The sequence below is a fragment of the Pagrus pagrus genome, assembly GCF_965226575.1.
Source record: "Pagrus pagrus genome assembly, chromosome: 21".
Taxonomy (NCBI): Eukaryota; Metazoa; Chordata; class Actinopteri; order Spariformes; family Sparidae; genus Pagrus; species Pagrus pagrus.
The window spans coordinates 6876956-7018718 of NC_140208.1; the positions used below are offsets into that span (position 1 = coordinate 6876956).

Here is a 141763-nt window from a genome sequence, read left to right on the forward strand (position 1 = left end):
ACTTTGACATGCAAATATGGTGCCGCTGCAAAAAGTCAACATTGTGGGCCTGTGTGGAAGAGAAGCACGAGGCTGCCATGTTATCTGTGTTGTGCCATCTTATTTTCGATGAGTTAACCTTCCTTCTGAGGTGTAAACTGATCCACAAAAGGTACGCGGTGAAATCTGCAGTCAGTTTTTAGACAGGAGTTGATGTTACTAAATAACTGTAATATACTCAAAAAATACTCAAATCATCACCAAATTTCCAGCAAAACCAGTAAAATCACTTCTGAATGAATTTCCCTAGTTGACCTCTCACTGAGCGGATTCATGAGCTCTGCTGGACGGATTATTAGCAGCCGCAGTAATATTACGTGGAACAGTTCTCTGCTCTTGTGTTTAATTAGACTCTTCCTCTGATGACTCTCCCTTGTTTGCCTTGTTATCGGCTCGTCCTCTGAGGGAGAAGCCTTTGTGGTGTTATGAGGGTCATTAGAATTAGACTGTGAGAACAGATCTACAAGGTGTGGTGTGGAAAGTAGGAATTCACAGTTAATTTACAGTCCAAATAAATGTGATTTACTTCTGTCAGCCGACGTTCAAAATTCGTTTTATGAAGGCATTTACATGTCTTAGCATATCACTGCAGAGCTGTACCTTCCTGTTTTTGGTAACAAACAGCAAGGAAGGTTGATTTCTAATTAAAAAAAGATCTTTTTTTTTAATCTTTGTTTTCATTCTAGACTCCATCCAGTCTCCTGTTTCAGCCTCCTCACACACACAAACATGTTTCTGCCAATTCTGACAAGTCACCACTTGAGGTGTGTCAATGACTTGTCATTTTGGGGCTGCGGCGCGGCCGCCGTCCTCTCCAGCTACATGAACAGTGTGGTCTTTGTACGCTCGGGACAAAGCTGGTGCTGTGAGTCGTCCAGGAGGACCTTGAGGAAGGACACCTGAGCACCAGAACACGTCCCTGCTACCTTTTAAACACAGGCTGTCAGATTCTGAGCTCATCCTCACAGATCCTCAAATAGAAAAGATACTCAGTTTTCATCAGAGACGTCATTGTTGGTGCATTTCAGCACATAAAGTGGGTGCAGGCAAACAGAAAAACCTTGTGCCACTGTTGCCTGTTTAAAGGACTGGGTGGAAGCTGTTTGCCCAGACTGTTGACACAGCTGCAGCCAGAAAATACTTCATGATGAGGACCACGACTGTATCTGAGGCACATTACATGATCCCAGATAAACTAACCTCTGCTGAACCTTCCAGGAGAAGAAATCATATCTTACGCCTCTGACTTGAGGTCACACGCTACAGATTTGACTATCGGCACATACGACATTTGTTTAACAAATGCATTTCTGAAATTCTTTTTTTATTCTCTATCTTTGTTTGGGTTGCATTCCTGGAAAATCTTTCCCATACGTAGTGGGACCGCACAGTGTTGTAGTATGTGCAGCAAGTTGTAAGAAATGCCGCCAGGCCTTTTTGTGCACGCAGGGTTTCACCAGGATTATCAGTGATGAAGCTAATCCTTCTCATGCAGGACGCCTGCAGCCACACTGAGCAAAGCTGTGACTCGTTCAGGTCAGGGTGAGCTTTTTTTAAAAAAATATTATGATCCCTCAAAACAATTTCTGCATTAGAGTTCTTTAAATGAGATTTCTTCCCTCTGACTTTTATCCATAAAGCCAAATTTGTAGTCCACATAACATTTCTGGAGCTTCACAGCAAAACAGTGTCACAGCATTCTCCTAAACAACTGAAGTAGCTGGTGACTTGTTTTTAAATGTATGATCCAAGTCTCAGAAAACTCTGAGATCCCAAACTGATCTGAAAAGACGTTATTCACACCCTGTTTTTAAACCGAGATCTTCACTGTGGCTGCTGAGCTAAAAGCGTCTGAGGTGGGAGCACGAGCTCAGCAGCGTATGAAGGGTGTAAATAACGTCTTTTCAAATCAATTTGGGATCTCATTTTTTGGTGGACTGTTCCTTTAAGAACAACGTAAACTTCATGCTAAAACACTCGCAGGTGACAGCTGAAAAGTACGGACTGGCACAAAATGGCATTTATACAGTGCTTTTCCAGTCTACTGAACACTCAGAGCGCTTTACAACACATACACCCGTTCACACACTGATGGCAGAGGCTGCCATGCAAGATGCCAGCCTGCTCATCAGGGATAATTTGGGGTTCAGTATCTTGCCCAGGCCCCGGGGATTCGGGTATCGAACCACCAACCTTACCATTACTTGACAACCTGCTTTACCTCCTGAGTCACAGCTGCCTCAAATCAATGGCAATCCATCCAGTGACTGTCAAGATATTTCAGTCTGGCGTGGTGGGGCTGACCAAAAGACACCGCCATCCTCTAACGTGACAAAATATGTGACCGTCTTGTTGATTATGTTGTGAAATTTAACTGTGAACTGCGCTGACAGCAAATGTTTAAGAACTTGGAGTGGGAAAAGAAAGGGAATGTACCTTTTTTATGCAATAATGTGATGCTACATAACTTTACTCACTGTGCTATAAAGCTATAGGTAAAACTGGAACCTTTATACATATAATATTATCTTCCACTGAGTAAAAAAATTTTGATATGTGGAACGTAGAACCCACGGGAGTCCTCAGTCTGTCCTTCTCTGGAACCGCTGGGTCATGTGAAATGTTTTGAAAGCGTCAGATTCAAAAATAGCCTCTTTCCCTTGAGCTTCTTTTCTGTAAGTATTCGTCATGTGCCTGACTTAATCTGTCTCTGCCTCAGTCTGCGAGCCGAGGGCCCCTCAGGAAACGGCTGCCGGAGGTAAAGCGGGGGCTCCAGGATTTCCAAGAGAAAAAGGTGTTGAGAGGAACCCAATCCGGCAGCGGGGACTGTTTGTGAGGGAAGTCTGGTGGCAGCGTTGGAGAAAACGGAGCCCTCAGCCTCCTCAGCGCTCGCATACCTGACATACTTCAGCGAGTCTCTGAGCTGACCTCCACAGGCTGATACAAACACTACAACATCTTAACCGTGAGCCGTATTAAATCATACAGGAACGCAAACTCTCAGATCCTTTACTTACAATAGGTAAACATAAGAATACCACAGTGTAAAAATACTCCATTACAAGTCAAATGTATGTATTGAAATCTTACTTAAAGCTGCACTAATCAATATTTTTCTTGCATTTTAATTATTCTTATTATAATGTTATTAGACCCTGACTCCCCTGCAGCTCTATTGAGCATTTTAGCATCTTTCAGCTCGTTGTTTTTGATTAAGTCTTCCCCTCACGTGCAAACACTCCCAATTTTCCTGGTTGACTTGTGTTTTCCATTGCTCTCTCCAGGTTTCTTCCCGGAGTCATTCGTCCATATTTCTTCCAATTTATCGTCCTGTCAGCTAAAGAGACAAATTGTTCTCAGGAGTTGGTGGAGACCAAAACAGAGCTAAAAGGAGGGTAAATATTGGACGTAGATTCATCAGGTGGACACAAATAAATGCTAACATGGCTCCGTGTCTGCTGGATGTGTAAATAGGGAACTGATGCTATGTCAGGATATATCAGGTCCTCTCAGCTCTACAGAACATTTTAGCGTCTTTAGGCTCCTTGTTTTGGTTTTTACTGTTACTTAACTCTACTGTTTTGGTTTAATCTCTCTGCTTTCATTGACTTAATTACCAGCAACAGCAGCAGGAATGTGTCTCCAAACAGATGATAAAGTCGATCAGTGTCTGCTCGATGTGTAAACAGGCAGCTGTTATTACTGTATACGCCTTACTATCTAAAGTTGCTGTGTTGTTTACAGCGTGTTGCACTTCCCCCAAGTGTCCAAAAAAGGTAAATCCAGGTTTAAAGGAGCTGCATGTTAGAATTTTAACATTTAAACATTCAATAATCAACTAAACTTATCGACAGAATATGAGTATGAACAAATAACGTAAAAGAAAATCAAACTCCATTCCCGTTTTGGTATCTTTTGGCTCATTGTTTTATTTTTACACAAATCTTTCTATCTGCACATGTAACCATTCAGAGTACATAACTATGCCACCGTTAACACTATCACAACATCAACTGGTTTAGTGAATTTTGAAAAAACTAATCCATTTATACAGCGTTATTATTTCCAAGGAAAAAACAGTTCTGTTTGACCTGCATTCATGATGAAGTACGAACCACCAGGCACGCCTCAAACTACAAAAACCTCTGTGGAATGAAATCTATTATGATAATCATAAAGCCATTATCATAAGACCATGACCGAATCACTGAGGCTATTTAAACTCATGCCTCTGTTCATTTATTCTGTCTGTGTACACAGCGACCTTCTGCAGTCTATTCAGAGATGACACAATCCGTCTCCTCTTTCAGAATAATATCAGCGGCCTTTTAAGTGTGCTCGGCTTTATGTGTTCGAATAAAGGTCTGAGTTCCTGTGAAGCGTGACTGCGACTGAGGGACAACCTCTCCTTGGAATAAAGTCACATTGTGACCAGGGCCCCTGGTGAGATAACATGCCCCACCACACACCTGGTATCTCATGCCAGGCCGAGCAGCTGCTGTGTTTCCACGCCGCGTTACCATGGAGGTGGCTTGCAAACACTGAGGTCTGTGGGGAGCAAAGACTCACACTCCCTCTCCTCCACATGCTAAACACACACACACACACACACACACACACACACACACCTCCTCACGCATCAGTGCATGGGTCAAATAGTTAAGAAATTGGCAGGGTATGGTACGAGGAAGAACCGCACCAAAAGGGGGTTTACTTTCACTCACCAGCATGAAAGAACCATTTCATTCACCAAATCTGCTTACATGGCTGTAAAGCTCTCTCAGTGCAAGAAATCTCAGGATCTGGGTCACTGTAAATACCTCGAGGAGAAACATTTTTGTGAGCCTTTGACAATGATTTCTGCTTAAGTTACATAATGTAACTGTAAATATGACTCCAGCTCCAGTGCAAGTGTATGGGACACATATCAGTTTCTTTAGCCAGAGGTGGGACCAAGTCATTGTTGGCACTGACTTCCTGAGTCAAGTCCAAGTCCTAAACAAGTCATTATTCAGCCTTCACCAAATATGATGCCATTTAAAGCATTTAAACACATTAACAGTTAGTATATGACATTAAAATAAGCTTCAGAATAATTAAAAACTAATCAGGTGTTTTAATAAGCCATAGTTAATAGGTAATAAGGCCCTTATATGTAAGAGTCTTAGGAACATTAATACAATTATATAAGCATTAATAATAGCATCATAAACAAACTTATCATTAGATTATGAGACATATATAAGCACTTATGAGAAAGTTGTTAACAGTTTAGAAACTGATATATGAATAAAGGTTTAATAACGACATAACAGGCCAGTTAATTAAACTTATTAGATCTGTTAAATTTTGTTATAAACAATTATAAGAAACTCATAAGGCTTTAAGCATCTATAACCTGTCAATAAGTTTCTTATAAGTTATTATAAATGTCATATAATCTATTTATTGAGCCATTAACAGCTATACTGTCTTAAAAGGACAAACAAGAGCCTCATTACATGTCGTTATTATAGAGCGTTACCTGTGTTTCTTGGTGTGAGACACAATTCCTGTTGTGTTGTGTTTTGCTTGTCGCCATCTGCTTTTTGTCAAGTCTTTACATTCAAATGTGATCATTCAAGGTATCGCCTGTTGTCTGTCTGTTGCTCTGCAAAGCCAGACTCACTTTGACCTCTTGCTACTGAAGGATGAGAGTTCATCTGTTCTAACTCAATTTTTAATTATGGGACATGGTTCATTCTAACAGACAAGGCTAACGTCCAAGTTAAATCAAGAGTCCTTGGTTTTCAAATCAAGTTGCAAGTCTTTTTGGATTCATGTGACTCAGGTCCATCTCTCTGTCCTCTACATTACTTCTAATCTTGACTTCTGAACGTGACAAATGACAAAGGAGATTCTTCTCTTTCCTGCTGCTTTTGTTTTAGTGAAACGAACAGTAATTCTGCAGGAATAGGAGATAGTTGTGAGGATAAATGTTTAACATAGGCCTCTTGATTTTAAAGGACATTGTAAACACACAATCAATAGGCCCTCGTAATGCTGTTGATCCGTGCAGCTGAATGGAAAATGTGTTGTGCTTGGTCTCAGGAACTGATGACATGGCCCTGACTGGGCACCTCTCTGCTGCAAACAGTCTGGTACAGTGCAATTAGCTGGGCTGTTAAGTGGTGCATGGCAACAATACAAAATAAACACGGACCTACATTGCAGTTACTTTGGTCTCTTAACAAAAACTCAAATGATACATTCTTTTGTTAATGCTAAATAATATGGATTATAATTTTCTTTAAGATGTGGATTGATTTATGGTCCTTGTTGTCCCTTGATGTGATATTTGTTTTAGCTTTATTAAAATAAATAAATAAATAAATAAATAAATAAATAACTACCACTTTGTTGGATCTTTACATGGGAAATACAGATGAAATACTGACACCTGCTGGACAACACGTGGAAGTGCAGTCTTTCTTTTCTGGATCCGCCCAGAAACTATTCCCCGCTTTCTATTGGTTTAAATTTTAATGAGCGCTATTTGATTGGTCACATTGTTTTCTGTCAGCCAATCAAAGCTTCTGTTTACAACCACACACAGAGTGACGATCCAGAGAAATGTTCACTGACGCAATTAGCTTGCAAGACCCGGTGAGACCTCGTCTGAAGGAAGGAGCAGCTTTATAACATGTGGAGTTTAAAGACAATGAGTTACAACGACACATAACCGAGAGTCTTACTTTCTCCGACGATGCTGGGTTTGGGTGTGAACGTGCTGAGGTCGTCCATGTCCTTACAAAAGGTTGGTAGCTGGCTAAGCTAACGGTAGTGTAGAGCTAACGGTAGAGAAGCTAACGTTACTAAACTAGCATGAATCCAACCTTAGCTGATCTGACAGGTTGACTTTGAACCAACCTCTCCTTTAGTCACACCTGTTGGTACTATCTGCAGAGAATACACCATGATATCCACTGTTTTAACAGCGGGAAGTATCCATTTTGTTTGAGGGCTAAGACAGCTAGCTTGGAAAGTTCAACCGAGCTTTGGGCCAGAGCTGTGAAGTTGTTGGGTTAGCCACCGTTAACTCCCTATGAATATTTATGTCTTGTCCTGTCCTGATGGCTTTCAGATTATAGTTTCTGTTAACGTGTTTAGGTTTAGAGACTTTAGCTGTGATTATTACATTATGATTTAAATGTCGATGCAAGTGTAAGTCATTAAAAACGACATTTAAATACAAGACAGGAACACACTGGGAAAATGTAATGTCCAGTTAGATAGATCGTTTGGAAACAGACCTTTCTCACACTGCAAACTTTGACTGGTGAAACACAGATGTCGCTCATGATGTTAATAACATGGCTGCCAGAGATGGTTAGAAGTACTCAGATCTTGTACTTAAGAAAAGTAACAATACCACAGTGCAGAAGGCTAAGTTTGCACTTAAGTGGAGTAAAAAATATAGTATTTGCCTCTCAACTGTAGAGTAGAAGTATAAAGTAACAGAAAATGAAAATATTCAAATAGATTACAAGTACATCAAAAATGTACTTAAAGGGGAATTCCCATATTTTTAAACCTGGGTCCTGTAAACTTTAAATCATTTTCCTTAGTTTCCCAGTGTTTTCTCACGACAAGAAGCACAAATTAATGGTGCACTGTGTCCTTCTGGGAAAAACATTTTAATCAGAAGAGAAATATCTTAATTGACTGACCTTAAAGAACAACACAATTTAATATTGTTTTACTCTGTTCAACATCAATAAAGGAACATACTGAAAGATTTTGCAAATGAAGTTTTGAACAGAAGAATACAAAAAGAGGGAAGTTTGATTTGAGTTTGATGTCATGTTCTGCTGTTTTCCAGCTGTGCGTCCTCTCCCTGCTACACATGAGACATGGCTTCTATCGCTGCCCTCTGCAGCTGTGGAGGAGAAGTCCACAATGTGGGACCGTTCGCTGCCTCTCCACTGGACCAGACTCACCTGCTTCACCTGCTCCCTCCACACTGACTGACTTCTCTGAGTGCACTGAACCAGAGCCAAGCCGCAGTCCCTCCACCTGGTCTCCTGACCAGGGTCCACCGCCGGCCCCCACCCACTGCTGCATGAGCGGCTGTCACAACTGTGTGTGGATCGAACACGCGGAGCAGCTGCTGGCGTACTACCACGACGGAGGGGACCGGGCGCTCACCGCTATCGAGGAGAACGTCCTGGACGAGAACCTCAAAACCTACTTAAAGATGGAGATCAGGCTGATGAAAAAGACGTGACTGATGTGTTTACTGCCATTGACAACCTTTTACTGGCTGAGTGTTAGCACTTTATAACACACTCCAGTTATTGACTTTACCTCCACATGTTCACTTTCTCCTCTTGTGGGTTGTTCATTTCATATCTGTGGAACATTTAAGAAAACTGAGCTACCAGATTAGCAGGTGGAAAGTTTAGGTAGCTGTTGACTTCAGGAGTCCACCAGTTTTGCAAACATGGGGTTTTGTTTCCAGCCTGTCTGACTGTTCCTGTTTCTTGACTTGTCAGACTTCCTTCTGGTGATGTCTGTTGTTGCCAAAGCTCAGCAATTAAACGCACAGTATTATTTTCAAAATCAGAACAGTGGTAGTTTAATGATGTCATGAAGTAGTTTGGGATCACGGGAGTTGTTGTATCAGAAATGTTTTATGTCATGTCACAAACAAAACGCACACGTTACTTTGAATTAACTTGATTTCTCTGGTTTGTGATAATGTTAGCACACAAGTCATTTTAAGACATTTTAATGCAGAAATGTTAGATATCATATCTTTAACTTTTTAATACACTGTGGTTATTACTGATAGGAATCATGTCAAACATTAGAGAAATCAGACCTGTGTTATTTCAAACTAGAATTGTTCTTTAGGTTTGAGTCACCGACAAACCCAACCTGATTTATTGTCTTGTTGCTTTAGTCATGAAGCACATTTTGCACATTTGTTATAATAATCATTTTGTTTGAAGTTTGAACTGAAGCGTTAAAAGTATATTTTTATCTTTACTAATCATTTGCTTTTATTTAAGAGTATGTAATTTAAATGATGTATTTGAAACGTATATTTTTAAGGGTTGTTTGTGAAATAAATGTTCCTGTGAAGATGACTTGAGCAAACTGATCTGAGAACTGGTTTCCTCTGCAACACTTCAGCCACAAGTATGAGCCACTAGGGAGTGCCAGACTGACATAAACCTGTCTGTCTGCTCTCATGAGGATAAAATATTTGGTCTGATCCTCTTAACTTGTTCATTTCATCATTGTGTGGGTTTATCCAACAGGCTCAACCAGCTCCTTTTCAGGAAGAGTTCAAATGATATCAGACTGTATTCACAACAGTAATAATATGAGAAAGCTCTTCCAACAGAAGTCCTGAATGCAAACCAGATCTTTAAGCTTCTTAAAGAATTGGTTTCCTTTAAAAAAACATCTTTTATATGTAATAACTTGTACAGAATACATCATTATTGTCTGCCTAAATATGAAATCTTTATTTTTAAATCTATAAAAGTCAAAACGTAATACAATCTAAATGATTTTTTTGATGACTGAAGGAGTGTTCTTGCAGCCCAGACATAATGATCTGATGGATGTATCAGAAAAGAAGCAGAGCATGTTCAGATGTCAGAATGACGTCTGTCCCTCAGCTGAGTCTGGTCCCTGAATGTGTCACAGCTCCCCTGTATGAGGGGAGGCTGGCCCTGATCTCCAATAGTGATGATCACACAGGTACCAGTGGGCAGCTCCCTGCAGCCTGCAGTTATTCTTTGATCTGGGTCACGCAGCGGATTACGATCTGATCATATACAGTAGGGAACGCTGTACCCGACGACTGTGACGTGGAGGAAAAAACTGGAGGCAGATTAGAGCCGATGCCACCGCTGCAATGTGTCACTTTGCGTCATGCCAGCGTCTAATATCGTATAACGTGAAGCTACATCTGATCCAGAGTCAGGCAGGATTACTTTGTAATGTAGTCAGTTACTGAATACAATTTAGTAAAACGTATGTACTGTAGTAACGTTATCCATTGGATTACAAACATGTTTGAATCAGAATCCTTGTGGATTACTTTATACACTGATGAAACTCAAAATGATTTGCCTGAACCAGCAGCTTTAAGTATTTTAATTACATGAAAATATTCCATCTAATTCTACTACATAAGTTCAGTGTTTAAGGGTCACATTAATGCAGACTTTTTCCATCATGTTGAGTCAGTGTGAATAAACTAATCCTTTAACATCTTTAAAAAAAAATCCCAATTCAAGACAGCTTATGTTTACCCCGGCAGTTTAAACCTTTTACTTTTGTGTGAACTGTTCCTTTAAGCAATTGCTTATTGTAAAATTGCAACTAGTGTTTGTAAATCTTTACAATTTCTTAACAAATAGTTTAGCGAAGCGTTTCATTTCAGTCAAATAACTATTCACTAGAGTTCAATTCATTTTAAAAATACAACTTATTAATGATGGTTATTAGAAAATGTTACTAGCTTCATATTGATCAGGCACAGACTGTAAATCTCTGCCAGTCACACGACAGTGATCATTAACAGTGTACAGGGAGCCGGCACGTGTGCCCTCCTGCTGAGAGCTTAGGGGTCATCAGGAGCGGTTGGACCAACACGGCCTGTGTCCAGTGATGACAAACATTAAGCCCCGCCCACCGCACATGTCCCAAAATCACAGACAGGAACTGGGACAAATCCATTTTATTTGACTGGGTAACTGTTAATCAGACTTTATACTGAGTGAGGTGAGTGTTTTTAATCACATTCACATCAGATCAGTGCTCAAAAGTAACTAAGTACTAAGTATTTCTTCAAGTACTTAGTTAAAGGGGCAATATGTAGTTTTGTAGAAGGAATTAACACTCAGAATTTTAATATTTACAATATTAATGAGGTTATAATACAAACTCAGACATATTCATTTTTTCCATACCTGAATAAGAGGAAAATAAGGTCCACAGAACACTGTTTGAAGCTAGAAAGGTGGCACCTTTAAGGACAGTTTTGAGGTACTTGTACTTAGTTGTACTCCACTACAGTCCAGAGGCAATTACTTTGCTTGTTACTCCATTGCAGTTACTGAACAACTTTAGTGATTAGTTACTTTAGTTACATATAATTATAATATATTCTGAAATGCAGAATGAGTAGTTTTACTTTTGGTACTTCAAGTATACTTTGATGGTAATTCTTTTGTACTTTTACTTAAAGTGGCAAACAGACAACTTTCCTCCTTATCGTTTCCATGTGATATTATTGTTGGCGCCGCTGTTGCAAAGACAACTGGATTGTTCCCTTTTTCCTCAGAGAGTGGTGGCAGACAACACTGTATCGTGATAGTGAGATTTATATGGAACCAATGTCAACGCTGATGGTCTCATCATTCTATATCTATGACTTCTGTTAGAGGATATCTTTTAGGCAAAACAACAACTACCTAACAAGAAGTCCTGATTAGCAGTTCAGTGATTGATTTTAGGTGTGGAGGCTGGTGTTGGATTATTGCTCTGCCAAATGTAATTACACTGAAACGTACATTAAGATGATCTCCGAGACTTCTGCAGGACGGAGGATTGGAGGCTTTCTTCCAGAAGCAGATGGTGAGACGATTGCATAACAAAGAAGGAGTGGGCTACACTGGGCCTTTCAGGAAGCTTCCTGCTGCATCCGTAATCTGCATCAACACATCCCAGACTGTTTATCTTGTGTATCCTATCATCTCAGATCAGTGAGTTCATTGGTAATGCTTCATTTTTTCTTGAATTTTCTGTAGACAATCTCTAACAGTTGGACTCGACCATGTTTTAGATTGAAGAAGATCAAATTTAATAGCTTACATCCTGTTGACTGCATCATGTAAAGCACTGAAATGCATTTGAGCATGAAATAAGCTTTAGTTTAATCACAAACACTATTTGCATCGTTAACTGTCATCCAGAATCTGCAGGAAACCTTTGAAAACTGACGTATTTCTAAAAGAATCCCACAAATCTAAACTTAACGACAACACTGCTCAGCATCACATCAACATGACATTATTAAAATGGAGTTTGGAGACAGGTGTGCATCATCCGTGCGAAGTGTTGACATCAAAAGAGGGAGGCGGCGCGTTCATAATCTTCTGCAGGGGCTCAGCATATAAGAGGGGCCCTGAGCACGAGTGGCCCTCACAGCAAGCATAGCATAGAACTCCTCTCATCTGCTCGACAGACCGGGCCGCGCTTACGCCCCACTCGTCTGGCTGTCCTTCACCCAAGCAGCCGGTGAGTAGACCCATGACACAATCACTGCTGTTGATTGACAAAAGTGGGATCTATTATTGAGGAAGTAAAACGTGAAGGACGGGGATGGTTGATGTTTCTGTTCTGGAGCTGCATGGAAGTCAGTGGCTGTTATGGATGTTAAGCTGTAACGATCCGACACTCTTGAAAAGGAGATTTAGATTCTCAAGAGAACATCGAATGAACAACGAAGGTCAAACTAAAACAAATATGTTTCACAGATTTTGTTTACTTCTTGGGTTGTTTCGCAACTGTTTGTGTTGAAACTGACACTAAATACTTTGTCAAAGAAAAGCTAAAGTTAGATGTGAGTGAACAAATAAAAAAAATAAGTTACCACTGGGTGTCTTGTGTTGCAGAGAAGACAAGATGTTTTCCAAATGAAGCAGGTGGATTGTTTGGAATCAGATTTTTATCATAAGCAGATCTACCGTGTGATGGATCAGTGTGTTGGGTAGAGGGCTGTAGTGGCGGGTAAGCAGACATAAACTCAGTTTACCCACCTTCCTCTAATGAAACATTGGGTTTACTCACCTTTTCATGAGTTTACCATTACTTCGCCAGTCCCTCCTGGTCTGGAAGTTGTGATTGGCAATTCCTTTGAATTCTGCACGACCTTGCAGTTTTGTCCAAACATCATCATCATCATGATGATTGGTTAAATTTGCAGGGAAGTTGAAAAAAATTCACGGTTGTGCAGAATTCAAAGGGATTGGCTATCCGAACATCTGAACTTCCAGGAGGGGCTCGTTAAGTTATGGTAAACTTATGATAAGGTGAGTAAACCCTGTGTTTCATTTAAACAGGTGAGTCAACTGAGTGTATCTGTGTTGACCCCCCACTACAGCCCTGTACCCAACAGACTGATCCATCACGATGGAGGTCTACTTGTTGTTTATAGGTTGCTTGTCAGATGATCTACATACATTTTCTTCTCTACATTTTCTACACTATATTGTCACTTTCTGGAGGGACTGCTGAGCGTCGGCCAGTTTAGCCAGCAGACAGAGTCGAGCTCAGGACTGTCATTGTCCTCGGGACACCGTGAGCGGATTGATCATTTAGACCCTCAGTGCGTGATCAGCATATCTGCCGCGTTGTCCTTGCTCTAACAAGATTACACGCGAATGGCAGAGAGGGGGGAGCACTTATTAACTTGAGCCGGGGATTATGGGAAAATTGGGTCATCCTCACAGAACACGCTGCTGTAAGGTAGTCCATCTCAGACGTTCAGTCAGTGAGAAATATGAGTGTAAATCCTGCCTGCTGCTTGTCAGAACAATAAGAGGATTAGAGGCGGGTAATGTCAGACAGAGGTGACGGAGGCTGCAGGCTGGATGCTGCATGAATTTAATGTTTAAACTGAGCATCTTAGATCATATCACTCAAAGTGAAGTCTTTGTTTGGATGAATCATCTCGCTCTTCCTGTCTCCTTTCCACACAGATATCATCACGACGACCACACACCAGAGAGGTGTCTCTAAAGCCAACAGCCTGCACACAGTCACCAGATACTGCTCAAAATGAACCTTGAGCCCAAAGCTGAGATCAAGACGGCCACCCGTGTCAGCGGAGGCCCCGCCACCCCACGCAAGGGCCCACCCAAGTTCAAGCAGAGGCAGACCCGTCAGTTCAAGAGCAAGCCTCCTAAGAAGGGCATCCAGGGGTATGCTTTGAACGATGCGCACTATTTCTTAAGATTTCCTTTTTGAAATAACAGCAAATGATGGTTTGTAATTCCTCTCTCTTTGCAGCTTTGGTGATGACATCCCTGGTATGGAGGGCTTAGGCACAGGTGAGTTCACTGAAGTGCGATTCATGTCAGTTCTGATCTGCACAACAACCTGAATGACCTCACATCTTTGTGTTTCTGTTGCAGACATCACCGTCATTTGCCCCTGGGAGGCCTTCAATCACCTGGAGCTGCATGAGCTGGCCCAGTACGGCATCATCTGAGCCTTCTACATCTCCCTGCAATCCTCTGAGGATTACAGGCCACGTCCATGCACTTCAAACCATCTGCCTCAGGCTAAAAGGAACTCTTCCAGACAAACTACCACTGCAACCTGTAACGAACACAAAAAATGGAAAAAGAGAAAAAAGATCTACAAAAAAAAAAAAACTTTCTGTCCTCTTTCGCTGGATTCTTCTTCTGACTCTGCACTTCACTCACAACTTCTGCTCATGTTTTAGGATCTTATAACTAACATCTTTCACTAGATCTGCACTGTTACTCTCAGCGTCACTGTCTCTCCTCTCTCGCTGTCCTACTTTCCTCTTCTTTTCTATTCTTCTCACGGACGAAACCTGAAACTTACACAAGCAAGGCAGCCTCAGATTGAGTTCAAGTGACAAACCCGTGGAGTGGGTGGGTTCCCACTTCATGTGCTCCGGCGTCTCTCGCTCCATCTCAGAGGCTTGTCCATCAACGCCGAACATGAAAAATAAAAAAATTAAAAAACCTGAGTTCTGTAGACTGGACACAGCTTGCCATTGCTGAGCGTAACCTTTCAGTGGGATAACGTTAATAATCTTCATCAGACATCCCTCTTTTCCCTCTGTTCGACCAACTTTAACTGCAACCACATTTTTAACGACGTTAAGTGGAGAAGTGTTGTTAGGAAAATGAAATCGTTAAAACCAGCTCAGCAGAGAATAAAAGTTCAGGAAACCAGAATTCCTGATTTGGCAGTGCAGTAGTGTGTATCATTCATCATTTGCCCACACTGTCAAACTCATCTTAGCTGAATATTATTAGTTTCACATCTCTTCTTATTTGTACATCTCCCTTGTATAATATTAATGTATATGGAAATATGTATTTTATGTTTACATGTTTATTTCTCACACGATTTGTGTGTTTATATTTGTGTTTTTAAGATCAATATTTTAGCTCTCTTTTGTTGTTATCCTGTAGATTTTTCCTCCTTGTCCTCCATCATTTCAGTTTCCTCTCCATCGTCCTCTTCGTCATCACTGGTCCGTCATTCTGTTCATGTTCGGACGGTAAACTTGTACCAATCTGTTGTACACATAATGCCATTTCTGTAATCCTGACTTTATCTTGTAAAAACATTGTTCTTATCAATGAGATCACAGCAAAGGTAACTTTTCCCTGATGATATAAAGCTGGTGATGGAAGAGTTGGTGATTCTTCTTCAGATTACGTTCACAATGATCACACTGTAGTATCGAGGGACGAGCGGGACAGAAGAGATGTGTAATGGAGCTTTGACCTCTCTACAGGATGAGGAAAAAAAATAAAACATAAAAAGAGGAAAATATAAATGGAGATTTATTTATTCTGTAGTGTATATACAGTCCATACATCCATGAATGCATATAAGCAACATTCTGGGTTTGATTAAAGCTGCATTCATACAGTAGCTCGTCAATAGTAGGGTTGGGTGATATGATCTCCAAGAAGAACAATATGGTTTGCATTGTGTAAAAGTAGGTCTGTTTTTTTATTTTTAGTTTAAAAATAATAATAACTTGAACTGAAATGCAGCCTTTAAGACCAGAAAAACACATTTTATACATATGACTGTAGGAAGAAAGATTATCCTGGCATTTTTTATTTTATTTATTTATTTATTTATTTTTACTAGTTCTTAAGTCACAAACACAGAAAATAAAACAATTTAGATCAGACTTAGATAATTGAACACCAGATTTCTTTCTTATTTGCTTCTCAGGTCTTCTGTATCGTACCATTTTGCTTTTCAACAATACAATTGCTTTGGACACTTGGTCCACTATTAAGTTTCAGTTTACAACAAGAAAAGTTTGGGCACCCCTGTACTATATAAACAACCACAATCACATTACAGCTTTTAAAGTTTTTAATGTAAAGTTTAAACTCATTTAATACACACACATATACATAACACATAAAATGATTAATACACCATGGTGAATTATGTTTGTGTTGTTTTAAGATCATTTGATTAAACACTTTTTTTATTCAAAATCATAAAGGTCACAAGTTTTCAGTTAACAAAGTGATGTTTGACTAATTGAACCTGGGACTTTTGGGGCCCCTGTGGATGCGGGGCCACAATTGGTAATTCAACCTTGGTCCTTCCCTGCATTTATTCCTAACATTTTACAAAATCACTTAATATTTTTGCGTTGTGTCTTCTTTATTGATTTAAATATAAAATGTACCACTGCAAGAAAAGTGGAACGATCGTTTTGAACTAAAAAAAACACAAACAGCTTGTTTCAGCCGTGGTCGCTTCAGTGTGGGACCGATGGGAAACGGTCGGTCACTAATGTCTGCAACACCCGGTGTTTGAGTTGTGGGATGGAGTTTCGTTGACAGACAGTGTCGCTACGTGAATTTTGTATTTACTGTGTCTGTGTACTAACGCAGTGATATCTACCGGGAGCACTCGCCCGAGCAACATGGCAGATAATATTGTAAGTATGACGGCGGCTTGTATTAACGGCACTGAGGGGTCGACCCGGCTAACGTTAGCTAGCTCGTTAGCCGAAGTCCGGAGTGATGAGGCAGCAGAATTAGCTTGGTTGCTAACGTTCGCTCGCTGAGAGTGACTGGGGCCTGTTTAGCTAACCGGCTAATCTTAGCCCTTTGGCTAGCATCTGAATAAAAAGTCATCTTTAGCGCACGGGAAAGCTGCATAACCGGCACAAATTCAGGGATATAAACGGCTGTGATATCGTTTAGCATGCTCAGCGCGTTAGCCAAACATTAGCTAGAATATTCTCGGTGGATGAAATGGAAGCCAAGATGTTGTTTCACTAAAAGTGATATGTTGACTGAGATGAAGCCCCCACACCGTGACAGCTTTAGTAAACGTTGTGTGGTTCACACTCAACATCTTAATGTCGCAATACAAAAGCTCTCTGATGATCAGCAGAAGCTCCTAAGCTAACGTTAACATTACTTTTCTGCACTGTCATCGTTGTCACAATAATATGACACTGACACCACTGTGAAGAGGGGGAGTAGCGCCCTTGTTGTGACTGACAGGTGTTGAGAAGTCATATTGATGCTGTGTGGAGTTATTTTTGTTTGCAAGTAGCTAACAATGGAGCATTCTGTCCCAGTTGTTTGAACTGGTAACTCACTCAGCACTGAATGCAGCTCATGTTATTGTATGTTTTTTTTTTTGCAGATCATCAGGGTACAATCCCCAGATGGGATGAAGAAAATTCCCTCTACCAAGAGGGAGACTGCTGCTGCTTTTTTAAAGAAGGTAAATATTTACACTGGTTGCAGTGGTGCACCTTACTTACTCATTTAGGTGCACCAGCCCACAATCTAGGTGCACCCAATGGTTTCTTATCAAATTATGCAAACAATTGTACTGAGGGGTACACTGGTTCAAAAGCAACTACATAACCAATTTGTTTTTGTTAAAAATATTTTCATAGGCTACATTTTTTCAAATCTGACCTACTGAATATCAGGCACACCAGTGCAACCAATGACAAATAGTCGCACCCTGGAGCCCTGTGTGTGTAAAACATAAGTTTTCAAGTCTGAATGGGTCTCACAATGAAGACCTCTTGATGTGTACTATCTCTACAGTAATGTATGTGCCAAAGTGTCCATTGCAGTCACAAAGGCGACTTGTGTTTCCCTTGGTTTTGCTCGTGCCTGCTCATTGTTCATTTATGTATGAAGCTGTGTGGAAAGTACCAGAGGATGTCAGCCCTGCTCTGCTCATGTGATGCCAGGGAAACTAGTGTTAAGGTTGTGTAATGGATGCATTGCTTTGCTCACTTGTCGTCACAGCTGCCTACCAGGTTGTAGTTTGGCACTTAAAATAAAGAGATTGACCTTTGGTCCTGAATTTGGATATGTTTGTGAGACCAATCCTATTTTGGTTTTGTTCCATCTTAACTCTATTTATAAAAGTGCTCAAAAATAAATATGCCTTTGAATCAATGGATGGAAATAGAGCTGTATTCCAGCAGACCAGTCGCAGAAGCAGAGCATTGCAGCAGCACCTCATTAAAAATGTATGCATCCGTGTTAAGGCAGGATGATGTAGCCTGCAGATCAATTGGAGGAGTAGTCTTCATTCCCTGCTGATGTGCAGCCAGTGATGGGTGGAACAGAAAACCACGACTGTGAGGCAGACTGGGCAGAGACAGTCTGAGCCCTGCAGGTTGTATTTCTGTAGCTTAGGCAGAATAAAAGGAGCTCAAAGTGATATTCTGCCTCATACAGTCAGACAGTGTATAGTTCCACCCTGCATACAGAAATGATGTCTCCTCTTTTGTGTGGCTTTGGAAAATTAATGATTTTATGCTCAAAGAACATCAATGCTTCCGACTGACCTCAAAGATGAATAAAAAAACGGTGCCACTGCTAGATGATGTCTGTTCTCTGTCTGTTTAGATGTCATGGGATGAACACAGCTATGTTTTATCCAAGATAATCATTTTATTCTTCTGTTAAAAGTCTTCTGATGGTTTTTGGATTAAGTTCCCTTCAGGCAAATGAGCAGCATCAGACTGATTGTCTGCCGGATGTGATGTGATGATAAAAGTGCTATGGGATACTCTGTTGGACGAGCAGCTCAGAGTGCTCTTAATAGCTTAGTTTGGCTCACCCTGTGATGACCTTAAGAGGTGTTCCTACAAGATGAGTTTCTCTCGTGCCAAGAGGCTCTGTGCTAATCTGCTTTACCCTTTACACATGCACCTTTTTCATTGGCACATGTCGATCTGAATATTTTCCTCGAGTCATTTCCAAGGAAACGTAATCTTCAGCAACATTGTGCTAATGATTAACTCAGACTGATGTCACACTCTGTGTATTCTGAGCCAGATGTGTTTCATGGTGTTGATAGTTTGCAGTATTTTGATGTTAGTTCATAAGACATAAGGTTGTCATCCATTCTAATCAACATCCTGCATTATTCTCCTCTCAGGTAGCCAAAGAGTTTGGGTTTAATTCCAATGGGTTTTCTGTTTACCTGAACCGCAACAAGACCGGAGAGATCCTTTCCCAGAACAAAACTATGAGCCTGCTTAAGATCAAGTAAGTAGAGCTGCAACAATTAGTCGATTGAAAGAAAAGGAATCGCCAACTATTTTGATAAACAGTTTATCATTTAGGTCATTTTTCAAGCAACTATGTCAAACATTTCATGGTTCCAGCTTCTTAAATGAAAGGCCACCCAGTCCCAGGAATAAATGCTTGCATTGTATAATATTGTTTGAAATGTTACAGAATTTCAGATATGTAATATTTTCATAATTAAGTTAATTCACTGAAAGTTACTTACATTTCCATTTTTTTGACAAACTACAGTGTTTTTAAATGTGTTATTTGTTTTGTCCCTTCTCCTCCGTAGGCATGGCGACATGCTGTATCTGTTCCCTTCAGGAGCTCCTTCCTCCTCTGGGGAGGTGATGGACACGGCCACCCCGCACTCATCTTCATCACTACCATCCATCTCATCTTCTTCATCTTCTTCTTCTTCATCCTCCATGATCCCTCGGTCCCACTCAGCACCCCAGGTCCAGGAGGATGAGATTGATCAGTATCTGGCCAAGCAAGACGGCAAAATCTACAGGAACAAAGACCCACAGCTGTAAGAAACAGGCTAACTGCAAACATTCAGATTAAATACAAATGTCAGATATCTGATGAGTCTTTATTTTCTTTTCACAGATGTCGCCATAGTGCCCTTGGAAAATGTGTGCACTGTGTACCATTAGAGGTAAGAAAAATCAGTCTTGTTTTTTGTCTCTTTAACTCGACAGGAATTCTGATTTTATTCATTGAAACCTTGAAACCATGCTTCTTTTATTTTCATCAGCCTTTTGACGAAGACTACCTGAATCACCTCGACCCACCAGTGAAGCACATGTCATTCCACGCATACATTCGCAAGCTGACTGGTGGAGCTGATAAGTAAGACGTTTTTTCTTTTAATTTGGTGGAAACACAGAAAATTCTAGTCCAGTCCAAACACTGTTTTGATCTCCTGCAGAGGGAAGTTTGCAGCTTTGGAGAACATCAGCTGTAAGATCAAGTCGGGCTGCGAGGGCCACCCTCCCTGGCCGGAGGGGATCTGCACCAAGTGTCAGCCCAGTGCCATCACACTCAACAGACAGGTATGTGGCAATGAAGCTGTCAGTGAGTGCAACGGTGCAGCAGATGACCACAATTACAACCAAAAACAAGGAGTGTTCACCATCAGGCTTTGTGTGCCTTGACACTGTCCTAATATTTCTTTTTAACGTGGGTAAACCTGCTAAAAATAGGCGTTTGACTTCTTTCCTATTGGCAGTAGACGAGTTTGCCTCTCTGCTTTTTTTTTTCCTGTTGTGTCAAGTTCAACCTCATGTGTGAAAACATTAATAATTTTTAATTAACATTAATTTCTGTCCCTCAAAACATGCTTGAAATGTTAAATGACTCTATTTATATAATGTATTTTTTCAATGGGCTAACAATGAGCCTTTAATTCAACGGTTTACACTCACACACACACCCACACACTGATGGCAGCAAGCTACCATGCAATGTGCTGGCCTGACCATCGGAAGCTATCGGGCTGCGGTTCCAGCCCAAAGACACGGTGACATGCTGACAGGAGCAGCTGAGGACCCCCGTAATTTGTGGGCAAACTTCAGCTCATGTCTGAAAACACCATTAATCTCAAAGCACCGTTGCATGAATTTCTTCTGTTCTTCTCCCAGAAATACAGACACGTGGACAACATTATGTTTGAGAACCACACGATTGCTGACCGCTTCCTGGACTTCTGGAGGAAGACGGGCAGTCAGAGGATGGGATACTTGTACGGCAGGTACACTGAGCACAAAGACATCCCTCTGGGCATCAGAGCTGAGGTGGCTGCCATCTACGAGCCGCCGCAGGTCAGGGATTCCTTCTGCTTCAACTCCTCCAGTTAATTTGTCTGTTGATTTCATTTGTCCAGTATGTTAAGTGTACTGTAATTTCTCCTCAGTTTTACTTGCATTGATGTAACTCTCCGTTTTAATTTAGTCGTGACACTCGTCTCTTTTGTGTTTCAGAATGCCACTCAGAACAGCCTTGAACTGGTGGATGATCCTAAAGCTGCAGCTGTGGATGAAATCGCTGCTAAACTAGGCCTCTGCAAGGTCGGCCTTCATCTCTCTCTTACTCAGTTTAACTCCGAGCCTCCCAGTTACCTTAACAGAAATTATTCCTGTCTTTGCTTTCACACTGAATGCTGACAGTTGGCACTCCAGCGGTGTGGCGAGCTTTAAAAAATTTAAGTGATTCATGCTTCTCTGTCAAGGTAGTCCTGCTGTCTCACAATTGAAGCCTTTGGCACAGCTATCGATTTACAATTAATCAAAGACTTTAACCCTTTAAATCTGAGCCTTATTCAGCAAAGCAAACTGCTCCATGTTTGTCTGCTAAACATGAGTTTTTCCAGCCCGGCATTCATAAACTAATTTGCAAATGCCAGCTGGTCTGGAACCTCTCAGTTCACTTTTAATTTCCAGGGGGTGTCATCAACAGGTGCAGACCAAGTTGGGGAGGTGCAGGGTTTTTTTTACTTTTCTGTTCTTGGTTCAGTGTTTTTGGATGTGTTCTCCTTTTATGATGTATGAATTAAGATAGTTTACTCTAACTTTTAGGGCTGCACCCCAAAATTGTAATCATAAAAGATTAATCTGCCGATTATCACAATTAATGTTTTGGTTGATAAAATCTTCAAAGATAGTGAACCAGAGTCGTACGTTTTTGCCTTTGACTAAAATGATAACTCAGTAATTAAAATTGTTGCAGGTTAATTAACTAATTGCCTCAGATCTACTTATTTCATCTGTTTTCTCTGGTTCTCAGGTGGGCTGGATCTTCACTGACCTGCTCTCTGAAGACACGAGGATAGGCACTGTCCGCTACACGAGAAACGGGGTGAGGATCACTCAGAGAGACCACCTGTTCATCAGACTCGTACGCTGCTTTCCTCTGTTTAATCATTGTCCCTTCTTCCATCAGGACTCTTACTACCTGAGCGCAGAGGAGTGCATCACAGCTGGATACTTCCAGAATCTTCATTCAAACCCTTGCAGACTCTCTCGAGACGGCCATTTTGGCTCAAAATTTGTGACAGTGGTGGCGACAGGTAGGATTATCTTTATCACTATTCATACTCATCCGGGCTGCAACTAACTGTTATTTTACAGTCTTATCATGAAACTGAAATCTTTGTCTTGACTAGAGAGTTGTAAATTTCACTGTGCATTTGTTCTAAGTGCAGCTCAGGCTTGTGAGGTGCCTGTTTTAGTATTTTTTTTTCTCATCGTGTAGTAATGGTGAGGCCGGTGGAGGGAGCAGTGTAACACAAGCCAGACACTCTCTGAGACTCTCTGTTTGGTCTGTGGGATCGAGGCCAAGTGTTTACACTTCCCTCCACTAAGACCTCCTCATATATTTGTTCCAGAAGAGCACAATACCTAGCAGTGACCTCATCCCTGTCATTTGCATTAATGAGGCACCGACGGCCAAAGATGACATCATGGCTACACATCTACTGCCAGCCAGGGCCAAAGTCCATCTGTTTTACTTTCCCTTGTGTAAAGATGCCGTCTGTTTGCAAATCAGTTGCACGTGTGTAGTCATTTATCAAGTACAAGTGACCAACATTTTCTGGTTGTTGCTTCTCTAATAAGGGCTCTCATATCATCACTATTCCAATATTACATATAATATTTATTTAGGATGCACCATTATGGAAAGGTCTGGGCTTGTACTGATGTTTTAAATACATTTTGGCTGATAGTTGGTCCTATACTTCTTCCTTTTTAAATGTAGTTTTTGTTATTTAGTCTCCCTTTTGTGTGTGAAGGAAACCATGAAAGAAACAACCTTTAATATAACTTTCTTTCCCATGAAAACAATTCCTTTCATTGAAAAAGAACTGCTTCCAAAGCCCCTTTAGCTTGGCCTGCTGGTATTCAGTCAAAAGTAAAGTGAAAGAAGTTTGAGTTTATTCTTCAATCAATGCATTAATACATATGTGTGTCTGTGCTCTGTGTGCAGGTGGTCCAGATAACCAGGTGCACTTTGAAGGATATCAGGTGTCCAATCAGTGCATGGCTTTGGTGAGAGACGAGTGCCTACTGCCCAGCAAAGATGCTCCTGAGCTCGGCTTCGCTAAAGAGTCCAGCCCTGAGCAGTACGTACCAGACGTCTTCTTCAAGGTGAGACTTCATACAGCCTGTGTTAAAATGAAGCTTGGTTTATGGTTTGTTTTTGAGAATACAAAGCGACTAGGCATTACTCAGGTGATTGGACTGCTCGTCTCTTTATCATAATGATGACATCCAGATACTTCCTCTGCTATTAGGGGCCAGTTGTAATGAGTCTGTTCATCCAGATGTTTGGATCTAGATGTTAAGATTTTTCTTTGATTCTAAGCCTGCTGTTTGTTCCCCTTTCCATCCAAAAGGACAAAGACAAATTTGGAAATGATGTCACATTTCTCGCCCGGCCTCTCCCTGTGGAGTACCTCATCATAGATGTGAGTAACATTTCTTTTCGTCTGTGGTCAGTAGACACGAGTAGTGCCACTGCCTTAGTTTATAATGCCCCTGTTATCTCCTCTACAGATAACTACCACTTTTCCAAAGGACCCCCAGTATACCTTCTGCTCCACACAACGCTTCCCTATCGAGAACCGTGATATCCTGGGAGAGATACAAGTAAGTCATTATGAGATGAGCCTAAAATCCTCAGCGTTACATCAACCGCACGATACACGACATAATGAAGCTAGTTGTGTTCTCTTGTTAGACCTTCTTGATTCCTCTTGAGCGTTTATCTGTCTGTATTTCAACTTGACATGACCAGCCTCAGCTTAGTATGACCTTCAGCCTCAGAGGTCAGAGGAAGTTACACATCTTGTTTTCTTTTTTTATTTGTGTGTGTGTGCAGAATTTCCACAGTTTAGCGACATACCTGTCCCAGTGCACCTCCACGGCATTCCTGGACATCGTGTCAGACTTCCATCTGCTCCTCTTCCTCGTTACCAATGAAGTCATGCCTCTGAGAGTAAGACACCGATTTGAAGCTTCTTCTCCATTTGTTTTCCATTTGTGTTGCAGAAACTGGGTCAGAATACGGCCACATTCTTCTCCAGTCTGGAAGTGGTTACTGGTGTGAGGATGTTTTCACTCACAGCTTTTTTTCATGCTGACAGATTTTTGAACTGGCCTGTGTTTCATCATGACGATCAAAAGCAAAAATGTTTTCCTGTTTTAAGATAATAATAAACTTTTAGATCAGAAAATCACGAAATCCAGACTTTAAAACAACAAGCTGCTGGCGTGTTATTCTTTTTGTCCTGTTTCCTGAATGCGTCATAGCTGAGTGGTCAGTGATCAGAGTTTGTTTGTTTCTGCAGGACAGCATTGGGCTGCTACTAGATGCAGTGAGGACTTCTAATGAGGATCTGGCACAGACCTGGAAGAAGTCGGAGCAGTGGGCCACCATCGAGCAGCTGTGCAGTAAGTCACTGCTGATCAGCGAGGGCACAGTTAAACATGCCTGGTCTCAGTTTAGTTTCTGCAACAGGCAGGGTTCTTAAAAAGTCTGCAAAGTTTAGAGAATGCTTAATTTTAATCGTTGTGTTTTCAGGGTTATGAATATTCTTGAATATGAATATACTCCTTAAAAATATGCTTGATTTTCAACATAAACCAAAAATCTTGCTTAATATTTAAAATAAAACAATCCCACCGTCATGTTTGTTTATTGTCTCCTGGTGTGGAAATGAGCAAGAATTAGATAATAATGATCAAGAGGAAAATATATGTATTTTTGATTTTGGGATGAACTGGCCCTTTAAATTCATCTTGGGCTCTGGCACCTTGATGAAAATAATCAGTTAAAAGAAAAATGTATCATCAGATTGTATTATTATGAAAATCATTTCCTGCCCTAACATCCTGTAATCCCTCTCCTGTCCTCCAGGTACAGTTGGCGGGCAGCCCTCCAGCTCTCTGGGTTACGGGGCCATGGGCGGCCCCTCAGCGCCCGCCTCCTCCTCAGCCATGTGGTCCTGCCTCCACTGCACCTTCATGAATCAGCCCGGCACAGAGCACTGTGAAATGTGCAGCCTGCCCCGCAGTTAAAAACCCCCCCACCTGTCCTCCTCCACCCTGCCTCCACGCCCTGCCCAGCCCTCCTCTTAACTCGCCAATGACATCACTGCACCAGGACCAGCTGCGAGATTTGGATTTGTTTGTTTTCTTTCACCTCACTCTGAAGCCTTTCCAACTCACAGGCTGCTGTGACGACTCGTTTACATCGAATTCAAAGAGTCACCTAAAATAAACTGTTTTTTTTTTTGTTTTTTTTTGTATCCCTCCTCACAGCGGCTCTCGTGAGCGGCGGGGTTCGTTAAGGTAAAGCACTTTTGGCTGAGGCCCCTTTTCCCTCCACCCACCTGAATAATCACCCCCCTCAAATAAATCCTGCTGTGACTCAGGACGACAGCAAAGACTCGAGTGTTTGGATGTTCTCTCACATCAGTGCCCCTCTCACTCTCACAACGTCTTCTGGAAAATCTTGCTGTGTATAAATACATTTGAGGAATGATACTGTTATTTAATTAAGCTTCTTCTTCTTCTGTTTTTTTATCTGATTGTAGCGATACCTTAAAAAGTTTTGAATCTTCAGCATGGATTCTACTCAGTCAGGTGTTTCTAGGTCTCTTTGACAAGCCCCTTCGAGTACAATCATCAGTCAAAGCTCCGACCTGAAAACTCTTAAGAGCTCCCGAGTGATTTCACCTAAGTAGAGAGTTTATATTTTCAGTATGAAATTACTTTAAAAAGAAGTCCCAGATTTGAAACAAAAGGCTCCTGGCCCCTAACGCTTCCTCCACTGATTTCAGAAGTAACATTTCTAAACTGATGTCCCACCAACTTAAAGTGGTTCCTAAAGATTTTCGCTGGTTTGTTGGAGTTGTAGCTTTTGGATTTGTTGGCTTGAACTCGAGCAGGCATAATATGTAGCTTATTTATCAGCTGTATGTTCTGTTTCTGATAAAATGGCCCAGGACACCATCCATCGTCCTCCTCGTCGTTACTGACTCGCACTAAATTAGTCGTGAGGTGCTTCTAGAAACAACTGGTGCTCGCCCCGTCACTCTTGTTTTGTGTTCTTGCTGGCGTCGGTCCAGAGGCGACAGACCATAACCAATATTCCTCCGCTGATGGGGCCCCTCCGGGTTCCTCCATCACTCAGCCTTCAAAGACTTTGCTGCTCAGAGTGCGAAGGGGTCACAGGTCAGCACGGGGAGAAAAAGATGCCTAACATTTCGCTTCTGATGTCTGTGCTTAATGTTTAAAGGAACAGTTCACCCAAAAATGAAAATTCAGTCATTATCTCCTCACCCGATGCTGATGAAAAGTCATGTGAAGTTTCATGTTCCAAAAAACATTTCTGGAGCTTGAGGATTGTTGAAGCGTTCAACTGAAGTAGCTGGGGACTTGTTTTAAAATGTTAAACAAACAAATGAATTGATTCAAAAATCTGTTATTTAAACCCCCGAACACCTCAAACCAGTAGTGCGCTAACGCTTTTAGCTTAGCAGCTACCGTGAAGGTTTTAGCTTTAGAAAGGGTATAAATAATGTCTTTTCAAATCAATTTGGGATCTTGGGGCTTTCACAGACTTGGATAACAATGGAGCCAATTTATTTTCTTTTGGTTGTTTTTAACGATTTTAAAACATGTTCCCAGCTACTTTAGTTGTTTGGCTGTGAAGCTCCGGAAAATGTTTTGTGGACTACGAAACATCACCTGGCTTTTCATCTGCACGGGGGATGAGGATATAATGACTGAATCATCGGTATTTGGGTGAACTGTTCCTTTAAGAAAACCATGAAGTGAGCATCGTCTGTGTCTGGGTTTGCACTAAATTACTCTCTGTACTTTCAAGCAAAAGCCCTGAGCTTCTTCCAGCAGGAGGCAAGGATGATGTTCAGCACACAAGTTCAGATTTTGTCCTTTGCAGTGCTCCAGCTGTCAGACTGAAAAGACCTTGAAAAGCACTTAACTCCCTCCGATAGCACTGAAAAACAGTTTCCCACTTACTTCTAGTTGTATTAACTTTAAATCACAGTTTAATGGAGTTAAATGGAATTTAATTTGTGGTGCATTTAAACAGTCAACAGTTTTCATAGGCTAGACAGAAATTAGGGCTGGGTGATATGGCCTTAAAATAATACTGCAGTATTTGCAGAGATTGTGGGGGCAGTGTAGCCAACAAAAGGATGACCAGAGAACACGAGAAAGGAAAGTTGGAAAATTGGCGGCTATCTGAAAGTACTGTATGTATCAAGTGGCCTCACAGACCGCTGCCTCTTTGTTAACGCGTTAATTATCACAACCGTCTCCACCGTCGCCATGTTTGTTGTCAGTGATGGTTCGTGTCCACAGTATCTACTACGAGAAACTGTGCAATGCATTCTTGTAGCGTTGCGTGTTTGAGAGATGGGCGGGGTTATGCCTGCTTCTCATTTGCATAAAGTTGAGGTTGAGGCTACTTTATGCAAATTATGTGTGTCCAGTTTGACTTACCACCACTGGAAACTCTAGAGACAGTTGTCGAGGTAAAATGAAGACAGATTCTGCACCTGCATGGCTTATTTCTCACGCATTATTTCAGAAACGCACTTTGGTGAACTATTAACCAAATTTCCAAACAAGCTGCCGTGTTGGTCCGGTTTGAAATCCCCAAGCAGACGTCACACTCATGCCGTTTGTCCAATCAGGTGCAGACAGGAGTGTTTGCGGTGTTGTAGAAGGGTGGTGATGAAGCATCCAATGCTGGGAAGCGGCGTGAGCCCTCACTTCTAAAAGTGCCCCTGTAGACGCATATCATTATTCTTGACTCTGAGCTGCCCTCTACTGGATGTATTGCTTAGCATCCACGCCCACGTGAAGGATGCATAGAAGTAGTCATTGTTACAACGTTGGGTTAAAGTACGTAAAGGGGGCATAGATAAATAACTGAAGCCTTACAGCAAGTGAGTAAAGACAAGTATTAGAACAAGTAGAACAGTCTGATAAGTTCAGAAAGTGACATCATTTTACTGTAACGCAGTAAAACCAGGAAAAGTCGACACCTACGTCATATCATGATATAATGATATCCAAAATCTAAGATGATATATAGTCTCATATCACGATATCGATATATTGCCCAGCCCTAGCACAAATCTCAGAAACTTCTTAAAACCTGAACAAATAAAAACACAAAAGAAAACCTTCTACATGTATAGATACGACTAGTGGTACGTGGGGAAATGTTTTTATTTCCATTGACTCCAGTATCACAGTCAGCAGTGGCCATATTGAAATAGTTGGTGAAAACTGATTCCTTAATGCCGTTTGTGTTTTTTTCATCCGACTCATACTGGGACCAAAACTTGAGATCATTGAAGTCGTGAAAGTTCAGTTCTGTCACTTTAAAGCCGCTCCAGACGAAACACTCGTAACGTCACTAACATGCAGCCATTCCACAAAATCGAACCACACTAACAGCTGGTGCTAGAACGAAGGGTTTTGGTACCACCACCTGCCGTCCAGATGGAAACACATAAAAGATTAATAGTGTTTTAGACATAATAGGAAAACACAGAGCAGTTTTGAGGCTAACAGATGAAATGGTCTTGCATGACTTGAATGAATTTTTCAGTTTTCTGGTGCTTGTTTAAAATGAGAGAATTGGCTGCAGCTGTTTTTAAAACAAAAGCTAATGTGACTTTTACACCTTTTTAATAAATAATCCGGGTTTCTTTAGTTTTTCACCGACAGAATCTCTTTTAACCAACGTCCTTGTTATGTTTGCTGCTGACTGAAACACCCAAACCTTTCATCATCACCTTACACGTTCAGTTATTTCCTCCGAACTCTGTTGCAAGAACTAGTTTTTTTGCTGAAGGACGTTCCGGCTTGATCGAATCACTGAATCCTGTCGAGTTTTCGCCGGGTCGTCGACGGGGAAACGGGCCTCTTCGGTTAAGAGGGCGGGTCGTGGGCTGCAGATTTGCTATTTATGAGACGTGTGCTTCTTCGTAAGAGCTTGACAGTAATTCCATTGATGAAGTGAGAATATATTTTTAGTTGTAGAAGAATTTGAAAATGCTTGAAAAAATAAAAAAAAGTTGATATCATTCTTGCCCCCCTCCTCCCCCCTACCTGTGTGAATTCTCCAGAGCGATTTATCTGATGTCATGCTAACGGACGGCAGTGACCTTTTTCCTTTTGTATTGATCCGGGGGCCGTTTGCTGAGCAAGCACGCTCTTGGAGTTACAGCCGCTCCTCACTTTCCACTGAGCTAACTGAGGAGCCTGGAAGTTGTATGCTGTTGACCTGGATTTGAAACAAAAATAATAAAAACAAAAACAACAAAGAATTCCTGCTGCTGATAATGATGTGTTTGATTTGTTGTCTGTCTGGTGAATCAGCAAATAGAAGCAAAGTGGTTCAGACTAAAAATAACAGGTTTTCAAATGATGGTGAGTTCTCTTGTATATTTATAATTTAAACGGAGAATAATAAACATGAGAGCTCACCGATTAGAGAACTCTTTACTGAACTAATCCCCCTTAGTTCCAAGAAAGGGAAACATGAATTCTGAAACTTACATAACTCTGTACAGTAAGATTTTAAATGTCTGAGACCACATTTAAAATCTCATATAAACCTGGAGATACTCAGAAGAGTCCAGTTCTTAACAAAGAGGGGTTTTATCAGCGTCAAATCATGGCTGGACTGAAGGTTTTGTCAGAGATATTAGATGAAGCTTGATGAAAAAAGTTTTTTTCCCCATGGTAAATAATTACCATAAAATTTGAGATAAAAAGTCAAAATTATAATATTTAAAAGACAATGATGAGATGGAAAGTAATTGATATGAGTTAAAGTCAATAGTATGAGATGAAATATTGAAATTATAGGATAAAAGTTCTCATTTTGAGATTTAATTGTCAAAATTTTGAGATAAAAGAAGTCAATTATCATATAAAGTCAAAATTGTGAAACAAAAAGTGTGACATAAAAAGTCATAAATATAAGATTGAAAGTCAAACTTATTAACTAAAAAAGTCAAAATTATGAGGAAAAAGTCATAATTATGTGTTTGAGTCAAAGTTATGAAATACAAAAACACAATTATTACATGAAAAGTCATAATTATGAGATAGAAAGTCAAAATTGTTGACTTTATCTGATTATGTTATGATTTACCATGGGAATTTAAAATTCTCTGTTTTATGAAGGCTTTTTAGAAAAACAACTTGAGAGTTGAAGTCAACCTGGTTTTCATCATCGCATGAACTTCAACCACCAAAGTTCTCTCTGTGTAAATGTCAAAAGACCTCAACAGTCTTCAGGTTACATGCAGAGTCGCCTCACTGTAAAGACTTCCTCCATAATCGACGTTTAACAAGCGATGAGAGCAGGTAGAGTCTGGAGGGAGTGGACCTCATCACTCCCCAGGACTGCAGATGGACAACAGATGAAGAACAGGAATGTGTAAGTAGGACGTGACCGTAAATCATCAAACACCTCTGCAGAAGGTCGCCGAGGACTGAGATCATGTTTCACCGTCTACACTTCATACATTTTCTGTTTTTTCTCTGGTCATGTTCTGCCTCGTTAAGTGTTGGTTATAAACTGTCAGCTCAAGTGTTGACAGTTGTTACAAAAACGTCTTTCTTGGTATTTCGATGCTCAAGTGAAGAGTTGATAGAAAGCAGTGAGTGCAGGTCAGTCATGAAGGGAGAACTTTGAAGTGAAATCCTGATATATGAAGCTCAGATGGGAGTGGAGAGCGGAGACCCTCCTCCTGTTCAAAAACAAAGTGTCGGCATTGTCCTCTGGATTATTTGACTTCAGAGTGCAGGTATGTTGTCCGCATCTTTAATCACAACAGACGAAGCTTTAACTTTAGTTTTATCATTTTCAACTGTGTGTGTTTGTGTCCAGACGCAGGTTTGAGGATGCAGTCTGCAGGAGTTCTGTTCATCCTCTCGGTGACTCTGAGTGCTGCTCAGAAACAGAAAACAACCCAGAAAGCAGAGTGGGACTACAGGAATGAAGGTAAATACATTCACCCTCACATCCAAACAAGTCATTTCAAGTTTTGGGTACTTAACTTGTGTATTTCCTACTTTTTTGAGTGGGACATTTTTCATTTCTCATTCTCAGAGTTGGTGCTTTTGATGATTTGCAGGTTACAACCTGTCTCGTCGTCTTCAAACTTGAGTCAATTTGTAATGAAATGTTCATTTTAAGAAGTCTATGTTACATATAACATGTTACATGTTTCTTTTTCTCATAAAGTGATTTTATTTTTATGTTTTTATTTTATATTGTGCTTTTGAATTTAAATGCACCCCTTCTTATGATATTTACTCTTTTTTATCATAAATGTTAATGATTATGATTTATGTAAAACACTTTGTGTTGCACTTTTTGCAGGAAACTGTTGTTTAGAAATAATGATTCTTCATGATTATTATTAAATCTAGACATCTAAAAACAGCTAAAGCCAAGTTCAATCTTCTGTAATCTTTTTTATATCTTTTTCATTGCTTCTTTCTTTCTTTCTTTCTTTCTTTTTCATTCCTCTTTGTGATGAGAAATGCCCTAATGATAAAAAAGTAACCTTTACTCTTTGAATACTTTCAACAATTGAGTACATTTTTACTGTTAATACTTTGATTGTCTAAGTCATTGAACTGAATGTTAAACTTGTACTTGTATTGCAGTAAAACATATCTCATATCTTATCTTACATATTTGAATAAATCAAAACTGGTTCCCCACTGAAGATTGTTCAGTTACTATTTGATTAATAACTTTGTAATAATATCATTAAAATATTAAATTGGTGTATTGTCTTCCTGACTGTGGTTTTTGACAGAGAGCTGATTGTTGACCTGCTCTGTGCTCTCCTCTCCTGCAGCAGAGAGAGTGAACACCAGAGGATGTGCCAACCTCACGCTGGTCTTAGACAACTGGAAATACGCCATCATGACGCAGGTCAAAGATCTGCTGCTGCACGACCACAGCACTGTGCTGCCCGACTATGGAAGGTCAGGACACATTATTTTACTTTTTACACCATAATGTGATGATTTTTCAGGTCATTGACTTAGAAGTAAATGTTCTCAGGATCCAGCCGCTGTCAGACGCCCTGGGAGATCTCTACAAGGAGTTCAACGCCCTGAAGGAGCGTCTCGCTGAGCTGACGACCAAGTTTGATGGAGTCGAGTCCTTCGTGGACGACGTGCGGTCGGGAAGGAAGCCTGCGCCTCTCCGAGGTGAACCCCGACCCCCGGGGTCGCTTCCAGCAGGGATGGAGGCTGCAGCCGCTGATGCAAGAGGTCGAGCTCAAGGGAGGAGGACCAGGGTGGTGGTCCGGAGGGTCAAGAAACCTGCAGGGTCACAGGACTGATGAAGCTTTGAGACACAGCATCATAATCCTGTCTGGTGTGGAATAACATTGTGTTTTATGCAGGAAATTTCTCCTTTTATAATCTTAAATGAGTTCAGGTCATAAATACAGGGTTTTGTCGAATGTCAGAGACATGTCTTGCTGCAACTGAGGTCATATGTTGTCTTCTTTTAGCACTCTATTGTTGTGAAACTCTTGTTTTCACTGGTGTAGTTAAAGCATCGGTAGAAACTGAAGAACAGGGTGATATTGTTCCTGGATTTCAAGACACAAAACCCCAAAAAAGGGAAAAACTTTGTGTCTGAAATCAGGTGAAGCCAGCAGATTTTATCGCTGGACAGATGAGACAAAAAATGAAATGTCATTATTGAACTAAACTTTGTTTTTTGGAGGAAAAACAAGGTCACAGGAACATATATGACATCATCATTTAATTTATTTTAAATATCATCATTCTCACTGAACTACTTCTGATAACCAACCTGCATATAAAGACAAATATTACACTTGTTTTTCATCTTGTAATAATGATTTAATGAATGTACTCAACAGTATTTATAAACAGTTATATTCTACTTTACCACTAGGTGGCTCCCAAGCACCTGGAACATATCCTGAGTGCTGTGTTTGCAAATATGATAGTTGACATGTAATCTTTGTGTAAGCGTTCAGCAGCAGCATTCACACATTAGTATTAGCAATTTCTGTAATTAATATTATTTTGTCATGATTCATCTTTGTATTAATGTTGTAATAAGAGTATTTTGCACATCTATCTGAGATGCTTTTGCCTGTTTCTTCAAAATAAAATCTTTTGATGTACATTGTGTCTTTGTTTTAAATAGTAACAGGGATACTCTACACACACAAGTATTTTATATAAAGCACAATGCTATTATATATTATTGGACTACACCTGGTGCCTACATTACCCACAATGCAACTCAGTCACTGAGTGACATCACTGGAGGCAGATTATCACCTCACATGCAGCTTCCTCTGGACTCCCAAACACCTGTAAACACACTGTAATGTGTAAAATAGGTGGAGTCACCCTTTCAAAATAAAGTTACTCAGTAAATGAGGAGAAATTAGGTCAGTTTTCAGTCTTTTTGTTTTATTTAAAATGATCATCAGGAGTGATCTGGTGACAGGAAACAGCTGATAAAAAAAAGGAACTCATCAAACAACAGCTCTTTTTAAATGTAGTGGAGTAAAAAGTAGAATATAATGGAGTACAAGAGGCCAGGATGAATGGAAATCATCACCTGAACATACAAGCACCCGGTTGTGGAATGTACATTCACTCAAGTTATGTACTTAAGTACAATATGAGGTACTACATTCTTAACTCTTATACTTCTACTCCACTGCTGCCTCTCAAAGGCAAATATCAGACTTTTTACTCCACTACATTTGCTGACAGCGTTAGTTACTTTCCACATTACAGTTTGTCAGACCCTTCCCTTCATGTTTTGATGGTGGATGGTTGTGATAAACTGAAGGATGAAGTGGATGCATTATTTTAAACTGTTTAAAAACCCTCCTGAATCAGCTGATCTTATAGAATATGATGCATCAATAAACAATAAACATCTGCAGCACGAAATTGTAACATACACATTAATGCAGCAGTAATAATAATCCCAAAACATCAGATGTAACAGTGGGTCATCTTACTGCACAATGAGTACCTTTACACGGATATTTTGGGTACACTGGAGTATTTTCACAGTAGGGTATTGCTATATATACAGTAGGCTACTTAAGTAGGCCTAAAGGTTCTGAATACTTCACCTAACTAACCTCAAAGGTGCACTTTTGTACAGTACTTTAGTACATGTACTTGTACATACATAGATGACAAAGCACTGAAATAAATCAGTAAAGACAACAACAACAAATGTCTACTTTAAGTTTCAGTACAGCTGATGTCTAAAGGTGAACAGCAGTAAGTTTCTTGTCTGGTGAGACTCTGACAGAAATGAAACTGAAACTTATCAGTTTGCTTTAGGGACTGTCGACAAATTAGTTACTGAATCCAGACGAAGAAACCCTTAACACAGTTTATTAGCTGACCTGAAACATGTTTAAAACGTGTAATATGTCGAGTCATGTTTTGTGAGCTAGCACAGTTAGCTTGGATTGAAAACCTGGAGCTTGCGTTAAAAAGATGACCGCCATCTTTAGACTGCAGGGTGAACTTGTGGACGCTCCCTCGAGGCTCCGTGTAGGAGGTCGCATCAGGTCTGTAGTTATTGTCTGACAGGCAGCTGGGGCGAACTAGGAAGAGTAAAGGTAGGTAAACACAGCATTACATGTTTCACCCTTTAATGTAACTAGGCTACATTACAGTACATCACATCCTGGATACTGCAGATCATTCTCTGTAAACACAACTGTGATTACTGAATCGCTTAACCAGAACTCAGACCGTCTGAATGTAGCTCAGATTAAAGATAAAGTGGTGTTTATCATATTCATATCCTCTTTATATTGCTGGTGTAAATTAATGTTAAGTACATCAACAGTAAAGTCAAGTCAGTTTTATTCATACATCCCATAATCATACACTACAATGCATCTACGGGTGTGTGACACCCTCTGTCCACCATAAAAACAAAAAAACAGATGAACCAAACCAAACACAAGTGCAGTTCTTGAGTAAATGTGCTTAGTTTCTCTCCACCACTGCCTTTATATGACAGTGATTTCCATTAGGAATATCTGATGTATGTTAAGGTGTTTAATTCTACAGAGATTCATCAGGGCTGTGCAATATATTGAAGTTATATCGTTATCGTGGTGTGAGATTATATCGTCTCAGGTTTTGGATCGTTATATCGTCATTAGTCATACATGTTGTCTTTCCCTGGTTTTAAGATGATGTCATCTTCTGAACCTATCAGACTTGTTCTCATACTTGTCTGTACTCGCTTAGTCATTAAATCAACATTACTGATGATTATTTAGCAAAATTCAAATAGTCATCTCTGCAGTAATGTTGATTAGGGCTGAACTGCTACGGAAGAACTGCAGTTATTTTTTTAAGGTAAAATGTGTCACAAAACAGTGTTTTAATGAAGTTTTGTAGAGCTGCAGAGATGCTCTGGTCCACAGAGCTTGTTCTCCAGATGTAATAAAACATGTTTGTTTGGCAGAGACCAGGAGAAACGCCACATCATCGTGATTTCACTAGTTTTTCAATGACAATGAAAATTGTGGAGTCATCCGTAATAATCATAAAATATGTCGCAATCACAGTATCTTTCAAAATAATGGCAGTATCACTGTTTGACCATATCATCCAGCCCCAATGTTGATAATGATATCGAGGTATTTGGTCAAAAATGTCTTCATATTTAATTCTGTTCTTGTTTTTAAGTGCTTTTGAAGAGATTTCTAAATATGGAGATATAAATGTATATCGCCTAAAAGCCTAAAAATATTGTGATTTTATTTTGGCACCATATCATCCGGCCCAACATTTCATTAATTAACTCATTATTTGATCAATAGAACAATAACACAAACATATGCTGTCTCCAGCTGTGTTTATGTGAGGATTTGCTGCTTTTCTCCATTTAATATCATTGTGTTATATTTTAGACTGTTGGTCAGATGAAACAGTTTGAAGACATCACACTGGACTCTGGGAAATTGATGGGCATTTTCATTTTTATCTGACATTTCATCGAGAAAATAATTCAGTCAGTTAATCCAATATTGGCATTTTACTTTTAAGTAAATTGAAAAGTAAGCCTCAGACCTGGAGGATGTAAACAAATGTGATTTTTATTTCCAGAGACAGAAAACAGGGAGAAGGGGCTCCCCTGAGAAAAGAGTCTCTACAGATGGAGGAGGGAGCAGGAAACCTCCACGGCACCTCTGGATCGCAGGCGGAGACCCAGAAGAAGGAGGATGTTGCAACCAAAAGACCCCGAAAAAGAAATAAGGTAAGAACACAGTCAGAAAAACAAATGTCAGGGTTTCAGACGAAAACCTGTCAGATGTTGCAGCAGCATTTCAACAGAAATGTGATCCTGAGTTAAAGTTTTGTGTATTTTTTGTGTATTCCAGGAACAAGGAGCGTCCTATCCCATCAGGAAATTTCAAGACAAAGAGAGGAGGAAGAAGAGGAATCAAAGAAGAAAAAAGAGCATCTCAAACATAAAAGGAGATGCAGGTGAAAACTCAGAAGAAGCCAAGATGGAGGTTGCGGAGACTCGAAGCAGCCAAACTGAGGAGAATCTGCCCGTAGGAACGCAACATGAGGATCCTCAATCAGAACAAAGCATACCAACTGTGGAGAACATCGGAGAGCAACGCCACAACGATGCTAAGATGGTGCAAGCTCAGACTCAAACAAAGAAATGTAAAGGCAAAAACAAAGCCACACAAACTGGAGTTGTTCGTCAGAGCGACCAGGAAACACAGACCGACTTCCCAAAACAAGAGGACACACACGGTGAAAAGACTCAACCGAAAAAAGACAAACACACACCTGAATCCAAACTGCAAGGTGCTCCTCAGACTGAAAATCCAGACAATGTTGGAGCATCGTCAGACTCAGCCAAGGAGCAAAACCCTCAGAAAGCATCTGAAGAGGAGAATCCGTCTGCAGGATCCTCAGTCGATCCCATAGCCTCCCAAGCAGATAAAGGTGCCAAACCAAAGTCTTACGCCAACGCTGTGTCTGGAGAGGGCACGGGTCAGAAACAGTCCAACACAGAAGCCTCCAGAGCAGCAGATAAAACCATAAAACCATCCCAAAGAACACGGTAAGAGTAATATAACAGGATAACTGATATGAACAGCGACATCAGATTCTGTGGTTGAACCTGTGATTGTGTACGTTTCTGTTTCCGCAGTGATCACAGCCCGGTGAGACCTCCACCTGGTGCGCCCATGTTCACCTTTCACATCTACGCTGTGCTGGACAAAAAGTTCAGATTCAACCGGGAGTGTGATACACTTCTGCTGTGTTATGAGGGCGGGTATTCACCCCTTGAAATGACACATTTTGTGTGAGTATGAATGATATTTATAAAAACCTTTTTTTCATGTCCTTTTTCCTTTTTCTACCTCTGTCTGCTTTGGCTCTGTTACAATAAAAGTGTCTACATTCACACCGGATGAACAGTGTTGTAACAAGCCGTTTGTGGCTCCAGAGGAAGCTGCATGTTATCTGATACATTTCCTCCAGTGATTTCACTGAGCGACTAAGCTGCATTGTGGGTAATGTAGGCTCCAGGTTTTGAATCCATGGAAAAAAAAGTTGATGTTTCTGGTTCTGCTGTATCGATTTTGATCATTTGTTTTTAAGCTGTCCATAATGAGTCCAACAGTGTTAAAGAGTGCAATACTAGACCAGAAGACTGCTTTTCAAAACATGGTGACTACATTACCCACAATGCAACTTAGCCACTGAGTGACATCACTGGAGGCAGTTTATCTGATTACATGCAGCTTCCTCTGGAGCCACAAAACTTTTCAAGTATGCAGTTGAACTCCCCTTGTTGTTTCTTCTCTCCTCTGACAGAGAACTCAATATCTTTGTGTTGTGGACAAACAACGAAATAATTAATGGAGAAAGTAATCAATAGCTTAAATGACAAAATCAATTAATTAATCATTTTAACGTTGAGTTTTGACTTTCATGTGTTTTACTGTTCATTACCACACACACCCCGAGCTCCCCCGTCCCCAGTTTCACCCATTCTCTTCTGATTAAACTTAAAGAAGTATATCACTGCTGGAAAGACGGCCCTTACATCAAACTGTGCTGGCTATGCTGTAGAAGCATGATGATATCCTGTTACTGTCAGACGTCACTTCAGTTATTTTGCTTTTGTAAAGCTCTCATTAACAATTTTTTTATATTTTATGTTAGTGGACTTAAAGAGGAAGGATATCTGGTCGAAGCAAGTCTTTCTGTTGAAGAACGTGGCCTGCGCAGAGGTGACTTGTGGACTTATTGGTACGGTGTAAAGCAACGACACAAAGACATTGACGGAATTGCCACAAGACACATTCAGATTCCATGGGATCCCGACATTAAAGGTAAGGCAAACAAACCAATGGGTTAGATAGCTGTAGGTTTGTATCTTCAACACAAACTCATGTGGTCTCTGCCTGTGTTTCATCTAGAGTTGCACATTTATGAAGGCTTCATTAGTCGTCAGGGGGAGCGAAGTAGCTGGAAAACTGGCCTCAGTAATGTGTTCGGGTGGAATCGATCAAAAGGAGTCGAGATATCAGACATCTGGCAGGCCTCAGCGAGACATCTGCTGAACAGAATCTTCCAGAAATCGTCCCCGTCAGACAAACAGAGCACTGAGAGCTTGGGTGACAACTTGAGGCATTTTATGATGGGTCTCGGTTCTGCACCTTCAAGGATGGAATTCGAAGATAATTCACGACCTCCTCCGGTCTTGGTTGGTACAACAAGGACAGTAGAATCCAAAATATTCATTATAAATCACCTCCAGTATTCTAACAGTAACCAAATATTATTTTCATTGACAGACATCAGAGCTGATATCAGAGACTTTGGTTCAGATCTTGAAAGGAGAACCAAAGGAGAAGTTGCCAGACAGCTGGAGGAGCTCCAGTCCTCTCGTGCTGGGCCTCTCTGTCTTCATGGTCACCAGAAGATGTGACATCAACCTGGGAGAGAAAGGCTGGGCTGAGCTGTGTCGCCTGGTGTCCTCACAGACCGCAATGGACAAGAAAAATCTGGACGGGTTGCTCAGTTTTTACCAAAATGCACCACAGTGAGTTCAACAAACATTTTAGGTTGACACAAGAATTTGAATGTCAAAAATATCAGAATTAGCCTTAAAAAAGAGGACGTGGTCTTGATGTCTTCATTGGTTACCATGAACTTGAGATGCAGCAGTATATATCTGAGGTATTGATGTATCACCCTGTGTGACGGATTCTCTATACCTTCCTTTCAGTATTGTGTTGGGTCTGATGAACCACTGTGCGCAACAGACAGTGTCGGAGCTCGTCCTGCTCGTTCCTCTGCTCTTCAGACTCAGACAGGCGGAAGCTGACGCCTCAAAGCTGGGTCCAGCTGTCGAGGAGGCGAACTGGTCGGCACTCGAAGGTGTCTCTGTCATCGGGTTCAGAGGGAGTATGCAGTCCAAACCGGACAAAAGAAAGTGAGTTTGTCTCAAAGCAGCTTTAACTTTCTTTTCCTGAAATGGTGATGAATGATATTTTGTTTCTTTGTCCACAGGATGACGTTGTCCTTGATCCAGACTCGTTTATCCATGGCTGAAGAGAAGCCTCTGCTCCTGATCAGCTGGTTATCTCTGGTCGCTTTCGAGGATATTCCTGAATTTTCCGACCTGACGGGAATACATGCAGAGCACCTGATCCAGAGTCTGATGTACAGACTGAGAACATGTGGAGAGACGAGGGATAACAACAGAGCATGGGAGAACATAAAGGTGGAAAAAATCTACAAATGGCAATATTCACATTTAAAATAACATTTAAAGTCCTCCTTTGTGATAATCTGTGTTCTTTCTACCTGCAGCATACTGAGAACACCTTGACTCATGTACTGCTGAAGGTGGAGGAACAGAAGAACAGGTGAGGACGTCTGAAATATTCCCTACAAAGTAAAAACCCAGTCTCAACACATTTAGTGACATGAGCTTAGACCTTTAGGGTAACCTTTTAAACATCTGCTTCAGAAGTGAAAGCTATCGTGTGAGATGGGATGAGATCAGCCCAGTCATGGTGGAGAAACTGTTAAACTTCTGCTAAGGCTAATTAGCTTCACAAAATGTCACCTCAGCTTTTGATTTTCATGCTTTTTGATTTCCCTCATCTAAAAGCCTAGAAAATAAACTCTGTGCTTTTGTTTTCAGCTCTCAAGGTTTTTTTTTTCAGCAAGATAATCTTTCAGATGAACACCACATTTATGATTTTTTAAGCGTAAATGAAACTGCCAGGAGTGAGAAGCTAATCTTAGGCTATAGATGAATTACATCGAGCGCACATAACCTAGCCGTCACCCCCCCTTTACTGTAGTATAAACACTTTACTATGAATAGATCAGTCTACAAGTTGTTAAGTTAGGGTTATAATAGTTTGTAGCTAAAGTCAGCCTTTAAAGATGTACAAGTGGGTAGACGAGTGTGATGAAGTTTGATGTTTAGCCGCTTGTTAGCAGCTGTAAGACATGTAAAAAACTTTATAATTCAAATGTGGGATACTTACTGGCATATGTTATGCTGTAGAACAGTGTTTCTCTTTTTCAGATCAATGACCACTAAAAAAACTCACGGACCACCTCGCGTTCACTTCCCAACATCCCCAAACCGACATTCTGTCAGTGCTTCTGTACTCACTGCTGTTTGCTTTGTAGGACAGCATCATGCTCTCTGTAACTTTTGCTTTGTGTCTGCAGGATGATTGAATCTGCAAATATCAAACCAGCCTTCATGAGCAGCATCAGTGCGATGAAGAGCACATGTGAAATTGTGCGTCTCGTCCCCGGGTACCAGGCTGCAGTCCTGTCCTACCAGCTGGTGTTGAAGTTGGCAGAGATCTTGGATGCAAAACTGAGGAAAGAGGTAATAATCTCATCATTATGTGCAGCCACTGCTTTGTTACTGAGTTTCAATTCGATGTATCTCCTTTGTGCCTTTTAGTCTCCAGAAGATGAGGTTGAGACCTTGCGGCAGAAACTCCTGGAGGAGCTACAAGCCTGTGAGGAGCGGATCAGTGTGTGGAGAGATGAACTGCTGCAGAGACCAATTGTGACACCGTCAAAATCACTCTCCTTCCCAAAGGAAATTGAGGTAAACAGATCAACAGCATACAATCCTTCTTATTTACCACAGGTTGTCGTCTATATTTCAGGCACATGTATTTCCAAAGAAGAAGATCAGTTTACCCGACCACACAAAGTTTTTGTTTTGTTTTTCGTTTTAAAAAAATAAAAGGGAACAGGATGAGCCACATTTATTCAATCATGCAGTTAAACCTGGTTTTATGTTCTATAATGTCTGATACTACAAACTGTTGTGCATGATCAGATGTGGGACGCGCTGCTGAAGGTCGAATGCTCCCTTGAAGAAGTGTCAAATCGCCAGAGGCTGAGCCTGACAAAAGACCTGAAGAAGAGGATTTCCGAGGTCAGTGATCGTTTGTTTATCAGTGTCAAATAGATGTAATTCATCTTGTTTTAGATACATCTGAGGTCCAAGAGCAGCACAGATCTGAAAAGAAATCAAGCGCCAGAAGGTAAAAGCTTTCCTTTAATTCCTGTTTTCTTCACAGGCAAGTGAGGAGGACAGAGTGCTGCTCTGCTGCCATGAGTCAACCTTGGCATCTATAAAGAAAAGCCATGAAGTTGTACAGACCTGTTTCGACGAGCTGTGTCAGTCTGCTATCAAGACAATCTGCCAGGTACAGAACATATTAATGATCTATACAGTGAAACCTCAGGGCTCGATCAGACAGAGCGTGTTTTAAAGGTTGCAAATTGCGAGACGCACAGTGCTGCCTTTTTGGTTGAGCCTTTAAAAAAAAGAGCATTTTTTTATTTTTTTATTTTTTTATTTGGGGTATTAGGGTTTACTAGGCAACCACCAAATCACCCGTCCCTAGACTGATCGTGATTTTACTGCGAAGTAAACTTGACAGAGCTAGAAGTGGTTAACTTCCCTTTCAACTCATTCAGAGCGCTCCTGCAAAAACAGGAGGTGCCCTGGAAGCATAAGCAGCACGGAAGATGCTCACCGCCTACAGAAAAATGAGTTGTGTCTGATCAGGCCCTGAAAAAGTTCTATTTTCATTTTCTAGAGCTGCTGCATGAGATGTGTAAGGTACATTTTCGGTGTCATGTGATGCACTTGGGTGCTGATGTATTTGTTATATATTGTATTGAGCTTCCAACAATTTGACTCAAGATAAAAGTGTGTTTCCTTTGGTCGCCTGTCCCCATACCTTCTGGGAAAACAACAGATGACACTGTATGTCAAGGGGGAAGTTGGTGACCCATGAAATTTCAGTCTTTTGTTTTGTTTTTTGAATGAGAGACCACTGTGTCAAATAACAATATAGATAAAATATGAATATGGTAACTGATCATATATTCATGTTTTCAGAGAGGAAAGGAGGGAGACCTGATGCGGAGTCTCAGCTCGAAGGTGAAGGTGCTTCCCCCTGTTGTCACGTCTGCTCTTGTTGTTGAGTCAGCAGCACGATTCAGAGACAACTCTGTCGTCCAGCTGCTCGATCCACAGTCTGCCATGAACCACCTGCTGTCTCACGGTACTTAATTTCATCAATTATTTAATTAATTTATATGTGTACATATTTTATTTAGTCATTGCTATTGCAGTTTCATAATGTTCACTATGTCATTGTTTTGGCCCAGCTGACTGGAAGTCGATCCAGGTGGATGACACAGCTGCACAGGTCGTCAACAGCTGTCTGACTGCAGTGAACTCTCTGGTGGAGTCTCTGCTTCAAGGACACGTTTCACTGGGACATCTGCAGAGCTGCCTGAAACATAAAGAGCAGTTTAAGAGACTCTACCAGCAGTGTATGAAACTGAACATGATGAAACAACTTTGCCCTGAATAGAAATACAACTGTGTTTATTAATAATAGATGCATTATGTTTTCCACAGACAAAAGAAACACCGAATCTGAGACAGTTCGTGTTGCTGCAGAGGCTGTTTTGGCTCAGAGAGAGAAAGATTTGAATGCTTTCATGCAGCAGAAACAGCAGATGGATACACTGATAAAAATGATAGCAAAGGTTACAGAAAGCATCACAGGTAAGTCTAATTAAAAAACTAACTAGCTGATAAACAACTTGATTAATGTTAAGTTGGAGGATTTGTTTTATGCGTCATTTTCTTCAGTAACGTGGTTCTTGTTCAAACAGTTCCTGAGATGTCGACACTTGAGACGCAGCACACTGCAGATCTGAAAAATGCGAGTCTGAACAAACTGGTGCGCGTTCAGTCCTTTAATGCTGATGGGAAGATGGGGAAGACGGGCCCTACTCAGGTCCTTTGGTATAACCCCAGTCTGAAGGTCCTGAAAATGGCCGGCGAGATGTACAAACTGCATCACAGCACCCTGATTCTGTCCTTCTGGGTAAAGGGGGCTGCATCTTTGGCGTCAGCGAGGCAATTGTGCTCAGCTCCCGTCTCCGTCACCCTGACACAGGTCTGTGAAAACATCTGGGAGCCGCTGCTGACAGAGTTCTCTCAGCTTGGTGTCAGCATTGCAAATGCAGACATCACTTTCAAGCAGCTCGATCAGGTTTTGAAGGAGTCTGGCGACCAAGAAGATGGAAAACTAATGAGGAAGGAGCTGAGTCTGATGTCTGAGACATTTAGTGAAGGGTTCAAACCTGAGAAGAACTGGGTGGACCTGAGATTTGGTCAGATCCAGGAGTATCGACAGCTCCACCAGGCAGCGGCTGCAGCCAGTGCGATGTTGAGAATTGCTGAAAAAATGAAGCTTTCTGGGAACTTCACAGAAATTGACACTCTCAGCCAACTGGTAATAGTAATCTGAAATTATATTTTCATTACAAAGTAACTGAGTTGCAGTGGGCTAGCCAAAAATAAATCATACTGTTGTTATTTGTTTGTTTGTTATTTATGAGAATAAACATAGATTTAGATATAAAATAAAAATGAATTGCAGGAGGTGGTGCAGCACCTAATAATATAATAATATCCTGAAACATTTGCACAGAACCTGATTGAAAATGTAATTAAAACAAAAAATGGAACAACTTGATAAATAATGTAATAAATGTACCTTATCACATTATTGGGATTTTTTCTAATTTTCAGGTGGGTTCCAAAATGTATAGTAATAATTCATTTTCAGTAAAGAGATCCACATTCTGTGTTATGAGAATTTAAGAATGTACATTTTAAATCCGTCTACCAGAAGCAGACATATTTGTTTTAAATCTATTTTTGTTATGAGAGCAGTAATAAAGGGAATTCTTAACTATTTTACAGGAAGAAGACACATTTAAGCAGAGGACCCTGGGGTCTCTTACTGATGACCTGTTCCGTGCCAAACGCCTACTCTCAACAGTCACCAAGCAGCACACTGCCTGTCTGGAAGAGTTTCTAGCGAGCCAAACTCTGGTCACATGGGTCAAAGAGAACCTTAAAAGTAAGGCGCATGCATAAAACAAGAGTCTCCAACTTAATGCAATAACATAAATTGTCTTTAGTTTTGCAGATGCATTTCTCCTCACTTTTCTGTCCCTTCAACAGATATGAGCGAGGTGAAGGTCTATGTTGAACTGGCTTCCATATCTGCTGGAGAGAATGACAAAGAGATCGACCAAGTGGCCTGTTTCCATGATGCGGTGATGGGCTACGCTCCTCTGCTCTACTCCCTCTCCTCTCAAGCTGGATTTGAGGAGTTCATGAAGTTGGCTCAACAGGTGTGGGACACCCAGAGTCGAGATGAGAAGCTGCCAGACAAACTGGTAATTACTTCTCCATTCTTTCTAGGCAGAACAAAAAGCACTGTTAGGTTGGTTTCACACCAAATCCGGCGAAAATGCAGGTTTTCTCTATGAATGCAGCCTTACTGTGGCAAAGTGACGCTGATGCCACATGTTTTGTTTTCCAGAGAGAGTCCAATCGATTGCTGAGCTGGCTGCAAACACTGAAGGAGACTCACGGCTCTGTGGAGCAGTCGTCTCTCTCTCTGGCTTCTTCTATCAATGCTCATGGAGTTTATCACATCGGATGGTCTGATCAGAACACAGAGAAGGTAAGTGAGCAATCTTCCATTACAAGGTAAGTCAAAGATGTGTAGGGCCTTGCTAAGATAGTTCTGATTTTTCGCAGAGATGTCTACAAAACATGGTATATGTCACAGTGAAAACGGAAAAAGAGGAGAAGAGCTACAAGCTTGAAGACCTGCTGGAGCTACAGAACAAACTCATGCTCATGTCTTCCAAAGGGGAGCATGGCCGAGAACAAGTCAACAGGTTCACAGAGGTCAGTGAAACTTCTGTACAGTGAACGGTGGTGAGAGGTTATTTAGATGGTGACTGAACTACATAGTGGCAGAGCATCTTGAATGGTCTCATGTTGTTATGTAAAATCAGCTTTCAAGCTGGCTGGATAGGAATGTAGTTATCCAACCAGGTATATCTTGGATAATATTATTTTTCTAAAGTGATAAAAGTACACAATAAAGTGGAACAGGGTGTTGATTTTGTGATATAAAGTCTTAGAAGTGCCCTGTGCAAAATCTCTTTTTCTATCATCCCCAGGACATGGGATGCTGCTAGTCTCGAGTCTTGAATTTGAACTTTAGCAGGATTTGAGGTTTAGAACTTTAAAGTTATCTGTTGAGATTCAAGCTGAATAAATCCCCTTACAATCCTGTTCACATTTACTGTAGGTTTTTGAAGGAGTTCAGAGACTGGGCACCATCCTTCTTCAGATGCAAACATCCGGTAACATGCTCTTCAGGGAATGGCTTGCAGAGGTCCAGTGCTGCCCACAACAGCAACCGTGCATCAGAGTTGCCTTCTTATCCCTGATGGGTAAAGAGATGGTGTACAACGGTGAGGTGACTGAGCAGCTACAAAAGCTGGCTCACTCCATGGATAGCTGCCAAAATGAATGGCGTTCCTTCATCAGTGAAATGCGCTCCAGCTTCAACTTGCTGAACCACTACACCTCAGAGCAGATGGTGTACCTATGCCACTGGATACACAAAGTGTGTCAACGGCAGGTAACAGTTCCTGCACAGTTATGGCATTTACTTTTCCCCATAAAGCCTCAGTGCACTCTCACTGATGTCAGAGTTGCCTACGCTAACGCAGCAAGTAGGACCTCAGAGCATGATGAATTAGAAGACGTTGAGTTTGACGATGAAGATCAATATTACGAATCTTCTTTGGACTCAACACCAGCTTCACCAGTACACAGTGAAGAGGACATGGAAGAGACTCGTGATTTAATGGAGTTTTCTTCAGAGGATGAAGATGATGGTGTCATGAACTGTGATGCTGATGGAATCAGGGAGCACGATGAGGACAGTCTTGAAAAACTCTGGCGTAAATTCAAGGACGACATGCCACAGTACCTCAATGAGTACTTGGACATCTCAACTTTGGCCAACTTTCTCTCATGCCTCTCTGAAATGAACCAGCAGCACGTGATTAGGAACCTTCCACCGGTCCTCCAGGAGGGAAAGCCCAATCTTGTGCTTTGTCCCACTGCAGAAGTTTTTACCACCATCTTGTCTTTTTACACGGAGAGTCCAGAGCAGCTTCTGCCATCTACTGATGAGGTCCTAGTCTGCAGAGAGGAAACCACAGAGGAGGAAGTGGAGATCTTTCTCCGCCTGGCTCTTGGCCAGGGCTCTGGGCGCAACTGGCAGAAGATACACTGTCTTGTCAATCCAGGGCTGCTGGGATATGATGTCAGTGTGGCCTTGGGGGAGCTCTTTGAGAGTCTTCAGAGAAGTGCAAACCCACATTATCGTTTGGTGATAGTCAGTCCGGTTGTGCACCAGCACAGATATGTGCCCTCGTTCTTCAGCAATGACAAAGTGCCGGCTGGTGTGAGTCTAACAGCAGAGACTGCCAGGAAATATCTGCATCACCACTTCACACAAAACATGCCCCCACACAACCCAGTTGCAGTTGTTTCTCCAGATAGACTCTCAGTCTGGATGGTGTCATCTACTCGCCCTGCAGTTGGTAAGTCTAATCCTAATTGGCATGTCATACTGAAAAGAAAAGTGACTAGAATAGAATTTACCTGTTTTAAAACCGCATTATGTTTTGTAAAATGCTATCATATCAAATCTTGTAAAACATTTTACACACAATATTCAATATATTTCTTTTCATTCATCTTTTTCTATAAAAAGGGAAATCCCTTTATGTGGATCGTTTGTTTGAGAAGTTCCAGCAGACATTTCCCAGAGCAAAACACATTAGGATCAAACTGATTGAGCCATGCGTTGATATAGACTCCTTGATTAAGAGTCTATCAGAGAAACTGGCACCCTTGAAAGAACAGGACCCTGTTCTCCTGCACATTGACACAGCTGGGGTAAGTATGCAAGCATTTATCTCTGCAGACAACTTGTCCTGTTGTTGCTTGTACTTTAGAGTCTGTCTTCTATTGTTGCCCGTCAGGTTCGTTCAGGTCTGGAGGAGCTCCTGTTCCGTCTGTTAATCCTGGGCTGTTTGACCAACAGCCATGGGATGCTGTGGAGACGGAATGCAGCTCACTTGATCACTGTTGAGTTCTTACGAGCACCAACATTGCATCCAACCCAGTCAAAACAGGTAGCGACATCTTTTTCAGTTACGTGTCATAAAATGTTGTTTTACAATGTCATGATGTCATATGTATCTTCACACACTGAGTTGACTGGCAACGTATCATTTTTTTTAACTCTGTGAAGTCGCAGCTTTTTATATTCTCATATATTCTACGACTTACCTGTCACAAAAAGGACAGATTCTGCCATAAGTGCAGTGACCCTGCATTAGTTATAAAAACTGTCAAGAAATGCCAAACCAAATGCCAGCGGAAGAACTTCGAGCATTGCTTAAACCATGACAACAGTTTGAGGCTTTGGTCTGTTTTCTTGGGGAGCTTTGAAAGTTTAAAATAAAAATTTAAACTAGAATGGCAGTCGCTATAGTGCCCACCTCCGCCAAGGCCCAACAGTCCCCTTTAATTCAATCAAGCCTAATCCATTATCAAACCCGATACCCTTGTATCTCATCCTCCATCCAAGTAAAATAAAGTAAAGTAGTAAAGCAAAATTGCGAAAAATGACTTCAGGATAGAATTTGTTTTCATAAATCTGTTTCGTTTGCTCACACAGGTGAAGTTTGGACTTCTTGACATTCTGCCCACCATCCATTGCAGACCCCCAAAAGAGGTGAATCAGTTGTTGGCCAGTAAAGGGGTGTTGACAAAACAGAAATTTGATCCACTCATGGATGAACAGGAGTTTGGCAGCGAAGGGATTCAAAGGCCATATCAATACTTAGAGCGCTACAACAAGAATCAGGATCTGGATCGTTTTAACTACCAGGACGGATCCAGAGTAGGAAACCCTGTTGATTGTGTCCAACACTTTCTGTTCTATTGTGGACTGCAAAATCCATCTTGGGCAGAGCTGAAGAACTTCTCCTGGTTCCTAAATGTGCAACTGAAAGACTGTGAGAACTCAGTTTTCTGTGATCCAGATTTTCTGGCTGACCAGCTGCCTGGTTTCAAGGGCTTCATTGTGAAGTTCATGATCCTAATGGCAAGAGATTTTGCCTCACCATCTCTAAACACATCTGATCAAAGTCCTGTGCTGCACATCGATCACAGTCTGGAGGATGACCTTCTAGCCCGTCTGACAATTCGTAAGCATTGGGAAAATGAGTCTCATCCATACATTTTCTTCAATGCAGACCGATTCTCAATGTCTTTCCTCGGCTTTAATGTGAAGATGTGTCCGAGACGAAACACACTCAATGCAGTTGATCCTCACAGCCTCAAGGTCCTGATAGAAGATGTGATGTCAAGAAAACTTTTTGATGGTTTGGAGCTTCAAAGTATCTGTCTCACTGAAGACTTCGATCAGCTGCCCCGGCCAGACAAAATCAAGAGGATTTCATGCGTTGTTGGTGCAAAGAAAGGAATAAGAGACAGAAATTTTGATCCAGACCCAACATATGAGCTCACTGCTGACAATGTGATGAAGATGTTGGCCATACACATGAGATTCAGGTGTGCAATTCCAGTTGTCATCATGGGAGAGACTGGCTGTGGAAAAACCCGATTAGTCCGTTTCCTTTGTGCCCTGCAGAGGGAGGAAAGACCAGTAGAGAACATGGTACTGGTCAAAGTACATGGCGGCACTACAGCAGAGATGATCTACAGAAAGGTGAAGGAGGCAGAGATACTTGCTGAGCAGAACCATCGAATGCACAAGCTAGACACCATTTTGTTCTTTGACGAAGCCAACACCACAGAGGCCATTTTTGCCATCAAGGAAATCCTGTGTGATCGATCAATGAAAGGGAAACCTCTGAAGGCAGGCAGTGGCTTGAAAATAATAGCTGCTTGCAATCCTTACAGGAAGCACTCACCTGAAATGGTGGAACGTTTGGAACGTGCAGGTTTAGGATACAGGGTGAGGGCAAATGAAACAGAAGACCGTCTTGGCAAAGTCCCTCTGAGGCAGCTGGTGTACAGAGTCCATCCTCTCCCTCCAAGCCTGGCTTCTTTGGTATGGGACTTTGGTCAGTTGAGTGATTCAACTGAACTTTCCTACATCAAACAGATTGTCCAGAAGAAAGTTCAAGACCATCGGTTGCCAGCAAACTGCAAGGACATCATTTCAAACGTGCTGGGAGCCTCCCAGAAATATATGCGGAGTCGGAAAGATGAGTGCAGTTTCGTGAGTCTCAGAGATGTAGAAAGGTCCATGAAAGTGCTAGTTTGGTTTTACCAGCATAGCGAAATCCTTTTCAGCAACTGCTCTCAGCTCAGTGACACCCATAAAACACTGAAGTGCTTGATTCTTTCAGTTGGAGTCTGCTACTACCCGTCTCTGGTGGACAAAGAGCAGTACCTCTCTGTAATTTGTAGGTACTTTCCAGACCCCCTCCGCTCTTCGGCAGCATTGCAGGAAGAGATTTCATCCTGTCAAGACATCTTCCTTAAGAACATAAAGACAAGGGAGACCATTGCCAAAAATGTTGCACTCAAAGAGAATGTGTTTCTCATGGTGGTTTGCATTGAGCTCAGAATACCACTCTTTCTGGTCGGCAAGCCAGGCAGCTCAAAGTCTCTTGCCAAAACAGTGGTTGCTGATGCCATGCAGGGCCAAAGTTCTCACTGTGAACTCTTCAAGAACCTGAAGCAAGTTCATATGGTCTCCTTCCAGTGCAGTCCTCACTCGAGTCCTGAGGGCATCATAGGGACATTCAGGAACTGCGCCCGCTTCCAGAAGGACAAAAACATGGACGAGTACGTATCAGTGGTAGTGCTCGATGAGATAGGACTGGCGGAAGATTCTCCTCAGATGCCCCTAAAGACTCTTCATCCTCTCCTGGAGGATGGTTGCATTGACAATGACAAGCCAGATCCACACATGAAGGTTGGCTTTGTTGGCATCTCCAACTGGGCTCTTGACCCAGCAAAAATGAACAGAGGAATATTTGTGTCCAGATGGGATCCAAGTGAAGATGAACTTGTGGAAACTGCCAAGGGAATTTGCTCATCCTCCAACCAAATTCTCCTGAAAATCAAGCACCTCTTCCCATCATTGGCAAAGGCCTTCTTGAGCATCTGTAAAGACACCTCAAAAAATCAGTTCTTTGGTCTGAGGGATTATTATAGCCTGGTCAAAATGCTCTTTGCCGCAGTCAAGTCCACACAACAAGAACCCGACGGCGGACAGTTGGTAGAGGCCATCTTACGTAACTTCAGTGGACAACCAGAGGGTTTTGACCCTGTCATATTCTTCCAAGAGGTTCTCCAGAACTTAATGGAAATACCCAGACCAAGCACCTTGCAAATGGTGAAAAAGAATCTTGATCATGACACCAACCAGGAGAGCCGTTACCTCCTTTTGCTGACCACCAACAATGCAGCTCTCCATATCCTACAGCAACAGATCTTTGCCAACGGAGACTGTCCACCACCTGAAATAGTCTTTGGCTCGGGATTCCCAAAGGATCAAGAATATGCTCAAATCTGCCGCAACGTCAACCGGGTGAAAACGTGCATGGAAACTGGCCGTACTGTCATCCTTCTGAACATGCAAAATCTTTATGAAAGCCTGTATGATGCCTTGAACCAATACTATGTTTACCTCAGTAAGCAGCAGTATGTTGATCTTGGTCTTGGCTCCCACAGAGTCAAATGCCGTGTCCACACAAACTTCAGACTGGTGGTAGTGGAGGACCAGAAGAAGGTCTATGAGCACTTTCCCATGCCCCTCATCAACAGGCTTGAAAAACACAGGGTGGACAGGAGTACCGATCTGGAAGAATGGCAACACAGGGTTCTCCACAAATTGAGGGAGTGGGTGAAGGAATTCTCAGGTGAGAATTCAGATTTCAACATGTCTGACATTTTTGTTGGCTACCATGGTGATGCCTGTGCCAGCGCACTCTTGCAAGCACTAGAAAGGAGAGCACAAAAAGCGGAAGACAGTGCAGTAAGTCAACAACAACAGGCTGAGAAAGATGACTCACTGAAAGAAGATGAATCAAACGGGACACATGAATCCAATTCAAACGAACAAGAGAAGGAAAACAATGGGGATGATGATCAGTTAGGTGATGTGATGGATGTACAGATTGCTGAAAATGAGCAAGAAAGAGAGTCAATGGAAAAGAATGATGAAGAATCCACCGAGATGATGGATGATGAGAACAAAGTTATGTCTGAGAGTGAAGAAATTATGGAGACAGAAGACAATGTTCGGTCTGCTGGGGAAAACGAGGAAGAAGAAGTCTTGGATTTAGCTAAATGTCTCCTGTTGAACTGTGCCACCCCTGACGGAGTGGTGAGGCTCAAGTATTCAGATTTAGCAAAACAGGAGAGGGAAAAACTCCAGAAAATGTACTTCCAGCAACAGCATCACCACTCCCTCCGAGATTTCATGGAAGATTGTCTGACCAAGCATCAGGGGTCCAGCAAGTTTCTAGAGGTAGGCCACAAACCACTGCTCCAATGTTGTTTTCATCAGTTCTTTACGATCTTTTCAAAGTGTTGACATCACTCTCCTCTTTGTGGTTTTGCACAGATAACAACATTCTCCAGCTTGTTAACAAGATCAGATGTAAGGGTTGTAGCCCATGCCCTGGGACTTCATACGGACAGGATCCTCCTGCTCTCGCTGCACCAGTTTGACACTGAGGTCTCCTTCTGCAACAAGATACGGTACTAACCATTCAGATACCTGCAGAATGGCTCATTTATTATATTTCTCACTTTAAACCTTTGTCTTACTCCCCTCTCTTTTTCAGGGGCTTCCATCAAGATGCTGGTCACTCTCTTCACATCCTCTTAATCCAGATGGACCTCGAGGAATCTCAGTGCAGTGATGAGCTCATAGCCTCAGCAAAGTAAGGCTCAATGTCCTGATTCTGAACAGATTGCATTGTGATTTGATTTTATCCTCATTGGAAAAATGGACATTACAGGTGTTTCAGTTGTGATTATGGTTCCATCTGCTTCCAGATATTGCACCATGAATTACTTGATGTCACTCGAGGATCAGACGTGTTGGGTGATTTTCATTGTGAAGGTTTCTCGGATCCAAAGTCAATCTCAGTACATCGGTTTCCAAGGAGGTTAGTACTCGGTGGAATATGAGCATTATTGTTATCCAGTTATTTGCTGACTGCATTTTACATAACGTATGTCACGATTAAAGCCATGTTTTGTTTTTCACATCGAAGGAGTCTGGCATTCAGTGCACATTGATGACCTGAGGGATTCAGAGGACATGAGCCTGAACCTGTTGGGTTTCTGTGGAACTCTCATCAGCAACCTACTCAACCCTGCACTGTCAGGTAGAAACTGTACATCTTCTGAGCTTTAAGTGTTTTATCACAATTGCGAAATATAGTGGTTTCATTGTTCTCTACGCTAATTTTTACTGTAAATAACAGTATTCTCGATCTTTGATAGAACACGATGACGATGGAGAAACAGTGAGGAAAACAAAAGATGCCCAGGTAGATACAAACCTGAGTTTGAGAGTGGATAAGCTGTTCCTTTTGACATGTTACTTGCTCAGTTTTTAATTTTACGTAAAATTTTATTTACTTTTTTTCATACAGGCAGATAGAGCCCACCTCCACAGCCTGTCCTTAGTGCGAACATGTATCCAAAAAGCTGTGGGTTTACTGAGGGACGCCGACGGTATGACATCACGAAGCATGCAGCGGATACACATCCTTCTGAACCTTCTGGGACCTGGTCAAGGGAACATCAGAGGTAAATACAGTCATCTGAGAATGATTTTAGTTTGTCTGTTAATACCATTAAAAAACATTATATTTGCAAGGCTCCCACAGGGTTTGTTGATCACAGTCACTTTATTTGTGAATAACAATGTTGTTAGTTTTGCCTGTAAGAAGCCAACGTTTGAGTCAGACATTGCATCTCTGACTGGTTTGTACTGGATGTCGACTTTATTAAAGCTCACTTCCAGGAGGTGTTGTTAAGTAGACTGGCAGAGGCTCTGGCACAGAGAGAAACACAGATGGGCTCTCCTCAGGAGTGGGTGAGCAGAGAAGCCAAGAAACGTCAGGCTCTGCAGGAGGGAGGAACTCTGAGGTAAAGTTAATTAACAGGATAACTTAAGAACATTCAGATCCACAACCATATCCTGTTTTTAAATATTTGGCACATTAATAACTACTCTAGTAGCTCTTTCTTGTGTCCAGTCAATGACTAGATCAACTTCAGTTTTCTTTTGTGTCTTTCACTGGCAGACATACCCTGTGGCGTTGTCTGCAGTCCACTGTGACACCAACATTGGCCAACATGTTGGAAGTTATGGACAGGTATGCCAATCTGGACCTGCTCTCTGAAGGCAGGCTCGGCCAGGGCCTGTTAAGGCTGTGGCTGGACATCCTGGCAGATTCACAGATTTTGGACCTTACAGCTCCTCAGAACCAAAGGTATTGTGGATTACTTCTTCTGTATAATCCCCACTGTAAGTTTAATCAAAAAAGGCATCAATTTCATTTATTATCATCTCTAGTGAGTCAGACCAGGAGGTGCTTGTGCAGCACTACTTCATGTTGGATGGTGAAGAACAACCCTGTGCTGCTGCATTCAGCTGGCTCATCCGACAGCACCTTGAAAGCCTGTGGGAAGAATCAGAATTTATGCCAGGTTCGAGTGGGAGTATTTTTTAATGACTAAATGTACAAACCTATCAAGAGATCATTAAGTAAATATGGTACTGTGTGGTATGGTATGGTTTTAAATATTTTTTTTCTGGCTCTTATAATTGATCTGCAGTAACAACAGAGGCTGGCACAGAGAGGATTCTCCAGTTTGTGAGCACCTTCAACAACAGCAGGCTGGGCAGTCACTTACAGAAACTCACAGCCGAGGAGAGACTGGAGTACGGCCACCACTACCTACAAGACTTTCTGCTGCTTTCATTGAAGATCAAGTCAAAGGACGAGCTTAGGGTATGTACAGTGTGATGTCACACACTGAAATCAGTGAACTCTATTTTGGTAATAATCTTGACTTTTTCCACAGGTGCTCACCAGGGCCATGTTGGGATGCGTGTCCGAGCTTCAGACGTCCATGGGTGCAGCCACTGACCTCTCTCCTGCTTGGATAATGGCTGCTGTCAAACATTTTGCCCCCAGACTGGACACTCTCTGCCACATATTTCAGCTGCAGCCACAGCTCATCACTGACATCTTACAGCAGGGTGAAAAGAGGGAGCCCCAAGTAATGGTAAGACTAAAACTTTTTACTTTTCTGGTTTCTGACCTCCTCTATGACAGAAACATGAATACCTTTGGCTTGTGGACAAAACAAGATATTTGAGGACCTTCTCACTGACAATACTGACATTTTGTAGACCAAGCAACTGATATGAAGTGGTCAAAAAAGTCAAATTACCACCTGTCAGTTCTTTAACTGGCAGAATTCACCTTTTTCTGTATTGTGATACTAGTGATAATGTAGAATGCTTACATGCTAAATTTGACATGCTAAACATGAGCATAATAGTATCCTATAGTTTTAAGAATGCTAACTATAGAAATGTAAACATGCTTTGATTTTCTAATGAGTGTAATGTCTTATATTTGGCAGGTGGAGGACATTTTAGCCCTTGGTGTCTGTGTCGAGCAGACACAACTTCTGACTGTGAGGTCCCTGCAAGAGTGCGAGTCCTTTGTGAGCAGAGTTGAGTTTCTGCAGCCGTGTCTGGACAGAGCTTTTGGTCAGAAATACAGAACCCTCTGTAGCGCCGGCTGTCTGCAACATCTGGACTCCTTCAGGTGAGTCTGGCAAGATGTGCAGAGAGAGAAAAAAGGTTTTCAGTGATTCATGGTTTATTTATACCTTTCATGCTCTTTCAGGTCACTGTGGCATGGGATGCTGATTGTTGCAGCTTTCATCCAGCACATCATTTTTAAAGTTAAACAGAAGGACTCAAGATTGAGTGAACTGGCTCTCAAACACTGCAACCTTCACCTGAATGTGAGTAAAACAAGCCTTCATCTTCGTTGTATTGTAGTAACCGCCTTTTTTTAGGAAACATAAATGCTTCATAATTCAAATGCGGGGTATTTACTGACGTGCTTTATGTCATAGGGAAAAAAAGGGAAAATCTCTTGAGTTTGTGACCTGATTTCAAGCAGAACGCATTCAAAACTTCAAGATGAGGCTTCAAAAAAGCAAACTTATTTCCTGGTTTTAGGACTCCTTAACAGTTTAACAACCATGTTAAAATGTTTTGGTAGATCCATGCGGTCAGACAGGAGGGAGAAAAGTGGGAAAAAAGCCTTACATGTTTTTATATATTTTTTGCTCTTATTTTCTTACAGCTGATGCAGGAGACACCTGATATCAGCAGAGTCGACACTCTGCAGCAGCTGATCCGGATCCTCAATTCTTTTCATGAAGAGTGCATCAGCAGGGATCTGAGGTCAGGATCTGCCTTTACCACTCGTACTCTATGTCTCAGCTTAAGGGAACATCTGGACTTTTTTCTAATAAGCTATTTCAGCCAAAAGTTCACAATGTATTTTGAATAATACATAAGAAACAAGTAGAAACATATCACCATAACGCAGTTCAGCATAACATTCAACAAAATATGATTTTTTTTAATGTCACGGTACAGTAATTGATCTTGATTGACAATATTTTGTACTTTGAAGGTTCGGCGTTTCCTGCCCAGTTTGTTTGGAGGAGTTCACAGAGCCGTGCGTCCTGCCCTGCCAGCACATCTCCTGTTTGTCGTGTCTCCAGCGCTGCATTCAGTCAAACAGAAGTTTTTGCCCTAAATGCAGGACGAACCTGCCGCCCGACTTCGAGCCGACTGTTTCACACGACATCAAGTGAGTTCAGAGAGATGCCTCATAGAATTGAGGACGGGACGCAAGTATTTATTTTTTATTTATTTAATAAGACTATTATGACTGCACAGTTAGCACTGTAAAAGCTTTTGATTAATTATTATACTAAGAGGAACTAATTAACACTTTAGTTGTCCGGCTACTAACAGGCCAGACCATGTAGTGAGCTAATGAAGCCAAAGACAGGATGCAGGCCTCACCTGAACCCTTTATTATAAAAAATCTTGTACATCAAAATAAAGGTTATAATGAATGAGATAATGATTTTAAAAAGTGAGTTTTCTGCTACACAAGTCTGTAAAACAAAGTACAAGGAATTGAAGAGTCGGTCTCAACATCTTCCAGCTTTTCATTAACTTCTGTCTTTTCGTGGTTCAGGGCAGCTCTTCAGCAGCAGGCAACCATCAGGGACTGCTGTAACTCCTTCTTCCTGGAGGTGGTGTCCAGGTTCTGTCTGTCAGAGGGGCAGAGGCCTGGAGAAGGAGTGGTGGAGCTGCTCTTCTCCCTGCTGGTCTCTGCTAACGGTGAGTGAGCAAATAAGTCAAGGGTAATAACCTGATACTTAATGTGTTAATGAGGAAGATGAGCTTTTATTCTTCTGTGTGATGCAGGTAATGTGTACAGGACAAGAGAGCTCACTCCTTTCCTGGAGTGTGTGGATAACAGTCCAGTGGTGAGATCTGTGCTGCCAAAACTGCTGCTGCAATACAGGTGAGAGCATGAATCCAGTGAATCAGTTTAAAAGCAGCAACACCACAGTAGGAAATTAAGAAAAATACAGTGTAATAAAAAATGTGCAAGAATCTCAAATCTCTTGCATGAAAGAGGAGTGAAAATGAGAGACAAAAAAAGATTGTTTGCACTCTGATACATGGCAAGTGGCACAATTGTGGTGTAATGAAGTTGATCCAACCTTGCAGACTGAGGCAATGTGGTTCCTTGACCCAAAAAAAACATTATTTTGAAGTGTTTTCCTGCAGATTTATGACTTAATGATCTCATAGATTGTCTCTATCCCAGAATATTACCCTCCTCCCATGGACAAGCCTACACCTACAAAGGCCCTGTCATAAACATTCAACTAAAATATCTCAAATGTGTTCTCACTGTAACAACAGTCGCACTTTCTATAAACTGCATGTTTGTAAACATATAGTATATCCGTCAGTTTCGACCAGGTGAAGGCTCACATTCAGGACTACCTACAGAACCTGGAGAAGAATCTTCTGCTCAGAGAAGATCGCACTGAACTCTACCTGCTGTTTGTCAACTGCTTCCAGGTAAAAGACTCAAACTCACTCCCTCTGTGCTCCCTGCATGAACACTATGTTCAAAGTGATGATAATCACAATTATTATTTTTGTTTCTTTCATTTTGGCCTCATGTTTGATGGTAAGTAGTGCCTTTGTTGTAAACATGCCTTCTCCAGAGATCACGTCTCAGTGTTGACTTCGTTTTTTTACAGTGGATTCTATTCAAAACATTTATGTGTGTGATCCGACTGAATGCCGTGACTTGTTATTAACAATTTTCTGTTTTTCACAGGACTCTCTGCTGTGCTCAGAAGCGAGAGAAGTGGAACAGAGCAGAGAACAGCAGAGACAAGCAGAAACCAGGTTCCTGAGCCGGATGGCCAGGAAACAGACTCCAGACCGACAAGAAGACCCGGCAGAGTTCCTGCTCAACATAGCCAGGCTGAGAATATGTCTGAGCACTGCTGCACGGCGGCTGGAGAAAGCTGCAGATCAAGGTGTGTAATGCTGACAGTTTAGGTTGTACACATTGCTTAATTGCACTCTTCCTAAAATGCTGTTTGATGCATCAATACGGATATTCTAAATTTCATCAAATGTAATATAGTTTTATTAAAAAATGCAAGTAAAGAACAGGTTTTTCTGTATCTTTCTGAAATGCAGGCAGACACGTGGTGGACGCTCAGTACCTGCAGCAGCTGAGGGCACTGTGTGAGTACAGTGGTAATGACTGGCACAGGGTTTACCTGCTCCGAGCCCTGCACAGACTCTCTGGTAGGGACTGCATACTGTCCCTGATGAACAGTCCAAACTGGAGAAGGGTCTTCCCTCCAGAGCTCCTCCGACTTCAGGTATCTCAGAGAAACACAGCTGTTAAATTGTGAAAAAATCATTCACACAGTGTCTTTTTATAACAAGAAAGTTGATGTTTCTTTGTAATCGTGAGACTTCATTTATAGGCACAAGAGAAAAACAATTTGGTGCCATTTTTCATTATTGTTATGACATAAACGAACAGATTATCAAAATTATCTTATGATAAATTACGTTGCACTAAAACATTCCTTTTGTGCTCAAAGCGGATTATACCCACGAACGTGGACAACTTCCTTTGCTGTGGGACGAGTTACCGAGCTGTGAGAGACGCCCTGGTCCAGTTTCTGCTGGAAAACAACAGTGACACCTTCATGGCTGAGATAAAGGTCAGAGAGACTCCAGAGCTGATAGGAAGCCTGGTGACATTTCTAGATATTCCACTACCATCAACTTGATTTTCTGTATTCCTCTTTTACATATGTGCTGTTTTATTTCCTCCATAGAAGCTGAGAGGTTCTCAGATCAGCCTCCTGGCCCTGGCCTTGTTCAGACAGGTCACCTGCCGCTACAGATCAACTGATGACAGCATACATCCCTCCCCACAGGTCACTATACAGGATGTCTGGTGTGGATCGTGTCTTTTGTAAATGTATTTCCACTTTTTAACATGTGGCTGTATGTGAACTAACAGGAGCTGGAAAGACTGAAAGAATTCCTGAAAGGCATCCAGCCAAAGGAGTTCAGGGATTTCTGCAGTTCTCTTCTGCTGAATCAGATCGGTGCACCGGGCTCAGACCTCAACGTCAACACGACTCAGAGACAAACCCTCCTGGAGCTGCTGGTCCATCTGGACTCTGTGCTCCTCAGTGGAAATGCTCTACTGGTTCCCCTGTACCAGATAGCCTCCCAGCCTCAGAACGTCACAGTAAGACACTTCTTACCTACTTTGTAAATGGGTAGTCCACCAGTTTTACAAATAAAAGTCAGTTTACTTGCAGTTAGTCTTATTTCGCCAGTGAAAACAGTTGTATAATGTGTTCAGTTGTTCTGGAGAAGAAAATAACCCTGATGTTTTCAGAGACATATCATCAGGATGATTGCGTCTTGAGTTTGGAGACGCTGTGTTATAATCAGAAAGTGCAGAGTTTGAAAGATTTGGGTGTTTAGCATGGAGGCAGAACCTTACAAACAATGCAATTGATTTGCATTAAGGGAAATGCAGGATCTGTTGTTTTAGTTCCCTAATTGGTACTAAAAGTCAGGTCAGCCTCTGTTGCTTCAGTTGCAACCTTTCTTTTTTAAAACACACTTTATGAGAGCGTAAAACGCTTAAAAAAGTATTTGTAAGGCTCCGTTTTTTAACAAGGACTAGATTCTTTTCACATTTTTATAAATAAGTTCCTTCAAATGACAATAGCCTGAACAACTCCCATGATCCCATGCTATAATGTCTTACTAATGTCAGAAATTACAAACTGAGCATTTGACTCAACCTACTTTTTCCTTCAAGAACTCCTTTCTGCCCACTATGCCTGATGATCACAGGAGTGAAGTTCGCCAGTGGTTGACTGAGAAACAATTACAGGAGTACTGTAAGTATTTTAAATTATCAAGGGTTATCTCTGGCATTATCACATCTCTATAAATAAGTCATCATGTTGTTTATAATGTCTTTTACATAATTTGCAGTTTGTGCCAACGGACATTCAGTATTCATCGCAAACGTAGGAGATTTTTGTGTTTACCTCTTTGCAAGCATTCCTCGATATTGAGAAATTCAATCAGTATTACAGTATATGCTTCTGTATTGTCCCATAGTGTGGTAAACCAGTGGTTACATCCAGATGTCCAGATTGTGGAATTCAAGTTGGTGGCAGTAATTATAAAGCAGTCGAAGGATTTACTATGAAGACAGGACGAAGGTATTCATCTCTTCAGTCAGACAGTTGTGTCAGATTTTGGTGCTTGATTTAATTTGTGTTCCTCCTTGTGTGTGTAAAGAGTCAGAGATCAAACTCGGACAGGACACGTACTAGGAGAGGCTCGTCAGAGGTCTGAAACCCCTGAGAGACAGATGACTATGGCTCAGTGTTGCGTCCTGCGGCTGTTCACTCACCTCGCCATGCTTCAAGGAGCCATGAGAAATCAAAGAGTGAGACCAGATATGACATATTACAGGTCTTGAGAAGACAACATTATGTAATGTAATGTAATGTAATACTGTGGTGTTTCTGTTGTAGGCCGTTGCTGACATGATCCACCCCAGGCCCAATGACGTTTTCAACTTCCTGTGGGAACATCTTGAAAAGGACCTGAGTGTGTTGAGGCAGACGCTGGATCAGAACCCGGACAACACGGCTGTTGCTGTTCATTTGATCCTCAATACCTGCACAAAGTTCACTACAGGTGATACTGACTTTCCAACATAGTGTGAACAGGAGCAGGGTTTGATAGCCACCTCAGGACCTGGTAACTTTTCAGGAAAGATTACTGTACGGTTGTTTCATTCATGCAGGTGAACCAATCGCAAGATTCTGCTGATGGTGCTAATCCAAGTCTCCAGCCCAGAGATCCCAAAATTGACATCAATCCTTGACACAGAGTCAAACTCTTACCCACTTTAGACGGGATGCACGCTAACACTTTTAGCTTGAGATTTCAGCATAAAAAAGGGTGTAAATAACATTGTTTCAAGTCCCAGCCACCTCAGCTGTTGTGAACGTTTTTATTTAAATAAATTAAAGAATATTGGCCTGAAAAAACGCTCCTCGCCCACCATTTCCCTGGAAATAAGAGACGTCGTTAGCCACGTACACATTGCATTACTGCCATCTGCTGGAATGTCCATTGCCCCATCTTTTCTGGCATTGCCATGGCATATGTGAAAAGGTGCAACATGGTAAAGTTCCTGAATGTAGCTGCATGTGTGAAGAGTTAAATGTTATTCTAGTAATTTACCGGGATCTATGCGTGAAAGAGGCTTATTGTTCATGTGAAATACATGTGACATAACTCCCAATTTCAACACAGGTCAGCGCGGGGATCTCTCCTCCAGACAAGGACGGCAAGAGTGGGAGAAGCTCGTCTGTGGTTCTGCCATCAACCCAGTACTTAAAGTGAGGAATACAGTGTTTTAAAAACAGTCCAATGGTTGTTTACAAGTCTGTAACACAAAGACAGTGTGCTGCAGGATGGTAAAATCTTTTCTCTTGCACCTGCTGTTTTCAGGATTTGCAGAAGAATCTGTCTGAAGCTCAGAAGAGAGTCAGTGAGGACGATGGACTTGCCGGAGGCCCCCTGATGAGTCTCCTCTACGGGGATCCAGGGAAAATGTTGTCCCTCCCTTCTGACTGCCCGACACATCGCTCCTCTTTCTGGACTCTACCTGAGACGATGACAGTGGAGCGTTTCTCCCAGCTGGTGGGGGATCCACAGGAACGCAGCTCCTTACCCCTGCTCGTCATGTTCCTCAACAAGGTACTGAGCTTCATCAGGACAATGAGATAATCAGACTGCTCTAGAGCAGATTTGACATGTTTTAAAATCCTGATCTGAGGACTCACAGCTGATTTGATGGTGTGTTTGTCCCACAGGTACACTGTGTGAGGCAGCTCCATCACCTTCCCGAGCTGGCTGCTCTTCAGTCAGACCTGCTGAGGGCGTTTCCTCTGACGTCAGACGCGACACCGCAGAGTATTGCACAGATGTTAGAGCAATTACCAGCAGGTATGTCAGCCATTCATTTTTAATTGAACGTGCAACAACAAAGCTATAACTCAGACCCCACTGCTGACGTGACACATAGACAGACACACACTGGCACAGACTGAGCTTTCTCGCTATCCCCGTTAGGATACCAGAAGAAGATGCTGCGTGAGAGGGTGGAGAGATTCATGAAGGTGTGGAACAGCCTCAGAGCCGAGGTGGCAAACAACTGTAAGCATTCTTGTGGCTCTCATAAACTCCGACTGAATTGAGAAAAAGCGATGATCAGTCTTGAATTGAATCCCGTTCAGTTGAATCAGTGTTAACCCAGAGGTGTGATTAGTTGTGTCCTACACGTCTGCTTGTCTTCATGTCTTTTCTCCCATGCCTGTGTGTATATATAGCAGCAGACTTGGGTGTGGATGTGAACTTGTGCGAGAAGGAGGTGACAGCCGAGAGCTCTGGGGAGTTTCTGACACCGAGTCGGCATGGACCAGGTTCGTGTCTCCGAACGCTGGTCGACCTCCTGTTGACGACTCACAACAGCCTGGTGAAAGAGGCCAGGAGGGCGAGCCACCAGGAGGACAGGTCGGTACAGCAGGGCCAGAGTCAAGTCCTTCTTCTTCTTCCTTTTCTTTGTCTCTTCTTCTTTTTCATCTTTCCTTCTTCCTTCTTCTTCTTCTTCTTCTTCTTCTTCTTCTTCTTCTTCTTCTCCATCTGGACATTGTCACCACCAGCTGGGACTCTACAGTGTTCTCCTTGATAATACAGACAGGTGACAAATTACTAAAAACGTTTACTTTGCGATCATTGAGACGGAGGATAAAATGATGCCACCCCCATAACTTTCCAGAGATGTATCATCAAGTGTCATAGTTTCATAACCTGTTGTGCAGAGTTTTAGTATTTAATAAGCCTTCAGACTCATGTATATGACTGGATGTCGTCGATCCTACAGTATGACATCTTCTCACCTGTAACAACATTAAACTCATGATTACTGTGGTTTCATTTCCCCAGTGAATACAGTCTTCCTTTAGAGAAGATATCAGAGACCCAGCTGACCCTGTGCCACCCGGAGAGGGAGCTGCTACCTCTGGTTTTATCTCACTGCCAATACACCCTGAAGAAAGGTGGTGAGACGGGCACCAGCTACGACCTGCAAGGCATCCAAACCGAGCTGGCCCGTCGCTTTTTGGCTGGAAAACCAATTATCCAAGCGGTAAGAAACTAAACTAATCACAGCTGTATGCAGATGACGAGTAAGGCAACACTCTCTGCTAACCAGCTCTGTCATCCTCTCCATCAGGACACCTCGAGGTACCTGAACAGACACCTGCAGGACTTCTCTGTGGTTCTAACCGAGGTCAGAGGCAAGATCCGTCAGGTAAGACCCTAACTTTAGTACTTTACGGTACCGCAGTCTTCATCTGGAACTGACTAATGCCAGCCCAAGAATGTTCACAGTAGTTTCCCCTGTAGGATTTTGTGAGGCCGCTCTGTTAGAGGTCAAATTCCTTCCCTCACACTCCTCTCACTGACAGTTTCTCCGTCTGTACTTCAGGAGCCGCTGAAGGGATCGGTGAGCAGCGCCATGAGAACGGTGCTGCGTTCATACACAGATGTGTGCGATGCTGTGTACGTGGTGGAGATCGGCCTTCGCTTTCTGGGCAAAACGGGCGGAGATCCTCAGGGTCAACTTCTGTCCTACCTCACTGATTCTCTGCAGATGCAGCCACAGATTTCCAGCTCTGTAGCCAAGGTAGAAGCCTCCAAAACCACAGCTATTCCCATTAAATCAGTGCAATGCAAAGAATGTGATTATGAATGGGATCTCATTTTGTAAGCAATGCACTGTTACAAACAACCCTCCCTATAAAAACTCCCAACTGTTTTGTGAAATAAAAATGTTCGTCATGCCATACTCTGATCTAGAGCTGCAACGATTAGTTGATTCATCAATCACTTGATTGAAAGAAAACTAGGATGTGCTGATTTACTGTCATTTATGACCATAAATAAAGAGTCTCAGAGTTTTTGACAAAGTAGTTGAACAAAAATAGTCATTTGAAGACGTCACTTTAGGCACTGAGACATTGTGATGCACATTTTTTCCAATTTTTTATTCAATTTAAAGACTAAATGATTCATAAAATCTTAAAAAATAATTGGCAGATAAGTCAATAATTAAATTCATTGTTAGTTGCAGCCCTGATCTGATCTCAATGTTTGACCTGGTGCTGTTATACTAATTAAAAAAGGGAAGATCAAACTCCAAAACAGTAATTTACATGTTTTTGTCTATTGACTACGAATCAGTTTAAAATAACTTAGATTTTTCTTTGTGGAAGTGTTTCATTCCAGACATTCACTGGATACCATTCATTTTTGTAAACTATGAAAATCCAGTAACAGACTAATGAAACCTGCATGAATGACTGAACAAGTTGACTTATTGCTGCAGTGCAGATGATACTAAGATAAGGTAAAATGCAGACATTGTGATGTTCACTGTGATGGATTACACGAGTCAAGCAAGTGTAACAGTTTGTACATACAGAAATGAAGGGAAGCCTGTGGCTGAGCTAAAAGAAAACATGAAGTCACTTGAACCTGTATAACCCACATTACAAAAGCACACTGATATAATCTTTTGACACACTAAACCTGTTTGTTTCATTTCATTTTAGAGTCTCGCAGAGAGCAAACTGGAACACAGCATATTCACCTGGCAGCTCCTGACTTGTTGGAAATCTGAGCTCATGCTGAACAGAAACCAAGTATGTATTAATAAAGTCATACATTTTCAGGTCTTAACTACTGGATGTGGCAGAAATCCAGTAGAAATACAATCATAGCAAAGAATAACCCATGTTGAAATCTTATTTGGTGAAATTGAAAATCACCCATAGGAATAATATTTATGTTAAATTCTTAATGTGTCTTATATTAAAAGTGTCAAAAAAATGTTTTGTAGCAGTAAATATACTTAAGTATCAACAAGTAAAAGTAAATTATACATGTATTTACAAGTATGTACAGTATATACCATGTTTTTCTTTGGAGGGCCAAAACTAAAGCTTAATGGTGAACCACAAAAAAAATGGTTCTGACTCGTTATGTTCCTCTGCTGGCTGCTGACTGACCCCAAACACCACACAGAGTTAAATTATCTGGGCTGTAATCCTTTGAAAGTGTGCCTTCTTGCACGGCAGGCGCCCAGTGTTTGACCCCAATAAAAGCCGAATTTGAGGAATTGCACCGCAGCTCCTGCCCCAAAGCACTTTCTTGTTGTCATCACATTGAACCTTGATCGCACTAAATTGACGACCATGTTTCAGGACCCGTTTCAGAAGCTGCCCTCAGAGTTCCAGAAGAAGCTGTCTGAGGAGGAGAGGAAGGAGCTGAAGGGTTTCCTCGCCGTCACAGATGTTGAAGCTTTTACTTTAGAGCTGCATGAAATCCTCCTGCTGAAGACGAGCAACGCCGTGCCTGACGATGGTTACCAACCACACTGGGAGTAAGCACAAGCCATTTGTATCCCCCCCTCCCTCTGTGGTGAAAACACATCTGATTTACCATTTGTGAGTTTTTGTAGGAGGTAATTCACCAAATGGTAAAACAATCCCAAAACATTTGCATTATTGACATTCATTCCCTGGTTTACCCAAGAGGTGTTTTTAGGACTATATATAATTTATGATGAGCTCATGAATGTCAGAAGTGTGCCTGTTGTCAGTTCAAAGATCACCGCCCTAGTCTGAAGGAATCTCACTGATCCTAGACAGCTTTAATCAGAGTAAAGTGTGGAGGTCTCACCCGGGACTCTCCCCTGGGATTTGGAGCCTATTGACATCCAGGACCAGAGTGTGACCCCTCCAGGCGGCCATCTGTCAGGGGAAAGGAGCTTAAGTTGTATCTCCTCAGCCGCAGGTCCTCTCTATTGAGGCAGCAGCTGGGCAGGGACGTGAATAGGAATGCGTGTGGTGAAAACAATGGATGCAGTGCTAACAGTTGTTTTCTTCATTCCCTCCCTCCCTGCTGTCTCCAGCATCAGGTCCACCTTAGAGAGCCATTTGGATCGGAAAGACCTTCCACCTTTGCTGGAGCTCGAGTCTCTGCCGGAGGACATCAACCTCGAGCAGGCGGCTGATGTGTGGAGGGCTGCTGTAGAGTTTAGAAGGAGATAAATCATTTCTACTGATGGCTGAATTATTAGTTTATCTTTCTTTTATGTGATTCTTGTTGTTATTGATACATTTTGCTTATGGCATATCTGGATTGCAATTGACTGTTAATTATTGATTCCCTCCATATAAAAGGATGATCAGTTTCAATGATGTAAATATATATATTTTGAGATGTCTTATTTGTTAAGGGTTCGAATGAGAGAGAAAGTGAAATGAAATAAGTAAAGCAGGCCTTTTTTTGTTATTATGTCATGTTCAATCTGTTAATGAGGTATCAGGGAACAATAAATAAATTAAAAATAAATGAAGTGGAACTTTGTTTTCTGTGGAGGAATTTCCCAACAACACAGATAACTTGGAAAAATGTCACTTTTGCCATCTGTGCAAAGTCAACCAAACCGTTGCTTGAGACACGCCCCCTGGAAGCTGCACAGTGGACAGACAGCTCCGTCCAGCAAATCCGATGGACGAACAGAGAGACAATGCTCTCTCTCCACCAATCACAGTCGTCGGTGGGCAGAGATTATCCGTGTTGTTACCACAGAGATGATGTTACGCGTTATTTGGTTCCCCGTATTTGTCTACTGAGTCAACGGAGTACTTTCGCTGGGTATCAGGGGACCGTGTTGGGAATTAAAGCCGTGAAAGCGTACTGGAGCTTATCGGCGATGGTGCCATCCAGCTTCTGAAGTAAGTATTTACCGCTGACTTGCTTTTTTTCCGCAACCAGCATGTTTTTGTTGTTGATGCGAGCAACGTTAAAGACGTTAACTGTTAGCTAGAAACGCTGGCTTTAACAAGACTTCATTTGAAAACCAACCGTTTTTATTTCTCTTCACAAACAACTTAATAATGATCGGAGTACAGTCGTTAACGCTATCTTAAACGAGGCGGTGATTTAATCAACCAGTCATCGTCTTTTAATGACGTTACTCTGCAAAACATCCCGATTTGCAGCGGTTGGGATAGTCAACAAGGTAACGTTATCAAGGGCTACAGTTACCGTTAGTAACGGTTTAATAATTGTGCTAGCTTACTGTAAGGTTGACGTTACCACAAGCTATATAACTAGCAAGTATTATTATGTTAGCATACCTTGCGTTGGCTAACGACAGCTGTATTTTAGCTCCAGTGTTGTCTCATACGCACTTTGACAATGTGTATCATAAATGTCATGCTTTACAGTCTTATTCTTTTTGATGGGATGATGGTAACGTTAGCTAACAGAGCTAACATACACCTGCCACAGTGTTGCAGTTGTGGTAAAATGTTGTCAAGAGCAAGCAAATGTTTGAGGGGAGCTTCTTTGGAAGGTGTTGCATTTTATTCATGGTATAACCAATGAACTATCATGGGTCGTAGCTAAGATGATAAACAGGTAAAAGCCCCATACAGCACATTACAAATGTAAGTACTGTTAGTTACTCATTTGCACTTCCCAGCTGGTGTAAAAACAGTGAGTGGTTTTGTTGATCGTTACCCTGGGAGACAAAACAGTCAGGGGAAAGTGGCTGCTGTTTCCTCTGTTGTGGTTGTGCCCACTGAATCTCTAGGGAAGTAAGTGTGGCCCATTCTGTCTAATATCCCAGCCTGTTTTACTCTCTTCCAGCTTTCCAGAGGATGCATACAACACGCAGCCCTTCATCCATCCCCACAGGTGTCTCAGGAGATGCCTTGGACCTCAGCTTGTCAGGCTCCCAGCTCTCTGTGTCCAAAAGACCCAGCAGTGCATCACCTGGGAAGTACTTCTCTCGGTCTGTGTCTGTTTCTGTGGCGAGTGACAGCAGAGGAAAACGCAACACTCTAGTGAGTAACTGCCACATGTGTGCTTTTGTACCGCAGATTATTTATGAGTTGAGATAATCTATCCAAGATGCAGGAATGAGAAAAATCAGGACAGTCCCTGAGGTCGCTTGCTTCAGTATTCTCCATACTGATGAGTGTGTAATGTGTGCACAAAGATCTTATAAGTCAATAACAAGCCTTTTAAATCCACAGAGCGATGCCAGCTTTGGGAGCTCCCGCTCCATCAAGAACCTGAGGAGGTCCAACAGCACCACTCAAGTTAATCAGCAGGCCAACATCAGTTTAAGGTACAAACACACACATCCATACACACCTCCTGCTGTAATAACACTGTAACCATTAATGCTTTTAAGTAGGGGCGAGAATCACTGTAACCTACGATATGATACAATCCACAAAATGTTTGCAATGTTAACAATAATATCATGATACAGTGATTCTGTGATAATCGTTACATTGCAAGGGAGTCTTGCAAATTGCAAGAATTATTGTGTTGTGGTGTCAGTTTCACAGAATTTGACGTGAACTGAGATTAAACAATGTATAAAAATGGCAGAGCGTCCATGCTTAGTGTCTCTTTAGCACACATACTGACTGCATCTTGTCCATATCAATGTATACCATCATTTTAGTGTAAAAAAGCCACTCATTGGCAATATGTTTAAAGGATGGCTCAGTTAATTCTGTTCAATCTGCGTAAATTAAGTTTACAGACGTTTACACCACAAGGAGTGATGAAGTAGTGACTCTGGTAAAGCAAACTGTCAGGGGAATCTGTTTAGAGTGCATGCATGTATTAATACGAATATGTACAAATGGTACAAATACAGTGTATCGATACTCGCATAGCAAGAGGAAGCAGTACAATATTGATCTTTGGTCCACCCAAACTCATAACACATTTACAGAAAAATTTCAGTGAAAATCAGTATCCCCTCTCATGTCTCTGAGACTATTTTCCTCATTCCTTATCACTGACATTGACAAACTAAACTGCATATAGAACAGTATGTGCTGTTACAAGCTCTCTGCAAAGCCCTGGGGCAAAGTTGCTCTTAAGATTCAGTCAGATCATCAAATGACCTTTATATTGACATACGTGCTACTGAAATATGAAGGCCGTGTTATTGGAAATGACGGAAAAGAATGTATTTGAGATAATTTGAGTCAGACAGTCTTGTATAACCTGGAACAGCGTCTGTAGCTCAGTCAGCCCGTGTGGAGTCTTTGCTCTTAAAACCAGAGTGCTTCTCTTCAGTGAGCAACAGCTGGCAGCCCTGAAGCTCCAGCACTTCGGACAATGGGAATTGTGGCGCGCCAGCTCCTGCATGATAAAGAGCAGAGGGAAGCTGGGGCGGCTGTTGCTGGGGTCGCGGGGTGCAGGAACTTGCTTTGTTCCAGGTTAGAGGGGGAGGGCCAGGGCCTTGAGGTCAGGTTACCCCCTCCACCAGGAGCCAGTGAAAGGAGAAGTGTGTGTGCATGCTCTGTTTCTATTGTCCGGCAGCTGCCGCCACTAACCCCTCCCCTCACTGCCTCTGAGGATGCAGAGCAGAGGGGCTTTAAATTTGAAGACGTTCTAAATACCCCCTCCAAGTCCTAAAGGCAGTCAGTGGGTCACTCAGCACCCCTCTCCCTCTCCACTGCTTCCTCCCTGCCATGCATCTCTCTCTGAAAAGTAGAGGAATGTGCTGCCTGAATAGTGTTGTCAGATAGCTTTTCACTGAGCCAGCTGGCTTCAACCCCCCCGAAGACACACGCTCACTCGCACGCTCATTTGTAACCAGACAGAATCAGCCTGCACAGCACAGGCAGGCTGCAGTTCAGATACCAGCGGAGGCCAAGCCAGACAGGAGGTCACCCTACATCTGTGCCTCATGATGGAGGTGTTGGTGTGTAAGGCTATTTGAAGGATGAATGACAGGCCATCGGGATCAACATATGCATGCACGCATTTACATGGAATCCATAACGGAGTTCCCCCTAGCAGACGGTCAGCTGCCACATACTGAATTCCAGTACTTGTGGGGGAGAAGAGACGGGGATGAGTCCCGTTTCTGCAGCTGTCATTACAAGATTTAATCACAAAAGCTGCCACTAAAAGCACGACTCAAGGTCCCTGCTTTGTGTTTCGAGTTGTTTAATTGTGTGTTGTGCACTACTTAAGTCCTTGTTTCATTGAAATTGAGCCCTGAATGTGCTTTTCCCCCACCGAAAAGGACAGATTTAAAATAATCTTCTCGGGTCACTGCTACCACATTAGCCTTGTAAAGATTCAGTTTACCCAAATTGCAAATTGCAAAAAACAAACAAACATGTCATCCTTTTTTTTTATCCTATGTTCTGGTTGGGCGATTGGACGAATATATCATCTCCTTTTTCTGGCATTTTTAGTTGTTTTATTTTGCTGGTTGAATGGTCTGCGTTTGAAAAATGAGAGCTGCTCCCGGCTGACAGCAGAAAGATGTGGCAGGGACAGAGTGAGAAGCCAAAAATCCACTTAAATCCACCTTTTAATCCTAATAACACTGTGTATTTTGTTTCCCTCAGTGACCCTTTGGTTGATGGCATAAAGTATATTGTAGTATTGCTCTACATAAAACAACAGTCCTAACCTGTGGCTGGTTTGTTTGTGTTTCACAGTCCAGGCCAGAGTGAGGACTACCTGTCCCTGTTCGACAGCAGCTCAGATGGACGCAAGAAACTGGCCAGCCTCAGCAAGGCCTCACCAGACAGAACCACATGGAACATCCTGGTAAAAAAAAAAAAAAAAGGAAATATTTCTAACAGAACAAATAAAAACTACAAAGACGGCAAATATACATTACTGAACAAAGTTTGCTTTTTAAGAAAAGGAGGTGGGAGTCACACCTGCAAAAGCTGAGTCACCTTTGGTTCTAAGTTTAGATTTCGAGACAGCCAAGAGGCCTTTGTCATTAGACCTCAGTGGTCTTAGCACAGAGAAGGGGTCAGCCCTGTATTGTGACGCAGCAGTGGCAGCAGGTGTCTTCCAGAACCACAACTCGTGACTAAGACCTTTGTGTTGCTGCTTCGGCCTCAGTTCAAGAATTGTTACACCCCTAATCCTGATCATCATATTGTCTATGCTAAGTAGTTAAAAGGCGTAGCTAATACCGGTTGACCAAGCTTACCGAAAGTGTTTCTACCTGTCCAAACATTAAACAGATTTCAGTTTTATGGGTATCAAATTTGACAGTAGTTCAGGGTGTAACCAGTGTATGTTTCCCTCCTTTCAGGACGACCAGCCCAGAGCTTTCCCCCTGCACTCGAGCTCCCGCAGCACTGGCAGCGTGGACTCTCCCACCAGCCTGAAGAAACGGGAGCCTGGCATCGCCCTGGCTGCCACTTTCACTGCCAACAACAGGTGGGAAGCGAGTACTTGTGCTGACACATGCACAGGAAGTAGTGCGTGTAGAGCAGGGACAAGCCCAACATCAGCAATGTGACTACTTGCACTGCAGCATTCTGGATTTTTACCTTCTTCTCGTGTTTCATACCTGTTGATCACAGCAGCTGATACTGCCTTCAGGAATTCCACCCACACACAGAGGTTTTCTTCCGAGAAAATTGCCACACAAAAAAAGATTTGTGTGGGCAGGGTTTGAGATGAAGACAGTATCAGTTACTGTTATGCCTAGAAGGGGGTGAAGTGAAAATAAGGGCTGTGGCATTCTAAATACTTAACACAAATTGATCACAAACACATCAGGTTTCCTTAGTTTGTAAGTCAGAAGTGTCATTGTGCCTTTTATGTTTTTCCCAGGAGCAACAAGGGAGCTGTGGGGAACTCTGTCACCACCATCCTGCACAACAACTATTCTGAGAAACCACTCACGCCTAAGAGCTCCAACCAGAAGCCGTCCTTTAAGTATGTCCTGAAATTAACATACCTGCTCGCCTGATATGGTTTGGAGGTTTTATTAGGTCTAAACCAATGAAATAGACTGATATTGGCCATAAAGAAAAAATGTTTGACATCAGCCATTCAGTGTTGGCTGCCTACAAAATGATCAGTATCATGTGGTTTGTTGGAAGTCAGACTTACTGGGTGTATTATTATGATCATAATAAGACTTTTTATTGTGATGTTCTGTAAGTGCTTGAAATGATATTGAATGTTATGACATTACAGCAAAATAGACAAACCTACTGGATGTCACTTCGAGATATCAACTATCAGCATCTTCAGTAAAACTCACCTCAGTTGAGCTCTAATATTTAAGGACTCGTGGGTGACATTTCTTAAAATTTCCAATGATATTTTTCTTTCAGCAACATCCTGAAGGCCACAGCAAACGACGAAGTGTCACTAGAGAACGGCTCCCTGACTAAGTCTCAGAAGAATTTCTCTTCAGTCTCCCCCACATCCAACAACAGATCTCCAGTGTCGGCCCAGCACGGCAGTCCCGTCCTGTCTCGAAGGAGGGAGGTCACTGAAGAGGAGGCGGAAAGGTCAGACCCACGAAACAGTTTCAGATGGCTGCCTTCATAGTGTTTCTACTGTGTGTTTACTGTTCAGTTGATGTTCTTTTGTCAATTGCTTTGTGACTCATATCAGTTTCTTTGTGTTTTTCAAGGTTCATTCAGCAGGTGAACCAGGCAGCCCTCACTATCCAACGCTGGTACAGACACCATGCCAAGAGACAACACACTAACCAGGCAGCGCTCAAATGCATCCTCGCCAGTAAAAGAAAGGTATCCATCTGTCCCTAGGCTGCCTCTCATTCTCCATGGTCTAAACTGGTTTTATCTTTCTCTCTTTCTATTGCTACTGCATTAACACTATCTGTGCCTTTCCCTTTTAGGAGTGGGAGGAGAGAACAGAAGAGGACAGTCACCTGGAGCAGCAACAAAAGAAGGATGACGATAGAAAAAGGATTCGTGAAGAGAAAGCTCGTCTGGCCCGCCTCGCTGCCATCCAGGTGCTCACATGGGGTTTACTTCCAGCAGTCCACTTACATAATGGAGACATATTTCAAATCAGAAGCATCTTTTGTCTGACATATCTGACTCAGTATGCTTTAGGGCTGCACAATCAAACAAAATATAATCAAAATCATCACAATTGTAATATTCAAGTCCATTAAATGTGTCCATTAACATGTGCTATTGTAAATGAAGCATTGTGGTTTTACTGAGAGTCGCAGCCTACAAATCATATTCACCAGACATGAAGGAACATGCTTCGACCTCAGCAACAATCACAACATCATTTTTATATTTTTTCCAGTTCATACGTAATGCTGAAATTCCATTCCCACTAAAACGGGACTTGTATCGCAATCTTAATATCTGTCAAAATAGTTGCAATATGTTTTTTAAATTATTTTTTACATATTGTTCAGCCCCAATAAAGCCCACATATTTAAAATCATGCCCCCAACTTGTAAAAAAGGTTTTCTTTAAATACATTTTATTTTTGACGTTGAGATTCTCATCTGTGAAAACTGCTCTTGAGGCTTTTCAGAACAAAGTAAAAAGACAAACAGACAAGTATCTGTAGAGCAGCACTGCAAACAGAACCAAAACAAAGTCAAAACCCAGAGTAACTTAATGTATATGATGAGTTGACACAGTGACCTACATTTGGATCCAAATCTACTTCATTAGCTCTTGCGCTTGTCACCCTTTTTAACACTTTATGACCCGTACTCTTGACATGTAGCTCAAATTCAAACATTTGAATCAAGCGTGTTTGTAAACACTCTCCCTAAATTGCAACACTGTCTAATGTCTCCCTCTGCTGGTATGTTACAGGAGCTGCAGCAGAAAAGAGCCCAGCGGGTTGGAGAGGGGCAGCACACAGCTGAGGTGGAGCTGGAAAGCCTGAGGCCGACCGGTGTGGTGGGACGCAAGAAGCCGCCTAGGATTTCCCCGATCAACAGAAGTCCGGCCTCACCGAGCAACAACAGCCCGATGTCACCCACCGATGTGAAAGCTAAGAACACAGGTGTGTATGTCTCTGATCTGCGTTCTTTTAACTTTAATTACATTTTCAATAATTTAGAATCATGTTTGTTGTGAGATGAGATCAGGATTGTGTTGTTATAAAAGTATTGATTTGTTTTGCGTTTCCACAGACTCCAATTTGAATGTTGTGGCTGACTTCAGTGAGCTCACTTTCAGGGCCATTTCTCCAGCTTTGTCCAATAACAGAGGCTCTCAGTGTTCTCAGGTAAATAACTCATCCTCACATCTAAGCTCCTCACTTCCTTCATTCTCTCTCCCTTTCTCCTGACATTAACTTCATCCTTTCTGTCTTTCCCCTTGCAGGATCAGGAGGACAGAGTGCAGGTAGACATCTGCTTAGAGCAGCAGCATCAGGAGAACGACAGGAAAATGATTCGTAAAGAGAAAGCTCGTCTGGCCCGCCTCGCTGCAGCCCAGGTGATCACATCTGATGTGAGTACCTTATTGAAAACCCTAATTCAGAGTTAATGCAATGTTTTTACAGTGACTAAGTTTGGTTCTCTTGATTGTCTAATGTCTCCCCCTGGTGGTGTTTTGCAGGAGCTGCAGCAGAAAAGAGCTCAGCGGGTTGCAGAGGTGCAGCACGCAGCTGAGGTGGAGATGGAAAACAAGAGACAGACGGGTGTGGTTGGACGCAGAAAAATGCCCAGAATTTCCCCGATCAACAAAAGTCCAGCCTCACCGAGCAACAACAGCCCGATGTCACCCACAGATGTTAAGGCTAAAAACACAGGTATGAACAGTATGTCTCTGGAGCATTACATCATGAACACCAAAAACGTCTTATATCCAGTTATGGTTGCTAAACACGTGGCCTTTTTGAAGAAAATCTTCACCCAGAAATGAAAGTTCAGTCATTATCTCCTCACCTCCATGTTGATGGAAAGTCAGGTGGAGTTTTGAGGCCCACAAAACATTTCTGAAGCTTCACAGTAAAACAGCGTTACAGCATTTTCCTAAACAACTGAAGTAGATGGGGACTTGTTTTAGAATGTGTAAAAAAAAAAACAACTGAAAAAAATATATAATGTCTAAATAAAGCTCATCTGGTTCAATTCAAGTCTCTGGAAACCTTGAGAGCCCAGATTGAAAAGATTGTTATTTGCACCCAACGCACAGTCCAGTGGACACTTTTAGCTTAGCAGCTACAGTCAAGATTTCTGCTCAAAAAAGGGTGTAGATTTTTCTTAAACATGGAAACTCCGTAATAAATTTACTGTACTGGTTTAATGTCTCCACAGACTCCAATTTGAATATTGTGGCTGAGTTGGGTGAACTCTCCAGCTTCAGAGCAGTTTCCCCAGCTTTGTCAAATTGCAGAGGCTCCCAGTGTTCTCAGGTAAGTGGTTAAAAACGTTCAACTGCACTTTAAAATCACTGATCCGTAATCCATCGTCAAACTTTTAAAGCAGTTATGGCAGTTAAGCAGCTATTTGGTCCCTTTATGAGCATGTTTGTTTTGTCCGTGCTCCAGGAGATCCTGCAGAGGTCAGTGAGTGTGGAGGACCAGCGGCAGGGAGCTTTGTCCAGCAGAGCTCAGTCAAAAACCACCTTGAACGAGCTGCTGGACACCCTGAAGCTGTTAGAGGAGGAGCCAGAGCGGCTGTCAGAGCCAAAGTGTTACCACAAAGAGAAATATGCCTGGATAGATGAGGTGAGACTTCCTCAGTGCCACATGTCTATCATCTAAACTATAAATAATGTTGTACTACGTAGTATTTTTGTATTAGTCAAATAATTTCATTACTGTGTCTCATTAAAGGACGGAGACTCCAACTCTCTGACCACCGACAACCTGGAGCGTCACGGCCAGCTGAGTCACCACCCTGCGCTGCCAGACGGGGGCGCCCTTCTCTCTGAGGCCAAGCTGCAGAGCATCATGAGCTTCCTGGATGAGATGGAGAAGTCCGAACAGGAGAGGCCACGCTCGGTTACTTCAGGGTCACACAGAGAGGTCAGCGTCTGGAGCACACACATTTTTATTTCTTTGTCTGTTTAATGACCAGCTTTGGTTCCCATTCCAATAACCGCCTGCTTTTATATTTGATTCAGACAGCCTTGACATATGTTTAAGTATTATGGTTGTATGTTTTTCCCATAAATAGTGAGGCTCATTTAGCCAATCTGGAAAATATGTTCATTCAAATTGGAGCTAGATGGTTTAGATGGGTCAGTCAACCCAAATCTTCATCTGTGGTCAGATCATGTTAATCCTGCTGTTGTGTCAACTAATTGTTGAATGTTTCCTGTGTGATCTCAGGCTGTGTTGTCAGAGGAGGAGCTGGTTGGTGTCGAGCAGGTGTCTGCCACCGCTGCTGAGGTCACCAGCTCCATGATGAGAATCAAGCTAGAGCTGGATGAGAAGAAACGCACCGTGAATATGCTGCAGACTGCACTGGTGAGAGAAATGCACACATTACAATACAAGTGTTTGGTCTCGTTAGCTGCTGTAGATGACAATTCCTTGACCTCAGGTATATTTATCTTCTCTGTCACCTCTCTTGTCCATCAGGCCCAGCAGAGGGAGCTGACGGTGAGACATGTGAAGGAGACCGAGAAGGAGCTTAACAGGAACTTCCAGCTCCAGAAGGAACAATATGAAGCCACCATCCAGAGACATCTCACATTCATTGACCAGGTAGGTCTACATACATACTGCAGCGTAGTGCTGGGCAATGTCAATATTATATGGTTATTGTGATAATAGACTATATATTGGATATATTTTGGATATCGTGATGTGGTATGTTTCCCTCATGGTCTAAGATCTGTTCTTTCTGCAGCTGATCAATGACAAAAAGGCTTTGAGTGAGCGCTGTGAAGGAGTGGTGGGAGAACTGAAGCAGGTCGACCAAAAGTACACCAAGAAGATTGCACAGATGCAGGAGCAGCATGAAATGGTGAGATGGACAAGCTCTTCCCACCAATAACAGTCTAATGTTTCCCTGAAGTTTTCACTGCAAAGAACTTCTGCTTCTCTGCTTCTGCTTTGCTTCTTGTGTGATCGTCTTTTGTAACTTGCTTTCTTGCAATGCTGCATTTGTCTAACTGTCTTTTCTCTGTTTTCCCCTTCTCTTCTTCTTCTTCTTCACTGTCTTTCTCTGTCTGTGTCTGTATATCTGTTTTTTCCTGGCTTTTAGGTGTGGCAAATTCTGGGTCCCTTGTGTGAGGTAACTTTTTTTTCTCCTCTAACGCAGTCATCCTTGGCACGTTCATCTCTCATTCTACCGTTCATTCTTCCACTCATTTGTCTGTCCCTCTCCACTTCTGTTGGACAGTCTGTCTGCATGTGAGTCTCCTCAGTCTTTTCTCATTATCACTAGATTTAGATATAAAGTTTACATTGCTTTCTGTTATTAGGTTAATTGTCTTGTCCAGAATTTGTTTGAACCCTCCTCTTCCTCAGATTACCTGTGTGGGATTTTTTTTTACTTTTTTCACCTACAAAGTACCTTCTTTGCTTTAAATAAGACAAATAACCTGCTGCTAGTGTACCAGCGGTCCTCACCACTACAGTGCCACCGCACTATTACACAAAACCACCATAATTTACCCTCTTCCTTCCTCCACCCCCTCCCTCCGCAGGAAATCAAGAAGTTAAAAGAGCTAATGAGCGCCACAGAGAAGATCCGGCGGGAGAAATGGATTGACGAGAAAACCAAGAAGATTAAAGAGATCACTGTCAAAGGTAAACAGAGCCTCACCTCACAGCGGAAACCCGAGATTAAAACATCTTTACCAAAGCTCTGTTAAGATCAGGGCATAAACAAGCAAATGTGTGTAATGTAATCCTGAGTAAGTCCACTCTGCTTTGGGGTAACTTTTTCTGTCTGCCCTTATCAAAATCCTCTGCTGTGCAGATGAAATGCATCCTGTAGCAGCAATGTGGCATAATGTCATCACAGGCGACTTCTCCTCAGTATTGTTTTAGGATACACAATGTGAATCCCATATCTACTTTGTGTGGGGCAGCTGAGGCGTAACTGCACCGAGTCTGGTCATATTGTGATTTTTGTGTGATTGGCTTCCTTGACAATAAATGGGTGGGTAATGTGGTTAAACGATGAAGAGGTACAGTTCTGTTTCCAGTAACTTACCATGTTGTTCCTCTGTTTCCTCCTTGTAATGAGCAGATTCAGTGAAAAGTCAGTAAGTTGAGCAACTGTTGATGAGCTGTTTGTACAGTCACAGGGCTTAAGAACCCACAATTGATGTACTTCTTTGACCAGTAATCTCTGTTGTCACTGATACTAAGAGCTCAAATAAACCTCTTGCCTGATTTGACTGATGGATAATCAGACTTCATTTAAATAAACATGACTCATCCCATACTATTCATCCCCGCTGTAATCATTTTGCAGGCCTTGACTCGCTGCAGAACATTAACTGTTTTTTTTCCCTCCTCCTCCTCCCTCAGGTCTGGAGCCAGAGATCCAGAAGCTGATTTCGAAGCACAAACAGGAGCTGAAGAAGCTGCGGACACTTCACGAGGCAGAGCTGCTGCAGGCGGACGACAGGGCGGCTCAGCGTTACGTCCGCCAGTGTGAGGAGCTCCGCCAACAGCTGGAGAGGGAGAAGGAGGAGCAGTGTCAGAGAGAGAGGGAGCTAGCCAAACAGAGGTAGGCTGTCACATCACCATCAGTCATCACTATACTGTACTTACATCTATATATTTTTTTCTTATTTCATTTAGATTCTTTGATAATTGTGTATTTCATAGACGCTATGAGTATGCAAGCACCACACACAAAAATGCACCAATAAACACTGTAGATTAGGGGTGTCATGATTTTAATTCTAAAATAGAAATATTAATAATAATGAGCTTTCAGTGGTAATCATCCATACAACAGCAGGAGTGGATTTCCCTTTAAATTCGCCTACTTGCGCATGTCCAAAATTAAACATAAAAAACATAAAAAACATTTAAGACAACACGGCTAGCTTACCATTAGCCTGCAGCTACCCGATTGGCTGTCAGAGATGTTGGGTTTGTTTTCTTTTCCAGAGATCTTTTATTGATTTGTAACAAACTGAACTTGTCTTTTGTTGTTTATTGTCGAGTCCCTGAAGGCTGGTATTTTTTGTTGAACTCTAAAATCTTTATTTTGGTGGAATATTATTTGAAGTTGCCGAACCCTAACCTGCACAAAGCCACCAGGATAAAGTCAAGCTGTTGTTGTAAAATACCCCTATCATTTTAAATGATGATGAATTTGAATGACATTCGTCATGGCACAAAACCAATGATATGTTGATCTTTACAAATCCAGATGCAATAGTTCAACAATGGCATAGCCGTCAGTGCTAAAAAAGAATGTTAAACCTGAAAAATTGGATCAAGTCGTGACCAAATTAAAATTAAATCGCAGATTTACAGAATCTTAACACAACCTTACTGTTGATGGCAGCTCACAGCCGGCTATAAGAATAAAACCGGAAAAACATCCAACCTCATCTGAAATAAAGGAAAAACTAAACAGGAAGCAGCTTCAAAATAAAGGTCTTACAAACCAAGCACCCTGTGTAGTGCTTAATGCATTAAAACGTGAGAGAGATGGCCTTCAGTCTTAACAGTTTATTCAACATCCACCTCATGACTATTTCTGGAAGCACTGACATCATGCTGCCTGTACTGGCAAGAGGGCAGCGTGACCCACAGAGAGACAGAGATTACATTCTTGAAGAATGATGATTAAAGGCTGTTAGCTTGAGTTTCATTAATCAGTCACATGTGTGTAATAATCATAGTGTTTATGTAAATTTCAGCAGCCCGTGTACAGTCACATTCAGGTGTGTTTATGCGCGTGTCTTTGTTTATGTATCAGATATGAGAAGCAGCTTCAGGAGGAGGAGCTGTCTCTGCAGCAGCAGAGGAGGCGTCTCTACAAGGAGGTGGCAGATGAGAAAGAGAGGCTGGCTCAGCTGGCTGCAAGGTGAGGTCAAAGGTCACCTGTCTGTCTCATTCCACAGTGAACGTCTGAAGACATAATTCAGAGTCGTTTATCGTGAAAGAGACATCTCCAGAAACTCTCACTGTAGTCTCCAGAATTAGAAGCTGAATCAGTGGAAAAAAACTTCAATGTGTTCAGTCCAGTGTTATGGTTTGGCTCCAGTCTAGTCTGGTAATGTTGAGGAATTTTTACTGGCGCAGCTTCAGGGTAAGAGATGGTTACTAAAGAGTAGAGGAACTGTTCCTTTAATCCCCACCATCCTGCTCCTGCTGAGTGTTTGTGCTTGTAAGTCTTTCTCCCCTACAATCTGCAGTGAAGATAAGACACATGTCGCCCCTATAGATTTTTTTTTCTTAAAATGGGAACCTTTTAGGAAGTTCTACTTGTGTTCTGTGGCAGCAGTAGCACTTTAATGTAGGCAGGTGCCTAAACCAGCATTTTGAACCACTTGTAAGCATGGAATTATGGAAGTCTTGCCAAGACAGTAAAAAGAGAGTTACAGTGATCGAGACAAGAGGGAATAATCATCTCAGACTGAAGTTTAGCAACATTGCTCAGCTGGTAGAAACGGGAACAAACCAAACAATATACATGCTGGTCAAGACTCAAGGGCTGGCCCATAAAGACACTTCCGATTATGAAGGGTAGGTTCAAAAGAGGAGGAATAAAGAGATGTACGTATATAGGGATCATTTTGGTTCCTTGTTTGAAGGTTCTTCTTTGTTTCTTGTGTTCCAGGCAGCGCGCTGAGCTGGAGGACCTGCGGAGGCAGCTGGAGGAGAACAGCTCTCTGGCTGGACGAGCCCTCAGAGAGGAGCTGGATAAGACCAGAGAGGAGCAGGAGAGGAGACATCAGGTGATGAGAATAACATCAGAATCATTCATTTTCACACTTCAACACAATCTTCTAACATGTTGTCTCAAAAATCTGTCTAGTATCCGCACCTCGAACAACATCCATCAGATATCTTCGACAGTTTGCACAAGCACTATATGCTTATTGAATTTTGTTGTTGTTGTTGTGTAACTAGGTGGAGATGAAGGCGTTACAAGACCGTTTAGACATCGAAAAGCAGACCTGGGAAGAAAACTACAAGAAAAAAGAGGTTTGTTGACATTCTGTTCAGTCTGTGGAGCCACTTTCTTCTTTTGTTCACAGTTAAGTGTAACATTCACAGAATACCTTGTAAATATTTGTTCTAAGATTTCTAGTGTTTTGCGTGCAGCTATTTCAAATACAAGAGGATAAACTTAACTATCAGTGTAAAAAAAAAAACAGGAACTGAGCTTCTCTGCTAAAAATGGTCTTTTTCCATCGTATGTTGTGACGTTGGCAGGTGGCATATTTCCAGCTCTCTGGAGTGCAGCAAAGTGAGATCAGCTGGTGCTTTCCAACTCTACTTAAATATAATTTGGATGAAACCCTGAGGGTGTGGATCACCTATATTAAGGAAGTTCAGGGTCAATAAATGAGGGATTTTTATGACAATATTTAAACTGTGAGTGATCCAGGCAGGAACTTGGAACTTCACTGTGGAGATATTTGTTTTTAGGAAAAAATTAACCAATAAGGAACTAATGACAGATGTTTCTGAACCTGGGTGTGCCAGGTTAAACCAAAATTTCCATCTTATAGATATGTGTGTCTTAAGTCAGACAGACAGCATGTGTGTTTTGTGTGTCCACAGGAAGTGTGGTTGCTGAGTCGCGAGCGTGAGCTCAAAGAAGACCTGCGACGAGAGCGCGACAAAGAGATTGAGCTCGCCATCTGGACGCTGGAGGAGGAGACGAGCAAGGACAAAGAGGAGTGTGAGAGGGCGGCTGACAACAGGTGATACGACAGTCACACCCAGTTCTAATGTTTACCCTTTAAAGGGACTGTTCAGCCAAAAATCGAAATTACATATTTTTTTTACAGAGAGGGAAGAATGCATCTACTCCCGGAAAATAAATTGAATATTAATATATCAGATCTACATATGCGGAACAATATTTCTGTTGTTCCCTTGTATTTTGCAAATCCTAGTTGCACAATTTCTCTTCAGCTTCGCCAAATGTTTCAAAAGTTTTAATGAGCACTAACCACCAATTGACACTGTTCTCAGGGTGAAGCGTGTGAGGGAAAAATACGAGTCTGAGCTGAGGGAGCTGGAGCGCTCTGAGAGGTCAGCCGTTGAGAAACAACAAGAGCTGAGGAAGCAGCAGATGGAGATGGAGGCAGAGCTGATGAGACTCCAGGCCATGCTCAGACAGAAAGAACAGGAGACCAAAGACATCACTCAGGTCAGGAGCCAGTCCCTGAACACATTAAAGTCAATTCAAATGTCAGTACCACACAAAAATAAAACAGATTCCTTTTGAACTTGTGTCTTCAGACCAGAGACAAGCTGGTGGATGAGCGCCGCAGCCTGGCAGAGGTGATCAGGCAAGAGTTTGCTGACCGGTTGGTGCTGACAGAGGAGGAGAACCGAAGGATGAAGGTGGAAGTGTCAGAAGTTCGAGCGAGACTGCGGCTGGAGGTGGAGAGGGTCACCAGGGAGAAGGAGGAGGAATTGGCTGAAGTCCATCAACGGTAAGATGACAAGATGAACTGAATAAAAGTCATTTTTATACCTATCTGCAAGCATGGTGGTGTGCTACTTTAATTGTAATTGGAGATATGGTTCAGATAAATAACTTGAGGAGAATGGGCAGTCTTGCCTTGTGCTTCTTTGTAAGAGAGGATCTGATGAACTGATTTCACCAGTTGGCATATTTTGAAGTAACTACGCCCAAAGCACTATCTGTAATCAGCAATATGAAACTCCTTTGTGCGTCTGAGAAAAGACTGTCTCAGGATTCAGGGCAGCAACATTAAATAAATGTTATTGGAGGCCATCTGGCTCTTTACAATCCGTTCTGTTCAAGGTGTGAAAAGGAATCCTGGCACATGTTTTAAACCTGCGCTTCAACATTAATAAAAGGTGGAAACTTGAGCGGTCCGCTCAGCGCCTGCTTTGCCAATTTCTCTAAGAAGAGAAATGTGAGGAGAGAGGAGTGTTGGTGCTATTCTGAAGATGACCTGATTATTGTCAACGTGGGATTCAATGTGGCTTTTCTGTCTCCCTAGAAGCAGATTTTTATATGAGCAGTTTATATGACATCTACACTATATGTGTGATGTTGTATGATGTTATAAATCTCATTATAAAACCTATGCTTCAGTGGAAAGGCTCAAATGTTTGAGTAATTTATTTTTTTTAAAAAGGGCCAGATACTCTGACTCTAACTTCTTGAATGTGAATATTTTCTGGTTTATTATGACAGTAAACTGAAGATCTTTGGGTTGTGGACAAAACAAGATATTTGAGAACTTTTGTGTCTTTTTTTGTCATAAAAAGACAAAAATGTACAATGTGTTAGGTGGTCTCTAAATACTCTCTGGCTTCCCTGCCTTGTCCAAGACAATCTTTAAAGAAGGCCTGTAAAAAAGAAAAAAGGCTCAGTAAATTCCTAGAACAGCTGGTCACTGTAATCTTTCGCAAAAGTTATTCAAACAGGAGGAAATAGTACATTTGTCTGGGACTATTTTCAGATACGGATTAACACACTTTTGGTGTTTTAGCGAGTATTTGGGGCAGCTGGATGGTGTCTGTGAGATTGAGTCGAAAGAAATTACAGTGTTCATGGTGATGAAGGAACAAGTCACTCGGTGCAACAGTGTGGTTGCAGTCATTGATGTGTGTTTTTGGACAACAACAGAGCTCTATCGTACATGATACATTCTGGGTTGGTGTGTGTCTTTTTAGAGGATTTCGGGTTTAATGGCCCCTGTTTAATGTCGTCTTTTCTGTGATTTGGCAGAGTGAAGGCGGCCATCTTGAAGAAGGAAGAAACTGTCAACAGCCTCAGGAAGCAGCATGAGGTGAGAGGCCTGAAGAGTGTCTTTCTGTCAGGCCATGATCAGTAAGAAAAGAAAACACAGTTGGAGAAAGATGATCGACAGCATGTATAAACATCTTTCTGTCCTCTGATAGGCTGCCCTGAAGAGGGCGGACCACCTGGAGGCCCTGTGGGAGCAGCAGAGGAAGCAGCTGCTGGAGAAGTGACTGACAGGAAGGCCTGGTTCTATCTGTGTGGACCTCTCCTCTCTGCCCTCCATCGTCCCCCACGCTCTCTGCTCTGAGCCCCCACCTGATGTTGTTTTCTCCCCTTTGGACGTCGTTCCTGCCAGCAAGACTGAACCTGTGGAACTTCAGAGGGTTGAACAAGTGACTTGTCCTACCTCATTTGAAGAATACAAAATGAGGAAATGCACTGGGCCTCACTGTATAGCCCCATCCAGGCATGAAGGAGCGTGTTGTGTTGGAACTTCCCCAATTTAAATGCCACAGACCAGGTGGCACCAGATGAAGACTATAGGTGGACAGGAACCATTTTTCTTCCTCTTCTTTCCTTCTGCTGCAGTTGCAGTTTGCTGCAGTTTTTGTGACCCCCCTCCCCCTTCTCCCTCCCTCTGCAGTCTGTGGGAGCAGGAATGCCTCCATGTTCCCCACAGAGCTGCCACAGAGAACAGTTCCAGATGTTTCTGAAACCAGCCCGGGCCTGCGCTGGTGTAAAGTGGGAGAAAATGAGGGGGTTGCTCTTCCTGGAGGACCAGGACTCACGGATCAGTCAGCATCAGAGCTACAGTATGAGCTTCTGTCTGTACCAAGTCTCTGTTGCCCCCTTTTATCTGTTGAGTCATGTGTTTAGCCCCGGTGCCCCCTTGAGGCAAGAGCTAATTACAGAATCTATAACCTCTGCCTCGCTGCAGCTCTGTGACCAGCTCTGACAGGTCTGTTATGTGTCTTACACCAAAGATTGGATCTAACAAATACATTAGAAGTATTGTACTAACTAGGGGTGTCACGATTTGGATTCTAAATCGAAAATCAATTGAAATGAGCTTTCATTTTTGTTAATCGAAATCAAAAGCAGGATCTTTGATTCTCCCAGAGATGTTTTCTCTCTCCGACCCGCCTGCTTGCATGTGTCCCAAGAAACAGAAGACGCTTTAAAAAGGACACAGCTAGCTTAGCCACAACCGGAAGCTGCGCTTCCAGACACTTGAGAAAACGTTGGGTTTATTTTAATTTTCAGATATCAATATATTGACCGATAAACACATTTTTTTACAGTGATCCCTCATAAATGGTTATCAAACAAGTAACAGTGGCAGGATATGTTACCGTCAACTTCACTGGGAATTTAATAATTATACATTCCCCCAAGCATCTTTTCACATTATAATCTCTCTCTAAAAAAAGTTTTAATATCAGATTATATCAGACTACATATAATTATATGCCAATATCAATATATCTTTGATAGGCTCATATCAGCCAGCGGCGATAAGATTAAATATGAGTCAGGGAAAATAGCCTTATCTTTTTTAACAGTTTTTGACAGTTGTAAGGGTATAAAACCAATGACCTGTGTATCTTTACAAATCCAGATGCAGTAGTACAACAATGGCGTAGCCGTCAGTGCTAAAAAAGACCATCAAATTGTGACTGAAATCAAAAGTAAATCACAGATTTAGAGAATTGTGGTACACCTTTGTGTCAAATCTGTTGATCTTTACAAATCCAGATGTGAAAGTCAATAACAATGGCATTGCTGTCTGTGCCGAAAAATGTTTAAATGGAGAATCGAATCATGGATCTGAAGAATCGTGACCCCCCGAGAACTAACACTGGTTACTGACCGAAGTTAGAATGAATGTTGCTAGAAAGAGAGATAGGATGTTTAGGAAACTTGAAGGAAAAGGAGAGAAGAAAAAGCAGGATGTCTGATGGCATGTTTGAGGTCAAAGACAAATGATAGTAGAGAGAAAGATTCTGAATGTGAGGAAGAAAGAGGAGGATGGTGGGGTTGGAGGGAGGGAAGAAAGAAGGAATGCGCATAGAAAATGTTTATAGGATTAGGAGAGCAGAGCTGGGAGAGAGTGGGCTGGTGGGAGGGTCTGTGGGGCACGAGGCATGTGACCAGAGCTATGTTAAAAGCCATATAGGTTTTTTTTTGCCCAGCCTGATTCAGAGGCTGCGACAAAACACATCAAACTCAACAGGCAGAGGGGGCCTGGAGTCACACACACACGTAAACTCTCCGTGTTTGGATGTTTGGATACTGCAGCCAAAAACTCTCAGCACTTGCAAATTTGTGTGTCATTGTTTTTTTTTTCTGAAATGTTCCTTCTTCTTGTCTAATTTCTTATCCCTTATAATGATGGGAGATATTTGGAAACCCCTCTCACAGACACAGAAAGTCTTTGTGGATAAGATTTCACTAAGAACGGTCCATAGCATGAGTTAGTCCGGGGTGGTTTGGGGCGGGGGGGCTGTAACAAGAGTGTGTCCTGCAGAGAGAAACTCTAAACCTGAAAGTAAAGCCTGTTATTGAGGTGCGACATGATGTGAAAGACCACACTCTGATTGTAAAAGCCCCGCTGCCTCCAAATTAGACCTCGGATCACAAAATATTTATTCTGATTCGCTTTATTTATTCTCCATTGTAGTGCTTTTACATGTTACTGGTCCACAGAAAGGGTCAAGGATTCGAAGTCCATCGACACATCAAGTGTTTTCATTCCTTTTGCAAGAATGCTAAACAGTTAGTTGGCAGAGCCGATAACTGCCATAGAAACACTTTATACCTATGCCATTTGTAGATGGTTTAAATACAGTATGTCAAGTTTTTCTGACATGGAAGTTGTCCGAGCCACGATGTAAAGGGTTCATATGAAGTGTAATGGGGTGGGGGGTGGGGGGGTAATGTAGTGTAGCTTTATGGGTAGTGTAGTTTCTGACCTAAGAAGTTTTAAAGGAACAATTAACCCAGAATGAGAATTCAGTCTTTATCTACTGACCTCCATACCGATGGAAAGTCAGTAATGACTGAATTTTTAAGTTTTGGTAAAATTATCCGTTAAACTAGAGTGAATGTCACATCTGCCAACTTGCTAACCAGTAAACCAAATATTGAAATCAACTCCTCATAGAACAAAAATGAGATAAAATCCCAGGTTGGAGTCTTTCAGGGAGACAGAAGTGTGTCAGACATCACTGTGGGATTCATGGTGACTGACTGAGCTTCACTGTGAGTCACTCTGTCGGCGTGGAGGCCTGCAGGCCCGCTCGCTGCCTCTCGCCGCTCTGCTGCTGTTGGCACAACAGACGGGGCTGCTGGCCTCGAACCCGGGAGGGCGGCCATGTGAGTTGGCATTCCTCGCGCATGCCCGTCCTACAAGTGCCAATGAGCCCTGTGAGCCTTTTGTGTGTATGTGTGCCACCATTCCTCCCAGTTTGACCTGAGATGACCCTCGCGAGTCAGATACAGACTCACATACACAAGGCACCGCCGCCTGTTTGTTTTTCCCATGTTACTTTGCGTACAAACCATTCCAGCTGTCGTCGGTTATTGTTCTGTTTTCTATACGTGTAACCGTCTGTGTCCAGACGCATTCTGTAGATCTTGCACACCCTGTTTCTTACCTTGTTTTAGTCTAGTCTTTATTGTTACTCACGCTGATGGTTTAAAAACTGTGAAGACGATGGTGACTGATCCTACAGCACAAAGAGAATAAAAAGCAAAGACTGTTGGGAAGACTCACTGTGTTCCTTGTTTCTGTTCACTGTGGTAAACAGACAATTGTTTGCTTGTTTCTGTTCCCCGCCCTCCTGTCATCCCTCGCTGACTCAGGTCGTAACTCATGGGTTCGGAGACGGAGAAGAAGTGTCTTTAATCACATCAAGTTGATCCCCGGTGGAATCCAAATTATGAGCCAAGATAGCGGTTGGTTTTGAGCCTGAAATGATTTATAGACAGTATTTCTTAAGTGTTTAAATGCATATTTCATTTCCTGAAAAATCTGTAAACCTATACTTAAATACTTAAAGGAACAGTTCACCCAAAAATCAAAACGTTGTCAGTAAAACAGCATTGCTGTATTCTCCTAAACAGCTGTAGTACGTAAGTATTTGGGGACTTGTTTTAAAACGTAAAAAAACAACCGAAAAACTAGAAGTTGTAGAGCGATACCTCCGCCAAGGCCCATCAGTCTCCTTTAATTCAATCCAGCCTAATCCAGTATCAAATAAAGCTTACATACTTAAAGCCCTCTCCAGTGTATTTTGGCATTTTTATGATATTTCATATTTTTCTGAGTCCTTCCCCGACAATGTTGATGAGCCACATACTGTATTTTTTTCGCCAAATAACTTTTGTGCTCAGAGCAACACAATTTAAGCTCTTAAGTTCGTAAATGAAACAATGACGTATGACTATAGCAGGGAGTCATATGTCATCCTCTAATCTTGGCTTAAATCTGTTATAAGAGTAGCAAAGCTCGTCAAAGAAATAGGGCAGTGCGTAGGGGATTTTTATTTGGATCCTCATCAAATTGTAATCACAGATTTTCTCTATCAAGATCCTAATTCCCTGTGAAACCGACAAAAATGTCAACAAAACCACCCTCTCACACAATTTTAAAGAAAGTTAGAAAAAAGTTCCTGGATCCGTCGGGATCATTCTGGGTCGAGACCCATCCTCCATCAAAGTTTCGTAAAAATCCGTTTTGTAGTTTTTGTGTAATCCTGCTGACAAACCAACAAACAAACAGACAGGCAAAAATGTAATGTTCTTGGTGAAGGTAAAAAAACAGCTCGTCAACGTAATCCAAGTCTCCAGAAGCCCTGAGAACCTAAATTGATCTGAAAAGACAATGTTTAAACCCTTTACATGTGGTTTAGCTCCGGCACCCACTTCCATATCTTCACTACAGCTGCACGCTAACACTTTTATCTGAGCAGCTACGGGGAAGATTTTGCCTCAAAAAGATTTAAATAACATCTTTTTAAATCAGTTTGGGGTCTCCAGGCGTCTGTAGTCTGGGATAATGCCGGTTGAGCTCTATAGAGCCATTTTATTTATCTTTGGTCGTTTCTTACATTTTAAAACAAGTCCTGTCATGAGTAGATAATGACTGAATTTTCATTTTTGGGTGAACTCATCCTTTTAAGATGTTGGTTTGCACAATAGTCCTCTGATTGCAGTGTCCGTCCTTCCTCTTTGCTGCTTTTATGGAGACAAATCCTCCTCAGGGATGTTTCAGCCTATACATCTGGAATAATGTCCAGAGCTGACCCACTTCTCCTCCTCCTCCTCCTCCTCCTCCTCTTCCTCCTCCATCCCCCCTTTTTCTTCCTCGCCCTCCAGCTAGCTCACTTCCTCTGGACTGCCAAAGCAACCGGTGGCGCGTACCAAAACGTGTCTCCCCTTTCAGCATATTTCCTTTCTTTTCACGGAAAGGGAACTAAAGCTGGAGAGGGCGCACAGACTATTGACTCTCACTTGGCTTGGAGGGCCCGGCTGACTGAGTGGCTGTTGGAGGGATGGATGGAGTGAATGAGGAGGAAAGTGTCTTCCTGTCTTTTTTTTTAAAAGCTGGAGCAGCAGAGGTTCAGGCTGCATGTTCCTGCTTGTCACATGAAAGTGTACATACATTCATATGTGTGTGTGTCCTCCTTTCTCCAGTCTGTCATTGCTGTGTGTTTCAAGGTCTCCACACATTGTGAGCATAGCAGAGATCCTCAGAGCTGCCTGCTCATGTCTAACTTTATTGCAGCCTGGAGTGGGCTTCTTTCTCTCTCTCGCTCTCTCTCCCTCTCTCTCCCCCCCCCCTCTCTCTCATGCTCTGGAGTTGAGGGGGTTGACCATTTGCCAGCAGCTGTTGCTCATTTCACAATGGTCCCGCCCATACAGTGCCGAGGCTGGCAGTGAAGTCGCTCCACACTAGATGAGCAGCAGAGAACTTAGAGGAATATGTCTACATTAGAGCCATCATGGAGGAGAGACTGAGAGCGCAGGACACAGAAGGTTTTCGACTGGTGAGAGGACACAGTTTTCTTTGTTTGATGTGTTTGTGTTATATTTGAGGAGCTTTGCTACCGTTAGACGTGAGACACCAGAGAGTCCTCTGACTCTAAAAGGAAGAGATTGAGTCATAATTTGTCACAGTCTGATGCATGTGTTTTGTTGCCCCTCTCATATTCAACGCTGATTCTTCGTCAGCCACGTAAGAGATGATTTACACACTTTTTCTGACATTTCTATGAAGTGGAAATTAAAGCAAAAGCTACAAACTTTAATTTTTGTTTGGAATAACACCAATTTCCTGAGAGTTTTCCTGTTACGACTGTTATCAGAGACATGGCAGCTGACTTTATCACTGGATCACTGCAACACATTCTTTCCATTCCCCATTTAGCCTCAGCCAGGAGTATCTACACAAGCCTGGGAACACTGCATCACTCACATTGTCATCAGCACTGTTATTATTATTTTCCTTATTCACCCAGTTATTAAGCGATTACTATTGAGGATTGCTTGCAGCTCGGGACTTGACTTCAGAGAAGTTTCAGGGGGCAGATTTCAGAGCCCTGGCCTCAGGCTGTGTTTATTACACCACCTACAAAGAGGTGATAAGTGGCGAGGGGTGGTGCTCAGTGTGTATGCTAATGTTTTCAACTTCTGCTGAGACCGTCAGAGCCTCTCAATGTTCAGTTCACCAGAGCAGGCAGTCCGGGGGGAATAAGAAGAAGTTTCCTGCTGCCTGACTTCCTGCATTTGTTGTCGCATGTCAATTGCAGCTGACCTCAGGTTTTTTTTGTTTTTTTTTGTCAGCTTCTCCTCAAAGTGCGGTTCTACGAATCATTGTGTGTCGTTACAGCAGTTTCTCTTTCTTATCTTCCAAGAACAGCAAGAGCAGAACAAAAAGCGGGAAGGAAAAATAAATACAATCCGGAAGTTAAAGGATGTGAAGCTTGTGACTCTGCACAGCACTTTGTGTTCAGGGACAGGTTTCATTAAAAAGGGATTATTTGGGACGCTGTTGACACTGAAAGATAAAGTTTCCCCTTCTTTGCCTTTGCCCTCGTTCCAACTCTCTCCCTTTTTGTCTCCCTCCTGCCATAGTTGTGCTGAGAGAAGCCCAGTGTGGAGCCCAGATCCTGTTGTGGGCTAATTAAATCCCCACCATCACCGCCTCCCCTCCTCTGGTCGACCAGAAAAAGACAGTAAACTGTCCTGTGGAGGACGGCATCCTCGCCCGCCTCCTCGGCCTCCGTCGTCTGCCTCCTCATGTCCCTTCAGGTGGAGCGGAGGGCAGGGCGAGCTCACACGGCCGGCCGCTTGCACACACCTTGACGGGTATGGCGCTCCAGAGGAGGCTGGTGTTCGGTGGGTTGACCGTCTGCTCCCTGCTGTGTTTCTACATGCTGTGTGTGTTCCTGGAGAGGCCTCTGTCCTGGTCCATAGAGCCCCTGAAACACTTCCATGGCTTCACACAGGAAGAGAGCAGGTGAGCGAAGCGAACTATAACTATGAGGTTAAAAGAGTGTTTCTAAGCTTTAATAAGAGGGTGTTCACATTAAATTATGGGATCTGTGTCAAACTTTTAGCCATTATTTAATACATATTCACTTTAAATGTTAGATAAAGCAGCAGGACAGAGATCTAAAACACACAACAAAGCAACCAGGGTCAACTAATAATATTATTCACCTGCTAAAGACCAAACAATAAGCAGGAAGTGAAGCTGGCTGCAGTGCAGGCCTGAGAGAGCACCAGCAGGGAGGATCGGCAGCGTCTGCAAAGGATCTGACACCAAATATACAAGTTGGATCTACAGACTGTATAACATATGGACAGCTTTCTGGGTCTGAAAAGTGAAGCCAGTTCTACATTCTCTCTAATGGCCAGCAGGGGACGGCTCCACTGGTTTCAAATAAGTCCAATTGTATGTAAGCTTATGAGAAATCGACCCTACGTCTCACTTGATTAATTACTTCAGTAAACAGCTCTCTAATGAGTTCATGGTCTCAATCGCTAGCGTTAGGTCTTCTTCAACACAGCATGATGTTCCCTGAGTAAATGATGGTCCCATTTAGAGTAAAACAGAAGAGAAAGCAGGGTATGCTTGACCTTGTGATTACTACAATGGTGGTTCACTTGGGTTCTCAGTGAGATCCAACCAGGATATCCTCCTCAGCTCCACCCTCTCAGTTCTGAGACGTGAAGGAAAAACAGGCTTCAAAATCAGTAGTTCACAAGCCACAGGGTGACTGGGTTTACACTTGATTAACACACGAGACACTGGATCCTGCTCTTCCTCTGCCTCTGACTGAACTGTCGATAGCTGAGTTGCATTTTGGGTAGTGTAGGCGTGGTGTCCAGATAAGGAAGAAAAACGTGGCGAATAGAAAAGACGGTATCTCTAGTCCTGCTGCAGTGATTGTGATCCTTTTTTACAAAGTGCAGTTCGAAACCTGAGGAGGAATGTTTGTGTGTCTTCTCATAACTAAACCTGATATTGTCTTTCCTTCGACCCCTCTCTGCGTCACAGTGTTTGCACATGTCTTTCAAACTCCAGTCCTACAGTCTGTAACGCAATCTTTCTGTTACACATTTATAGTCTCCAAACCTGCTTAGATAACCCTGATGACATCACAGCGTCGTCAGGGTTATTTTCTCACACCTGACAAAGCTCCTCCAGAAACATAGAAGACAGACGTTTTCACAGGCAGAGAGAAACTGACTAACTGACAAACGAGCATGATGTCCATTAAATGCTGGTTTAGTTGCGATGAACAACAGACCATGAATAGCGTGATGTATCTTTATTTGTGGACACTTAAAGTTGATCTTGATCTGGCTAGTGAACTTTGTTTTAGTGCCATTTATACACATAAGTTGCATGTAATCAGCTAACAGATTGGGTGATTTTGTTGAACTAAAGTTATTAAATTCCTTTGTAATGTGATGTCCTCACAACAATAAGCCAGAAGCGAGATAAAGCTCGGTAGAAAGGTGAACTTAAAATGTTATAAGTCAGTTGTTCTGCTGCGGTCTGGAAATACAGATGTATCTGCTGCCGTACCACCAGACTACAGAGCAGCTTCTTTCTATAGGATGTGAGACTCTGATGGTCTCGTTTGCTTATGTAGGTCATATGGAGGCATCAGTATTACCTAACAATGCCGTTTAATAACCAGTTGAAAGTTTTTTGTAGTATGTTAAATGGTTTTGAGAAAAATCCCTGTTTCCTGGTTGGCATCGGAGCCTCTTTGCCTAATTTAGGGACTGTTTATAAAAAAGGTTCACACTTCCTCTGTTAATCTGATGTGAATGAAAACAACTCAGGATCAGACTCACAGCCCTTGAAAACATGATTTCACATCTTCAGTTTTTCACTTTTAAAAAAATTATTGAGAAAATAGTTCAGTGTCACAACAAAACATGTTTCACAGTCAGAGCGCTTGACTTCTCTGTACATTTTAATTTAATCCAGCACAGAGCTGAGCTCAGATTCAGCAGTGAAACGGGAGACGGAGTTGAAGGGTTAAACTCTTATGAAAAGTTTTCTTTTTTTTCTGTAACCAGCACTTACTCCCCCTCCAGTTGTATCATTGTGGTTTTAACAAAGGAGCCACACAGCGCTTTGGCTGCACTAATGAAAAAAAGCTCCCGGAGTTATTTCACTGGAGGTGGTCTCTTACACGCGTATGTGAAACGTAAGCTTTGTCGTAACGGGCAGCTCTCCAGGTTTAAAAGCTTGCAGGTCCAGATAAGATGCATTAAGTCGGGAGGGGGGGCGGAAAACACGCCTGTTTCTCAAAGGTCTGTTTCAGACACTAAATGTTACGTTGAGCATGTGGAGCTCGCAGGTCTTTCATTTAAAAAAGCTGTTCTTTAATCTGAACGCCGGGTAAAAATAACCACTTCCCTGCTGTGGCTCCTCTTTTCTCCTCATGTTTTTTAATGAACAGTGGAGCCTTTAAAATGAAACAGAATAAAATGAAATTCAAATTTTCTAATTAAATGGGCCACCTGGTTGAGATACAGCATTGTCAAAGAACTTTGTAAATATTGAAATAAATATACATTATATACGGGACATTAAGTAGGTCTATGTCAATATTAAATATATTTGAAATAGTCAAGGAACTAAAGAACACAGTGAGATCTTTGTAATATGTAATTTCATTTTGGAAAGAAATACCAAACAGTAAAAAACAAGAGTCATATTTCATCAGAATAATTAGAGAGAAAATCTTTAATTTTGCCCACATCCCTCAAAACAAAACCCATGTGATACTTTATTCATGAAGTTAATAATTATACTCATTTATTTACAAGATAAGACGAAATAAAAGAAACAGACTTGGGCAGGAGGACAACATGTGCATATGGTTAGTGATCGTCTCTACAGCCCTCCAAAGATGACATATAAAATACGAACAGGCCGTTTCTTTCACTCACTTCCTGTCCTCTCTGCAGGTGAACCTGTGGTCTCTGTTCAACATTAATAAGTTCCAGTTACACTTTAATCCAGATGACTTATTACATTTGTGTCTCCTTAGCGGGCTTTACGATGATTAACTGCAGCTGTGAGTGACATCGGCAGCATCTGGTCTGAGACAATCAGGGAAAGGAAACATCATAGTTAACCACCTCCCCCCCGCAGATGGGCGAGGTTTTTAATGCGTTTAGTGAGTCATAATTCAACTTATTATTCTACGTAAACTTCAGATCATCCAATTTTCTCATTTATGAGTTGTTGTGTGAAAAGTTATGAAATTGATGAACATGTTGGTTCAAAATTGCAAAACGTATTTCATCACTCACTCCTTGTGGTGTTTTGCCACAGACAGATTCAGTCATATCAACAGTTTATTCAGAAACTTATAAAACCTTAATATGTGGTGAAACCATGTTTAGTAGATTATCCAGCAGGCCACTGTTTCTATGACGAGTGTCCCACCCCTCAACAAAACACAAACAATAATACCCTGTACATTAAATAAATGCATATGTAAACTAGTAAACAACAACAAAAAAACAAACAAGAGATAAGAGATGAGAAACGAAAATTCCCTCCAATACTCATTTTAAAGGATTAGTTCACCCAAAAATGTAAATACCTCCCACCCTCGCTGCTTGGTCGAGCTCGTGCACCCACGCTTTTAGCGTAGCAGCTACAGTGAAGATTTTAAAAGGGTGTATCTCTATTTGCATTCTTTATGCTAAGCTAACTGACTGCTGGCTACAAAGTTAGTGGACAGACAATCTTCTCATCTCAGGGCTCTTCAAGAAAACAGAAAGGCAATTGAACTATTTCTTTAAGAGACTGTCCCTCACCTCATGAGTTACTTGTTGAAAGTGAGAGAGAAAAGGTTTCGGCTGATTTATTTTCAGCAGTTGACTTGCCGGGCTCACCGCCAAAATCTTGTTCTGTCTTCCGCAGCGGCCTACGAGACTCCGAGGAGCCTTTTGACAGAAAGAGTAACAGTGACCAGCGTACCCGTCCGCCCCCTGCCTCCAACCTTCACCCCGAGCTCACAGCTCTGCATGAACACACACGTGCCACACAGACTCCGACTTTAAAGACTCAAACATCCACGGTCGCTGAGCACAGACCAGCAGAGAAAGACCTCCTGGATGCCTCAAAGTCCAGTCCGAGGGCTGATGGCGTGGACAAAACCAGGACCAGCACCAAAGGCCCCACGCTGAAGCCTCAGCAGCCCACACAGGCAGCCGGGCCAACAGAGCCTCCCTTCATTGGAGACACTTACATGAGTGAAGACATCCCACCACAAACAGTGAGTTCCATCTGAGCAGAGTCTCACTTGCACTTTGAAAAAATAAAGTCCTTGTAGTATAACGTTTATGTGAATACATACAGCACGTTTCAATTCATTCTGAAGTCATATTCTTTCATTTGAACAAAAGGAGAAGTCCTGATCAAAGCTCAGTTTATTATGTTGCTGCTGCTCAGTGGGTTGAATTGCTTTCTGTTTCGATACTGCTGTGTTTCACTATAGCGTCTGATTTCCTGTCTAAGCCCTCATGTTATGAGTTATGCAACGTGATCATCACTTCTCTTTTTTCGAGGGCAGCTGCAAACTTAGCATCTGCAGTTCAGGTTCTCCCATGGCCTATTTAGCCAAATTTGATACTTAAGTAAATAGGGAGGATTTCAAAACCAGAGCCAGAGTCTGGGGATCCTTCCTCAGAGCAATTTGAGTTTCAGAGACTGTTTTCCGCATTCTGGTGACTTTTAAAGAATGAATATATATATATATATATATATATATATATATATACATATATATATGTATATACATATACATGTCAGTTGGATGTGAAGGCCTCCACAGTCAATTTATCACTAATACATTATACACAATGTCCAGTTAAACTTTAAAAATAAAGCTGCTGACACACAGCTCACATATCATGACATATTATGACTACAGTCAGGGCCACTTTTAGTCAAGGAAACTTTATTTCCATTGCAGTAACATATATTTGGGGGTATGGCTCTATTCTGGGACCTCCTTGCCCTTCCATGTGCATTTGTTGAAAGGCTAAGGCAGGGAGACCCCCAACAGGGTACAGAACAGAGCAGGCATCAATGACAACAGAAATTACATTGATTAGTCAGACGCAGCATGAAAAGGAGGAGCTGGGATGTAGGCGGGTTGCAAAGCGGCTTGCAGAGGAAGCAGCAAGAGTAGGCAGGCTGAAACAAGGCGCCCTGTGCGACATTAGCCAATTGGATGCATAGAAGGGAATCAGCTGATGAACCTGCTGATGGATTGTGAGCTGAGCTTGACTTTGTGGCCTGCCTGAACCAACGCTATGCTCAATTTTTAGACTGTTATTAACGTTGTTGCTTGGTTGGGTTTAGGCGAAAAAAGCTTGCAAAAAAGCATGGTTAGGAAAACAAACATACTTAAAGTTATAGTAAGACATACATTCATGTTTCATACGTTTCATAACCAGTGTCATGTAACATATGTGACGTCAATCACGTAGCATGTGAGATCATGTTAACTTTACTTCGATACATGAAGTAAAAAAAAAACAACTCTGGATTCTTAGTCCACCTCTCACTCACTCACTGAGAAGGACAAGGAGCAACAGCACTGTACTGTACTACTTTCTGTACAGTGCCAGACACACGTCGTGATAACTTAAAGGGGAAAAGGTGTGAAAATGTGTCAACAAATTGTGAGAAATTCAGGAGAATTGTGACAGCGGGAGGAAACTGAGAGAGGGTAATGAAAAACATGATTCTCCTGGGAAAATTGGGAGGGTTGGCAAGCATGGTTCTCCTTACACGCTCACACCCTTACACTCAATCCCTGCATTTAGAGAAGGTTACTGGCTCACAAATATTCTCAAGTAAAGTCACGTTAGAAGAATAGGACCATGAAAAGTACTCATTCCTTCAGAAAAATCGTTTTACATGTGTGTGTTACATGTATGTATGTGGTGTATCATATCATATCTGTGGGTTACACACTTCTGGTTCTCATCAGGCTGCAGATGTTGTCACAGGGCGGCTGCCACAGTTGTACTGGGTGGGTCTGTCTTTAGGAAATGTTTCACAGAAAACAGTCATGTCTCCTTCAGCTTGGCTCCGTTCCTCCACTCTCCCCATTCTCTGAATGTATCATCGACACTGAGTCTCTTTTATTGAGCTGTCAGAAGGTCCGCTGAGAGGAATATAGAGGGAGGATGAGAAATTGCACGAGATAAAATGAAAACATGAGTGGAATCTGCCTCAAGGTCTTTGGATGTCTCGTAGGAAAGTTGAATTAAGCGATCCATATGGTGACTCACATTCTTTCTCCTGCCTCGCTGTCACTGCACTTTTATACGACCCGGCTTTTAAAGTGAAGACTGTCAAACTGCAGTTTAACCTCTGAGTAGTTACATTAGAAGAGCGTGCACACAGACCGAATCGATAATTGATTCCACGGAGGTTCCACAGGGGCAGATAACACAATTAACGAGCTAAAGTTGCTAATTGGCTATTGGGACAAAACGTAACTGCACGATGCTAATAAGTCCTCAAGAGTGGAGATAAGACTTTCTGGATGTGGTTGGATAACAACGTGGCTGTGTCGTCTGCTTCCAACAGGACTGCTCAGACAGTATCCGAAGTCGGGTCACGAAAACTGAATTTGGTGGGAAATTTCTGCAACACATTCCAGTCCTGCAGTGGGCCCAACACGTCACTCCTGAACAGCACCAGCGTCTGAGCCGCTACCCGGGAGCACACGGCTGGGGAGGCATCGATTACAAGAGTGAGTTTTGAGTTTTGAGTTTTCTTGTTCCAACACGTTTTTTTCCCCCTTATTTTTCATTTTATATATTTAATTATTTATTATTTTAACATATTTTTTGTTTTTGATTTATTTTCTTTTTTTTCTTTCTTATTTGGTTGTTTTTCATGACATGTTTTTAATGATTATTTCCATTGGGATACTTTTGTTTAGGATATTGATTGTCTGAGATGATCGAGGCTTTGGCCCATGAGAAATCTTCTGCACTTGTCATTATAATGAAGACAACCCAGTCATCAGAATTAATGTTAGCTAAGAACGTGTCTGCAAAACCACAGATACGTTAAAACTCAATGTTCCTTTACGTTGCGACTTCACGTTTGCTTAGGTTGAATTTTCTATTTCTGTTGTCACCATGCTGTGCTTATGCTTTATTTAGGTTTATGCACAAAAACCACTTGGTTGGGGTCAGGAAACCACTATGGTTTGGCTTACAATACCTGTTTTGGTTGCCATGATCACATATGGAGATGGTCCGACTTCCTGTTTTTGGGCGCCATGAAAACCACTGGAAATGACAGGTCTCCCTTAAAAACCACCTGATTTTGTTGTGTAGTTTGTGGTTAATGGAAGCAACATCAGGCACTTGGTTAGGGTTCGGAAAAGATCATGTTCAGGCTAAAAATTTCTGGGTTTGTAACAACAAACACGACTGGAAAATTTCCTGATGGGGACAGTGGTTTCAAGCTTGAACAGTGGTCTCTGACGTGGCAGCCTTCTCGTCAAACTGTTAAACCATCACCATCTCCTCCATACCCAAGGGTCAGCTCGTATAAATATATCTGGCGATCTGTTATCTAGTTTTTATAGCATCACTGTTTGAGTAAGCCGAGCAAAAGCGTTTCCCTGTTAAAACATCACACACCAATCGTTTTTATGTAAATGAAATTCAAAGTACAATCATATAAGAATTGTTGTGTAGACACAGGGTCATTTAAATGTGATGCTGTACACTTTGTCTACAGATTTGTGCTCTAAATATAACCGGACAGAAGATACAAAGTATTTTGGATAATTTGATTGAGGACATGTGGGCTTCATCAGTTAAGATGCTTATCGTGTTGAGAAGAGCAGCTTCCTGTCTGTGCACCCACATGCTGCCTCTGGGTTTTTTCTTCCTTTCAGACCAATCAGAAGTAACTGAATCTGTGGGCGGATGCAATTACAAAGGCACAGGAAGAAAACAAGTGCTTCAGCACCTAAATCTCTTTCTCACGATTCAAGGATTTCTGTAAAAGACCTTTAAAGACCGTGTTAAATAAGTCTCATCCAGATTAATTCTGTTTGTTCTGTGTCAACAGCGTTGGTGGAAACTCTTTCTGTCCTCAACTCTTCTGCTAACTGGCAGATGTTGGACGACTGGAAGGACCGCAGCAATAAATCAGAGTGTACCCACTGTGCTGTGGTGGGGAACGGCGGGATACTGAAGGATTCAAAGAAAGGGGAGGAGATCGACGGTCATCACTATGTTTTCAGGTAGATACTGGGTCATCCTATGAAAAGAGCTCCCTTTGTAGAGCAAACTTCTGCCCTGACAATCAAATCCATATTGTTGTTTGTTGGTTTCTAAAGCCACAAGTTTGCTAGTCGAACATGTAAAACATGCGTACAGCGTAATATTTTTTTCTCTTTCTTATTCAGCAAACAGAATATTGGACCAATATCTTTTAAATATAGTGTTAAATCCCCAAATTTTGAAAGAGATCGCCAAAGTCTTTAAAGAACTTGTCATTTGGGGCACATGAGAGTTTACATATTCAGTTGGTTTTGGTCGTAAAACAGCTCCTCATGCTGGTTCTGGTCTGGTTTTTTGTCCGACTAAATGGTTCCTCAGCCAGACTGACAGTTTCTATCATTATGTTTGAGTGTTCTCATCTGTGTTTTTGGACTCTTGTGACCTTCAGGACCAACGGGGCGATCATTAAGGGTTTTGAGCAGGACGTGGGCTCTCGGACCACACACTACACGTTCTCCACCAACACACTGATGAACTCCATGAGGAGCTACGCAGGTGCTGGGTACAGAGGACCCCCTCTGTCTAAGGTGAGGACAAAAACAACATGAAATGCTAAGATCATGACATCAAAGAATCAGGCCTGAGTCACACTCTGCCGCTCTCCAACAGGAAACGCGATACGTTTTTCTGCCAGATCACGACCGTGATTACCTGCTGATGAAGGCTGCAGCGACACACACTCCGGTAGAAAGAGGGCCGGAGCGGGCCAAAGAGTAAGCAACACCAACAGACTGTTCCCACATTTCTATCTAATGACATGGAGGCTAGATATGGTGAAGATAAACATTGTTACAACTTGTACAGGTTCACATTATTGGACACCTCAAGAGGATTGTGTCATTGCAGAGTTTGTTGTGCGAGGGGTTAAAGATACTTTGCATTGACAACACAACTCTTGATCCATTCAATTTTGGGTTGTAGCTGGACCTGAATGCATTAATAGTAGAAAACAATCATATCATAAAATATGTCAGAAATAATTTAACACTGTCCCCTGACTGAAGGGAAGTGATGACATTTACTACATTTCCAATGTGTACACACTTTTTATATGACCATGTTTCGCCACTCCTGCTCCAGCTCGCACTGTTTAAAGAGTGATACGTGACTTGTCGTCCGCAGCACAGCTGGTGGAGACAGGCGCTTTCGCACACTATGTGATCAAACAGAGCAGCTTTCTTGTGTGAGGCAGAAGATCGGCGGTTAATGCTGATAAACACTGTTTTATCTTTAACACTTCATATTCACAAGTTCTCAAGTGTTGCAACCCCTGTGGCTATCTAGAGGAAACGTCACTGTTATCAGTGTCAAGCATCACATTTAAGTGACCCTCAGTGTCAACACAACAATTCTAATATGAATGTACTTTGAATTTCATTTACATAAAAACAAATGGTGGGTGTGTGAGGTTTTAACAGGGAAACATTTCCATTCAGATTCCATTTATTGTCATCGTAAAGCATGTGGGAATTGTATTACCTGATACTTTCTTTCACTCCTTATGAACTTGTTGTTTTTGACGTAATTCCATATTTTCTCTACAGTCCATCCAAGTACTTTGGGGAGGACGTGTCAGCAGAGAAGTTGAAGATGTACCACCCAGACTTCATCCGTTACCTCAGAAACAGGTGAGGGAATTATCTGCGGAGCGGGCGAAGGGAATGAAAGCACGGCTCACATTTCAAATAGTTGGAAATGAGATTAAAAGAGAAGCAGAGGCTGAAAGCAGAGTGTGCTGCTGTGGGACGTTCCCACACAGTGACAGAGGACAAAAGGGGGGCTGTAAGGTCCAATTAATTCAACCCTCTGTGTCCCTGAAACCACCGATACGAGATGTTTGATCTTTTTGTTTCAGATTCCTTCGATCTCACACTCTGAAAACAAAATACAAGGACATATACCGTCCGTCCACGGGAGCTGTGATGCTGTTGGCTGCGCTGCACACCTGTGACAAGGTAAACAATTACTGTGCTACATGTTACCGTCAGTCGTTTTGTAACTATGAGACAAGGCCACACTTGCCGGATAGCGTGAGAATGTTCTGATTCTGAGCAGTTGGCCTTGAAAATGCACGTATGCCTGACATCAGTGTGGCCCTGACTGGGTGCTGCTAGTGACTCACTGTGCTGTAAGAAATGTCAACCTGTTCTTTGCAGAGCCAAATTCATGATTTATATTAGATTACCCTCACATTCCCGCAGATTTGCTGCATGTCATTGCTGTCAAAACCTGTTTTTCAACCTGTCTGAGTTGGAAAAGAAAATAAGCTGAAAAAGATTCAGGCTGAGGGGTTCAAGTCAAAACACGAAGTAAAGAGGCCGATAAAATCTCTCCTCAGATGACAGAATTTGATTTATATGTTGAGTTTTGTGTTTCCTTGTGCTAATGAAGGTGAGCGCGTACGGCTTCATGACCCCGGACTATAAGAACTACTCTGACCACTACTACGACAACAGCTACCACCCGGTGGGCTTCTTCGCCAATCACGACCTGCGTATGGAAATGACTCTGTGGCAGCAGCTGCACCAGGCGGGCCTCATACGACTCTACATGCACGAGTGAATTCACGTCAACCAGAAATGACATCATCATGTCTGCACACGAAGGGAACGTGGTAACAGGGAAAAATGACGACCTGGTCTCAAAATGACTCACGAACGGAGCAAGACAGTGCCAGGCGTTTCCTTTCCAAGGATCCTTTTTTTCAAATGACAGTTGCTGTGATGGTTCAGTATGGAGATCTAGTTTTATTTATCAGTTTTTTAAATTTCTTTTAAAATAACATTTCACTCCCCCAGAAAGCATGTTTTTGGTGATTTGTGAGTCAGAATACATCCAGACACTTCGGTTAAAACCAGGCTAAATTTCGTTAAAAGATTTTGGTTGGTCAGTCGGCAGTTAACTTTGATTCAGACTGAAATATTTTGACAAATATTGGACTTTTTGTGATCTCCTGATTTTTCATCAGGACCGAATATCGGAACCAAAAACCTTTCCCCTCAGCCTCTGCTAAATCGCCAATGAGCAAATGTTTGCATGCTAATACGCTAACCTAAGATGGTGAATACAGTAAATATTTCGCCAGTGTGTCAGCACTGTCAATGCAAGCATATTAGCTAGCCACTGTTAGCATTTAACTGACAATATTGATGAACAATCAAGTATGAAAAACAGTGAACATATGTGAATTTTGATTCTTATTCAGTGACGATATCTCCCGCTTGGAGAAAAAAAAAACTACAAACAACAACAAACCAACGCAGAGCTGATATAGCTAGAAGTTGCAAACTAAAATTCAATATTAACACAAGTAATTAACTTAACAAACCGCCCTAGATTAGCAACAGTAGCTAAAGAAGCTATAGTAGGTTATTTGAATTATGTGACTGCAAGAATAGCAGTTGTAATAACAATTGTTCCTCCCATCCTGCTGACACTGTGTGAATTCAGCATCAGCTAAAAGTACCACAGTGCATTAATACGACTGAGGGCAGACGTTGTTTGATCTGTCCATCGTTTGAGACAAGCAACAGATAGGAAGGCTCTAAAAAACATGTCTGCTGTTAGGACATCGGCCTACCTCTATAAGATTTGTATTGTCTTTTATTTACCACATCCAGTGAATTTTTATGGCTACTGAGAATCATTAACAAACTTGACCTTTAATCTCTATTCAGCCTCACGGAGCTGTTGGCACGGCAGGTGTCAACAAAGTTACATACAACAACATTTCAAGGACTGCACGGCTGCTATCAACTAAAATATAGAAACATTTTTGCCCAGCTTACTTGTTTTTGACCTGCAAATCGCCAAAACCATGTTTGCTGGGATGACTTCAGAGCGTATCATACAATCAGTCTCTGAGTTTCCTGTTAGCGTGATACAGCATGTTCGCAAGGGACAAGACTGCAATTGAGTTGGCCACTTGCTTTAAATATCCTGTCTCCCCGCCCTAAATAGACAGCCAGAGCACTGCTGGCAGTGGCCACGGTCTATTTTGACATTTACCCAGATTATGTTCACTCTTTGAGTCTGTCTGTGTATTTATATTTTACTGTTGAAGGTGGTAACAAAAAGCCCATGGAGCTCATTGGAGCAGGTATTTGATTTTAGTTTAAGAAACTTAACTTATTTTTTTTATTTGTTCTTATTTTTTTTAAGCAAACAAGTGTACTTTTGTTTTTTACAAGGTGCCACACTGTGATAATAAGGAAACTGTGTGGACTCTACTGGACTTTTAGTGCCTTTAAATGTGAATCAGTAACTCGGATGAAGCATTGTGACTGAGGTGGGAATTTCTGAGTTTGACTCAGGATGTTTCCACAGCAACACAAACGAGGAAGTCAGAGGCCTTTTTCACCTCTGTCTGGGTTTCAGGACGTTCACAGAGGACTCGTCTCTTACACCTGCTCACTCAGCCGCCTGAGCTGTGACCATGAAGGGTCAAAGGTCACCAGCATTTATTGTGGCCACTCATCTCAAACTGAACTGAGGCATCACATCCTCATTGACACAGATGCACTGACATAAACAGATAAGATACATTGTATTGTACTGACATCATTGATAAGATACTGTAGATATGAGGGAAGAGAAACCAAAGACTAAATACGAATCAGGGAATATGTATATTTAAAATTGTTTTTTTATAATATTGAATCAATACATATTCATACGAGCTGATCCTGACATCTTAAATACTGGATCATATTTTTACACAAAGGGGACTCCTTTCATAGTGCAATTTCTGACTGATTCTGGCCTTTTTCAAATCTGTATAAAAAGGAAACTGTGATTTAATCTGAGTGTGTTTTGTGATTCTTTCTTGGTTGGTCACCAAAATGTACAGGTCCCATAGTTTTGTATAGTTTCCCAGAAAGTAACTAATATGTGATTGTACATTCTTAGGAAGACTCCTGGAAAGTATTATGTTATTTGGTAAAAAAAAATTGCACACTTCCTAATAGATGATTATTTGTTTCAGTTTCAATGGAGCAGACCCTGCTCCTTCACTCAAAAATGAAAATTCAGTCATTATCTACTCCCAATTCTGGAGCTTCACATCAGAACAGTGTTGCAGCATTCTCCTAAAGAGCTGACATAGCTGAGCCACAAGATCCCAAAATTGAGATCAGCAGCTTCTTATAAACTCAATGCAACGAACCAAACTCAAAAATGTGTCTCAATACTGGGTCTTTATTCTCCCTATCTTTAGTGCCATTGCATAACTTTTTCCAGGAAACCTGCAAGGAAGCATCCAATAGGAAACAGGAACACAGACTGTGCAAAAGGTGAAGACTGTAATTCCAGAGTTGATGTTTGTGTGCTGTTAAAGCAGGGTGCTGCCTTAGTGAGAATATATAGTCAGAGGAAAGCTGTGTGCAGTTTCTAACACTATAATTTTAGCAGACAAACACACTGAGATCAGGGGTTAAGCATTAGTTTTGGACACAAGGCACTCAGCCAATAAAGAATACATCTTTTAAAAACTTGTATTTGCCGAAAATCATATTATTTTGCTTCATTTTTTCCATTTAGCAAACTGTACTGATGACAAGAGTCCTCAGAAATAGGAAGAGCATTCTTTAGGGAGGGTTTATCTGGTATGCAGGGCCTCTCCGTCTTCCTCACCTCCTTTCTTTCACGTTCCCTCTCTGTAGTGACACTCTGGAGCACAGATTGACCACATGACCTCTTCAGTTCCTTCTCCATTTTCCCCTTGTCTGAGAAGTCTGCGAGACAGGGAAGGAGACCTATATAGAGCCAGATGTGCATGTGGTATGATCGGGGTGGGGGCTGCATTACCGAAGCCATGAGTCAGGATTTGCCTTGTTGCCAAAATGTCTGGCAGCAGGACGTTACAATTACATACTGCAGTTGGCAGAGTGTAGCCACCAGCCTGAGAGACAAGGCCCTTTTCAGACTGGAATATTAACAAATGCATGAGTAAATAGTCACAGATTATCAGTTTGATTATCAGTGAGGAATGAACAAACTGCTGCAGAAATTTCCGACGAAAGCAGGTTCAAAACAAAGGGTTTCTAGCGGATGATTCTGAGGGAGTGGACACGATTTAAACTTACTCATGAGCTTGATTCAAATGTTTTTGTTCCAAAATGAGGAGCTTAAAGCTGCTGTAAGCAATGTCGTTGTTTTAGCAAACTTCCTGTCCGTTGTCTCCTCCCTCCTCTGTACATCACCACTCTTTCACGACTCCTTTCTTTTTTTTCATCGTTTGGTCTTGTCGATAACCAAGCATTAACATAATAACAGGAGAACTGTCCTGTTCCCTGAGCAGACAGTTTATGCAGTGGATTGGATAAAGTTGGCAGAGATACCAGAAAATACAAGGAGAGACATGGGTTACTGAACGCACAGAGCTATCTGACACTTATTTTAATTAGAAATGAACACTTACAGCAGCTTTAAAACATGTATCTGTTTTTAACCATGTTAACTTCCACCTACTGCGACGTCACACACATAGTCTCTATCAAAGGTATTCAAGTTATCTGGGGAAAGTTTCTGTTTTGTTTTCATATCGCAATATAATTGCACAAAGCCAAAATAACATCTGTTTTTTTCCAATATAGTGCAGCCCTGCTCTTATTCCTGCGTGACAACATGTTGTACAAAACAGCTGCAGCTTGTCTTTAGATTAAGATTATAGTGCATTTGCATCTTGTTAAACTCATCCTCTGTTATCAGAGTTTAACATGGTAAACAGAACCAAACATGGCAAAGAAAGCAGCGTTCATGACTGCTCCTCTATTCATATTAATTACACTAGCTATCTAAAACCTAGGCGGTGACCCGCTGCAGTTAGTTACATGAAGTGTTATGAAGTGCTGACCCTTAGTGGTGATAACAGGTCAGTGCACCAGAGAGGGGGAAATCTAAGAAAAGGGTCCTCACCTATCAAAGTCCCTCCCCTGCCAGTGGACCACCATGGGACCTTATTTCAGAAAAAAATATGTATAATGGCGAGACACAAATACATTTTTGATCCCGTTACAGTTATGCCCTGAATGCCCTGAATCTCTTATATAAGCTAGCTCACTAAACTGGCTCTCCTTTTGCATTATCACAGCAGTCAGTGTGGCCAGACTTGTTGCTGTTAGTGACATATATTGAGTGAGATGAAGTATAGGTTACTGGTGGCATTGATTTATTTTCGTAATTTTGCTTTTTGACAAACTCCCAATCAAACTGGCTAACTTTTATAGGCCAGCCCTGTGTCACTGTCCTATCCAGAATTTCTTCAAAAATGTAAGATACCAGTCACCTTTAATAGTATCCTATTTTTGTGCAATTCCCAGAGGTCTTAAAATATTTGTTATCTCACAGAAAGTAAAATTATTAGTGCTAAACAAACTTGTATTGGAGATATGATATCTGGAATAAACCGTGCACTAACCAACATATAAGGAATGCTTTGGACTGCGATTCTCCTCCTGCAGTAAATGTGCTTTGGTTTTCTATCATGGATGATTTACAAGGGATTGTTGTATTCTAAATAAATATTATATTTATAACAAAATGACAGAAGTGTGCTATAAGAGCTTGCATCAAATTTACCTTGTTAAAAAACATTCTGATAATTTTTTTAAATGTTTTAATTTGAATTTGAATTTTTTAAGTCAGAGAAGGAAATTATTAATCATGTGTTTTTCACGGTGAACATCCAAACTTATTCTGGACTGATGTGAAAGACATGGCATTAAATTGAAAGATTTGTACTAATGTAATTTAATGTATTTGATGCAATGTTATATTTTGTGTTCAGTGGGTTGAACAGTCATATCGACTATATAATTCAGCCCCATAACATTTCAATTTTTAGGAAAAAATATCATGGAAAAAGGGATTCAAACAAAACTAACTCTGACTTTCTTAACTTGCAAAATTATCTTTTAAATTTTGAAAAAAAATTTCAAAGTTTTTCTAAAATAAGGTCCCGGAAGTAGCGTGTCTTCGTCTCGTCTGTACCTCAATTCTCGCGAGACGGTGCGAGAGCCAAAATGGCGTCCCCGTGCTGCTAAACACTAGCCAAACAACTTCTCTCATCGGAGAAACAAGCGTTTTGCGTTTGTCATTATCTGCTGTTTTCATTGTTTTCACTCTGAACCGGACTACAGTCGGACTGGAAACGACCGGGACCATCTGGAACCAAAACATCGACGTGTTTTAACAGAATCTGCAGCATGAAGCAGGACAACACAGTCGGTACGAGCACGGGCAAAGACAGCTCCACTTCGCCCTCCAGCTCAGCTACACCACCATCCCCATCTCACCCACCGTGTGATGCAGAGGTTGGCGACATACTTAACTCAATGGAGAATAAACTCTCCGGACTTGAAGCTGGACTCACTGTCATTGAAGTGCTGCGCGGGGAGTTTAAGGCGCTGCGCCAAAGCCTGGAGCAGAGTCAGGCACGGATAGACACCCTGACCGAGGAAAATAAAACTCTGCAAGACTCTGTCAGCAACCTCACCACCCAGCTAACATCTGTCACCGCCGAGAACAAGCGTATGAAGGAAACCATACAGGACTTGCGAGCACGGAGCATGAATGACAGTGTGGTCTCCACCACAGGCCGGACTGCGAGTAACACCGAGCCTGCCCGTCCCCTTACTGTCAGATGTTCTGAGACTCAGTCAGGATCATCTGAACCAGGTAAGAAGTCCATGAACATGCAACAGTAATATAAGATCTTCCTGCTTTCTTCACTACAGAGTTGGTCCAGAATATGTAAAGCTAGTCAGCTATTGGCAATGTCGGGGAGTTTAATATAAGTTTATCAGTCATATCTCTCTCACTTTCATAAAGGATAGTCTGGTGTATCCTGTGCTACCAGAGATAATAAAGGATTATCTCTAGATTTCCCAGTTGTTGTGTTGTTGAGGTCATTTGCGGTCTTTGATTGCCCTCAATTGGTATTTCAGCTCTACTGCAGAAAAGTCTATGGGTAGAAAGGAGAATATGATAAAACACGGTGAATCTCTTGTGGTGTCTGAGGCTCAGGAGTAGAGTGTGTTGTCCGCTAATCCCAAGGTTGGGGGTTCAATCCTTCTCCTGTAAGAAAGCGGCAACAACTTTCAACAATCACCCTGCAATTTTGTCAGGAATTGCACAATTTTGTAACCGTGGTGCTGAAAGAGGACATGGTTACTGTTACTTTTCTCATTCATACCTGTCATACATAATGGAAAATTTTCCCTATTCAAATGAAAAAAAATCTTCTCTTAAACTCCCACAATTTTCATACTGTCAACATACATCACAATGGTGAAAACAATTGTTAACAATCATGTTTCATCATTTTTATTTATTTGTTTGGAAGACGTTTTGGGTCACTGAAAAATTATGCCATCCTGCGGTTAGGAGTCGACCGGTAATCGGCCTGGAAGATTATCACTCCGATATCCATCATTTTGCCCATTATTGTTATTAATGTCCCACTCACAACACTACCTGATTGGTATGATGTCTCTTGAAAAATAATGAAGGCTTTGTGCCACTGGCAGGCACAGAGGAGCGTCATTTGGGAGAGAATCTTCAGGGAGCTAGACGAGCTGTGTTTCGAAGGTAAGGCAGCAGGTTTCTCTGAAGTTTTAAACATCGCAAGCCTCTGCACTGAAGGTCCAAAAACAGTTCAGTCCGCTGACATGTATCTCTTATGACAAGCTTGTCCAGTTTCCCAGTTACACAGCTGAAAATGCCTGCATCTATTTTAATTAGGCATATGCTTAAAGGCAGTCCAATTAAGCTCTGTGGTCGTGTTTGTGTTGAAATTCTAAGTTTTAAAACCAAGGTTATTATTTGTACTGTAAAGGCATATCGGTTTCAGATATCAGTTATCAGTCTCCTTGATTACTATTAATCAGTATTGGCCCTGAAAAAACACATCGGTCGGCCTCCAAAAAACGATGCAGTTCATAGTTAAATATCAAAAACCTGTTGTTAAAAAGGGTGCAAATTTTAAAGCAAATTGTGGTTAAAAACATTTGTAAAGACCCATTTACTGTTCACCGCTTGTTAGTGATGAGGTGCATACCCACTATAGTTGACTTTCGGAAGGGGATTTCCGAGAAAATAGCTGGCAACATTTCTGTGTGTGTTTTTAGTGTTCCCTGGAAGTGTCCAGCAACTGTTGGTGATTAACGAAGAGACTCCCATTGAGTGAAACCCTGCCTTGGACCAGGAGGACCCAGAGCCCCTACACATAAAGGAGGAACAGAAAGAACTCAAGACCAGTCAGGAGGGAGAACAACTTAATGGACTGGAGGAGGCTGAAATTACCAGGTTCCCATTCTCTGATCTCACTGTGAAGAGTGAAGATGATGAAGGGAAACCTCAGACTTAATAGCTTCATCAAAGTCAAACCGAGGACAACAGAGAGGCAGAGCCTCCTGCCAGCAGCGCATCAACACAAATAAAAACAGAAGCTGATGGAGAGGACTGTGGAGGGTCTGAACTTGCCAGGAACCGAGATCAAGATAATCATCCACAAGATGATGAAGAGAAACCTCAGACTTCACGGCTTCATTGGACCCAAAGTGAGGAACACTGTCTCCACTCTGTCCTGAGCGTGATGAAGTCTTTCACTGCAAGGGGTCTCTTCAGCGGCACATGATGTGTACTTTAGGCCTCCAGCTCTCCACAGATTAGAGATTAAACATTGGGTTGTGATGTTTGTGGGACAACGTTTAGCTTTAAATGTAATCTTGAGAGAAGCCATTTGGCTGTGGTGATCATAGGAAAAGACCAAGAAAAGTCTTAACAGATACATGCAAGTCCATACAGGAGAGAAACCCTATGGTTGTAATGTTTGTAGCAAAAGATTTTTTAAGACAGGAATATGTCAACAGACACGAGAGTCCACACAGGAGAGAAACCATTTGGTTGTGATGTTTGTGGGAATAGTCTGGAGACACATGTAAAGGTCCATCTATAATAGAAACTTTCCAGTTGCAAGGTTTGTTGTGAAAAAATGGATTGCCTAAGTGTGTTGGTCAGTAGCTTATGTTCTGTTACTAAATGATGCATTTTGTTTTTGTCTTTATCGTGCGTTTACTTTAAGGTATTTATAAAGTTATTTATAAACTGTCTTTAGTTGCTGACTGTGTTTGTGTGTCTCTTTGTCATCCAAGTTGTAGGATTTCTAAAAGTACCAAATCATTGACATCAGGACATGATGATTTTTTTCTTACACACTCCACTCATAAAAGGTCCACTAAGTTCTTTAGATTTATGGGGAATCCCGGGAATTAGCCTTGAATGAGCATGAGAAGTGTTTACCAGGCGTATAATGGCAGTTATTCATATGAATAAAAGTTGCTGACTGGGTGCCTATTTTGATTGTCATTCCTCATTGTATGATCCTTAACACATAGTGTTTTTTAAAAGTTCTTAAGTTTATACATTTTTTTTCTTAAACCATACATTTTGTTTTATTTTCATTGAGTACCAGCTTGAGATTGATGTGAGCTTTCTGGAGACAGCGCTTCTGTGTGTCACTAAAAACGATGCAATTGGTCATTAAATTTGAAAGACTGGTTGAGAGTAAAGGGTTTGATTTTAAACTAAATTGCTATAAAAGAAAATGCCACAAGACATAATGCCATCAGTACTCGTATACCGTCATTGAGTGTGTGCCATCACTATAGCTATGCATTTTCTTGTCATGTATCCTAACATTTCTGAAGGGAACTCCATCTTGCACATTATTGATTAGCGAGTTGAAATATTGTTATTAATTTCCGAAAATCCAGAAAATTGCTGACAACATTTCTTATGTGTTTTTCAGATCTCCATGGTGGTGTCCAGCAGCTGTTGGTGATTAAAGAAGAGGTTTCCCCTGAGTGGAGCCCCAGTCTGGACCAGAAGGACCCAGATCCCCTACACATAAAAGAGGAACAGGAAGGACTCTGGACTAGTCAGGAGGAAGAGCATCTGAATGAACTGGAGGAGACTGATATCACCAAGTTCCGATTCACTGCGGTCACTGTGAAGAGTGAAGATGATGAAGAGAAACCTTTTTCACAGTTTCATCAAAGACAAACTGAGGAAAGCACACAGGCAGAGCCTCCAGCCAGCACCTCAACAGCACAGATAAAAACAGAAACTGATGGAGAGGACTGTGAAGCACCTGAACCCGTTAGAAACCAAGATCCAGATAATCTTCCACAATCAGATACTGATGAAAAGGCTTCAGACTGTTCTGAGACTGAAGTCAGTTATGATTGGCAAGAACCTTTATCAGAATCTGAACCCAAAACAGACAGTGATAGGGAGGGAACAAGGGCACCTGAGTCCAGAGTTAATGCCCCGAAATATAAGACAGTCCCTGTGTGTGATGTTGTATGTAATGCTGAAAAAAAAAACTTTAGTTGCTTTGATTGTGGTAAAGGATTTCATGACAAGGGGTCTCTTCAGAGACACATGATGTGTCATTTAGGGAAAAGGTCCTCCAGCTATTTGGTTAAAAAGAAATGTAGAGCGGAGAAAAAGGTAGTTTTACAGATGAGACTAAACACAGGAGAGAAAACGTTTGACTGTCGCGAATGTGGGATAACATTTAGCTTTAAACGTAGTCTCGAGAGTCACATGCTGGTCCACGCAGGAGATAAACCATTTGGTTGTGATGTTTGTGGTAAAAGATTTACAAAACAGGGAAGTCTCAAGGCACACACAAGACTCCACACAGGAGAGAAACCATTTGTTTGTGAAGTTTGTACTAATTCATTTACAGATAAAAAATATCTCGAGGCACACATGAAGATCCACACGGGAGAGAAACCATTTAGTTGTGATGTTTGTGGGAAGACATTTAGCCAAAAGAGAAATCTCAAGTCACACATGCGAGTGCATACAGGAGAAAGACCATTTGGCTGTGGCGTTTGTGGGAGAAAATTTACAGAACAGGGGATTCTGAAGACACACATGAGAGTCCACACAGGAGAGAAACCGTTTGGCTGTGATGAATGTGGAAAAAGATTTATACAACAGGGAATTCTGAAGAGACACATGATAGTCCACGCAGGAGAAAAACCATTTGGTTGTGATATTTGTGGTAAAAGATTTACACAGCAGGGAAATGTGAAGACACACATGAGAGTCCACACAGGAGAGAAACCATTTGGATGTAGAATTTGTGGAAAGAAATATGCAGAACAAAGAAGTCTGAACACTCACATGAAAGTCCACTCAGGTTAGAAACTGTGCAATTGCAAGGTTTGTTGAAAAATAACTGGATTATAGTTAATCCATAGAGTTTTTTAATGAGGTTTCTGTGTGGACACCCTGCAGTGGCACACCTGTGGCTGCATGTTTAATTCAAATTCTACAGCTGGAGACCCGCTTCAGTTACTGCAACATTAACTATGTAAACTTTATGGCAGAGAAACCTAACGGCCACAAGGGGGAGACACAAGTTCCATATTCCTGCTGTAAAGGTCGTAATGATGACATTTTTGTGTGGACAAACCATGTTTTAAAAATAATACTACGTCTCCAGAGCTTAAAGAAAGGTGCGGAATAAAAGTATTTATTTTCCTCTAAAACATTATTACGATATTGTATTCATAATTTTAAAATGTTTGGGTAGAAATGATTGTTTTGCTTATGTCACTGTACGAATCCTGACAGTTGGTTCCAGCTTCTTACAAGGTTTGTCATGTGGTGGTTTTGCCAGTGATAAGATCAGATCGTAAAATGATTGAGATCTACAGGATGCGCCCAGCATACTGTACTGCCAAATGTTAGCTAGGTAGCATCAGCAACTTTAGAAATGTTAACGTTAGCTAGCTAGTGTTAGCAATGATAACATTAGTTATTTTTGGCAAAATGTTAGCATAAGCAATGTAATTGTTAGCTAATATTTGCAATGATAATATAAGTTATGTTACATCAAACCGGCAATCACTTGAGGGGGCAGATGATTCAAACAATAGCAGTGTTGTGGCATGAATGCAATAGTAGAAGGCGAGATGGACTGCCACATTTATCGGCTGAATGTTATCAATAACAACTTTAAATGTGATGGTAAGTAATGCATCAGTTTCATTGTATGTTGTTGGTTTTTTTTTTTGTCTTTCTGTTGTATTTGTATGTAACAGAACTGTTATTTTGTTGCTTAATTTGTCTTTGTGTGTCTTTACCACAAAATTGTTTATGAAGGTCCTTTCTCAATAAAACTGTACAAGTACAGACAAAGTTAAAGGAAGTTGGACAACTGTTTTCTTAAAGATTCACTTACAAAAGGTCTAATCAGTTTTCTTGACGAGTGAGGTGTCCCAGGAATTAGCCATGGATTGAGCATGACAACTGGATACCAGCCTCAAAGTGGCAGCCATTCATTTGAATAAAAATGTCTCACTGAATACGTTTTAATTCTCACATAAATATACGAAAGAAGACAAGACTTTATTGATGGTTAACATGTCAAATTTATCACAGTACACAGTAAAATAAAAAGATAAAAAAAAAATATTTGTTTTGGTTTCTAATGTGGAACAACATAATTTCTCTTGGTTTCAGTCATGATAAAGGAGTTTTAAATCGGTTTCACACATATTTTCAAGTTTCTGTCCTGAAAAAAAAACCCTTTTCTCCTGAGAGAAAGAAGTTTTCACCTGAGAAAAATGATTTTTTTTCTCCTGAAAAAAAAAAAAGTCTCACGACACACATGAGAAAAACCGTTTGGTTGTGACTTCTGTGGGATTACATTTTCAGATCAGGAACATCTTAAGTCACACATGAGAGTGCACACGGGGGGAAACCATTTGGTTGTGTAGATTGCGGTCATAGATTTAAACATCAGGTAAGTCTCCAGAAACACATTAGAATCCACTCAGGAGACAAACCATTTCTTTGTGATATATGTGGGAAAAGTTTTAACCAGTCGACACATCTTAAGTCCCACATCAGTCCACACAGGAGAGAAACCATTTGGCTGTAACAGTTGTGGGGCAAGATTTAGCCTTAACGGCAATCTTGATGAACACATGAGAGTACACACATGGTACAAATCATTCAGTCATGGTGTTTGTGGGTAGAGATGTATACAACAGAGAAGTCACATACCCCTGAAACTGTACAGTAACCGGAGTTGTTCTTGTCTATAATTGCTTCATTGCAGTTTGTTTTTGTCTATCTATTGTGTTTCTTTTTAAAAATGTTTTACAATCTTACTTAGTTACTTACTGTTTGCGTCATGGACACGTAATTATCTATAGCGATTCTTTCTCATCGAAATTCAAAGGGTTAGGGTTCTAGTCAAAGGCAGCTGGGTTATATTCTTTCCGACTCCACTCGTAAAACGATGATGTTAATACGTTTTGTGAATCTGTGTTCAAAATATTTTTTTCAATTGAGGTGTCTAAAATACTGTGTTGTTTTTAAAGGCAACTGCACGTCTCTATCAGCTGCCATATGCAGCTCGTGCTGTAGAGACTTTCTTGCGGTCTAGAGAGACATCTTGTTGACTATTTCAGTACTGTTTCTGAAACTGTGAAGCTGACTGTTTCCAACAGAATTAGTTTTATTGTGGTTATACATCTTATATTCCTGTGTAGCTGACTGTCGCAGAAGAAGCTGTTATTGTGGTTATTTCCATGATAATTTAGAATTGTTAGTGCTAATTATTTTTTGGTTGGTTATGTTGCTCCAGATAACTACGACATCGGAAGTGACTAATTGACTGTCTATTCATACTGGATATAGGGTTCAATGTACAACTGTGCCTTTACCCCTGTGGGACCGTATTAAAGACTGTTGACCAAACTCCTGCAATGCTGCAGTTTTTCAGTCCTTAGACCAATGAAACCACTGACAAAGGATGACTTAACAACAAAATAGAAGGCTAACAAACACATGCAATGACAAAACAGTGAACACAGGTATAGCCGCTCAGTTTTCCAGATCTGTAATATGTAATCATTTCCTTTTAATCTATTTTGAGGAATCCTTCATTCTTCTGTTTACACCTGGGAGCACCTGAGTGACTGTCTCATGCTTTGGGAAAGGGTCTGGGTGCGGTTAAGCATGGCTCATTCAGGACCATTAACAGCCTTTGTAAGGCCACAGTGTCTCTCCTTCAATTAAATATTCATCATCACAAATGTAAATGCAAATCTTTATTTGGCCAGATGTTTCACACCTACTTTACAGCTTGTGCTGTTTTCAGTGGTCTTGTTCAAATATATCCAACATCCCCCCCCCAATTCAGGTAAAGCCTAAACAGGAACTGACTACAACTACAGAGATGAATGTCTTTTTTTGCATGCTCTGGTGCACTGGCCTTTAGTTGTGCCCTTAAACAGGGTGGACAGTTGTGGGAGAGGAATGAGGTAAACAATACGCAGCTCTTGCTTTCACTCATCTTTATTGAGTTAAATTTAAAATGAGTCAAGCAAAGCTTACACTCTTCCAAGCACGAACACATTCAGTAACACACTCACTCTCAGGACCACAGATACCACTACAAATGTAGCTTTTTTAACTTTCTCTAAAATATAACAGCATAACAGTGACTAGCTTCAATGGTGAGGACGGATATGCAGCTATGGGATCTCCATGTTCTAGCTTACACACCGTCTGAATCAGCCAGAAACACTTTCAATGATAAACCAGTACAAAATATATATTCATAAGACTATTGTGAACATGTGTTCTCAAGTTACAGTGCTCTATGTACAGAAGTGGCCTTAAACATGTGGCTCTGGCCTTGACTTGTCTGTATTAAGTGTGGAAGCAGAGCGCGATCCTTCCAACTGGAGCCCCGAGGCATTATCAACAGATCACAAACAATGAACCCACTCATACAAGGATCTGCATCACCTATTTGTGTTCCTCTCTTTGTCTTATTAGCAGCAAAAAGCCAAAATTAACTTTGGAAAATAAGCATGGCTGCGTTACAGCTGTATATATTTTATAATATATATATGAATATATGTATTTATATTATGCCTGTTATAGTGATGCACATAAGTTACGGAAGTAAAGGCTTGACTCCAAAACAGGCGTTACAGGCAGTGCAGGAGCTGTGGGAAAGTAACTCACTTTGTGGACTTTTTACATTCTACATAACACAATAAAGGAAAGGCAAAACCCCAGAAAGCATGATATAACTTATTTTTTTTATCTTTAATGTGATGTGTAATGTGTTCCTGACCTCTGATATCACCCATTGAATCACTTCAGCTTTTCTATTTTCAGAATTTTTGTGCCTTACCATTTGTACATTCCACTTTCACTTCTCACACACAAAGTTACACATTAAAGAGGAACACTTGGCCTCTTTAAAATGATGTGCCAATTTCAGTAAACAGCCCTCCAACAGTATGCTCCTCTGTTCAGATTGATGGATTGATGTTATTTGTCTTGCAAGTTAAGTGTTCAGCTAGCCCAAGAGTCACTGGCATTTTGAATTTTTTCCCACAACATCACACCCAAATGGTTTTTCTTCCATGTGGACTCGCATGTGTACCTTGACACTTTTTTGATGCGCAAAACGTTTTGCACACACATCACAACTAAATGGTTTCTCTCCTGTGTGGGTTCTCATGTGTGACTTGAGATTTCCATTTTGTGTAAATCTTTTCCCACAAACATCACAACCAAATGGTTTCTCTCCTGTGTGGAGTCTCATATGTGACTTACAATTTTCACGTCCTGAAAATCCCCTTCCACAGTCACCACAGCGAAATTGTTTCCTCGGCCTGTGGACCTGCATGTGTGACCTGAGATGTGCCTTCTGCTTAAAGCTTTTACCACAAATGTCACAAGCAAAGGGTCTCTCACCTGTGTGGACCCTTGACTCAGAATCTGACAACGGTTCTTGCCAATCATCATAACTGAATGGTTCTTGGTTCCTGGCAGGTTCACATCCTCCACAGTCCTCTCCATCCGTTTCTGTTTTTATCTGTGTTGCTAAGCTGCTGGCTGGAGGCTCTGTCTGTCTGTTTTCCTGAGTTTGGCATTCATAAAGCTGTGAATACTTCGGGAACCTGATGATATCAGCCTTCTCCAGCCCATGCTCGCCCTCCTGTTCCTCTTTTATGTGTAGAGACTCTGAGTCCTCCTGGCTCCACTCTGGGACCACTGAAACAGAAAAATAAATAAATAAATAAATAATGTAGTAATCATTTTCTAAGAAACAATGCTGCATTCCATTGCTATTTTTTCAGACATTTAGATTGGAAGACGGGAAAACTAAACCGTAAATATGGACCTCGGACTCGCAATGGATTGCAGCATTAATGCAAAAAATAGCAAATGAATGAAAACATTCATACATTGATAATGTAAATGTGAAGTTCCCTTTAAAGAAATGTTAGGATACAGACCCAGAAAATACAGTGATGGGGCACATCATTGATGACAAGTAGTGAGCAGTATTTGGCTTTAGAGACAAATTGTATCATGAAATGTTCATAGATGGACACACTTTGGGAAAAAATTAGCTCAATATTGGATAAATATGGCAGTCAAAAAAAATGGACTAAGCAAACCCACTACTTATTCATGTGCAGAAATCATTGCAATATATAGTGGTAGTAGACTTAGAATAGCATTTTATTGGAATTGCAATTTCTAAATTACAAAATAAAACAAAGGAATGTACTTTTACTTGTTTGGCTTGTGAGTTGGCTCAATGATGTCCAACACTGAAGAGAGATCCAGTTGAGTCTGTATGTTGGTCAGGCGCAGAGGAAATGGCTTCAAGTGAAGATTCAGGAATCACAGGCAGAATGGCAACCCAGCACTGGTAAACAAGGAAGTTCAATATGAATTTACTGCACTGACTGCATTTTATACACAGAGTTGGTAGGGATGAAGTGCGTCTGACCAATCCAGGGATAGGCTAGTCCCCCACGGGGGCGGTGCCCATGGTCAACCCCCATCCAGGCACGCAGCATCCCAGGTGTCAGAGGCCATGTGTTTGGCTTTAACTTTAAATTTTACTTTTAATAACTGCATCCTGTTACTAAAAAACAGCAAAGGCTAAATATCTGAAGTTTTTATGCTCAGATGAGTAAAACGATACCAAACAACATGTGTCTTTCTCTGTTGGTATCTGAAATATTACTGCATACTTTTAACATTTGTTTATCTTGCAGCATTTAGTTATTGAATGATAACTACTTCTAACATAATATAGAATACCAAAAGTGCATATCAAACAATAAGAAAAGTACAAGCATTAGTAGCATTTTTAGTTTCCCAAAAAAAGGGAGTTCTTTGTTTGGGAAGAGTGAAAGTTGATGAATTCTCCAGGGAAGAGATTCACATGTCCAAAGGGGCATCCCAAAATTCCTGATAAGGCCTGTTTTCAGACACAAACTTAAAATATAGAAATTCAGTTTTCCAGATCTCTATGCTCAGCAGCAAGATTTAATATTTCCATTTTAATCCATTTTTTAAAAATCTTTCATTTCTCTGTGTAGAATTCACTGTGGGTTTCCCACTGGTCACAGCTGAGTATCTGTCTCCTGCTGTGAGAGGGGGTTTGGGTGGGGTCACGCATGGCTCGTCCAGGACCATTAACAACCTTTTTGGAGCCTTGTCCCGTATTGCCATATGTTGATCACCACAATTGTAAAAAAAAGCCAGTCTGTTTGGTTCAAGCTGCCCAGATGTTTCACACCCACTTTATAGCTTGAACAGGTTTCAGTGTTCTTGTTCAAAGATATCCAGCATTCCACACATCGTTGGCTGAGCTACGTAGGTCCCTGTTGACCATTAGCCATTGCTGTCTCTCAAAAATAGAAGCAGTCATATTTCCTTGATTGCCTTTTTATCAGTATTTAGCCTCTTTTTTATTCACCAATGGCTGCATGGAACACTGAAATACACAGAATAAAATTCGGCGTCCATTTTCTTGAACTTAAGGGGGAAAAAATGGGAAATTAGTAAAACCGTTTGACCCTATTGAAAAGTAGAATTCCCTTAGGAAATGTTAGGATACAGAACTAGAACATGTATAATTATAGTGATGGTGCACACCATTGATGATCAAAAATAAAAATAAAGGTAAATCTTGCCACGCGAACGTTTCAGACAGCATGTGTTCTGGCAAATGCCACACACAAGGACCACACAATGAGGAAGGACAATGAAAAGATGCATCCAGCAAGGAAATTTTATTCTTACGAATGGCAGGTATTTTCAGTCTGGTAACAAGTTCTAATAGTCCATTAATTGCTAACTCATGGGACTCACCACAAGTCATGAAAACTGAACAGGCCATATATGAGTGGCGTCTAGAATACAGAATGAAAAATTAAGTCCAGATTCCTATGATTTAGTAGTCTTAGTCCAGCAAAAAACAGGAAGCTGGCGTAGGAAAGATTTCTTAACTTGTTTTAATGTTTTGTTTTAATGTATTTTAAATGCTTTTAATGTAATATGTATGCGCCTGTAAAGCACTTTGAGTTGCCTTGTGTCAGAATTGTGCTATATAATAAACTTGCCTTGCCTTGCCTTGCCTTAGAAACTTGGATGAGGAAAAACCTTTTGAGACCATTTTTTGGCAAATGAAAAAACTAAGTTAGCATTCGAGAAACAGATGAGAAAGACTTATTAAAAATAAAATGAAACAATAGAAGACCATATAATATTTCACAACAATTCAAGGCAACTGAAAACTTTAAAACCTGAATTCTCACGTGTGTCTTCAGTCCACCCTGTTGTGTAAAGCTTTTGCCAAAAAGATCACAAAACATTTTTTTTCTCGCCTGTGTGGACTTTGACATGTTTTTTCAGACGTCCCTGTTCTGTAAATCTTTTACTACAAACGCTACAACCAAATGGTTTCTCTTCCAAGTGGATTCTTGTGTGTTTGTTCAGATTTCCCTGTTCTGTAAATCTTTTACCACAAACATTGCAACCAAATGGTTTCTCTCCTGTGTGGACTCTGATGTGTTTCTTCAGGCTATCCTGTAGTGTAAATGTTTTATTACAAACATCACAACCAAATGGTTTCTCTCCTGTATGGATTCTCATGTGTTTCTTCAGACTTTCCTGATGTGTAAATCTTTTCCCACAAACATCACAATTAAATGGTTTCTCTCCTGTGTGGATTCTCATGTGTTTCTTCAGACTTTCCTGGTGTGTAAATCTTTTACTGCAAACATCACAACCAAATGGTTTTTCACCTGTGTGGACTCTCATGTGTCTTTTTAATTTTCCTTGTTCTTTGAAGCTTTTACCACAAACATCACAACCAAATGGTTTCTCTCCTGTGTGGACTCTCATGTGTCTCTTCAGACTTTGCTGATTATCAAATGTTTTCCTACAAACATCACAACCGAATGGTTTCTCTCCCGTGTGGACTCTCATGTGTCTCTTCAGACTTTCTTGATGTTTAAATGTTTTAACACAAACATCACACCCAAATGGTTTTTCTCCTGTGTGGACTCTAATGTGTCTCTTCAGACTTTGCTGATGTGTAAATTTTTTCCTACAAAGGACACAAGCAAATGGTGTTTTTCCTGTGTGGACTCTGATCTCTGAATCTACTTTTTTCTTAATTCTACAACATTTCTTATTAGCCAAACTGCTGGAGGACCTGTTGCCCAAATGACACATCATATGTCTCTGAAGAGACCCCTTGTAATGGAATCCATCACCACACTCAAAGCAGCTGTAGGGTTTTTTTCCAGTGTCACACCCCACATCACTGACAGGGGCGTCTTTATGTCTCAGAGCATTCACATCTGACTTAGGTGCCTTAGTCTCCTCCCCACCATTGTCACTGTCTTCAGTTTCAGGTCCAGAATTAGACAAAGGCTCTTGCCAGTCATCATAACCTACTCCAGTCCCAGAACAATCTGAAGCCTTTTCATCAGTATTTGGTTGTGAATGGCTATCTTGAGCTCTGTTCCTGGCAGGTTCAGATCCTCCGCAGTCCTCTCTATCAGTTTCTGTTTTAATCTGTGTTGTTGAGCTGCTGGCTGGAGGCTCTGCGTCTCTCTTTTCCTCAACTTGACTTAGATGAAGCTGTGAGGACTGAGCTTTCTTTTCATCATCTTCAGTCTTTACAGTGACATCAAAGAATGGGAACCTAGTCATATAGGCATCTTCCTGTCCATGAAGCTGCTCTCCCTCCTGACTGTTCCAGAGTTCCTCTTTTATGTGCACAGTGTCTGGGTCCTCCTGGTCCAGACCGGGCCTCCACTCAGGGGAAACCACTTTGTTAATCACCAACAGCTGATGGAAATCTGCATGGATCACTGAAACACATAAAAACATTTGATGATAATTTTCTTGGGAATTCCAAGTAGGAAATGAATAATTAATAATAATAACTAATAACAATTCATTCATAATTAATTCAATAATGTTTAAATACAGGATGGTGCACTCCATCCATGACAAGTAGTAAGTAGTGAGATAGTCTCTACATGTTTTTACATGACTTTTAACCTCAAACTTCAATGAATTTTCTAAATATATTCACACCTGCTTGAAACATTCCTCAAATGTGAAGTGATGACACATAAAATTATCGTGATTGGTTATGAAAGGGGCATCCTTGAAAGGCTCAGTCATTCAAGGATGGGCGAGATTCACCCCTTTGTGAAACACATGAATCTACAAAGGATCAATCATATGTGTTAATGACCATGGAATAAGGAATGACAATTAAAATGTGCACCCAAAATATATATATATATTTTTTAATGAAGTCGGCCATTTTGAGTCTGGTATCGACTTCCCATGCTCCATCCATGGCTAATTCCTGGGACCTCCCCATTTTTCATGAAAACGTATGAGATGTTTGGTCAGTGGACTAAGAGTAGCTAATTATGATGCACCCAAGAAATTAAATTCAAATACCATTTGGTGAATTTAAATCAATTATTTTAAATGATTCCACTTGTATGTTTCTTTTTTAATTGAATAATGAACCTTGTATCTTCTATGATCTCGGTATCTTTTATTATTTTTAATTTAGATACTTGTTTTCTGCTGGTAAAGCATAGACAGGAATCAACTTCAGCTACAGCAAAGATCTCTTACTTACCACATGCTCTGGTGCACAGGCCTGTTGTCACCACTAAGGTTCCACAGTTACTAACTTTTCATTTGTGAGGGAAAAGATGGTCTCTCCCTTCAGGCTTTACAACTCGGAATCACTTATTTTTGTACTTATAGAAATAGAAAACGTGACAGAGATTTTTTTTTTCCACTTATTTTTAGTTCAAATGGATCATGCTTTTTATGGCAAAAAGAGCAACAAAAAAAAACTTTGGAAAATAGAGCTTTGGTAAGATTAGTGCAATTAAGCTTTGTATTATTGGCTAGATTTATTGGCTGTAATTTCTTTACCTGCCAATAACCGATCGGAAATTTTCCATCATCGGACCAATAATTTATCTGTCGGATATATATCTTGCATCCCTAGTTAAGATTATAATGTAGCCCACAACCTCACTACACAGAAATTTTCACATCTGGCTCAAGGTGGCTCAATGAGTTCTCAGACATAGTGAAGATGGAGAAGAAACCCTGGAAGTAGAGATCATGTGGCCAAACTGAGTTTTACTAGAGACAGTGTGAAAGAATGGAGGAGAGGACTTCACGTATCACTTATGGTATTTTCAGTTTGGTCGTCGGACCTAACTTTGTATTTGCCATTGCTGACTAACGCCAATACATTGAAAGCAAGGAATCGCTGCCTTGTGGCCATTGCTGGCTATGCTATTCAGGTCATCAGTCACGATTAGCCACTGCTGGTTAAGCCAACAGAGAAAGTAATTAATTCCTCACTATTAAATATTGATGGCTAAATAATAAAAAAAAACTTTAAAAAAAGACATGTACAGGTCAGTGCCCACCAGACCATTGCGGGAAATGCTTTGTTTCTCTATTTGTTCATGATTCACAGTAAACGGTGTTTCAATCACTTAACCTTTATTCACGTTATGCACCATATTGTATTATGTATATTACAATACAATATATTATTTATCTTTAAGTCTCCTTGTCTATCTGGCTGTATCCCATTTTAACGCATTAATTTTCATGAGCAGATATTAAAATGGTTTATCATTACAACCATTTCCTTTCCTTTTAACTCTATTCTTTCATCAAGGTACAGGTGTTATCCAACTGGGGTCACCAGCAGTACAGCTTCAGATCTGCAGGGCAAAATTGGTAGTTGCAGGTGGCATATGAGGCAGCAGATATTAGGGTGAGTCCCTGTCAGTTGATAATCAAACAGCAGGTAGTGGAACTGCAGCAGGAAACTTTGTTTGCTTCATTATATAAGTGTTGACAGAGATTGTGCAGTGAGTTTCTATTTGGATTCAACCAAACAAACCATGACAAATGTGTGGTAATTGGTCTGTATTATTTCTAATTCTGTTGGTAACTATCCTATCTTTTTTACTTGCCAGACAGAGCTGTTGAGTGAATCTGTATGTGTGGCCTGTGCCTTTTAGTGTACCCAATTGTAATAGTAAAAAGCAAGTCCACCTGGCTCAAATTAACGCTATAGCATTCCACTTTTGAAGCACAAACACTAATGCATATGCATTAAGGACCACACAATGAGGGAAGACAATGAAAATGTGTATTTAGTAAGTGACATTTATTAGAAAAGATGCCATCCTATGTCCGGTAACAAATTCTCATGCTGTGCTTATATGGCTAATTCATGGGATTTACACAGGTTAAGAAAACTGAGGAGACCTTTTATGAGTGGAATATTTATGAATAAGAAGTCCAGCTGCCTTTCACTAAGCACTTTAAAACAGTCTACAACTTGGAAGAAAAATATTTTTTCTAGTCAAAGTCACATATTACACAATGCACACAAGAGTAAAACAAAATGCAAAGAAACAATTACAGTGTAAACTGCTGTAGTTCTGACAAACACTCTAAATCAGTAATCATTTTTAATAATAAACTTTGGAACTGAAAAGTTCCTATGCAGAGTGGATTTTGATGTGTTTGTTCAGTTTTCCCTGTTGTATGTAAGTTTTTACCACAATCATAAAACACCAAAAAGACTCTTAAGATGTTTCTTCAGGGTAACTCTTTTCACATCCAAATGGTTTCTCTCCTGTGTGGACTTTAATATGTCTCTTTAGTTTTCCCCGTTCTGTAAATGTTTTACCACAAACATCACAACCAAATGGTTTTTCTCCTGTGTGGACTCTCATGTGTTTACTGAGATTTGCCTGCTGCTTAAATGTATTACCACAAACATTGCAGCCAAATGGTTTCTCTCCTGTGTGTGTTCTCATGTGTTTCTTTAAACTTTCTTGTTGTGTAAATCTTTTACTACAAACATCACAGCCAAATGGTTTTTCTCCTGTGTGAACTCTCATGTGTCTCTTCAGGTTTCCCTGTTCCGCAAATCTTCTTCCACAATCGTCACAGCCAAATGGTTTCTCTCCTGTGTGGGTTCTCATGTGTTTCTTCAGACTTTCCTGTTGTGTAAATCTCTTGCTACAAACATCACAACCAAATGGTTTTTCTCCTGTGTGGACTCTCATGTGTGTCTTCAGATTTCCCTGCTCAGTAAATATTTTATGACAAATCTTACAACAAAATGTTTTTTCTCCTGTAGTGATTCTCAGCTGTGAATCTACCGTTGGCTTCACTCTACATTCCTTTTTAACTAAACAGCTGGAGGACCTTTTTCCTAAATTACACATAATATTTCTCTTAAGGGACCATTTGTCTTTTAATCCTTTACCACATTCAAAGCAGCTCGAGGATTTTTTTCCTGTGCTACATCTCCCATCACGTACAGGTCCAGAATCTGACAAAGGTTCTTGCCAATCATCACAACTGACTTCAATTTCAGAACAGTCTGAAGCCTTCTCATCAGTGTTTGGTTGTGGATAACTATCCAGACCACGGTTCCTGGCAGGCTCAGGTCCTCCATAGTCCTCTCCATCAGTTTTTGTTTTAATTTCTGTTGCTGTGCCGCTAGCTGGAGGCTCTGTCTCTCTGTTTTCCTCAGTTTGATTTCGATGTAGCTGTGGAGACTGAGGTTTCTCATCATCATCTTCACACTTCAAAGTGACAGTAGTGAAGGTGATCCTAGTGATATCATCCTCCTCTAGCCCATTAAGCTCCTCTCCCTCCTGACTGGTCCAGAGTTCTTCCTCTATTATGTGTAGGAGCTCTGGGTCAGCCTTGTCCAGGCTGGTGTTCCAGTCAGGGGGAACCTCTTCTTTAACCACCAACAGCTGCAGGACATCTGCAGGCAACACTGAAACACACATAGAAATGTAGGCAGCCATTTTCTGGGAGATTATTTAAAAACATAGGAAATTAATAAAAACTAATGTTTTTCTAAGTGTCAACCTTTAAACTTTTCTTTCAACCTTCACATCCTTGTATCATCACGGTATAGGTGTTATCCAACTAAGGCCACCAGCAGTACACCTGGTGTTAAGCTTCAAGGCTGCAGGGTAAAACGGCTGCAGAGTTTATTTGGGGTGCAGTCTTAAATTTAGAGTGGGTGGCTCAACATCCTACTTGAAACAGCAAGTAGGAGGTTTAGTCCCTGTTGGCTGATAATCATACAGCAAGAAGTGTAGCTGGTGTAGTGAATAATATTTGTTGTCTTACATGTTGGCAGAGAAAGGGCAGTACCTTTTCCATTTGGTTTAAACAATGGCAAGCAATGACAAATATATTTATTAGGCCCTATTGTCCATTTCTCACTCCATCTTCCTGTCACTCATGAACAAGAACCCAAGATACTTGAACTCCTTTGCTGGAGGCAGGAGCTCACCCCTCAGCCAGTGGGGGCAATCCGCCATTTTCTGGCAGCCAACCATGACCTCAAAAATAGAGGTACTGACCCTGTCCTAACTGCTTCACACAAATGCAATTCGGAGGTTCCCAAACCATACACTCCTCACAATGGTTGTGCCCAGAGATTCTGTCCATGAATATCCCAAACAGGATTGGGAACAAGGGACAACCCTGCCTGAGTTGGACTTTGTGCTGAATATTTGAACATAGCTTTTATTTTGATGATATAGGGACTAATGACTCGCACCAATGGCCACAGTACCCCATACTCCCACAGTACCGCCCCCCAAGTACTACACGGTCGTAGGCCTTCTCCAAGTCCACAAATCACATGAAGACTGGATGGGCAAACACCCACGACTCCTCCAGCATGCCCACAAGCTGGTCCACTGTTCCACAACTAGGATGGAATCTGCATTGTTCTCCCTGAATCCGAGGTTCGACAATCGGTTGGAGCCTCCTTTACTGAACTCTGGAATAAACTTTGGTGGCTTGGTAAGGAGTCAGCAGTAATGTGGATGTTGTGCTGGAACACAAGGTTTTGATTTGCCAGTCGATCTATGTTCCAACCCTTACCTATGGTCATGAGCTTTGGGTAGTAACAAAAAGAATGAGATTGTGAATACCAGCAGTCGAAATGAGTTTCCTCGATTAGGTGGCTGGGCTCAGCCTTGGAGATAGGGTGAGGAGCTCAGACATCTGGCGGGAGCTTGGAATAAAGCCCCTGCTCCTTTGTGCGAAAGAAGCCAGCTGAGGTGGATCTGGCATCTGGTTAGAATAACTCCTGGGTGCCTCCCTTTGGAGGTTTTCAAGGCACAACCAAATAGGAAGAGACCCCAGGGTAGACCAGGGACTTGCTTGAGGGATATATCTCTCATCTGGACAGGGATCCCTCAGGAGGAGCTAAAAAGCCTTTTTTGGGGAGAGGTACATCAGGAATACCTTGTTTAGCCTTTTGCCACCACGACCCAACCCGAGATAAATGCGAGAAGACAGATGGATAGTCTGTATGGTTTTTAATGCTGTTGGTAACTTGCAAATTTAGTTTACTTGCCACACATAGCCACTGAATCAATCTGAATATGTGGCATGTGCAGTTTAGCGTGCTGGATGGAAATGGGGTGACAAGCCTGTCCATCTGGCTCAAACCAGCACTAGACGAATCAGATTTTATAACTGAGACCACACAATCAGAAATGACAATAAAAATATGCAATCAGTGAGCAACTTTTATTACAATGAATGGCCGCTTGAGTCTCATTACAAGTTCTAATGGTCTATTCCATCTTGGGACTCCCCACTGGAGATCACCCTGGAGACCTTTAATTGATGGAGTCTTTGAGAATAATATATAATGTCAAGCTGTTGCTGACCATATACTTTTAGAAATCCTACAACTTGGATGGAAATGACAGTCTTAATAGACCATTTTGTGGGAAAGACACACATTCAAATCAAGTGCAATTGTTTTTCTTACATATTTTAAAATGAACGCAAAAGAGACAAAAACAAAATACAATGGAAGTACTCAATTTTATAACTTCAGATATGTCCCCAAGGATCTTGGTAAAACACTTGCAGAAACACCATTGGAAGGAGTATGTTGATTTTTTTTTTTTTTTACAAGCGATGAGTGCCAGGAAGACAAGTGCACCGCAACAACCAATGCTGTTTTTCCACTAGCATGTGTGATGAGTCAAACTGAGTGGCAAGGAGTCAAACTGAGCCCCGCCGATTTACTTTTCCATCACCTGGTTTACTGCGGCGAGTTGAGCTGAGCCGCACTGGCCATGGTTGTGTTTTACGGTTCCATCGTGTTTGCTCTCAGCTGTTTCAGAAGTCATGTTTACTATTTAGCAGAGGTGGGAATTGTGGAGTCATCAAGTCATCTCCATGCCATGTATTTGTTCTGTTCATGCACTAAACCAGCTGAGTCCAATCAGCACAGCTTTTCAGCCAGGAAGGTGAGCTAATAAGTGAATGCACCTGGTTCAGTGACTGAGCAGAACAAATACATGGCATGGAGATGACTTGATGACTCCACAATTCCCACCTCTGCTATTTAGTTACTACTGGTGCAAACACAACGTTTCCTGTCACACTGCTAATAAAAGCTTTTAAATTACTAAATAATGGGGGGCTTTTATTGTGCAGAAACAATAGTAAATGAAACGTTTTTGTAACTGAATTAGCAGAGCCACTTTGTTAGCGGTGATTCTACGATAGTACTGTGGGGAAAAATGCTAAAAGCTCTGTTTGTAAGGAAGTCAAAATAAAAAGAAGCAGACCTGATTAATGGGTGTTGTCTACATATTTCTTCCTTTATAGAAGTAGACCATTTGTTCTACATTTTAAGCATGTTTTTAAATGGCTAGGTTAGGCAAAGTGCTTCCATACAGATGTATTATCTATAGCTTTTATTGTTTAAGAGAGCGGGAAAGGCTGTCTCAGATTGATATCAGTATCGACAGATGCTCACTGTTATATATATCTTATAGGTATCAGTATCGAACATGAAAAAGCGGTTTCGAGCTGTCTCTAATAAATATGCAGCAAAGTGAGGATACAGTCAGTTTATACTCCAGATGTTTATTAGATGGACCCGTCTACACATTTAGCCCTCAACCTGTTCATGAGTCAGCTGTCACTCTGTTTGTCTGTAGAGAATATAATCTGCTGTGCAGACAGTTAACTGAAAAAACAGATCTGTAGAGTTACACTGGGCATAGAAAGTTCAGTATAACTTGTTAGCTCCCTCCTTTGTCCACATGAGAGCTGCCTCTCTCTCTCTTTCCCTCTCTCTCTTTCCCTCTCTCCCAAACGAGTGCATTTAAACATTATTAAATTAATACTCTATCAAACCTCCTTAATTTAGAGCTATCTCAAAAATGTGGAGGCCACAGCTATCACCAGCGCGGAGGCATGACACAAAAACAATGAAATGTTTCAGAACAATCCCACCAACTCAAAAGTATCTATCCAGAATGGACTTTCATGTGTTTCTTCAGATTTCCCTGTTCGATAAATCTTTTACCACAAAAATCACAACCAAATGGTTTCTCTCCTGTGTGGACTCTTATGTGTCTGTTAAGATGTGCCTGCTGCTTAAATCTATTACCACAAACATCACAACCAAATGGTTTTTCACCTGTGTGGACTCTCATATGTCTGCTAAGATGTGCATGGAGCTTAAATCTATTACCACAAACATCACAACCAAATGGTTTTTCTCCAGTGTGGACTCGCATATGACGCTTAAGATTTTGCTTAAGATTAAATCTCGTCCCACAATCACCACAGCCAAATGGTTTCTCTCCGGTGTGGACTCTCATGTGTGTCTCAATATGTGCCTGCCGCTTAAATCTTTTACCACAAACATCACAACCAAAAGTTTTTTCTCCTGTGTGGACTGTCATGTGTGTCTTTAGACTTTCCTTTTCTGTAAATCTTTCTCCACAAACATCGCAACCAAATGGTTTCTGTCCTGTGTTGACACTTCTCTGAGAATCTACCCTTCCCTTTACTCTAATACATTTCTTGCTAACCAAAAAGCCAGAGGCTCTTTGTCCTAAATGACACATCATGTGCCTCTGAAGAGACCCCTCGTTGTGAAATCCTTTACCACAATCAAAGCAGCTACATGATTTTTTTCCAGCGTGACATCCCACATCACTCGCAGAGACCTCCTCATGTTTCATTGCATCTACACCTGACTCAGATGCCCTAGTCCTTTTCCAATCAATGTCACTGTCTTCAGTTTCAGATCCAGAATCTGACAAAGGTTCTTGCCAATCACCAGAGCTGACGTCAGTCTCAGAACAGTCTGAAGCCTTTTCATCAGTATTTGATTGTGGATTACTACCTGGATCTCGGTTCCTGGCAGGTTCACATCCTCCACAGTCCTCTCCATCGGTTTCTGTTTTTATCCGTGTTGCTGTGCTGCTGGCTGGAGGCTCTACCTCTCTGTTTTCCTCAGTTTGACTTAGATGAAGCTGTGAAGGCTGTGGTTTCTCTTCATCATCTTCAGTCTTGACAGTGACAGCAGTGAATGGGAACCAGGTGATATCAGCCTCCTCAACCCCATGAAGCTGCTCTCCCTCCTGACTGGTCCAGAGTTCCTCCTGTTCCTCTTTTATGTGTAGAGGCTTTGGGTCCTCCTGGTCCAGACTGGGGCTCCACTCAGGGGAAAGCTCTTCTTTAATCACCAACAGCTGCTGAACACCTGCAGGGAACACTAAAAAACACACAAAAAATGTTGGAAGCCATTTTCTAGGAAATTATTCAAAATAGAAAATTATTAAGAACTAATCAATAATGTGAAATCTTGAGAACAGCAGAACAAGAACATGTGTAACTACAACATTTTCCTTCCAAATTCAGTCAACAACACTGTTTTAAATGGCACACTAGAATGACTTAGAGAAGTAGTCTGATCTAATGACAACAGCAGGACAACATAGTTTTTCAATGATCTGAAAGAGTTACAAATCTCAAAAATTTAACTTTCAGTTTCATAAAGTTCATACAGCTATGGTTAAGTGATTCAGAGCAAACGTCTTTGTCGCCTTCCACTATTGTGTTGTTGTAGTTAATATCGACGTTTGTGGACTAATATTACTGCTCATTTTATCTTCCCTACATACTGTTGACGGAAGTTTAATCTACAGCAATGCATCATATAATCTCTAATCATCTTTTAAAAAGTCAGACAAATGGCCTGTTTTTAGCTTTGTGACGATGCATTTTCCAGCTGATCCAAGAGGGGTTTAAAAGAGTTTATTTAGCTTAAGAAGGAAGATAATTTTCTCAACACAGGATCAATTCATCCTTCAGTTTATCACAAACATTCAACATCAACACATCTGGAGATACATGGTTTCCACTGGACTTGAGGGAGAGGGACAACAATAATCTGAATAGTAACTAAATTGTCAGAAAAATGTAATAGAGTAAAATTACAACATTTGCCTCTGAGATGTAGTGAAGTAGAAAGTAGCCTATAAATCTCACAAAATGGAAATACTCAAGTAAGGTACAAGTAACTCCAATTTAAACTTAAGTACAGTACTTGAATACACGTACTTACAAATGTAAATGCCAACAAAGACTTACAGGCACACTGGCAAAGAAAGCTACAGTACAGAAACACTACAGATCAGACACACCTGTCTAATCTGAACAGACTTTCGTTTTAGTCTTCATGTTTCCTTTTCCCTCTCCTCCCCCATCCATAACAATCAAAAGTTACACTAATTATATAAATACATTAACTAACAGATTCCCAGGTTTGTATTACATCTAAAGGAGTAATTAATGTGCAGGGTCTGTAATCGTATATTTACCTTTCACCTTCCTATCCAGTCTTGCAAAACGTTAAAGAGCTTTAATGCTATTATGAGAAGTGAAACATATTGTCGAGCTTTGTCGTCCCGCCATAGCGACCAAACTCTTCGGGTTTGCACGATTTAACTGAAGGCCCTGGTTGAAACTAAAACCGCGACGAGTTTGCAGGTATGTAGGAGATGTGGACGGTGGTGTACCTGAGCTGGAGAGTGGACCAGGCCTCCTTTTGTTGCTCGGAGCGGGGCTGGCTGTGCCCGTTTTCGCGCCGACTGCATAGTCCTTGTTCATGATGCAGATTCTGTGACGACATGTATTATTCCAGATGGTCCAGCTCGTTTAGTGGAGAAAAGGAAGAAACAGCGCATTGAGAAAAATATAAACTAAACGGAAAGGTTCAACGTCTGAGGAGAGAAGTTTGTTTAGTTAGCAGTCTGATAGGGGGCCGCCATCTTGGGTCTCGCGTCGTCTCGTGAGAGTTGCGTTCACAGTGGCACGGTGTCGCCCGATCTCGCGAGAGAAACAAGCAAGCGGATCTTAAAATGAACCAAATACAGCCCACATATCTCCTCAGCGCTCACATCTACTAGCTCTGGCATAGTAGCTGTCTCCTTGTCTCATCCTGCTGTTGTACCAGAGTATCATCCAGCCCATCCTACTGTACCGTTCCACCTGCTTCAACATGCTATCTCTTAAAAACCAGGACAAACTGGTTTGCACCCAGAAGCATCACAGCTGCCAGGATCATTGGTCTCAACAATATGGCCATTACACACAATGCAACTTCAACAGGACAGGACATCAAACATCCACTCAACACCCACTTCACTGCCACTGCCTTCAGGGCAGCGATACAGAGCACTGAGGTGCAGAAGAGCCTGATCCCCTCAGCCATAACTGAAATGTTATTGAATTTCAAGGTCTCTAAAGGCACTGCAACAGCCTGATAACACTTTTCCCTTTTAAACACTTTTTATTTTTTTTATATGAAGTGTGTTTTTATTCTATTCCCGTTTGTTTGTTTTATGAATTTGAATGCTTTACATTTTTATTTTTTTATGAGAATATGTATTTATTATTTATAATTCTACTAACGTGATTGATTTTTAATCCAGGTTTTTTTTTCTAACTTCAGGGAATAGAATATCTTCGGGCTTTTTCATGAGGGCCTACCTTTTATTTATTTTAATTTACCACCAGCGCATGTCCACTTAGACAGACAGGTCGCTCCTATGGTTGATACCATCCCTCACGTGGGTCCACACGCCACCTGGTAGGAAAAACAATCCAATTCTTTACACTTCTTTTACATACTTTAAATTCTCTTTTCTGCCTCACCTTACCATTTTCCTAACCATAACCTCCCCCCCCCCAGCCCTAACCTTAACCTTTTCCCTCTCCCCCCAACGCCTAATCCTAACCCTTCCTTTCCCTGCCTAACCAGTACAAGGTTCTTTTTTACTTTTTTCTAACCCAAACTGAAACCCTCTTTTCTTTAAAATATTCACCAAAAATACAAATTCCACCCGAATCGAAAGGGGACTGCTGTGTCTCGTTCAGCCACTATAGGACCACGTTTGGGAGAAATTTCGAGTCGATCGGTCCAAAGACCTGAAAGCTATTTTTTTTAAATATTCATAAAAAATACAAATTCCACCGGAATCCAACCAAACCGGCGAGCTTCATTTCCACCGGGGAGGAGGACATGCGTGATCGGTTTCGAGTCAATCGGTCCAGCCAAATCCGTAACCCTAACCCTAACCCTAACCCTAGCCCCAGCCTTAAACCAGCCTCACTAAAATATTCACCAAAAATACAAATTCCACCCGAATCGAAAGGGGACTGCTGCGTCTCGTTCAGCCACTATAGGACCACGTTTGGGAGAAATTTGGAGTCAATCGGCCCAAAGACCTGAAAGCCATTTTTTAAAAATATTCATAAAAAATACAAATTCCACCGGAATCCAACCAAACCGGCGAGCCTCATTTCCACCGGGGGAGGAGGACATGCGTGATCGATTTCGAGTCAATTGGTCCAGCCAAATCCGTAACCCTAACCCTAACCCTAACCCTAGCCTCAGCCTTAAGCCAGCCTCATGAAACAATGTCCCTCTCACTAAAATATTCACCAAAAATACAAATTCCACCAGAATCGAATGGGGACTGCTGTGTCTCGTTCAGCCACTATAGGACCACGTCTGGGAGAAATTTTTAGTCAATCGGCCCAAAGACCTGGAAGCTATTGAAAAAATCGGCCGACATTTTCATGAAAAAGGCGACTTTTCTTTAAAATATTCACCAAAAATACAAATTCCACCAGAATCCCATAAAAAACTGCTGTTCTTTCTTTCGCCAGTATGGTCAACATTTGTGATCAATTTCGAGTCAATCGGCCAAAACACGGACCGTAATCCGAAACCCTAGCCCCATAACCCTAACCCTAGCCCCATAACCCTAACTCGAACCCTAACCCCAGCCTTAAGCCAGCCTCATGAAACATTGTCCCTCTCACTAAAATATTCACCAAAAATACAAATTTCACCGGAATCCAACGGGGACTGCTGTGTCTCGTTCAGCCAGTTTAGGACCACATCTGGGAGAAATTTCGAGTCAATCGGTCCAAAGACCTGGAAGCTATTGAAAAAAAACGGCCGACGTTTTCATGAAAAAGGCGGCTTTTCTTTAAAATATTCACCAAAAATACAAATTTCACCGGAATCCAACGGGGACTGCTGTGTCTCGTTCAGCCAGTTTAGGACCACATCTGGGAGAAATTTCGAGTCAATCGGTCCAAAGACCTGGAAGCTATTGAAAAAAACGGCCGACGTTTTCATGAAAAAGGTGGCTTTTCTTTCAAATATTCACCAAAAATACAAATTCCACCGGAATCCCATAAAAACTGTTGGCCTTTCTTACGCCAGCATGGACAACATGTGTGTGCAATTTCGAGTCAATCGGTCAAAAGACGACCGTAACCCTAACCCTAGCCCCATAACCCTAACCCTAACCCTAACCCCAGCCTTAACCCTCTAGGCGCCAGAGTTTATTTAGCAATATATTCCGTTTGGACTTTAAGATTTCAAAAGGCTGTAGCTTGGAAGTGGTGAGAGATAAATCCATACTGTAAATGAGAAAAATATTCATAATGACCTAAAGTTTGTGATGGGAGTAAATTAACTCATCTAATTTGCATATTGTGACGTCACCAGGTGACTGGATGTAACTTTCAGTAAAACTCATTTTTGAACATATTTACACAGAAAAAAAATATTTATATTGTCATCTCATCCTCAAAATAAAGGAACAGAAGTTTGAGTGGAGTAAATTTACTAATCTAATTTGTATATCACCAGGTAAAATTCAGTAAAACGGAATTCTGAGCATATTTACACAGTAGATTTTTTTTCATTTCATTTCATTTTTTCATAGATTTTTTTCATCCTCTCATTCTCAGAGTAAATGAACAGGAATCTGATAGGAGTCAATTTCCTAATCACTCACTCTCGCCGTGATCAGTGCGTGTTGCTTGTGTGACAGTGTGTGCAGCTGCAGCATGATCAGAGTCACTCGTCTCTGACGAGCGATCGTCATCAGAGGGCAGATCGTCCCTTTCTGAATCGCGATCAGCAAAGATCTGTGCAAGCACCTCATCCGCACTGTAAAGTCTTTGGGGCATTTTGTTTTTTATTACAAAAATCGCTATCTGTGTCTCTATCTGTCCAGCACACTTTTGCCACCGCTCCGCGGCTCTCTCCTCTCCCACTCTGCCGCTTAGCCGGTGCCGCTCTGACAGCCGGTGTCGGGTTTCAAACTTTTTTTTCTCAGGTATTTTGCATAGAAACACACCCACAAATGACGTCAGGATTGAAGCTGAATCTAGTGGCCATCTAGTGGTAGCAAGCAGTAACAGCACAGGGCAGTAGATTTAAAGATATGGGCTGTTTTATTCAGCAATGCTGCCTGTCGCAATAATGCGACTTTGGCGCCTAGAGGGTTAAGCCAGCCTCATGAAACATTGTCCCTCTCACTAAAATATTCACCAAAAATACAAATTTCACCGGAATCCAACGGGGACTGCTGTGTCTCGTTCAGCCAGTTTAGGACCACATCTGGGAGAAATTTCGAGTCAATCGGTCGAAAGACCTGGAAGCTATTGAAAAAAAACGGCCGACGTTTTCATGAAAAAGGCGGCTTTTCTTTCAAATATTCACCAAAAATACAAATTTCACCGGAATCCAACGGGGACTGCTGTGTCTCGTTCAGCCAGTTTAGGACCACATCTGGGAGAAATTTCGAGTCAATCGGTCCAAAGACCTGGAAGCTATTGAAAAAAAACGGCCGACGTTTTCATGAAAAAGGCGGCTTTTCTTTCAAATATTCACCAAAAATACAAATTTCACCGGAATCCAACGGGGACTGCTGTGTCTCGTTCAGCCAGTTTAGGACCACATCTGGGAGAAATTTCGAGTCAATCGGTCCAAAGACCTGGAAGCTATTGAAAAAAACGGCCGACGTTTTCATGAAAAAGGTGGCTTTTCTTTAAAATATTCACCAAAAATACAAATTCCACCGGAATCCCATAAAAACTGTTGGCCTTTCTTACGCCAGCATGGACAACATGTGTGTGCAATTTCGAGTCAATCGGTCAAAAGACGACCGTAACCCTAACCCTAGCCCCATAACCCTAACCCTAGCCCCATAACCCTAACCCTAACCCCAGCCTTAAGCCAGCCTCATGAAACATTGTCCCTCTCACTAAAATATTCACCAAAAATGCAAATTTCACCGGAATCCAACGGGGACTGCTGTGTCTCGTTCAGCCAGTTTAGGACCACATCTGGGAGAAATTTCGAGTCAATCGGTCCAAAGACCTGGAAGCTATTGAAAAAAAACGGCCGACGTTTTCATGAAAAAGGCGGCTTTTCTTTCAAATATTCACCAAAAATACAAATTTCACCGGAATCCAACGGGGACTGCTGTGTCTCGTTCAGCCAGTTTAGGACCACATCTGGGAGAAATTTCGAGTCAATCGGTCCAAAGACCTGGAAGCTATTGAAAAAAAACGGCCGACGTTTTCATGAAAAAGGCGGCTTTTCTTTCAAATATTCACCAAAAATACAAATTTCACCGGAATCCAACGGGGACTGCTGTGTCTCGTTCAGCCAGTTTAGGACCACATCTGGGAGAAATTTCGAGTCAATCGGTCCAAAGACCTGGAAGCTATTGAAAAAAACGGCCGACGTTTTCATGAAAAAGGTGGCTTTTCTTTAAAATATTCACCAAAAATACAAATTCCACCGGAATCCCATAAAAACTGTTGGCCTTTCTTACGCCAGCATGGACAACATGTGTGTGCAATTTCGAGTCAATCGGTCAAAAGACGACCGTAACCCTAACCCTAGCCCCATAACCCTAACCCTAGCCCCATAACCCTAACCCTAACCCCAGCCTTAAGCCAGCCTCATGAAACATTGTCCCTCTCACTAAAATATTCACCAAAAATGCAAATTTCACCGGAATCCAACGGGGACTGCTGTGTCTCGTTCAGCCAGTTTAGGACCACATCTGGGAGAAATTTCGAGTCAATCGGTCCAAAGACCTGGAAGCTATTGAAAAAAAACGGCCGACGTTTTCATGAAAAAGGCGGCTTTTCTTTCAAATATTCACCAAAAATACAAATTTCACCGGAATCCAACGGGGACTGCTGTGTCTCGTTCAGCCAGTTTAGGACCACATCTGGGAGAAATTTCGAGTCAATCGGTCCAAAGACCTGGAAGCTATTGAAAAAAACGGCCGACGTTTTCATGAAAAAGGTGGCTTTTCTTTAAAATATTCACCAAAAATACAAATTCCACCGGAATCCCATAAAAACTGTTGGCCTTTCTTACGCCAGCATGGACAACATGTGTGTGCAATTTCGAGTCAATCGGTCAAAAGACGACCGTAACCCTAACCCTAGCCCCATAACCCTAACCCTAGCCCCATAACCCTAACCCTAACCCCAGCCTTAAGCCAGCCTCATGAAACATTGTCCCTCTCACTAAAATATTCACCAAAAATGCAAATTTCACCGGAATCCAACGGGGACTGCTGTGTCTCGTTCAGCCAGTTTAGGACCACATCTGGGAGAAATTTCGAGTCAATCGGTCCAAAGACCTGGAAGCTATTGAAAAAAACGGCCGACGTTTTCATGAAAAAGGCGGCTTTTCTTTAAAATATTCACCAAAAACACAAATTTCACCGGAATCCAACGGGGACTGCTGTGTCTCGTTCAGCCAGTTTAGGACCACATCTGGGAGAAATTTCGAGTCAATCGGTCCAAAGACCTGGAAGCTATTGAAAAAAACGGCCGACGTTTTCATGAAAAAGGCGGCTTTTCTTTAAAATATTCACCAAAAATACAAATTCCACCGGAATCCCATAAAAACTGCTGGCCTTTCTTACGCCAGCATGGACAACATGTGTGTGCAATTTCGAGTCAATCGGTCAAAAGACGACCGTAACCCTAACCCTAGCCCCATAACCCTAACCCTAGCCCCATAACCCTAACCCTAACCCTAGCCTCAGCCTTAAGCCAGCCTCATGAAACATTGTCCCTCTCACTAAAATATTCGCCAAAAATACAAATTTCACCCGAATCCAATGGGGACTGCTGTGTCTCGTTCAGCCAGTATAGGACCACGTCTGGGAGAAATTTCGAGTCAATCGGTCCAAAGACCTGGAAGCTATTGAAAAAATCGGCCGACGTTTTCATGAAAAAGGCCATTTTTTCTTTAAAATATTCGCCAAAAATACAAATTTCACCCGAATCCAATGGGGACTGCTGTGTCTCGTTCAGCCAGTATAGGACCACGTCTGGGAGAAATTTCGAGTCAATCGGTCCAAAGACCTGGAAGCTATTGAAAAAATCGGCCGACGTTTTCATGAAAAAGGCCATTTTTTCTTTAAAATATTCGCCAAAAATACAAATTTCACCCGAATCCAATGGGGACTGCTGTGTCTCGTTCAGCCAGTATAGGACCACGTCTGGGAGAAATTTCGAGTCAATCGGTCCAAAGACCTGGAAGCTATTGAAAAAATCGGCCGACGTTTTCATGAAAAAGGCCATTTTTTTCTTTAAAATATTCACCAAAAATACAAATTCCACCAAAATGCAACCAAAACCGGCGAGCCTCATTCCACCAGTGAGGAGAACATGCGTGTGCAATTTCGAGTCAATCGGTCAAAAGACGACCGTAACCCTAACCCTAGCCCCATAACCCTAACCCTAACCCTAACCCTAGCCTCAGCCTTAAGCCAGCCTCATGAAACATTGTCCCTCTCACTAAAATATTCGCCAAAAATACAAATTTCACATGAATCCAATGGGGACTGCTGTGTCTCGTTCAGCCAGTATAGGACCACGTCTGGGAGAAATTTCGAGTCAATCGGTCCAAAGACCTGGAAGCTATTGAAAAAATCGGCCGACGTTTTCATGAAAAAGGCCATTTTTTCTTTAAAATATTCACCAAAAATACAAATTCCACCAGAATACAACCAAAACCGGCGAGCCTCATTCCACCAGTGAGGAGAACATGCGTGTGCAATTTCGAGTCAATCGGTCAACAGACGACCGTAACCCTAACCCTAGCCCCATAACCCTAACCCTAGCCCCATAACCCTAACCCTAACCCTAACCCTAGCCTCAGCCTTAAGCCAGCCTCATGAAACATTGTCCCTCTCACTAAAATATTCGCCAAAAATACAAATTTCACCCGAATCCAATGGGGACTGCTGTGTCTCGTTCAGCCAGTATAGGACCACGTCTGGGAGAAATTTCGAGTCAATCGGTCCAAAGACCTGGAAGCTATTGAAAAAATCGGCCGACGTTTTCATGAAAAAGGCCATTTTTTCTTTAAAATATTCGCCAAAAATACAAATTTCACCCGAATCCAATGGGGACTGCTGTGTCTCGTTCAGCCAGTATAGGACCACGTCTGGGAGAAATTTCGAGTCAATCGGTCCAAAGACCTGGAAGCTATTGAAAAAATCGGCCGACGTTTTCATGAAAAAGGCCATTTTTTTCTTTAACCCTTGCGTTGCCCTTCGGGTCAGGGTGGCCCTCCCCCTTAATGATTACCGCGTGTGTCCGGTAGAGGCCGCTATTACCCCCTCTGCCTTTTGTCACGCACGACCGTTGACAGTAGATGAGTGGTAGCGCATGAATAAAACACATCTGTCACACTGCCCCCCCCCCACCCACCCGTAATAATGACCGCGCGTCTCCCAAACGACTGTCAACGACCGTTGGTTGCCCTTCGGGTCAGGGTGACCCACCCCCCCCCCCCCTTAATAATTACCACGTGGTGTGTCCGGCAGAGGCGGCCATTACCCCCACCCCCCCTCTGCCTTTTGTCACCCCCCTTCGGGTCGGGGTGACCCACCCCCCTCCCCCTTAATAATTACCACGTGGTGTGTCTGGCAGAGGCGGCCATTACCCCCACCCCCCCTCTGCCTTTTGTCACCCCCCTTCGGGTCGGGGTGACCCACCCCCCCTTAATAATTACCACGTGGTGTGTCTGGCAGAGGCGGCCATTACCCCCACCCCCCCTCTGCCTTTTGTCACCCTTTTGACACCCAACGTCCCCGGTAAACCGAATGACATGACACACAGTGACATCTGGTGGCCGAGAAAGGAAGAGGGTGAGCCAAAACGCAACAGAAAAGTTCTCAGCCAATACACACAGGCTGCACACGGCCTTGTGGACCTGCACACGGCCTTGTGGACCTGCACACGGCCTTGTGGACCTGGACAGGTTCGGATGTGGATTTTAAAAAGCCCCCCCCCCCCTTTATCCCGTCTACATTTTTTTGACCATTTTCCAGTGAGACTCAAACTTTGCCATCACCCAAATTCTCCCCCCTTCGTCTGATCTCCAGGCACCCGACCTCCCCGGTTAAATTATCTCCAGATGCCAAAGTTTCCCCTGTGTTTGAAGAAGAAGAAGAAGAACACTGAAGAATAAAATACGAGGCCAAAGAGTTTTGCTTTTATTCAGTTCAGCAAAGCACATCACATCACATCACATCACATCACATAATACTTGAGACACGAGAGGCTTCTTAGGGCGACCCGAGAGGCTTCTTAGAGCTGGGAGCTGTAGTGTGAGACCCAAAGTTTGCCATCACCCAAATTCCCCCCCCCCCCCCCCCCATCATCTGATCTCCAGGCACCCAACCTCCCCAGTTCAAT

At 41.7% G+C, this 141763-nt stretch overlaps 9 protein-coding genes across 14 annotated transcripts; 8 read left to right on the forward strand and 1 right to left on the reverse strand.

The window, feature by feature from the left end:
* Positions 1-6639: 6639 nt before the first annotated feature.
* oxld1 (oxidoreductase-like domain containing 1) lies at positions 6640-9170 on the forward strand. The gene is made up of 2 exons (XM_084342002.1): positions 6640-6835; positions 7901-9170. The coding sequence occupies exons 1-2, from the start codon at positions 6785-6787 to the stop codon at positions 8303-8305; spliced, it is 456 nt and encodes a 151-aa protein (XP_084198128.1). The 5' UTR covers positions 6640-6784; the 3' UTR covers positions 8306-9170.
* A 3089-nt stretch (positions 9171-12259) lies between these two features.
* pde6gb (phosphodiesterase 6G, cGMP-specific, rod, gamma, paralog b) lies at positions 12260-14336 on the forward strand. The gene is made up of 4 exons (XM_084341568.1): positions 12260-12339; positions 13803-14024; positions 14113-14153; positions 14238-14336. Exons 2-4 carry the CDS (start codon positions 13882-13884, stop codon positions 14312-14314), a joined length of 261 nt encoding a protein of 86 aa, XP_084197694.1. The 5' UTR covers positions 12260-12339; positions 13803-13881; the 3' UTR covers positions 14315-14336.
* Positions 14337-16601: 2265 nt separating this feature from the next.
* On the forward strand, positions 16602-29778 carry nploc4 (NPL4 homolog, ubiquitin recognition factor). The gene is made up of 17 exons (XM_084341681.1): positions 16602-16783; positions 17503-17583; positions 19270-19379; positions 19696-19935; positions 20016-20064; positions 20164-20258; positions 20338-20461; positions 21050-21229; positions 21389-21475; positions 22191-22262; positions 22347-22473; positions 23391-23551; positions 23800-23871; positions 23960-24052; positions 24285-24401; positions 24754-24856; positions 25323-29778. Exons 1-17 carry the CDS (start codon positions 16769-16771, stop codon positions 25481-25483), a joined length of 1887 nt encoding a protein of 628 aa, XP_084197807.1. The 5' UTR covers positions 16602-16768; the 3' UTR covers positions 25484-29778.
* Positions 29779-31359: 1581 nt separating this feature from the next.
* On the forward strand, positions 31360-33614 carry LOC311250093 (uncharacterized protein). Its single transcript, XM_084341611.1, has 3 exons — positions 31360-31466; positions 32335-32464; positions 32544-33614. The coding sequence occupies exons 1-3, from the start codon at positions 31367-31369 to the stop codon at positions 32824-32826; spliced, it is 513 nt and encodes a 170-aa protein (XP_084197737.1). The 5' UTR covers positions 31360-31366; the 3' UTR covers positions 32827-33614.
* A 3029-nt stretch (positions 33615-36643) lies between these two features.
* rnf213b (ring finger protein 213b) lies at positions 36644-67218 on the forward strand. Its single transcript, XM_084342203.1, has 64 exons — positions 36644-36782; positions 36907-37607; positions 37698-37853; positions 38720-38889; positions 38977-39263; positions 39355-39602; positions 39789-39995; positions 40073-40286; positions 40376-40431; positions 41255-41420; positions 41499-41648; positions 41886-41984; positions 42130-42258; positions 42960-43125; positions 43232-43399; positions 43488-43637; positions 43748-44373; positions 44847-45006; positions 45111-45328; positions 45475-45618; positions 45696-45848; positions 46258-47566; positions 47740-47924; positions 48011-48163; positions 48712-52545; positions 52642-52778; positions 52865-52963; positions 53079-53191; positions 53300-53413; positions 53532-53578; positions 53684-53840; positions 54047-54182; positions 54341-54529; positions 54613-54746; positions 54876-55051; positions 55125-55328; positions 55692-55879; positions 55961-56081; positions 56429-56529; positions 56765-56944; positions 57341-57486; positions 57574-57673; positions 58131-58242; positions 58508-58712; positions 58879-59066; positions 59295-59417; positions 59535-59636; positions 59723-59956; positions 60542-60623; positions 60721-60755; positions 60850-60953; positions 61033-61183; positions 61272-61437; positions 62062-62147; positions 62260-62508; positions 62625-62757; positions 62884-62967; positions 63141-63324; positions 63757-63958; positions 64046-64123; positions 64301-64498; positions 65427-65516; positions 66078-66256; positions 66788-67218. Exons 1-64 carry the CDS (start codon positions 36681-36683, stop codon positions 66924-66926), a joined length of 15417 nt encoding a protein of 5138 aa, XP_084198329.1. The 5' UTR covers positions 36644-36680; the 3' UTR covers positions 66927-67218.
* A 175-nt stretch (positions 67219-67393) lies between these two features.
* cep131 (centrosomal protein 131) lies at positions 67394-88302 on the forward strand. 2 transcript variants are annotated; one of them, XM_084341617.1, is made up of 30 exons: positions 67394-67616; positions 68536-68732; positions 68925-69019; positions 71373-71484; positions 71987-72114; positions 72514-72618; positions 73023-73202; positions 73328-73445; positions 73556-73672; positions 74508-74700; positions 74831-74925; positions 75024-75152; positions 75261-75453; positions 75962-76059; positions 76195-76374; positions 76483-76674; positions 76981-77118; positions 77233-77358; positions 77504-77620; positions 77861-77890; positions 78306-78408; positions 79138-79339; positions 80549-80656; positions 81413-81530; positions 81706-81780; positions 82363-82505; positions 82780-82957; positions 83050-83246; positions 84518-84578; positions 84691-88302. In XM_084341617.1, exons 2-30 carry the CDS (start codon positions 68547-68549, stop codon positions 84760-84762), a joined length of 3789 nt encoding a protein of 1262 aa, XP_084197743.1. In that variant the 5' UTR covers positions 67394-67616; positions 68536-68546; the 3' UTR covers positions 84763-88302. The 2 variants fall into 2 exon arrangements, with proteins under 2 accessions (XP_084197743.1, XP_084197744.1); XM_084341618.1 differs by lacking the exon at positions 77861-77890 and having other exon boundaries at positions 67395-67616.
* Positions 88303-90456: 2154 nt separating this feature from the next.
* On the forward strand, positions 90457-105205 carry st6galnac (ST6 (alpha-N-acetyl-neuraminyl-2,3-beta-galactosyl-1,3)-N-acetylgalactosaminide alpha-2,6-sialyltransferase). The gene is made up of 10 exons (XM_084341709.1): positions 90457-90582; positions 91670-92054; positions 96000-96354; positions 98685-98850; positions 100191-100365; positions 100794-100932; positions 101015-101118; positions 101950-102033; positions 102261-102360; positions 102797-105205. Exons 2-10 carry the CDS (start codon positions 91906-91908, stop codon positions 102965-102967), a joined length of 1443 nt encoding a protein of 480 aa, XP_084197835.1. The 5' UTR covers positions 90457-90582; positions 91670-91905; the 3' UTR covers positions 102968-105205.
* A 3234-nt stretch (positions 105206-108439) lies between these two features.
* LOC311250480 (uncharacterized protein) lies at positions 108440-114622 on the forward strand. Of its 4 annotated transcripts, none has more exons than XM_084342183.1 (3): positions 108440-109081; positions 109933-109993; positions 110533-111957. In XM_084342183.1, the coding sequence occupies exons 1-3, from the start codon at positions 108610-108612 to the stop codon at positions 110567-110569; spliced, it is 570 nt and encodes a 189-aa protein (XP_084198309.1). In that variant the 5' UTR covers positions 108440-108609; the 3' UTR covers positions 110570-111957. The 4 variants fall into 4 exon arrangements, with proteins under 4 accessions (XP_084198309.1, XP_084198307.1, XP_084198310.1 ...); XM_084342182.1 differs by lacking the exon at positions 110533-111957 and adding an exon at positions 112215-114622 and having other exon boundaries at positions 108863-109081; XM_084342181.1 differs by lacking the exons at positions 109933-109993; positions 110533-111957 and adding an exon at positions 112215-114622.
* A 5906-nt stretch (positions 114623-120528) lies between these two features.
* On the reverse strand, positions 120529-132990 carry LOC311250478 (uncharacterized protein). Of its 2 annotated transcripts, none has more exons than XM_084342178.1 (3): positions 132733-132990; positions 131055-131426; positions 120529-122643 (listed from the first exon to the last, which is right to left on the reverse strand). In XM_084342178.1, exons 1-3 carry the CDS (start codon positions 132821-132823, stop codon positions 121124-121126), a joined length of 1983 nt encoding a protein of 660 aa, XP_084198304.1. In that variant the 5' UTR covers positions 132824-132990; the 3' UTR covers positions 120529-121123. The 2 variants fall into 2 exon arrangements, with proteins under 2 accessions (XP_084198304.1, XP_084198305.1); XM_084342179.1 differs by lacking the exon at positions 120529-122643 and adding an exon at positions 124988-126641.
* Between the last annotated feature and the right edge of the window lie 8773 nt (positions 132991-141763).

Excerpts from the sequence above, each read along its gene's own strand:
- oxld1 (XM_084342002.1), top strand. The coding sequence starts at position 6,785 with ATGCTGGGTTTGGGTGTGAACGTGCTGAGGTCGTCCATGTCCTTACAA. Across the intron at positions 6,836-7,900 it reads CGTCCATGTCCTTACAAAAG|CTGTGCGTCCTCTCCCTGCT; the intron begins GTTGGTAGCTGG and ends GCTGTTTTCCAG.
- pde6gb (XM_084341568.1), top strand. The coding sequence starts at position 13,882 with ATGAACCTTGAGCCCAAAGCTGAGATCAAGACGGCCACCCGTGTCAGC. Across the intron at positions 14,025-14,112 it reads CCTAAGAAGGGCATCCAGGG|CTTTGGTGATGACATCCCTG; the intron begins GTATGCTTTGAA and ends CTCTCTTTGCAG. Across the intron at positions 14,154-14,237 it reads TATGGAGGGCTTAGGCACAG|ACATCACCGTCATTTGCCCC; the intron begins GTGAGTTCACTG and ends TTTCTGTTGCAG.
- nploc4 (XM_084341681.1), top strand. Across the intron at positions 22,263-22,346 it reads TCCGCTACACGAGAAACGGG|GACTCTTACTACCTGAGCGC; the intron begins GTGAGGATCACT and ends TTCTTCCATCAG. Across the intron at positions 24,053-24,284 it reads ATATCCTGGGAGAGATACAA|AATTTCCACAGTTTAGCGAC; the intron begins GTAAGTCATTAT and ends GTGTGTGTGCAG.
- LOC311250093 (XM_084341611.1), top strand. The coding sequence starts at position 31,367 with ATGCAGTCTGCAGGAGTTCTGTTCATCCTCTCGGTGACTCTGAGTGCT. Across the intron at positions 31,467-32,334 it reads GTGGGACTACAGGAATGAAG|CAGAGAGAGTGAACACCAGA; the intron begins GTAAATACATTC and ends CCTCTCCTGCAG. Across the intron at positions 32,465-32,543 it reads GTGCTGCCCGACTATGGAAG|GATCCAGCCGCTGTCAGACG; the intron begins GTCAGGACACAT and ends AAATGTTCTCAG.
- rnf213b (XM_084342203.1), top strand. The coding sequence starts at position 36,681 with ATGGAGGAGGGAGCAGGAAACCTCCACGGCACCTCTGGATCGCAGGCG. Across the intron at positions 39,603-39,788 it reads TTTTACCAAAATGCACCACA|TATTGTGTTGGGTCTGATGA; the intron begins GTGAGTTCAACA and ends CCTTCCTTTCAG. Across the intron at positions 54,747-54,875 it reads AGAATCAGAATTTATGCCAG|TAACAACAGAGGCTGGCACA; the intron begins GTTCGAGTGGGA and ends ATTGATCTGCAG.
- cep131 (XM_084341617.1), top strand. The coding sequence starts at position 68,547 with ATGCATACAACACGCAGCCCTTCATCCATCCCCACAGGTGTCTCAGGA. Across the intron at positions 77,891-78,305 it reads TTCTGGGTCCCTTGTGTGAG|GAAATCAAGAAGTTAAAAGA; the intron begins GTAACTTTTTTT and ends CTCCCTCCGCAG. Across the intron at positions 78,409-79,137 it reads TAAAGAGATCACTGTCAAAG|GTCTGGAGCCAGAGATCCAG; the intron begins GTAAACAGAGCC and ends CTCCTCCCTCAG.
- st6galnac (XM_084341709.1), top strand. The coding sequence starts at position 91,906 with ATGGCGCTCCAGAGGAGGCTGGTGTTCGGTGGGTTGACCGTCTGCTCC. Across the intron at positions 92,055-95,999 it reads TTCACACAGGAAGAGAGCAG|CGGCCTACGAGACTCCGAGG; the intron begins GTGAGCGAAGCG and ends TGTCTTCCGCAG. Across the intron at positions 100,933-101,014 it reads GAGGACCCCCTCTGTCTAAG|GAAACGCGATACGTTTTTCT; the intron begins GTGAGGACAAAA and ends GCTCTCCAACAG.
- LOC311250480 (XM_084342181.1), top strand. The coding sequence starts at position 108,610 with ATGAAGCAGGACAACACAGTCGGTACGAGCACGGGCAAAGACAGCTCC. Across the intron at positions 109,082-112,214 it reads GTCAGGATCATCTGAACCAG|ATCTCCATGGTGGTGTCCAG; the intron begins GTAAGAAGTCCA and ends TGTGTTTTTCAG.
- LOC311250478 (XM_084342178.1), bottom strand. The coding sequence starts at position 132,823 with ATGAACAAGGACTATGCAGTCGGCGCGAAAACGGGCACAGCCAGCCCC. Across the intron at positions 131,427-132,732 it reads TGGTCCACTCTCCAGCTCAG|TGTTCCCTGCAGGTGTTCAG; the intron begins GTACACCACCGT and ends TGTGTTTTTTAG. Across the intron at positions 122,644-131,054 it reads TGCCAGGAACCGAGATCCAG|TGATCCATGCAGATTTCCAT; the intron begins GTAGTAATCCAC and ends TATGTGTTTCAG.